The 144179-nt window shown below is 36.6% G+C and overlaps 3 protein-coding genes across 3 annotated transcripts; all 3 read right to left on the bottom strand.

Moving 5' to 3' along the window:
* Positions 1 to 2544: 2544 nt before the first annotated feature.
* On the bottom strand, positions 2545 to 33917 carry GTF3C3 (general transcription factor IIIC subunit 3). The gene is made up of 18 exons (XM_007465704.1): positions 33663 to 33917; positions 32621 to 32732; positions 26867 to 27057; positions 26232 to 26355; positions 24092 to 24283; positions 23405 to 23570; positions 19659 to 19806; positions 19045 to 19117; positions 18104 to 18207; positions 16974 to 17145; positions 14510 to 14712; positions 14066 to 14167; positions 13274 to 13409; positions 11242 to 11479; positions 10403 to 10593; positions 6228 to 6352; positions 4348 to 4500; positions 2545 to 2955 (listed from the first exon to the last, which is right to left on the bottom strand). The coding sequence occupies exons 1-18, from the start codon at positions 33762 to 33764 to the stop codon at positions 2833 to 2835; spliced, it is 2655 nt and encodes an 884-aa protein (XP_007465766.1). The 5' UTR covers positions 33765 to 33917; the 3' UTR covers positions 2545 to 2832.
* Positions 33918 to 40345: 6428 nt separating this feature from the next.
* On the bottom strand, positions 40346 to 42350 carry CUNH2orf66 (chromosome unknown C2orf66 homolog). The gene is made up of 3 exons (XM_007465705.1): positions 42288 to 42350; positions 41571 to 41711; positions 40346 to 40525 (listed from the first exon to the last, which is right to left on the bottom strand). The coding sequence occupies exons 1-3, from the start codon at positions 42348 to 42350 to the stop codon at positions 40346 to 40348; spliced, it is 384 nt and encodes a 127-aa protein (XP_007465767.1).
* Positions 42351 to 69030: 26680 nt separating this feature from the next.
* PGAP1 (post-GPI attachment to proteins inositol deacylase 1) lies at positions 69031 to 142504 on the bottom strand. The gene is made up of 27 exons (XM_007465703.1): positions 142226 to 142504; positions 128830 to 128983; positions 125968 to 126143; positions 114675 to 114846; positions 111342 to 111499; positions 107532 to 107584; positions 106625 to 106691; positions 104705 to 104810; positions 103975 to 104030; positions 102377 to 102460; positions 98848 to 98894; positions 97815 to 97866; positions 94001 to 94078; positions 90072 to 90147; positions 86308 to 86381; positions 86150 to 86201; positions 85594 to 85660; positions 85054 to 85162; positions 82916 to 82954; positions 79396 to 79489; positions 76126 to 76216; positions 75114 to 75311; positions 74038 to 74173; positions 72714 to 72764; positions 72049 to 72236; positions 70516 to 70620; positions 69031 to 69453 (listed from the first exon to the last, which is right to left on the bottom strand). The coding sequence occupies exons 1-27, from the start codon at positions 142370 to 142372 to the stop codon at positions 69315 to 69317; spliced, it is 2769 nt and encodes a 922-aa protein (XP_007465765.1). The 5' UTR covers positions 142373 to 142504; the 3' UTR covers positions 69031 to 69314.
* Positions 142505 to 144179: the final 1675 nt, after the last annotated feature.

Genomic DNA, 144179 nt, shown 5'->3' with positions numbered 1-144179 from the left:
CCAAAGAAGACATACAGATGGCCAATAAGCACATAAAAAGATGCTCAACATCACTTATTGTTAGAGAACTGCAAATCAAAACTACAATGAGGAATCACCTCACACTGGTTAGAATGGCCATCATCAAAAAGTGTACAAACAATAAATGCTGGAGAGGGTATGGGAAAAAGGGAACCCTTCTACACTGTGGGTGGGAATGTAAACTGGTACAACCACCACGGAGAACAGTATGGAAGTATGTTAAAAAACTAAAAACAGAAATACCATACGATCCAACAATCCCACTCCTGGACATATATCTGGAGAAAACCGTAGTTTGAAAAAGATATGGGTCCACGAATGTTCGTTGCGGCACTATTTACAATAGCCAAGACACAGAAGCAACCTAAATGTCCACTGATAGGAATGGATAAAGATGTGGTACATATATACAATGGAATACTACTCAGCCATAAAAAAGAATGAAATAATGTCATTTGCAGCAACATGGATGGACCTAGAGATTATCATACTAAGTGAAGTAAATCAGACAGAGAAAGACAAATATCGTATGATATCACTTATATGTGGAATCTAAAAAACTGATACAAATGAACTTATTTACAAAACAAAAACAGATTCACAGACTCTGAAAATCAACTTATGGTTACCAATGGGGACGTGTGGAGAGGAGGGATAAATTAGCAAGTTGGGATTAACATATACACACTACTATATATAAAATAGATAACCAACAAGGACCTACTGTATAGCACAGGGAACTGTACTCAATATTCTATAATAACATATATGAGAAAAGAATCTGAAAAAGAATGGATATATGTATAACTGAATCACTTTGCTGTACACCTAAAACACAACATTGTAGATCAACTATAAAATAAAAATTAAATTAAAAAAATAGAAAAAATAAAATGAAAACTTTTATTAATTAAAAAAAAATAGGCAGAAGGCCTGGAGGATAGAAAAAATAACTGCTCATATCCTTCTTCTTTTTAAAGTAAATTTATGCTCAATTTTTACAACTCGGAGCTGTAGCAAGTATGTCCCTCCAAAGGAACATCTCTGAGCAAGGAGTAGCTTGCTAGTGATCCTGAACATGCTATTTAATCTCTCATAAATAAGATGGGGATGATCATAACAACAATTAACACCTACCTTGCAGGTGATTCTCCGACAGAATCAGAGTTAATGTACCTAAAATATCCTGCACTGTACTTAGAACACAGTAGCATAGTAAAAACACTCAGCAAATGGTAGTTATGATTTTAAATGTTAAACAAACTCATGCAATTATCAGCTTTTTTTCCTTAGAAGACTGCTAGAGAGATTTATTGTGTCCTCCAAGGCTATTCAGCAGGTACTGGAGCTACAGCACAGTGAGTTTAATTCAAGAGAGAAATTCTGAACACAGAGTACTCAACTCCACAGGATTCCAAGACACAAATCTACCTGATCACTCTATCACAGTCGGCTTTATCATTACCTGCAAATGGCATGAAATAAAATATATATATAAGCATATGAAACAACTTTAATTACAAAAATAAACTTTATTTGAATTCTATATATACACACACATACACATACACACATACAGAGTACACCATACATTTACTTATTACATACAAATTCTGCTTCTCAACTACAAAGTTATGTATACAGTGTAAACAGTGGTAAGAATTCCTAAAAAGCCCCCACTGTACTTCTTTCATCCTAAGTCTCATACTTGTTTTCCTCCCACAGTTGGACTGGGTCTTATAATCCACATGTACATTTATTATAGTATTTGTTTCCCCCTAAAAAGAAACTCTAAAAAGCTCTTATTAAACCAAGTATATCTAACAAGTACTGTTATCTTAGATCCAAGAATATGTAATATTTGAGATAAGTAAAAGGTTTTTTATCTGTTTTGACTTCATCAGTAACACCTTATTCCATACATACAATTCCCTAGTCTTCCTATTACATTCCCAGTGATCTTGAAACGAAAACCAGGTCATGGCTATTGAACCTAGTCACCTTTTTTTTTTTTTTTGGTCAGAAAGCCAAACATTGATAATGCATTTTTGTATTTGCCTCAGAGCAGTTTGCTATGAATTAAGCCCAGCCTCCCAGCTCTCAGTCTTTATGGCTAAGATACATGCAGGTGAAAAGTAAAATGTTAACTCCATTACTTGTCTTCCTACCACATAACCATTTAAAATAAGTTTGCAAGGAACTAAGTGAATTACGTAATTGTGCTGACATAAGAGTCCCAATCTGTCTTTCCTCTACTAAGCAACCTCCTTTTCTATGTATTTGAAAAACTAATGGCAATAGTAACAGGGCACTAAGAAATGGATGACTGACAACAATGATATATGTAGAAATGTAGCAAACATTTCTTTCAAATAAATATATGCTCAAGGTCTGTATTTAAAGAACTGTATTGAGAGGTAATATCTTTCTCACTACTGTATTCCAAACACCTATCACAATGCCTGGTACATAGTAGGTGTTTAATATACAGTATTAAATACACAAATGAATAAATGGTGTAAAAAAAATAGTGTATTCAACTCTATGCTGGTTCAATGGCTAATACTGTCCATTTGTTTGGGGGACAACTTAGCAAAAAATGGTAACAGAAAATGACAGACCAATATAAAATTCTTACAGGAATGATAATTTTGCATATCTACCAAAAAATTATTATCATATATTAAAAATGAAATACACAGATAATTCTGAAATTATCATGTCCATTTTTGGGTTAATAATAAGCCCTGAGACAGAAAATACTGGTCCATGCACAGCAGCTGCCCAAGCTGCTTTCCCAGCTGAGGGGCTTTATATAGAACAATAAGTATATAAAAGCTTCTGAGCCATTCCAATATTCCCGCTGTTCTGATATATGAGAGACAAATTGTAGGCAATATCTCTTCGTAAGTCTAACTGGTCAACTTCCATACCCTAGGGGGAAAAAATATATGAATGAGTTATATTTCAAACTGACAACCAGGACAATTTTATGGCAAATAGTTTTGTAAGTGTTCAAAAAACTATTAAAATTCATAATACTAAAAAAAATTTATAAAACTAGACATATACCTTGGATTTAAATTTTTATTAGGTAATGCTGATTCAGTTAATTGTTACAGTAACTGTATCATCAAGTATTTTTAAATGTGTGACCAATAAGTTAAAGAAAAAAGTCTCATCTGCAAGACATGGCAGAATGAATTGTAGATGAATTAGGATTTAAGAGTAAAAAAGTGAAACCATAAAAGAAAAATACAGTTGAAAAATACAATAATATAATCTTGGGTAGGAAAGGCCCTTCTAAGTATAACAGCAAAAGTAGAAACTATAAAGAGAAAGACTGATATGACTTCATAAAAAATGTAAAACTTCTGCATGCAAAAAAAAAAATCATAACACAAATGACCAGATGGGAAAAAAATACCTGTAGTATATAACAGAAAGGCATATAAAGAATAGGTCTAGGAGGGCATACACCAAATTGATTATAATGATTACCTTATGAGTGTTATTACCTTTTTTTCTACTTAAATAACAAAGCAATGAACTCAATGGAACAGATTAGATCTATGTTCCTAATCTTCCCCATGCAAAATTTTGTAGTCAACTGAAAAAACATCTGCAACAATGAAAAATGATACCTATAAAGCTTAAGGAGCAATACATAAAGTACTTATGAAATGAAGAACACAGAAGTATATGTATTTCATCAGCATAACTGTAAGAATATGTATTCATTTGCTTAACGGCTAAAGTTGAACAAGGGTAATAGAAAACAGTTGTGAGGGAATGTGGGGATTATGAGTGCAACTTAAAAAAATTAACTGTGAAAACATACTTTCCTTCAGAAATTAAAAATCAGGCTTTAAACACAGACTATCATAGTATTGGCAACACTTCACCCTACATTACATTATCTTAAACAAAACTGCATTTATATTGGTCTTTCATTTTTATAAAGAAGCATGTTAGTTATACTTTTGAACTTGGAAATGAATAATGGCTACATTACTCAATATTCAGGCTTCCTGTCTACCATCTCACACCTGTTAACCACAGGGGCTATCTTAGGATAACTGAAATGGCCATAACCAGAAGTCATATATGGCCACATCGTTGCTGATCAGGTCATTAAGGCCAGGATATCAAAGAATTACTTGTTGCTGAACATAATTAAATAAGTGCATTCAATAAAGGGAAAATATATTTTAATATATAAGCTACAATTAATTTCACTGTCTGGACCACTACACTGAGCTAACTGCACTTATCTATAGATGAAATGAGGTGACTCCTCAGTTTTTAGAGTAAATCATACAATACCTCTACCATGAATGGAGGGAGCTCCAGGGCCTTCTGATAATAGTGGATTGCAAGGTGAATCAGCCCCAGCTGGTGAAGGCCACGGCCCAAATTGTAGAATGATTCCTGGCAAGGCCCACGTAGACTGAGGTATCGATTAAGAAAGGAAAAGCCCTACCAAAAAGAAAAAGATAAATAATTCAATAGTTCACTCATTTGACAGTATGTGCCAGGTACAGGAATACAAACTTTTTTTTTCAGAAACACAGTGCCACCCTAAAAGAATATATGCCTGTGGTGTAGTGTCATATCACAATATAGTCAATATCTCTTCTGAAGGTGTAAAAGAGAGATTTTTTTAAACTAAAGACAAAAGAATTCATAGAAAACAAAGCCAAATGTTACAACTAGCTGTTAAAGATCTGTAATCTATAAGCACAAAGAATACATATTTTTATGGTTTCAAGTTGGCTTTTGTGGCATTAGAGGCCAGTAAAATTTTAGGTTTGAGATGCATGTCTAAAAGCTTGACCAAAATATAAAATCCAAGCCCTTATAATGACAATTCAGAAAGTTTCATCCTCATGAGCAAACTCACTTGAGCATATCTAACCTTTCTGGGTAAATGGTATTCTTTATATACCTCTCAGAACCTTAATAACCTCTTAACCTTAAAAAACTTGTGTTTTTTTCCCTCTGAAAACTTCCGACTCAATAGTTTTATGGAGAAACTGATTATTTCAGAGCCTAACTGTAATAATGCAGGCTCCCTGTGTGTCACAGTGTCCAAAAAGCAACTTGCTTCTTCACTTCCCCTTTAATGCAGCTTCAACTTTTATCACACACGGAAAGCTTCAAGTTGCAAGGTGCAAATTATCTGATGTAAGTAATTAAATAAATATATTACCTGAGTTAAGAGTAAGTCAACTAATTTGTACGTACAGAAAATAAAATGCATATTTCCTGGGTGATCTGCTATGTAATAAATGGTCACAAATTTTCCTTCATAAATTAATAATAAAAATTAAGGAATTCTTTAGAATTAATGCATTCTAGGAATAAAAATTATGCTCAGTAAACAAATCATACTTTCTGCACAATAAATGAACCCATTTGAGTACATGAATATGACCTCTACTCCACTGAAAAACATGGTTCTCTGTTAAGTAACAGCAGACAAACAATCTCAGAAATATCTTATCTTCTTATTTAAAAATGAGAAATTTAAAGACAAAAATCTGAGAGAGAACGTTTTCTTTCCTTTTCTAACTACTTAAAAAACAGGTATATACATGCATCAAATATATAAACATAAAAACTAAAATAGAAGCAAAAGTGTTGAAGATACAGGGGTGAAGAAGACAGATAAGATCTCTGATCTCTTGGAGTTTATATTTTTACTAGAGGAGACAAGTTATGTAAAAAAGTAAACAAGAAAACAAAAAGGTAATTTCAAACTGCTTTACAAACTAAGAAGACTTTAAAAGAGCAAACTGTGGTGATGATGTAAGGAAACAGTCACACAGGCACATATTCATACCTTATTGTATGTTTATATTATTATATTTTTTAAATTAATTTAAAAATCTTAAGGACCTAGAAGGCTGGAAGCCTCTGAGGCTCCAGAATATAAGGAAGTCTGCACAGGGTTCCTTAAGATTCTGCCTGTGTCTTCTTCATTTATGATCTGGCTGCGCACCCTTTTCTACATGGTTGCATAAGTCTTAGCCAGGAGTACCCCTAGATGTTGGTCCATGAGTGCTGAACATAGGGATAGGTGTTGGGTACTCCCAACATGTGCGCTAAGCAGGTACTACTTTTGAAGCAGAGTAACAAAAGCATTAAGTATATTCATTTTTAAAGAACATAAAATCAAGTAATGAGGAATCCAAATGAATTACCTGCACAATAAGAGCATGTCTCTTTAATACATACTTCTGAGATGCCATGTGAATAAAGGTTAGGCCTATACAGAGGCTGTAGAGAGGTTCATGGGGATGGCTGCGAAAGGCCTGCACATACTGTCCTGAAAAATGAACAGTGATGTCAGATGGTGGAACAAAAACATAGTTGATTATTTCTTCAACACTTACTCTAATATATTTTAAGGTAAACAAACGTTACTGTTAACATATGCAAGGAGTACATTCTAAAATATCAATCAATGACTTCCCTGGTGGCACAGTGGTTAAGAATCTGCCTGCCAATGCAGGGGACACGGATTTGAGCCCTGGTCTGGGTAGATCCCGCATGTGGCGGAGAACTAGGCCTGTGCACCATAACTACTGAGCCTGTGCTCTAGACCCCGTGAGCCACAACTACTGAGCCCATGTGCCACAACTACTGAAGCCTGTGCACCTAGATCCCATGCTCAACAACAAAGAGAAGCCAACGCAATAAGAAGCCCGCACACTGCAGTGAAGAGCAGCTCCCACTTGCCGCAACTAGAGAAAGCCTGCACGCAGCAATGAAGATCCAACACGGGCAAAAATTAATTAATTAATTAATTAAAATTTAAAAATATCAGTCAGGTGCACATTAATTTGAATTTTAAAATAATATATAACATATAACAAAATTAGAAGGATTTACCCATGAGCATATCCTGACCATGAAGATTAAATATGAGTATCAAAGTAACTTTTTCAAGGTACAGTTAAGACATTTCCATGTAGAATAGTACTCCCAAAATAAACAATGTATCAATTGTGATCATAAATATATCTTATGACCTTAAATCTTTTTAAAGCCAATGCGGGAATGTGTCTTTTGGTGAATTCTTTCATAAAATTAATTGAGACCTATCTTATAAATTCAAATGTGATGGATCATGGAGGTGAGAAAAAGAAACATAGTTTTGTTTTATTTTTTAGGTTATGGGTATTATTTTCCCAAACATAGCAACTACTTTGTTTTTCCTGAGAAGAGCTAAATGTATCTAATAATAAAATAAGAATTCATGGTTTTGTGAATTCCATGTATTCTATATATATAATTGTCTCATATCAAATGCCTAACTGTATGAGATAGAGGAATTTAAGCAAATTTTTCTTACAAAGGTATGATCTCTAACTTATTATATAGATAAGAAAACTTCTATTCCAGGAGGCACAGCACTGTAAAATCTCTTTAGCAGCACAGATGGTAGCCTGCCGTTTGGACTTCCTATTTTTGTGTAGTGTAAAAGTTTCTAAATATAGAAAAATAAAATAAAATCTCTATTTTATATTTTCTTAATATTAAACTAACAATTCCAAAACAGCATACACAATGAAGGAAAGTTTCAGTGTCTGATGTTCAAGATTACTGGCTGAACAACTATAAAAACAGCAGCCATACACAATGAAACATGAAAGTATTAAACAGCCAAAATCACAGTATATTCAGAAGTGAACTTGGCAACACTAGCTTTCAGGCAGCAGGAGATACATGTCTCACCTAAACTTTTGGTTAGGTATTTTTCTACTTGTGTGCTCCTGATTCCTTATTACAGAAATTTCCTATAAATGATTATATTTTCCCTGAGTTTAATTAGAATTAGTAAGAGCTATGTAAATAAATCTTAATATAAAGACTTGTCTCCCACCAGTCAGAATGGCCATCATCAAAAAAGTCTACAAACAATAAATGCTGAAGAGGGTGTGGAGAAAAGGGAACCCTCCTACACTGTTGGTGGAAATGTAAATTGGTGCAGCCACTATGTAGAACAATATGGAGATTCCTTAAAAAACTAAAAATAGAACTACCATATGATCCAGCAATCCCACTCCCAGGCACGTATCTGGAGAAAACCATGTTTGGAAAGATACATGCACCCTAATGTTCATTGCAGTGCTGTTTACAATAGCCAAGACACGGAAGCAACCTGAATGTCCATTGACAGATGAATGGATAAAGATGTGGTACATATCAATGGAATATTACTCAGCCTTTAAAAAGAATGAAATAATGCCATTTGCAGCAACATGGATGGACCTAGAGATTATCATACTAAGTAAGTCAGACACAGAAAGACAAATATCATATGATATTGCTTACATGTGGAATCTAAAAAAAAAAAAGATACAAATGAACATATTTACAAAACAGAAACATACTCACAGACTTTGAAAACAAACTTATGGTTACCAAAGCAGAAATTGAGACTTTGGGATTGACATATACACACTACTATATTTGAAACAGATACCCAACATGGACCTACTGTATAGCACAGGGAACTCTACTCAATATTCTGTAATAGGGGACTTCCCTGGTGGTCCAGTGGTAAAGAATCCGCCTTCCAATGCAGGGAACGTGGGTTCGATCCCTGGTCGGGGAACTAAGATCCCACACATGCTGTGGGGAAAATAAGCCCACGCGCCACAACCACTAAGCTCGCACACCTCAACGAGAGAGCCTGTGTGCCACAAACTACAGAGCCCACATGCCCTGGAGCCTATGCACCACAACTAGAGAGAAGCCCGCACACCACAACGCAGAGCCCATGTGCCGCAGCTAAGACCGAATGCAGCCAAAAAAAGAAAAAAGAAAAAGAAAGAAATAAAACAAAGAAATATTAAAAAATATATATTCTGTAATAACCTAAATGGGAAAAAAAATTTGAAAAAGAGATATATGTATATGTAAATAAGTAAGTAAATAAATAAGTAAAGGGGAAAAAAAAAAAGACCTGTCTCCTAAAGCAGGCATCCCCAACCCGTCCATGGCCTGTTAGGACCTGGGTCACACAGCAGGAGGTGAGCGGCAGGCGATCAAGTGAAGCTTCATCTGTATTTACAGCCACTCCCCATCGCTCCCATTGCTGCCTGAGCTCCATCTCCTGTCAAATCAGTGGCGGCATTAGATTCTCATAGGAGCGCGAACCCTACTGCGAACTGTGCATGCGAGGGGTCTAGGTTGCATGCTCCTTATGAGAATATAATCGCTGATGATCTGAGGTGGAGCTGAGGTAGTGATGCTAGCGCTGGGGAGCGGCTGCAAATACTGATTATCATTAGCAGAGAGGTTTGACTACACAGAGACCATAATAAATCAACTGATGCAGACTCATATCAAAACTCTATCAGTGAGTGGCAAGCAAAAACAAGCTCAGGGTTCCCACTGATTCTGCATTATGGTGATTTTTATAATTATTTCATTATACATCACAATGTAATAATGATAGAAATAAAGTGCACAATAAATGTAATGTACTGGAATCATCCCAAAACCATCCCCACCCCCACCCCCCTCCACCCAACCCCACCCCTGGTCCGTGGAAAAACTGTCTTCTATGAAACTGGTCCCTGGTGCCAAAAAGGTTCGGGACCACAGTTCTAAAGGAATGAACTATCAGCAAATCTTAAGTTCCTCTTTGTTACTATAGCAAATTAAAATCGGGTAGCAAAGCATCCATAATTAATGAAAATTATTTTGAGAACGAACAAGCCTCAGCAGGGAGAGTTGTTGAGCTTTAAAGTCCTACTTTCGGACTTCCCTGGTGGCGCAGTGGTTCAGAATCCACCTGCCAATGCAGGGGACACAGGTTTTAGTCCTGGTCCGGGAAGATCCCACGTGCCGCAGAGCAACTAAGCCCATGTGCCACAACTACTGAGCCTCTGCTCTAGAGCCTGTGAGTCACAACTACTGAGCCTGCGTGCCACAACTACTGAAGCCTGTGCTCCACAACAAAGAGAAGCCACTGCAATTAGAAGCCCATGCACCACAACAAAGAGTAGTCCCCGTTTGCTGCAACTAGAGAAAGCCCACATGCAGCAACGAAGACCCAACGCAGCCAAAATTAATTAATTAATTAATTTAAAAAAACATTCAAAAAAACAAAGTCCTACTTTAAAGACCTACTTTAACCTTTTGAAACCAAAGCATCATAAGAAAAATAAATATTAATTATTATAATTACTGAGAACGCTTATAGCCACTTACTATATGTGCCAGGCATTATTTTAAGTACTTTATATTAACTCATTTAATTTCCACAATAATCTACAAGGTAGGTCCAATTATTATCTCCATTTCAGAGATAAAGAAACCAAGGCAGAGGGAAGGAGACAAAGTCATATGCCAGGACACTCACCAAGTGCATGCTTAAAACTACCAGATACGAATGCATTGTGTCCATTCAAGACACACAGGGCATGATTATCTGGGTTTTTCAGCATTAAACGGAGACAAAAGCGGTGATGTCGTACATCTTGGGAATGCATGGTAACTTGATTGAAAATGTTCCAGAGCTGGGGTTTATTGACATTTTCCATTACCATTATCCTAAAATTGCAGAAAGAGGGTGAGGGTAAAAAATAATGTAGAAAGAAAAATCCTCCTGATTTTTAAGATTGAAACCTTTCAGTGCTGTCCCACCAACACTGAAATGCACCACCCCCAACAAGGGGGATGTAGTGCTTCTACATCTTGTTTCTGCTTTTCAACAAAACTTTTAAACCACAAAACAGAATCAAGAGGTTTAAGTTTCACCTCTTCTCTCCCAGCCCACTCTCATAGCTGCAGAACAATGAACACTGCGTAATAATAATGTATATCAGACATTGTTAAAGGGTGTTACATACGACAACTCACTTAACTCTCACAGTAATCCTAAAAGGTGGTAATATTATGATGCCTGTTTTATCACAATAAATGGGGAGACTGAGGCACAAGAGGTTAAGTAAATGGGAATGCATGCTCTCATATACTGCTTCTGAGAATCACCAATGAACAAATTAATCTGTAAGTGACAAGAGTTAAAATAAAACAGCTTATTAAATCCTGGACATGAGAAACTACGTCAAAGTAAATATACATGCTCCATCAAAGAATCCAATTAAAGAATCTAAAGAATCTAATTAAAGAATCTAATTAAAGAATCTAATTAAAGAATCTAAAGAATCTAATTAAAATAAGTTATTGGAAAATCACCTGATATAGTTATATGCCTTTCTGAAATTTTTGTCCAGAATTGCAGCAGAGAGACCAAAGTATTCTAGCTCTTTGCGTTTTGGCCTGTCCTCGTAAAATGAGTAATATTCCAAAGAAGAATCCACAAGTAACTCAGCCTCTTGAAATCGGGAGAGGTCACATAAGGAGTATATGGCCTTCAAAAGAAGGTTCCACCAGTCATCTTTTGTCAAAACACTCGTGAGTACAGCAAATATTGCTAAAATGAGACCAATGAAAATCAGTTAGGACACTGCACTTCCAGAAATAGGAGTATTAGAAAGAAAATTCACATGACCAATTTTATGGTTAAATTTAATAACCATGGCCCTATGGGACTGAATTCTTGCCAACATTCTTCTGACAATGATGAGAAGGAGGGAGCTGCTTGTTTCCACTCCCTCAACATGACCCCCCTCTGCTCTGCCTGCCTAACAACCTGCAGTCCTAGGTAATTCTCATTTCTGATTGTAAAGTCCAGCTATTTCATTTGTGTTTCTCAGTGCTAGCTAAAATATATGCTCCTCCAGAGCGAGTGTGCTTTCCATGATTGAGGTCAGATATGAGATTTTGCACCTACAAGGCATTCAAATATTTGCTAAGCAAAGGACTTCAAATTCATACTTAACAAATCTTCTCTTCCTTATTTGTCTGTAAGAAACCTCCCTTTATAGCTCTTGAAAAATACCAAAAGCCATAAAATTTTTTTTACTGTCTTTGATCCAGTAATTCTCTTCCTGGGAATCTATCCTAAACAACTAGTCAGAAATATGGATAAATCTATAGGGATGAGGATGCTCACTATGGTATTATTTAGAAAAGAAAATTATCAAAAGCAACCATATAATCAAAAAATAATATGGAAATGATTAAATTATGGAACTGCTATCCAATGGAATATTACACACTCCTTAAATATAACAGCTACAAAGAGAACAGAACATGAGAAAATGTTGAGTGAAAAAAATCAGTACAAAATGCACGTAACATAAAGAGCCGTAGATAATCCTACCATGATGCACTGGTGTAATGTGATCCCCACCATGATGAAACTGACAAAACAAAAACCTTATGAGCTTAAGAAAAACCAACAATGGACCTGAAATGAGGAAATACTGAAAGAGAAAACAGCCTGGGTCAGATACAGAGAAAAATATGTTAAGGAAACACAGTCCAAAATAATGTGTGCAGAGGCAAAAGCCACTGGGATAAGCCCAGAATCAATAAACTGGAGAGATGGCAGGGCTCTGAGGCTAGATTGTGAGCAGTTGAGCCCACCCTCAACATGTTCCCCCGCGACATCTTGCTTATGTCCTTATATTGTGCTTAACAGAGATTCAGCTCTTCTGGATTCTAAAACCCTGTCCATTGCACACTGCCATGTCAGTAAACAATGATTTAATTTGTATCCGTGGACCTGATTAACAATGAAAAAATTTTCTGCTAGATTGATATCTCTAGTTTATAGCCTAGGTCTCTTCCAAAGTTCTCTAATAACCTCACCCAACATACTTGATCCTTTTTCAGCTAAAAACAGATGGCTTGCAAAGTCACATGACTTGAGATTGGGTCAAAGCAACTTATTTTCAGACTTTTTATGACTATTGCTACATTTGTCAAAAATAAGTTTAACAGAGAATGGAATATATGTAATTGAAGTGACTAGACAAATAAAGCAATCTGTATTATCATCTAATCATCACAAATTTCTTAAAATAGGGTATATTTTCCTCTTAAAAAGTCAAAATTAAAAGACTGCTTTAGTTTTTTCACAGAAGGATCTAAGCAGATGCCTGCCTTTTAATTTTTTTAAACTGAAGTATTTACGTATAGCCTTTCTTTCTTTTTTAAAAACACCAAAAGAGTTTATTTTACCTGAGGGATCTAGATTAGAAAATATCATTTTATTCAAAAAGGGTATATTTTCAATTAGATTATTGTCAAGTATTACTTCATGAGTTCTTTTTTCCAACTCAGCCAAGTTTTGTGCAACAAAGCAAATGAAGGTAATTACCTTTTGCATCACAATTTGCTGACTCTTGGTCATTGTTGTCTGATATTTTGTCTCTTGACACTTTAATAAGGTAGAGATGCCTCTCTCCAGATTTGGAACTAGATATCAAACAGACTTGGGCTCTATTCATTGCTACCTGAATTAAAGATGATAAATGAGATTTTTTAGTCACATAATTTTTTAGAGAAAATCTATGGGAAACAAGTGTCACAGGTGTGCCTGAAAGCTTCTTTAGTAAGGCAAAAAAAAGACCAGTCATTGTGTATATAAATGCCTAGAAGAGAATGAATAGACTTATTTTTTCCTTAACAAAGCAATCTGGGTCACACTACTTACCTTAGTAAGGAAAAAGAAAGCAATTCATATTAAGTTTATAACACACACACACACACACACACACACACACACACACACACACACAGCCACCTCCCTGCAAAAAAGCCAGACTCAGAAAGGATGTCATATCTGGAAAACATTTTTGCAAAGTGAACAATTTTGGCACATAGCAGTGTCTACAGAGCCAATAACTGATACCATGATGGTTCTCATTTTTCTAAATATGTACTAGCAAAGATTTTATTGTACAATCTATAGTAAAGTTTACACTTTCATGTAGAACTTTCAATTATATACCATTAATCTCTAAGTCTTCTTTTATCTGACTTTCACTTTAAAAAGTTTGAGTTTAACAGAGTAAAAGAGAGTTACGAAATGGCTATAATCTATGTTTAAACCAAATTCTAAACATTTAAAAAGTCAACAAGGCTAATATAAAGAAAGATCATTACCTACCCTTAAAAGCATGGCTAACATGGTAAGCAAGGTATCCACATAACCATACATTTTTCCTTGTGAAAACAATAGAGTAGAACGTTGAAGCAGCAACTTCAGTTCCTAAGTAAATAAGCACACGATAAGTGAGACAAGATTCCTTTGTTGTAAATTGTTTTGTTTGCATAGAAAAGTTTTGTCTTAGAAACCAAACCTTAAGAACATTTGCTTTATGATCTCTCACAATAATTAAAATCCAATGTTTTAGAAACTATAAATTATAACATTAACAATCATAATGTTAAGTTGCTGTAACTTAAGACTCAAAATCACTTTTTCAAGAACACTGAATTTAATACACTAAAATAAAACTTGGATATAAGCTGTAGGGACATCCTTAACAGAGGAAAAAGTTCTAAAACATAATCCACCGAGAAAAACTTCTTTCTATGTTACATGGCCTACCTGCTGTGCTGCGTTTGCATCTTGTGCTAAAGTATCTGGATCATACATTGGTTCCAGAGCTTCCAGAGCTTTCTCAGGACGGCCCAGCTGCTGCTGAAGGGTGGAAAGTGAAATTCTTGCATCCAAATGGAGGGGGGCCAGATCAACCACTTTGCCATAGCTTTCGGCAGCACGCTCCATATAGCCTAAGGCCTTTAGGCATTCTAAAATGATGTTAAAATAAAGCACTAATATGAACTACAGATTTGTAAGCGGGCCAAAATTATTTCTCCATTTTAAAAGAAATTATAGCAATACAAACAAATTATAACAAGAAAGAAATATATGCATACTTCCAGTACTTTAAAACACTTATCCCTTCTAATCTCTATGCTACAAGGATGTAATCAGCATACACACACACACACACACACACACACACACAATTTGGTGTTCTGCTTTATTCACTTACTATTATGCTTTCAACATTTTCCCATGCCTTCACTGGCATTCTGACTGATTATAATATTCAATTAAATTGCTTCTTTACTTAACCATATTAGTTGACATTTAGGTTATCCCAAATTTTTACTCTAATAAATAACACCACAGTAAATATCTTCATGTATATAAGACAGAGTTCACAAACTGGCAGACCAGTTTAACCTACAGATATGCTTTGTTAGGCCACAGTGCTGTTAAAAACAGTGAATTGTCTACATTCTTAAAAGCTAGGATTTTTTATGAAATCCAAGTTACTGGATTCTTTTGAAAACTCTGGATTTGGCAACAGCGAGTCCCTTCATTCCCACTTGGTGCATCAGCCATGCTGAGAAACAGCAGCACCCTTTAGACGGGCGTCTCCAGTTCTCACCCTGCCCTGGGCCTCTCACTTACCTACTTTATTCACTTTTGTTACGTGCCAGGCTCCTGAGTTTTGTGATCTGCAATATAAACCACCTCCCCTCACCTCACTCAATTATTTCCTCAGGATAAGTTCTCAGAAGTGAGGCTACTGGGCCTTATTCCTCACACTTTATGCCAATCAATCATTAAGTCCTATCATTTGAACTTGAATTCCTGGTAAGCATTTCTTTCCACCCTAATAGCCACAGCACTCACTAATCTAAGCCCTTTCACCTCTTTCCTTTTCACTGCAATGATCTCCTATAAGATGGTATTTTGCCTCCAATTGTTTTCTCAAACCTCAGATTTCTCAAATATCTCCTGATCACTATCTTTAGGTTAAACTTTGGTAATAAAGGAAGACTACTAAATGTGGATGGATCATCGTGATGGAATTTCTCATTATTTTTCACTTCTCACTTTAAAAGATATTTTGTTATTATGTTACAAGCATTAAATTCCACTAATGATCTTTCTTATCTACTGTTCCAAATTTCTTTATGATTTCTAGATGATTCTGAGGTTTTACCTTCCACTCATCTCAAGCTACACAGGCTCAACATGGAAAAAGCATTTATCAGTATCATGACCATAGTTAAAGAGGATTTAAAAATGTCTACTGTTAGTAACAGGAGCAGTATAAATACCACAGCCTTATGGAAGGCAATAAAAACTTCAATTCCTGGCTCATGTCTTTAAAATTCAAAACCTACAAATAATGTAACTTTTTATGATGGTATTACATTTGTATTCGTGTTCACTCATCCAAATAGTAACGTGCTATCTTAATCATTAAGTGCTCTCTTTGCCATTTCATATCTGTGATATGTGTCAAAATATCCCAGAATATCAATCAATGCTACTCTAGTTATAGAGGATTTTCTGCCATTATGTAATATTTTAAGAAAATATTAAAACTTCCTGCCATCATGCAATATTGGAAACAAAGGCTATTCAAACTTCAATGCATCTCTTATGTTGATTCAATAGGAAACCCTATGAGAATATTTTTGGCTTTCATACATTTCTGTTAGAGATTTAGTTGTTTTTCCCAAGCTGCTTTTCCTACTCTAAATGATTTATTTCAGATTACTGTGGATTTAGAGGCAATGAAATAAAATGACATTTAAAATACAATCTTGAGCATATTTTCAGCTCAAAGAACATTGAAAATATATTAACTTTTTTTTTCCTCAAAATAACATTAAATATAAATCCTTAAAAGCTCTTCAAAAATTAGACTGCATCCCAAGTCTGACAATCTATTACTAGAAACCAGAGCCTGCGGTTAAGACAGGTAAAAGACAGGTATTTAAGGTATTTTTAACAGGGATATGTTAGTCTTTCTACTTCACTCTGGTACCATTAAGTGAATCATTCCTCCAATATATTAGTGAGGGAAAATCACTTAGCGGTAAACCAAGACAACTTAAAATACTGACTTTCAAAAAACTGCCCTGAAACCAGAAATACTTTCACTAAGACATTAACATTTTATAATAATTATTACCATCTTGGGGAAATAAGTTCTTGCCTGCTTATGTGATTAAAACTTCTCCTTCCTACAAAAAAGTATTACCTGCATGCCGAAGCCAAACCACTGCGAGGTTATATCTTTCAGAGCAGACTAGCGCACTAAGGAGGGGAAGTGCAGAATTATATTCGCCAACATCCAGAAAAGCTTCAGCAACATCGAGATAGAGGTCTCCCATGTCTTCGGGATTCTGTTCCACGAGTGTTGTCAAGAGAGGCTAGACCCCAACAATTAACAGCCGGAAGTCAAACAGTCATTACAAGTATGCTCATCTACTCATATCTCTCTTTTTAACACATATACAAGTTATCTGAGGCAAATCTAAGAGGAGAAAGGCTTAATAAAAACAGCTTTAAATAATCACTTTTTAAATTCATTTCTGAGTCTCTATTAAAAAGAATTCATACTGCCGTCATTCACTCATTCAGCACACTGCTTCCGAAGGCCTGTTACAAGACAGGCATTGCAGGAGCTAGGGCAACACTGACTTGCTGTGCTCTTCCTCTGACAAGTCAATAACGCCCAGGCCTCAGGGCCTCTGTGTTTGCTGATTTTCTGGAAAGCTGTTCCCTCCGGTACCTGCCTGGCTTACTTCGTCACTTCCTTCACGTCATTATTCAAATGTCACTTTTCAGGGGAGGCACTTCTTGACCAATTTAATAAAATTGTAACTCCTCCCACCCCCAGTATTCCCTATTCTTCTCTGATTTTTCTCCAGAGCACTGATCACCAACTAACATCCTATATTTTATGTATTTATTTTATTATCTAATCCCATTAAAACAAAAGATCCATGAGAACAGGGATTTGTATATTATATTCAACAATTTATCCTAAGGTCTGCAAAGTAGATGCCCAATACATTTTTTTATTCAATGAAATACTTAGTCCAAAGTCGGCAAAAGAGAACAGCTGTCAGAAACTGCCAATTGTCTAAAAGGCCCAATCCCACATTCTGATCTCTGGATTATTCTCATTTTAAAATAACAACAAATTATCATAAGCCCATTTCCAAACACTTAGCTTTTAAAAGATGTTCACACAAAATAATCTGATGTTTACTGTGACTTCCTGGTTATTAATATGAAATCTAGGGTCAACTTAAAATTTCTTGTTATCTAAACATTGTAGATTATATCTAAAGTATCTTAAGTACAAATCTTAATGTTACTTACATTAAGTGGTTCAAGGATGTTGAGATGTACAAGGCAGACCATCAACTTCACTGTGATATCTATTGGCACACCATCCGGTATAGTGCAGGAAACATTCTCACCAGCTGTGGATTAGACAGACAGACAAAAAGTTCCTATATGTAATCTTAGAAAGTGGGGCAAATGAAGCAAACTGTACCTTCTATGCAAGATCTCATTTACTTCACTCAAAGCAAATGATTCTACAGTCAATTCTAAGTTTGGCCAACTTTAGTTCTAGGTTCTTACACCTCTTTCAGTCTGTCCTTTGGTAGCAATCATCCTTCCTATTCTTTTCCTAATACCTTAACCACTTACTGAAAACCTACATAAACTCCCACACTTTCTATCAAAACTACAAAGAACTAAAAAACAAAAGTGACAAATATGGATACATGAACTTTCTCTTTTTCTTCTTGAATCCAAAAGCCTCTTTTTAGTCTTTACTACAAAGAGGCTGAGAAAGGGATAAAGTAAAATAGTGTGCTTACGTCTGAAGTGGCATTTTATGCCCATGCTTATGTTTCAAGTAGAATTTTTTCAATGCTTAAGTTTGAAATAAATTAGTAGAGAGCATTTTAAGCCCTTTTTGAAAAGTAAACTGCTTCAGTTCTAAAGGTTTTTGATAAGTTGCTCGGTAATTCATTCTTTTTTCACATAGCACTATGAAGACCCTGGGTCAAAGACAAATGCCAAGTTCAAATGGATGTATTGAGAAATAAAAGGGACTGAAACACTTTTTTTTTTTTAAAAAAAAGATTACCTGTGAGTGAATACTCACAAGAAAAAGATATGGAATCTCTGTTACGAAAAAATGCTCCGTGGGAAAACTTGTTATGAGAACACTAACTATCAATTTCAAAATGCCACATTATGAACAAGAGAGGATTACGCACACTCTCCTATGCAGAGGAAACTACAACTTTTATTCTCTTCTGAAGTGCCTTCTTCTGTAGTTTTTTTTTCTAGCACAATTCCAGAAAAATCTGTAATTACCTAAAAGAATGGGGGAAGAAAAGGAAATAATACAATAGGTATGTATGAAAAACCTTTTCACAATGCAAAGATTTGTAGTTAATTCAAATAATCCTTACAAAACATAAATAGGCTATAAAAAGCAACAGTATGTCTCTTTAAAATAGGGAACCACTGGGATACATTGACATTTTTATATCATTTTAACTAATGCTTAACTGAAAATACATAACTTCTCTATATCAAACCAATCTAATTTTCCCAACAGATTAAGAAATGAATCATAGCAATTAGTCTGGCTGCTGAGTCCTGCTACCCTGAAAGACAGACATATCTAGTACCTATGATAACGGCAATAGCTTTTATTATATGGTAACTACATTTTGTATTTCATACAGGACTATTATAAAATCTAAATGTGCCCATACAAACTTTAAATATATAATTTAAAATATAAGTAATTTAATATATATAACTAAAATGGGGAATTGTCAATTTGTAAGAATTTCTAGAACACAAAACGTGTTCAAAACCTAACAGAGAAACACATAAGTGTTCCTACCTCCAAAGCTCTGTCATATTGTTTATTAGAAATGTATAGTTCAGCTGCAATGTTAACATCTTCCATGGAGACTAGGCCCTGGTGCTTTGAGAAAGCTTCTTCAATTATGTTAATAGCTGAAATAACATCATTGGCTTCATAGTAACTCCTAAAAAAATAATGGCAAAATGGATGAGAGCTTATTTAATTCAGATTATAAAATTCATTTTCTTACATAGACCCTCTAACTATCAACTATGATTTTCATCTTCTTAAAGTTTGGAAGGAGGAAAAAAACTCTTCTTTAAAATCATAATCAGAGCTAATCCAGAGGAAAATGTGTAATGTCATAACATTAAGCATCTCAGTCTCCCAAAGCTACTTCCTATCATTCTAGCTCACTTCCTCTGTAATGCAATACCGACAACTTTCCTACCTCAATGGGCTCTACAAAGCACTGATCCTACCATTTTTTCACTGTCTTTGCACCCTTCCTGTCCTCAGTTTCCTCCTTCTCTGTGATCCAACATTATAATTACTCCATTGCACATCTCATTTCTCCTGCTCCTCCCTCCCTTTATCAAAATCATCTGATAAAACTCCAACCCTGGTTAATCCAAATATGCCTTCACCACCAGCTGCCCAGCTGCCCATGCTCACTAAACTCTAAATTAATGACCACTAGCCTCAAGTGGGCCCATGGTGCTGGTCAGCAATCTTACTACAGTTACCAGTCCAGTACTTCTCAAACTTGAATGTGCACACAAGTCAACTGGGAATCTTATAAAAAGGCATATTCTGATCCAGTAGTGCTGGGGCAGGGTTGAGATTCTACATTTGTGACAGGCTCTCAGGTAATACAAATGCTTCCAGTCTGTGGGGTAGCAAGACCTCAAGGACCCAGACAGCTATGTCACATCTTCTCCTCTCCAAACCCACAAGTCTCCCATCCTCACTCTCAGCTGATGACCTCACTTCTTATTTTACAAAGAGAATCAAATCAGACATCCCACATACTCCCAGCACATCTACCTACTTACCCATACCCATGGCCATAGCTTCTGCCTTCTCCTTTTATCATAAGGCCAACCCTCAACTAGATCCCATTCCCTCCAATCTATTCAAGGATATCAATCAAGCAATTGTCCCTTCTCTCATGAATCTTCAATATGTCCCTTGGTTGTAGATCATTCCCACCTGAATACAAATATACTGTAATTTTTCCCAACTTAAAAATTATCTCTTGTCCCTACAACCCATTCAAATTACCTCCCCATTCTTCTGCTCCCCTAGTAAATTTCTCCAAAGAGCTGCCTATCCCCCAGACTCCCCCAACCCATCTCCAATGTTCATACTTAGTCCTCATTTTATGTGATCTACTTGCAGTATTTCACAGATGGTCATCCCTCCTCCTTGAAGTGCTTCCTTCATTAAAAAAATTCTACAATATCATGTTCTCCTAGTTTCCTCCAACTTCACTGTCCATTTCCTTACAGTCTCCCTGCTGTTTCCTCCTCATCTTCCTGACTTCTAAACACTGTAGTGCCTCACGGTTTAGTTCTCAGAACTCTTTCCTTCTCTGTTTCCCCTCCTCCTGCCCCCTCCCCCATCTCTCGTTCTCTCTCTCTCTCTCTCTCACTCACACACACACACACACACACACACACACACACACACACACACACACACACACACACACACACACACACATACACACACCTCTTCCCTCATACCCAATACATCAGAAAATCCTTAGAGCTCAGCCTCCAAAATACACCCAGAATCTGGTTATTTCTTACCACCTCCTACGGCTTTTACCCTGGTCCAAGCTACATTATCCCTTCCATGAATTACTACAATAATTTCCTAACTGTTCCCCCCTGCTCTATCCTTACCATTACTCAATCTATTCTCAAAAGAGCAGCCAAAATTGATGCATTTAAAATTTAAGTCAGATCAAGTCACTCTTCTACTCAAAAACTTCCAATGGCTTCCAAACTCATTCAGATTAAAAGTCAGAGAACTTATAATGACCCACAAGGGCCAAGGGATCTTTTCCTGATACCTCTCTAACACTACCCCCGCTAAACCCTCAGCTTCCATGTCGTTCCCTGAGCATACCTTTGTACTTGCCATTTCCTTTGCCTATAATACTCTTCCCTAATATCTATTCCCGTATCTCCTTCAGTTCACTTTCAGGTCAGTATGACCATAACATAAAGAATTAAGTCCTTCTCTAATCCCCCTATTTAAAATAACTCACTCCTATTCCTCAACTTATCTCCCTTCCCTGCTTCATTTTTCTTAATATCACTTAACCAACATCTGACATACTACATATTTAGTTGTTTATTTGCTTACTGCCTGTCTCCCCCAACTAGAATGTAAGCTCCAAAACAGCAGGAAATTTTAAAACTCATTCAATACTGAATCTCCTGGTGCCCTGTACAGTGCCTACCTAATACCTAATTTATATTCAATAATTATTTCTGCAGGGAAAGTAGGGACTGAGAGAAAGTCTAATCAATCAGAAGTTATAGTAACAGAATTCCATGTAGGAAAGACTTCTATGGCAGTGGCAGAACTGTTCATTACCACCCTTTCCTGACAAGATTATAAATACAAGTGGAAAACAAATTTACTCTCATAGGCCATCTCACAATTCATAAAGTAGAAGCCTACTGGGCTAACCGGTATGACAGCCAAAGATTTGACTAAAAGAAAGTAACACAGGAAGATCCTCAAAGTTCACCATATACATCAGGGATCGATTAAGGGTTGCCTCCCCTCAACAAATTTCCTAAAAACACTTCCAGTATTCCTACATAGTCCATCTTTGGGAGCGCAGTGAGTGATCTCACCGCTAAGCATCTTCATGACAATGGCCATGGAATTAACAAGGTTAACCTAAAATACCCAGATCATAGATTAACATGGTTAATCCTAGGCTGAAATAGTAGACATCCTAGAAGAGAAAGCATACAAGGCATTATGTAGCCAGAATGTTCCCTGCTTTGTTTTGCTGCACAGCATATTAGAGAAGAGAATGTAGTTGGGCATATTTTAGAATAAAATATATACCATAGTAAGTAGCATGTGCCAAATCTAAAGAAAAATTCTCATCTTAAAATGTTATTCTAGGGCTTCCCTGGTGGCGCAGTGGTTGAGAGTCCGCCTGCCGATGCGGAGGACACGGGTTCGTGCCCCGGTCTGGGAGCATCCCACATGCCGCAGAGCAGCTGGGCCCGTGAGCCATGGCCATTGAGCCTGCGCGTCCGGAGCCTGTGCTCCGCGACGGGAGAGGCCACAACAGTGAGAAGCCCACATACCGCAAAAACAAAACAAAACAAAACAAAATGTTATTCTAGTACAGGCTCAAGATAAAATGATTACATAAGATCTCTGAGCACAAACATTTCAATAGCACATTTGCAATAATTTAATATCACTGCAAATGTACATAACTTCAACTAAATTATGAAAACCTGGGAACCTAGTCATCCTTTCAGAACATGCTCCATTTTTAAACTTCTGAGCATGTGAAAGATAATCATACATCCAAATTTTTCTAAACAATCACACAGTTGACTTGGAAACAGAAAAGTACTGGGGGGAAAAACCTCTATATTTAAACACAATATGAAATACAAGAAGCAAAACACTTCACTGAACCTCAATAAAAAGTATATTCACATCAAATATATGCTTTGATTTCTAAAATAAGATGATTAATGAGGGCATTTATACATATTTCACTTTGAACTTACTTTGCCATATCTCTGGACAATTGCATAAATCGTTCTCCATCAGACGGAGACAAAAGGTTTAAAATACGCCTATAACCATCCATTGCCATTTTGTGATCTCCCATCTGTTCATAAAGGCTTGATCGCTCCCACAGATAACGGACATTAGTAGGTTCATATTTAAGTGCTAAAAAGAAAAAAAGGAATATAAATAATAGATTTATCATAAAAAGGGGTTCATGGTACCTGGTGTGACCCACCTTCTTTTCAGAAAATCTATTAAACACTCTAAACTAATTCTCCAATACAACCAAGTGGGTTATTCTGGAATAAATCTACCTTCACAGGAACTCTAGACTAGGCTTGATCTAAGACCAAATAGAAGCTGAAATCTCCATATTTGGTGACCATTTGGTCACTGAAGTCTAATATTAACCCTCAAGGAACAGCTTAGAACCAACAATGATCTTGGTGGGAAACTGAAGGTCCTGTTCTTCAACCACCTTTTGTGCAGTATTAGCTCACAATATAAAGAAAGTTCCTGATAGACATGAAAATACAGTGAGCTCAAATACTTACCTCTGGTTTAACAGAATATAATGAATAAATATATTTCAGCTAACATCACCCCAGAAGAGCAAGTACATTGATCAAAAAACCTATCACATAACATTTTATCAAAGGAAACAAGAAAAACACTTTTATTACCTTTTGTGTAGCAAAAAATAGCCTGCTTAATATTGTCTTGTTCCAGGGACATTTCTGCCAATCTAACCCATTCTTCAGTGTCACTGGGATTTAAATGTGCAGCAATCAACTCAAACTGCAGTGATTTCTCCATGTCACCTTGGTCCTCATATATCATAGCAAGAGTAGAAAATGGCTCATAAGCCAAAGGAGCTATAATGAATATAAAAAAAAATTCCATTCGTTGAGGGAAGAGGCTTGAGCTGATGTCAATTCCATGTTTCACACTATGGATCCTTTCTCTAATATTTAAACTTTTTAAATAACTTGAGCAGAATTATACAAACCACTTAATGGAATTTAGAATAAACAGTAGAGGGGATTCCCTGGTGGCACAGTGGTTAAGAATCCACCTGCCAACGCAGGGGACACAGGTTCGAGCCCTGGTCTGGGAAGATCCCACATGCTGCAGAGCAACTAAGCCCGTGAGCCACAACTACTAAGCCCATGAGCTACAGCTGCGGAAGCCTGTGCGCCTAGAGACTGTGCTCTGCAACAAGAGAAGCCACTGCGATGAGAGGCCTGCGCACCACAACGCTTGCCGCAACTAAGACCCAATGCAGCCAAAAGTAAATAAATAAAATTAATTTATTTATAAAAAAAGAATAATCAGATTATATTTGCTTTAGTATATTTTCACATTTTTAAGATACTCTTTTCTGTAAGCAAAGTGTAATTTCATGAAAAATCCTACTCTCTACCATGCCCCCTTCAAGAAAATCCCCCTTTGCTAAGGCTAAACAGGGCTCACTAACTCAGCAAGTTCATCCTAATGAGCATCAGCCACATCAGTGGGGTTAAATCTTCATGATCCGGCTTCCACACCAAGGAGTATGGGATTAATGGACAGAAGATACATAAGTAGCACCTAAATCCAGATTATCAAAGTGAAAGGTTAATCCACACTTCTAAATAGTTTCTGAATTGAGGTTCTAAGATCACAAGGGATTAAAATCAAAGGTAATTGTCAAAATAAACAATTATAAACAAATAAAGGAACAGATAATACTGAAAGTAGGAACCAAACAAAATATCCTAAAGGAAAAAATTCGATTAATCTTATTTCTGATGGGGTAAAAGAGGAAAAGCAGCGCCCTCAAATTACTCTAATGAATAATCCAGGAATCTTACAAGATTTCTAAAAGGACCCTAGACTAAATGAAAGGAAATGCCAAAATACTGAAAAGATAAATTGAAAGTTCACTCTAGTACAACTATCCCTGCCACTATGCAGGGCATCATTTGGCAACACATCAGGAGAGCAAAATAATAAATATAAATGATTAGTCAAAAAGTGACTTCTGAAGATATCCTTCAGTATGCCTGAGGTTTGCAGTTTAATGGAAAGATGACAAGTATATACTGTGTCTTTTATCAAAAAAGTACATTAAAATAATCTAACACTGTCTGATTTGGAAAATAGAAGAAAAAAGAATACTCTTCAAAAGTGGTTTTAAAATAATTTGTTTGCCATATTTTAAAAAGACTAACACTATAAAAGCCTAAAATTCCTAAAATGAAACATTCAAAAACACACAAATTTTTAAAAAGCCTGTAAGAGTTCAATCAATATTAATGATATTTCATTGAATCATACTCTGCGATTTTCATTTTCTTGGCAATGACACCTATTCAATGTGAAAAGTGGTAAATCACTGTTATCACAATCACCTCCAAGCTTCTGAATATATTTTCCAAATAGCAAAGTGAGGTGCTCCTCCATTTGTTTTAAAAGTCAGACTATTAGGGCTTCCCTGGTGGTGCAGTGGTTAAGAAACCACCTGCTAAAAAAAAAGAATCCACCTGCTAATTCAGGGGACACGGGTTCAAGTGGAGCAACTAAGCCCGCATACCACAACTACTGAAGCCCACACACCACAACGGAAGTCCACACGCCCTAGAGCCCATGCTCTGCAACAAGAGAAGCCACCACAATGAGAAGGCTGCACACGGCTACGAAGAGTAGCCCCGACTCGCTGCAACTAGAGAAAGCCCGCGCACAGCAACGAAGGCCCAATGAAGCCAAAAATAAATAATACATTTATTAAAAAAAAAGTCAGACTATTAAACTGCTATTGTCAATAATCCCCACATTAAACACCTTGTCTTATGATTTCCATGCACATCAATATCGCCTCTTCACGTTCTCCTCGAGCAAAGCGAATGTTGGCTTCACCCATGAGACCTCTCAGAGCTCTGGGAAGTTTACTCCGAGGCCTTTTCTCCTGTACAGAACAAAAATGACATTTAGATTCAAACAAAAAACAAATCCAACAAAACTTTCCTACAGTAGCAAGTTCAAATCACAGTAAAGTATTTAAAGAAAGCAAAAATCAAACTGGTCAGGCATTACTAAATTACTAATTAGAACAAATGTGGAACTGGATGCTATAAAATGGATTTATATGTCAGGAGATTTATGACGCAATCTACTGAAGATTCTCCTTTCAAATTTATCTACTCAGAATGAACTTGGTTAAAAAAATATCAAGTTACAATATGGACCTTTTAATAGCAAAACGACAGTACATATTGAGACATGCAATAATTAAAGTTTTACATTTAAAATCTCTAAAATGAAACATAAGAAACCAGTAACAGTAGTTGTCTCATAGTGTTTCCCTTCTTACAGTTTGAATTCTTTCAGAATATATGTATAAGTTAAAGATTCTTTTTCAATTTCTATGTCACATGTTTACATTCCATTTATAAATATGAAAATAAGAAACACTTTACTTTCATCATTTTCTTGGTTTCACGATTGAGAACCATCTCTAATACAAACACGTCGCCTGCAGTGGGTTGCTCAGGTGTCTCCTCCTCCTCGTCCTCCTCCTCGTCCTCCTCCTCCTCATCATCTTCATTCTCTCCAAGCATGGAAGCAAAGACCTTGTGAACTGACTTACTGACACCATCTGATGTTTCTCCTAAAGACAAAACCATTGAGGTTGAAAAGGAAAAAAAAGAAAGCTTTAGCATACTTACTAGTTGCAAGAAAAAACAAACAGTATTTTCTGGAATATAAATTTCTACCCCAGCAATACCAAACTTGAAAGAAAAACACAGACAAATGAACACTCCCAAAAAAAACAATCCAAAGAGGAAAGCTGTCACAAAGCCATGTATTTTACTCTGTAGGAATTGCTGACTCATCCTTTAGGCCTTACCCAGACATACAGGCAAAATTAGTAGGAAATCAGAAGCACACACGGTAACTATTAAAAGCAGAGAGGAAAAAATAAATAAAAGAATTGTAGGACATAGATCTAAGAACTAAACAAGTCTGGTGGTACATAACTAGGAGGTATAGAACAGTGGTTTAAGGTGGTACATAACCAGGGGGTGTAGCACAGTGGTTTAAGGTGGTACATAACCAGTGGGTATAGCAGAGTGGTTTAAGGTGAGGTCTCTAAAGCCAAGCTGTCTGGTTTCAAACTTCATCTCCATCTATCACCAGCTGTGTTACTTTGGGCAAATTACTGAAGCTCTCTGTACCTCAGTTTGCTCATTTGTAAAAGGGGTCAATAATGTCTGCCTTATAGGGTAACCCTGAGGATGAGATGAGTCTTTATATATATGTACTTAGAAAAATGCCCAGCATATAGTAAGAGCTTAATAAATGCTATTATTAAAATTAAAATACTATTATTATTTCAGGAACAAAATAACATGACATATTTCATCTGTATCTGAGGATATCACTACAGTAAAATGATTTTTCTAAGTTCATAATGATTATCTTTTTTTTTTTTTAATAAATGTATGTATTTATTTATTTATTTTTGGCTGCATTGGGTCTTCATTGCTGCACACAGGCTTTCTTTAGTTGCATCGAACAGGGGCTACTCTTCGCTATGGTGCGAGGTCTTCTCATTGTGGTGGCTTCTCTTGTTGTGGAGCATGGGCTCTAGGTGCACGGGCTTCAGTAGTTGTGGCACGCAGGCTCAGTAGTTGTGGCACACAGGCTCTAGAGCTCAGGCTCAGTAGTTGTGGTGCATGGGCCTAACTGCTCCACAGCATGTGAGATCTTCCCGGATCAGGGCTCAAACCCATGTCCCCTGCATTGGCAGGCAGATTCCCAACCACTGCGCCACCAGGGAAGCCCTCATAATGATTATCTTGAATGATCAAGAAAAGTTAAGCTGATGGTGCTCCACATGCCACGGAGTGGCTGGGCCCATGAGCCATGGCCTGCACGTCCGGAGCCTGTGCTCCGCAACGGGAGAGGCCACAAGGAGGTGAGAGGTACATGAGAGGCCTGCGTACCGCAAAAACAAAAAAAAACAAAGAAAGAAAAGTTAAGTTGAGAAGCCAATTTTCTGTTAAAGCAGAGACAAGTAGCATATTTTAGAAAAGCTACAACAGTTAAAATTTTAAATATATATATATTCAAAAATCCTTAAGCTTATTCACTTATGTGAAATACCTCAAACCCCAAAGATGCTGGATAAATGAGATAGTCAATATACTTAAGGAAGAAGAGAATAAAAAAACCCCACAAGTTCTGAGCAACAAATAGTGATTATTATTATGAAGTCATAATGATCATCTTCAAGAATTCTAAACACCCAAAATACATATGAAAAAACGGTGTAAAATAAATCAGTAAAATTTATTACAGTACAGAAAAAAAAAAAAGAAAAGTCATATGATCATCTTGATACAGAGAAGCATTTTTTTTTTCTTTTTTGGTCATGCTGCATGGCTTGTGGGATCTTAGTTCCCCAGCCAGGGATCATACCTGGGCCCTAGCAGTGAATGTGCCTAGTACTAACCACTGGACTGCCAGGGAATTCCCCCAGAGAAGCATTTGATAAAATCCAACACCTATTCCTAATAAAAATTTTAAGTCAACTAGAAATGGAAGGGAATACCTTCAGTTTGATAAACAGTACCTACAGAAAATTTTCCACAAACACAGTTAACGGTTAATTATTCAAAGTCATCAGGAATGAGACAAGTATGCCTACTATCACCACTCCTTTCAATATTTTACTGGATGTCCTGGAGGTCCTAGCTAATGTAATAAGGGAAGAGAAATAAAAGACATAAAGATTAAGGAAGAAATAAAACTGTCATTCACAGATGACATGATTATATACATAGAATATCCAAAACAATCTTTGCATAAAAACTGTCAGAATTCATGAATTAGCAAGGTTCCTGGATACAAAGTCAATATACAAAATTTAACTGCACTTTTTATATCAGCAACAATTAACTGAATATGAAATTAAAAGAAGTCCCTATTTGCCTGGTGCTCAAGAATAAGAATTTTGCAGTGGAATTCACCAACGTATAGGAGGAAAAAGACAATGACTCTAGTGGCCATATATTCCAATTAGCAGACTTTACCTGTTCAAAACTGACCCCTTCCTCTGCTCTGAATACATGTTCACAGTTACCAAAGGTCTTGGTAAAGTTCTGGGACAATACCTTTCTGGGAAATTGGGAGTTTAATATCTTAAAAGGACGGATGGGATTATTTGAGCTGAGGCTAGTATGCCTGACTGCTCATGGGGAGCTAGAATGGGATTCAACTAACCACCATTTTTTAGGCAGGGCCTAATGGCCACCTCTCAGGGGCAGCTTTAGGTAAGAAAACTGGCAGGCGCCCCATGGTGTCTGGTACTACAGTTGCACCTCAAAGATGTGATGATGGAAGAGCAGCTCCTCCTCTGAGCAGATAAGGAAGGACTCACAGGTTTTAGAACAATTTCAGCCCCATTTTTCACCGCACTTGCCTGGCAAGGTAAGAAACTATAACCCCAATTTTCTCTCCTCTTTACCCTTTCTTCCCCACTTGGTCCAAGGAAGCAGGAGCAAAGCCTGTTCGTTTTCTGTCCACCCTACTAGTGTTTTCTCTGTGTCAAGTCTTATTTGTTTGGAGGGAAAGAACCAGCCTCTATTTCTACCCACCAGGACTAGAAAGTTTAATTAAGTTCTCAATCAGACCTTACACCCAAAGCTAAATTCTAACTGATAGTTCAGTATCCTAGGTTACTTGACATGGGTAAATGGATACCATGAACTATCATCAGTGTTCTGATCACTAAAAAGGTGTATCAATCACCAGAAATTAATAAATTTGCATAATAATTCATCACTTAGGCTCTCATGAGTTTAATTAGTCTGGGTGCCAGCAACCAAATATAATATCCGGTCATTGACACAAAAAGATGGAGAGATATACCATGTTCTTGGATTGGAAGAATCAACATTGTGAAAATGACTCTACTTCCCAAAGCAATCTATAGATTCAATGCAATCCCTATCAAACTACCACTGGCATTTTTCACAGAACTAGAACAAAAAATTTCACAATTTGTATGGAAACACAAAAGACCCCGAATAGCCAAAGCAATCTTGAGAACAAAAAATGGAGCTGGAGGAATCAGGCTGCCTGACTTCAGACTATACTACAAAGCTACAGTAATCAAGACAGTATGGTACTGGCACAAAAACAGAAAGATAGATCAATGGAATAGGATAGAAAGCCCAGAGATAAACCCATGCACATATGGTCACCTTATCTTTGATAAAGGTGGCAGGAATGTACAGTGGAGAAAGGACAGCCTCTTCAATAAGTGGTGCTGGGAAAACTGGACAGGTACATGTAAAAGTATGAGATTAGATCACTCCCTAACACCATACACAAAAATAAGCTCAAAATGGATTAAAGACCTAAATGTAAGGCCAGAAACTATCAAACTCTTAGAGGAAAACATAGGCAGAACACTCTATGACATAAATCACAGCAAGATCCTTCTTGACCCATCTCCTAGAGCAATGGAGATAAAAACAAAAATAAACAAATGGGACCTAATGAAACTTCAAAGCTTTTGCACAGCAAAGGAAACCATAAACAAGACCAAAAGACAACCCTCAGAATGGGAGAAAATATTTGCAAATGAATTAACTGACAAAGGATTAATCTCTAAAATTTGCAGGCAGCTCATGCAGCTCAATGACAAAGAAATAAACAACCCAATCCAAAAATGGGCAGAAGACCTAAATAGACATTTCTCCAAAGAAGATATACAGACTGCAAACAAACACATGAAAGAATGCTCAACATCATTAATCATTAGAGAAATGCAAATCAAAACTACAATGAGATATCATCTCACACCAGTCAGAATGGCCATCATCAAAAAATCTAGAAACAATAAATGCTGGAGAGGGTGTGGAGAAAAGGGAACACTCTTGCACTGCTGGTGGGAATGTGAATTGGTTCAGCCACTATGGAGAACAGTATGGAGGTTCCTTAAAAAACTACAAATAGAACTACCATATGACCCAGCAATCCCACTACTGTGCATATACCCTGAGGAAACCAGAATTCAAAAAGAGTCATGTACCAAAATGTACATTGCAGCTCTATTTACAATAGCCCGGAGATGGAAACAACCTAAGTGCCCATCGTCGGATGAATGGATAAAGAAGATGTGGCACATATATACAATGGAATATTACTCAGCCATAAAAAGAAACGAAATTGAGCTATTTGTAATGAGGTGGATAGACCTAGAGTCTGTCATACAGAGTGAAGTAAGTCAGAAAGAGAAGGACAAATACCGTATGCTAACACATATATATGGAATTTAAGAAAAAAAAATGTTATGAAGAACCTAGGGGTAAAACAGGAATAAAGACACAGCCCTACTGGAGAACAGACTTGAGGATATGGGGAGGGGGAAGGGTGAGGTGTGATAGGGCGAGAGAGAGACATGGACATATATATACTAACAAATGTAAGGTAGGTAGCCAGTGGGAAGCAGCCACATGGCACAGGGAAACCGGCTCGGTTCTTTGTGGCTGTCTGGAGGGGGGGGATAGGGAGGGGGGGAGGGAGGGAGACAAAGACGGAAGAGATATGGGAACATATGTATATGTATAACTGATTCACTCTGTTATAAAGCAGAAACTAACACACCATTGTAAAGCAATTATACCCCAATAAAGATGTTAAAAAAAAAAAAATATCCGGTCATGCAGAGCTGAGGACTGGATCCTGGCATGAGGCAACATACCAAGATACCTCTTGTGTGTGTGAGGTCCCATATGGAGCCAACTGGCCTTCCACTCTGACATTTCTATCTTATCTCCCATAATTAAAAAAGTGGTTTGGAAGCCACTTTATATAGAAGTATAATTCATTACAATTTGGGGGAGTATATAGTCTAGAAGAATTAGTAATCAAGTGAGAGGGTCAATTTAAAGAATAATGACTCTAAATGGCTCCCAAACAAACGCTGATGTCGATCTGAAACACTTCTCCACAAACATAACCCACTAAACTAACCATCATCATAATCAATAGTTCAACAAATATTTATTGAGCACCTCTTTCACACCAAGTACTATGCTCCTAATAAGCCAGGTATCAATGACAGAATACCACTGCAGGAAAAAAAAAAAATAACGCTTTCACTAAACTATTAGGTACCCTTAACATTTAATGCATTTAAGGTAGGGATCTTAACATACCTTCATTGACATCTTCGTCCTGAGACTTGGTAGAGTCAATTCCTGATGATGATGGAACTGCAGAGTCATTTGGATTTTCTTCAGCTGATGACTTGCCTTTTTCCTGAAGACTCTGTGATTGAAAGTTAATTAATGATTCCAAAAACAAGTGCACATTTAGCGCTCCCCAGTTGAGAATACAGCATCTGCCTCATTCTCTATTTCTATGACTTGAGCTCTGAACACATACATACTATGTGGAATCTAAATTTGAATATTGCCAAAGCATTTCATAGTACTTAGGTCTCATCCTTCAGGCTGAATCAGTCGTTTGTAAAAAATAATTTTTAAAACCTTGACGATTTCATTAATCTACACATTGTATCCTTGCTTTTTAAATGAAAAGAGATGGGGCGCTATTAGTTGCATGATTTAGGAAGGAATCCAACAGCTAATCTCAGAAGGTGTAAATACTTTTATTTTCCCTCGGACTTCAAGTGAGAAGACATGGAAAGTTCACATATTTCCTCATAAGTATAAAAAAATATGTACCAGAGATTTTGTTATCAGACAAGAAAATTCACTCTTTTCTGTGGAAGATTACACCACACCATTGGGAGACTCCTCAAAAACGGAAGCTCAAATCACTCTGTCTAGAAACAGAGACACTGAGGCCTAAAGAAGAGAGGTGAGTTGCGCAAGAAGACAGTGACAAAGCTAGGACTAGAACCAGATACTGACTCCAAACTCTACTCCCCACGCCCCCCACTTAATCTACCAGCGTTATGCTACCCTCAAATAAAAAATGCACTATTTGGCAACAGATAAAAAGAAAAGTGGTTATCACCGAGACAAAAGCTTTTTGGTGGGTGAAATGTTTTGAAGAGGAGCTTAGAACAGGGACGAGGTGAGAACCCGAGTTTCGGTAATAAGGGGAAGAAACTGCTGGAAGTACCCGGCCCGCCCCATCACAGCGAACGGGGTTACTGGGTCCCCCACATCTCTCTTAAGTGTTTTAGGGCGACAAGATAGTGGGGAGCATTCTGGCCCATTATCTCCTCACTTTCTTCTCACGGGTTTTTCTCTCTTCTCTCCGCCTTTCGAACTCCTCAAAGGAGATCTTCCCTTCCAGATAGTCGATGAGCTCCGGGCTGAACCCCGACATGTCTGCGGGAATCTGATGTGCAGTTCCAGGAACCGAGACAGAGAAACGGAAGAGCAGAAGCTCCCAGACGCTACCCCCACGCCGAGGCGCTAAAAACAAGGATCCGTAGTCCTTCCGGGAAACCTGCCCGGCCTGCGCCGCAAGCGCGGCGCTCGGGTTCCGCAGGAGCTTCTGGCCCCGCCTCTTCCGGGCGGCGTGGGCGTGGGCAGGACCCGGACTGATCCGCGGCTGGACCCTCCCGGCGACATCGCCGCCCTTGCCGCTGGGCTCAGGCCTCGGGTTTAAGCTTATTAAGGAGTTGGAAAAAAAAATGTGCTTTAAGAAAATGTTCCTTTATCTACATCATTTCCCGCAATTCTCCATTAAAATTCTGACTCTCAATCCATTTCTTTTTTGAATGTTTGTTTTAAAAATTAATTTAATCATTGGTGTAGTGATTATTTTCTTAATTTAACCATTTGCTCTGCCACGTGCACGTTCCACTTTCCAGTTCTGCCCTGCCACAGAAAGCTAAAGTCCTCCCACAATTTATGGTTTAACTCTCATCTCCTCCAATCAATGGCACCATAAGTTTTCCCCTCTTCCACAAATCCTCAAGCTGTCCCCTTCCTCAGACTCCTTCTCAGTCTGTAAATAGGTCATCTAGACTTCACGTCCCACCTCTAATTCTCACGCAAATTTTCTTCTTTTCTTACCAGTTAAACTTTTAGAGAGAATGAAATATTTGCTATGATTAGCATACACTATTGCCCATTTACTCTACAGGCCGTGTACTGTCTTATGCATATTACATATCTCAAAATAATCCTTTTGGATTATATTTTATTATTTTATGTTATTCCTAATGCCAACCTTCTGAATCTAATACGTAGTAGAGCCAAGATTCAAACCCTGGTCTATCTGACTCCAAATCCCATACTTGGAATTAATATGATACACTGCCTCTCCTTAGTGGAACACTTCTTCAGCTCCTACACACTCCTGTGGTTTATATTTTACCTTATCTTATAACTATTTCTCTGCTGTCCTCTTCTAAAGACACTAGCTAGCTGTCAACATCTTGAGAAGAGCACTACCTGATCCATCTTTGTGAACTTTCCTCTGTAGGCTAGTAATCTATGTTCAAAACACATTTATGAATTCAACTGGATGGAACTGAAAGTGCCTTGGGAATGGGCAAGGGATAAGAGGTACGAAAAGCAGCTCAATACGAAGCTGAGGTTAGGGACAAGTTACAGGGAGCCTATCACCTGGCTTGGCCATTGGTGCCTCTTTATGACAATCCAAATGAGGAAAGCCAACAGTTGGATGAGAGAATGAGGGGCCAGGACCTGTAAGAGGGGAACTTCCAGGTGAGAGAAAAAATCTCCAGCTGGAAGTCATTCCTTTCTCATGATAAAGGATCCTCAGGGCCCTATCTGGGTATAAAATATGGGAGGCTAGGAGGGTGGGTTGGGTTAAGGTAATCCACAGAAATCCGTAATAGGTAAATTCCCCCCTGAATTTCTCCAGGCTGTCAGGGAACTGCATTTGAGAGGAAGTCGAGTCTCTAGTTCTAACACTCCTAGGGGAAAAGAAGGAAATCAAAAGGAGCAAATCTGTTCACCTGGTAAGGAGAATGTTCTCCTAAGACCCAGATGGCTTAGACTAGCTTGTTTTGTTATTGGCTGCCTGGAATATGGGAATAACAATTGTGATGATATAGATTCACATTGCAGAGATTTGCAGCAGGGAGCAAGCGGGTGGGAGAACAGTTTTTCTGCTGTGGAACACCTTGATGATGTGACAGTTTTTTGGGTTTTTTTTACAGGTCAGAATGTAGCAACAGGCCTTGAAATTGGAATCTTTCTGCTTTTCTTTTCTCCACTTCGTTGTAAGTGATGTGTCCCCTGGTGAGTCAGAGGCATCCACATTACCTTGAGATGAAGTGGAACTGTTATAGCAGTAATGAAAATAGCAAGAAGAAACTTTTCAGACTTTCAGACTGATTTCTGAGAATCAAAACGGAATGTCTGAAGAAAGCAGAACACTGAATTTATACCATGATGAGGGCATGAAGAGTACACAGGGAGGTAATGACTCCCTCCTTTCTCAAGGGGAGGAGCCAGGATGGGGTGTGACACTTTTGGGGAAACAATTTTCCCATGGTTCTCTCACTTTTCGGCAAAAACTTGTGACTGCTTTCACTCCGGACTATCTTTTCAAGGATGTCTGGAGAACAAACAGCCTTGAAAGATAGAGATATTGTCTCCCTCTGGGACAGAGGCCAGATTTGTTTTCTGACCAGTATGGTAATGTTTCCCTCTGGGGCAAAGGTTGGGCATGTTTGGGCATGTTGTAAGAGTGGGTATTTCCTAAGTTTGGGGTTCCTCAGCTGTGGCACAAACCAACTAGTGCCCAGTAAACACCTGGACTCACCTCCACATGGCCCCCATGATACTTGGGGGACAAGGAGAACCAATAGGAATGTAAAACGCATGCTGCCTGCTGAGCCATGAATAATAAAGTCTATTGCCTTAGACCCACTGGTCTCAGGGCCCACCAGGATCTGTGAAATTGTAGCAGCCAGTGTGTAGCTTGCAAATCGGGTAAAATCTCACACCCTTAATAGTTCTTGACCACACTAGACTCAGGATAGGTGACAATAGGCCATGTCCTAGGGATGGGGAATGGAATGCTCATCAAAGAGGAGCAGAGTCAGTGTTGAGAGACTGTCAAGGACCTATGTAGAGAAGGACCACAGACCCCCTGGGAGCCTAGATCACCTGCAGAACACTTATTTTCATTGCAGGAAACACTACACTTCTGCTGTTTTCCTAACGACAGTTCTCGGCCAAGGACAAAATCACTTCCCCAGTGGCATTTTAGAAATGTGAATAGGGAGGTTTTGGTGGTCAAAATAATAGCGCAGGGGTGGGGAAATCACTAATATACCACTATACATTGTCTAGGGACCAGGTGTGCTAAATGGTCACCACGAAGACTTGTCCTTCCCCAACTGACAATACCATCACTGATAAGAAACTCTAGTCTAGTGGAGTGTAGGCCTCCCATCAACGGCTACCTGCCAGTTGTGAGGAATTTTCCAGCAGAAGGATGCATGTCCTGTGCTGAGACTTTGCAAGCTCATAGCTAAAAGTCCCCTGTGGATGCCCTTCCTTTTCAGAGGCCTTAAAACTAATAAACATTCCCTTTGTGGAGGTCTTGACAACCAGAGCAGGAGTGGTGAAAGGGAAAGGGAAAGCCAGTCACTGGTACTTGAGTGGAACTGGACAGGGGTGAAGCACTCCCTACCACTCTACCATTTATCTGAACAGGCTTATTTTTATGAGGAATAGCTCATCAATAATTACTTACAGGACTTCCCTGGTGGCGCAGTGGTTAAGAATCTGCCTGCCAATGCAGGGGACATGGGTTCAAGCCCTGGCCCAGGAAGATCCCACATGCCACAGAACAACTAAGCCCGTGTGCCACAACTACTGAGCCTGAGCTCTAGAGCCCGTGAGCCACAACTACTGAGCCTGCATGCCACAACTCCTGAAGCCCGCACACCTAGAGCCTGTGCTCCGCAACAAGAGAAGCCATCACATTGAGAAGCCTGCACACCACAACTAGAGAAAGCCCACGTGCAGCAATGAAGACCCAACGCAGCCAAACATAAAATATAATTATAAATAATAATAACATATCTTTTAAATGGTAAAACAAAAAAGTCTGGCATTAACTAGAAGCAGCTTCCATTACTGTGTGACTAATAACAAAATAACACACATTTATTTCAATTCAGCAAGTATTTATTGAGTGCTTGCTACATGCAAGGCATTGTACTAGGTGCTGGAGAAATACAAATGGCTTATATATGATCTTGGCTCACAAATATCTCACAGCCCTCCAGAGAAAACACTTACATAACTAATTACAATAGAACATATTGAACCAGATATAGAATCTGTTCTTGCATAAATATTTTATTCTTGATATTCAATATCAATCATCCACAAAAAAGCCACAGAAAACTATTTTGGAATGTATAGACTAGTGTTTTTAGGATTACAGTATTTCCTTCTAGTACAGTGTTCCTTTTGCAGAGATCAGAGAAAATGATGCAGCTCTTCATAAAGAAAAGTAGCTATTTCAGATGAGAATATGAGAATCAGAATGATTCAGCCTCAGTTGGGGAGGGGTGGGTGGAGGAAGAGGGTTGGTTATTAAAGAAGGGAAATCCACCTGTTTCTCCTCTCCCTTCCTGAGGTTGTGTGTGGAAGAGCCAGAGGTGAGGCATGGCTAGGATATCTGGTGTAGCACAATGCCCACCTCTGAACATCGTGGCAGAGAACATCTCCCAGAGGCCCAAGAGGCTCCTAAAATCCCACGTTTCTTTGCCTTCCATTTCAACTTAATTGTGGATATTCATCACTTACTCTCCCTTGATATGTAACTAAGACTGTGAGGTCTTTCAATAGCATATGCTGACCATGGGAATGCATCTTCCTTTTAGGAAAAAGATAAATTTAAAAACCCAAATTCCTGTTACATATAATGAACTAAAGTAAACATGAGCAATGTCCCTTTCAAATAAAAACAGATCGATAAAAGAGAAGAAACATAGAAGACAAGCTTAAAGGAAACATAATTTAGAAGATCATTTCTTTTGACTTTATGGTGTTTCTGTAATCCTTGCAATATATGCCATGCTTTATACTTGTATCTATGGTTATTGACTGGGAAAAAAACCCATGCACATAAGTCACATATGTCCCAAAGCTCAAGCTGTTTACATAGCTTGAGCTATGTAGAATAAAATGTAGAATAAAATTAGAAATTAACAAAAATGGAGGGAAAAAACACATAAAAGTTTAGCCATGACCATGAATCAATTTTTCTAATGAGAAGCTTCGTCTGTAGTTTTAAAACCACCAGACATCTGAAAGAAAACATTATAACGAATGGAAAATGAAGATTATACGATTAACACAAAGACCCAAAGATCAACATAGTTCACTGAAAACTCTTTTTGTCTTCATTTCCTAATGAGAGTTGTTAGGAAGGAGAGCTTGTATTTATGAAATATTCTCCAAATCAGAAACTTTGCTTCTTTTGCAAAGTTGAATACTTATTATATTACAATATCACTAACTGGGTGCTTTCTCTTTTTTCCTGCTCTTAAACATTTCCTTGTTTCATGCTCACACAAAAGTATGTATTTGATGTTTTCTCTGACACTTTTTATTAGAAATCCATATATGAAATTTATAGATGAGTAAACTAAGGCTTACAAGCAACTTGTATGCAATACTGTCTCATACTGAAATAGGTACTTGGTATTAATAATTATTCTCTGTTTTAGTGTCTGTTACCCTAGGGCCTGAGTGTGAAAAATAGTCAAGGGATCCTTCGTTAATATACTTGTGTTTATTCTATTTTATTTTCTCATTGTAGGACAGTTCTCAAGTGCATATGCCACATGGTAAATTGCATCCTCTTAGAATAACAATCATTATTTTAAAAACATCATCACATTTAAAAGAGCTAATCATCAAAATCCTTTCACAATCATAATGAAGTGTAACAATGGTTTGCTTCCTCACAATTTCATCCTATGCCCATGAAAGAATGGGAGTAGATTTTAATTATGATTCGGTTCCCTTTATTTATTTAGTTAGTTAGTTAGTTTTTGCGGTACGCAGGCCTCTCCCTGTTGTGGTCTCTCCCGTTGCGGAGCACAGGCTCTGGACGCGCAGGCTCAGTGGCCATGGCTCATGGGCCCAGCAGCTCCGCGGCACGTGGGATCTTCCCGGACCGGGGCACGAGCCCATGTCCCCTGCGTCGGCAGGCGGACTCTCAACCACTGCGCCACCAGGGAAGCCCCGGTTCCCTGTGTTATTCAGTCAAATGAAAAGCTAACAGACTAGAATCATAGTATATTTTCTTCGACTGCACCATACCTGTTCCGTTTTAAATGGTACGTATTTATTTGATAGGAATGCTAAAGTAATAAGAATAGAAAAATTCAAATCTTAGACATAAATTTCTAATTTTTTTCCTATGAAATGCCATCTTTACTAATATTCTACTCTTTTTCCCCCTCTAGGTGAGGATGTTCAAGCTCAAATATACTCTTAATACTTTCTCCCAAAAGAAACCATTCTTTTAAATTTTTACTATCCATTTAATCCAACTGCACAGCTCAATATATTTCTTTACAGACGATTTTCCACATAATTTAGCTCTATGACCTGGTCTGAAAAAGATATAGGTATAAGTATGTGGTTTTAAATTATATTTCATAATTCTATTGAGTGATGGTTCTACTATTTTAATATATCTCTCCCCAGAAAACTATGCTTTAAGAATCATAACTGTCATTTCTTTTTAAAACCAGACTGTAAAATATATGAACCAAATCAGAGTATTAACAGTGATGTGTATCATCAGAACTGAGCAGTTATTTACATGAGGAAATAAAATCATTTTTCAAATAAATATTTTCTAAACCTCTTTATGACTTTATGACTGAGTTGTATGTTTAGATAGATGCTGGGAATAAAGGGATGAGTTGTACCTGCACTCAGAAGAAACATTCAGACTTTGAGGTAATTGGGGAAGGAGTTTTTCTGTTCTTCATAATCTGCAAATGCAGAAGCAATAGGTTCTGATTGGAAAGAGAGAGGTCCGGGATTCTCGTTCATGGAGGAAATATTTGAAAACATTCCAAGATCAAGACGTCTTCCTTTGAAATATGCCTGAAGGGTTCTGAAAAACTGAAGAGAGAAAGAAAATGTTCAATGTCATTTATCATATAAACACTCCAAATACTCAAAGATGAGTATTTTTCCCCTCTCATTTTCCCCCCAAATTGACTTTAGAGCTAACCCAGGAGGCAGGAGGTGGAAAACTCAGAAACACAAGCTGTGGCTCCTTCTCCCCTTCCCCCTCCTTTCTTCCTGACATTTCAACTCTAAACAAAGATAATTCACCATTTTTGAATATCAATTATTTAACAGCCCACAGTGAGAAGATTCATTGCCCATCTCTGAGTACTGAAGTCAGAGATGAAACTGAACTCCACGGTGATCAGAGCTCAGGTGTCTCCTCTCCGATTGATGGTGAGATAGATCCCAGTCATCTCAGACGTGGGGTTTTCAGCTGTGTATTCTGTGAATACATAGAAGCTGTGCAAAGTGCTATTTGATTGTTTTAATCCTATATTGTTATATTTCACATCATTTTCTTTAGAAAAACTATATTTTGAAATCGTAATGTCATCATGTTTACTGTATTTGGCATATTTTTAAAAGAGAATCTTTACTGGTATTTTGAATTCTATTTCCTAGATAACGTTATGATGAAAATAATGCCTAGCAAATTGAAAAGAATGCAGGTCGACTTTCAGTTTTGGCAGTGGAGCTTTGCAAGTATTGGTTATGTGAGAATCTGTTTTGTTATCAGTTCAACCTAAGCTGTGAAAAACGTAATTCCCTGTTATGCTCTTGATTCTGTATATATCAATATATTAGAAATTAAGGCTATAAAGTCAACGTGTATATAATATTTACAAATGTAATGTGCTATGTGTGTATAAGGTCATTTCTAAATATAAATTTGTTTCTCTGTACAGAGACAAGTGTAAATTGGCTAGAACACCAGCCACTAGGCTAGCAAAATTCTTCTCTGGTCCTGCTGGGGAATCTTCTCAACCCTTGGCAGCCTCCTCTCCACCGTGCTCTAGCAGAGTGCAGTGTGCATAACTCCAGGGAGGTGCCAATTTCACCCTGCAGCCTGGCATGTCCCAGTGGCTGTTCTTACCAGATCTCGGTTTCTAGGATTGTTGAGGGGCTTCCATTTTTCTTTGTTTCTCAGCACGGCTCCATGCACAAGCCCAAGTGGCACCAGGGCAACAGCCAGCAGCAGGAGTGCTTTGGGCATTGTGGAAGGGAGCTGAGTGAAAGGAAGGACCAGGGAAATGTCAATGGCCAGAGAGAGAGATATTGAGGAGGGAGAGAGAGGAGAAGGGACGGCAAAAGTAGAAAAGAGAAAGAGGAAACATTTTTAAAGGGAGACAAGGAAGAAGAAATAGTATATTGGTTCACCTGAATTTTGCAGCCCTCTTTTTTTCCACATTCATTTCTTAATGAACTCCCCTAAAACCAATTATTAGCTTAAAGGAGTCCGTGATAAGGAGAATGTTATACAGTGATAAACAAAGCAATTATGAATACAACCTAGAAAGTGAGTATGCCTTTTCATCTGAAAAAAATTGCACTTTGTTGTCTCCAAAGAAACTGCAATTCTTAACAACAACAAAAAAGAAAAAACAACCAATCTTAAATTACTTTAAGTGTTAAGACAGTAGTCTTAAAAAAAAAAGAGAGAAAAGAAAAAAATATATACCCCGAACTGAAAGATGCACCTTACACACAGGTCTGAGACAGACACACACCACACCAGTGTAAGTAGAGGTTGTATCCCACCCCAAGGTGTGAAATGGAAGTGAAACACACAGAAAGAGCTAATAAAGCTTACCAGGAGTTTGCTTTTGCCTGGCCCTGGTTGTTTACTCTGCCTACAATCTGCAAGGCGATTCATGGCTACTTATAACCAGTGGATCGGCTGCAGGTGGGAGTCATTGACGTGAGCTGGGGGTGGGGGGAGCTCAAAAATAATGATTCCATTTTCATCCACAGCACAAAGACCCTTGAGAATCACATCTTCGGGCTTCTTCAGGGTTAACAGTGAAGCTATTTGTCCTAAATACAGCAGACTCTCCCCCAACCACCGAACACTTCATTTGGATGTTATAGAACACAAAAGGCACTTCCACACAGCAAAATGGCTTTCTCCTTTTTCACTTTTAAGAGAAGGTATAGGGCTTCCCTGGTGGCGCAGTGGTTGAGAGTCCGCCTGCCGATGCAGGGGACGCGCGGGTTCGTAGCCCGGTCCGGGAAGATCCCACAGGCCGCGGAGCGGCTGGGCCCGTGAGCCATGGCCGCTGAGCCTGCACGTCCGGAGCCTGTGCTCCGCAACGGGAGAGGCCACAACAGTGAGAGGCCCGCGTACCGCAAAAAAAAGAAAAAAAAAAAAGAGAGAAGGTATATACATAGCAGCTGGGAATATGACAATGATTATCCCACCGAATAGAATGCTCTTTTGGAGCTATCAGCCTTTCAAATTAATCACATTATTTTAAACAGTAAATTCTATTGCAAGAGACAAAATTGCTCTTTGTGACCCATACCTTATATTTCTTCTTAGAATCTCAAGAAGCTTTACAAGTTTTAAATAGTGGTATGGTTAATCATAATACCCTTTCAAAATAGAGCAAAAAGATAGCACATGTTTTGTGGAAAAAAGAAAAATTACCTTACCTATAGCATCCCCTTGCTAAATAAATGCCATCTGCAGAAAATGGTAGGGTTGAGAAATTGGACTTGATGAACTGAAGTTGCTTTGGTTCCAATAATTCAGAACAATCCAGAACAAGCTTTTTGTTGAGAAGGCTAGTAATCTGGACTGGAAATTAGAATACGTGGCTACAATCTCAGTCTTGCCATTTTGACCTTGGGAGGGTCATTGTGACCTTCACTTATTCACACCTTTGTTTATTCAACAAACTTTTACTGAGTGCCTACTATGTGCCAGGCACTGCACAAGGCTTTGGGGATAAAATAGTAAGAATAATAGATTCCCTGCCCTCATGGAATTAACAGATTAGTGGGCAAGACAGACATTAATCAAACCATTATATAACAAAGTGTATAAATATCAATGATGATAATTTCTATTGAGATTATGGCACTATGACAGGGTAGAACAGGTGGATTCGATGCAGTCTCAGGGATCAGGTAAGGCTTCTGTGAAGAAGTGACCTTATATCTGGTAGATGAGTAGAGTTACCTAGGCAACCTAGGGAGGACAGAGGGAGAAGGGTTTCAGACAAGGTGAACAAGTGTACTAGACCTTGTGGCTGGAAGGAACATGGCAAATTAATGCAACTGAAATTAAGTCAGTATCTGAGGAGTATAAGGAGCAAGGTGGGGGGCTGATGCAATTTGGGCCTTTAGAGGTAGTCAGATTATGATCTTTCTGCTGCAAACAATGCTAACTGATTGAAAAGTTTTAAGCATCCAAGTGACTTGATAACAGACTTGTAATTTTATTTTATTTTATTATTATTATTTTTTTGTGGTACGTGGGCCTCTCACTGTTGTGGCCTCTCCCGTTGCAGAGCACAGGCTCCGGACGCGCAGGTTCAGCGGCCACAGCTCACGGGCCCAGCCGCTCCACAGCATGTGGGATCTTCCCGGACTGGGGCGTGAACCCGTGTCCCCTGCATCGGCAGGCGGACTCTCAACCACTGCGCCACCAGGGAAGCCCCAGACTTGTAATTTTAAAAAGCTATTCTGGTTGCACTGTGGAGGACAGACTGAGCTAGAAAAGAGGGAGACCAGTTAGGTGGCTACTGCAATAGTCCAGGCAGGACAAGGTGTTAACTTGGATTAGGGTGGTAGCACAGATGCAGAGTTGTGGATGGATCTGAGAGATATTTAGAAGGTACTGATAATGTACTGGATACTATGGGAGGCAGACCTAAGGGGAAGAGAGTTTCAAGGCCAATCCCTAGGTCTCAGGATTATGCAGCTGAGCAGACTACAGTGCCATTAGCTGACATATCAAACACCGGCATGAGGAGATGAGGCTCATGAGTTCCAGGTGGGACACGTTGAATTTGAGGAGCCTTGGAGATCTCCAAGTGGGGATGGGGAGTATACAATTGGATACACAGGCCTGAAGCTCAGAGAAGTGGTCTGGAAAGGAGATGTAACTATGGGGCTTGTAAATATGGCATGGAAAGGATGAGATTACCTCAGTGAAGATTAGCAAATGAGAAGAAAAGGTGATGTAGGACTTGAGCTTTGAGAAATTTTAACATGAACCAGCCCTATACCAGAATCTATATGAAGGAGACCCTGGAGGTAGGGGGAAAACCAGGAGAGGATGGGAGCAAGAGAAGAAAATGTTTCAAGAAGGGACAAATTGGGTAAATGAGGACTTAAAAGGATCCATAGAGCATTAGAGATGTTTGGGTAGATGGAGGTGAAGGTCAGATTAGAAGGGAGTCGATGGACAGGAAAGAGAGAATGAATCCATCAAGCTCTTGAGAAGTTTGCCTGTGTGTGTGTGTGTGTGTGTGTGTGTGTGAGAGAGAGAGAGAGACAGAGAGAGAGAGACAGAGAGAGAGAGACAGAGACAGAGAGAGAGAGACAGAGAGAGAGAGACAGAGAGAGAGAGACAGAGAGAGAGAGGCAGTACCTGGAGGGGGAAATAGAAATAAGAGAAGGTGTTGATTTTATTGTTAAGACTTGAGTCTGTTTAAATGTCAGTGGTCAAGTGAGTAAATGAATACCCTGGAATTTCATTACATCAACTCTCCTTAAAACTCCAGGACTTTGGTACGGTTTTCAGGGCAGACAGAGACACAGATGTAGAGAACAAACATATGGACACCAAGCGGGGAAACTGGGGGTGGTGGTGGTGGTGGTGGTGGGAGGAATTGAGAGATTGGGATTGATATGTACACACTGATGTGTATAAAATGGATAACTAATAAGAACCTGCTGTATAAAAAAATAAATAAAATAAAACTCAAAAATTAAAAAAAACTTCAGGACTTTGAAGTTAAAGCACCTAATAATATTGAAGTATTAAGTGTTGAGATTATTAACACTGTAAACTCCTTAAACAGTGCTCACCTTTATGTTCCCCCAGTACCAGCATTGAGCCCAATGCATAGACAATGAACTTTTTAAATGGGAGAGACTGAATAAATCAGAAAAGATTTGCATAACCATTTACCTATGAATAATTTCTAACTTTAGAACCATTTGTATAAAACCATAGCTCATTTGTTTTAAGAGCTCCCCATTTAAGAAATATTTATAGTTTCTCAAAAGAGCAATGGACTAAAAGTAACACACACATATTGTCATCTTGTTCAATAAGACTGGAGTTTTCCTGATTGTTAAAAGAAGTTATATATTTAAATAAAACTATTTTAAATTCTTGTAATTGTTTCTTAATTTCAAATCTCTGTCTTGAAAGGCAAAAGCTGATGACATTTTTTTCAGAATGTATCAACACAGCACTAAGTAGGTATTTTGCAATTATTCAGTTGATAAGTTCAATCAAAAAAGAGGAAAAAATCCCAGGAGAATTCGGGTTCCCAAACCATTAATTTCTAGTGTAAATTGTCCCACTTGGCCTCTTCATTAAATAGAGTGTAAAAGTAGCAGTTGGGATATTCAGCCTTCCACACCTAGACGCATCTGAATGAAGATCTTTGCTGGTATTTCTCAACCAGAAATTAAGAGGAAAATAGAGTACTCAGCACAGGGCTTCCACATAAAGGAGATCCAATAAATATGTAGTGACTGAATCACAAACTTAATTAGATTATAAATTCAAACATAATGGTAGAACTACCATACAACCCAGAAATCCCACTACTGGGCATATACCCTGCGAAAACCATAATTCAAAAAGAGTCATGTACCACAATGTTCATTGCAGCTCTATTTACAATAGCTAGGGCATGGAAGCAACCTAAGTGTCCATTGACAGATGAATGAATAAAGAAGATGTGGCACATATATACAATGGAATATTACTCAGCCATAAAAAGAAACGAAATTGAGCTATCTGTAATTAGGTGGATAGACCTAGTCTGTCATACAGAGTGAAGTAAGTCAGAAAGAGAAAAACAAATATCGTATGCTAACGCATATATATGGAATCTAAAAAAAAAAAGGTTCTGAAGAACCTAGGGGCAAGACAGGAATAAAGACGCAGACGTAGAGAATGGATCTGAGGACACGGGGAGGGGGAAGGGTAAGCTGGGCGAAGTGAGAGAGTGGCATGGACATATATACACTACCAAACGTAAAATAGATAGCTAGTGGGAAGCAGCCACATAGCATAGGGAGATCAGCTTGGTACCTTGTGTCCACCTAGAGGGGTGGGATAGGGAGGGTGGGAAGGAGGGAGACGCAAGAGGGAAGAGATGTGGGAACATATGTATATGTATAACTGATTCACTTTGTTATAAAGCAGAAACTAACACACCATTGTAATTATACTCCAATAAAGATGTTAAAAATAAATAAAAATAAATTCAAACATAATGGTAAACATGAGGAGAGGAATGAAGAGGATATTGTGGCAGGCACAGAGGAATTTTAAAACTACTGGACTGTTGGACTCTATAACCTATTCAAACCCTTCTTGCTCTTATCGGGGAAAAAAAAAAAAGACAGAGCTGGTATAGCTATTTAGCTGTATCATGAACAGGGACGAGAATTTTACCTCCTTTTTCTTCCCTCTGGTCTGAGTAAAGGAAAGGGAAAATTACTGTTTATAGACTGCTTCCTCAGTGATGATGAGAACTTCAGAGATAAAAGAAAGGTTGCTTACATGACTAATAGAGTATGCGAGGCAGCTTTCTGCTCACAGCAGTCATAACTGCTTTTTGTGGCAGTGGGCAGATTTCAGTTTGAAAATAGACTAAAGAGAAGAGGGGAAAAAGGGATCAGTCTCTTGCCAAGCACAGAACAGAAGCAAAGAGAAGCCACTGTGACCTCGATGGATGGGAGAGGCTCACCCCTCATATCCTGGGGCCACATAAAGTTTCCAGATCTTCTGAGACCCTGGGGAGGTGAGGGAAGGTCCAGAAACCGCTGAAATTGGACCTTTGCTCCCCAACCCCATTCAGAAAGGGGCTTAGAGCAGACAAGTTGGTTTTTAAAAACCCATGACATTCTCTAACACCTCCACAATACAGCTGACTTTTTGTTCCTTTCGGCAGTATCAGTACAGGGTAAGTACCTCTGACTGTAGAGAGTTGACCCTCAGAATTCTCTAGCTATTCACTATGGAAAAATCTGTTTTATTCTTTGCTATCCTCTATTTTGTTTAAAAAATGTGAAAGGAGTATTTTGAAGAGAAAAAGAGATCTTCCTCCAGAAACATGTTACAGCTGTTTAGGGCCAGGGTGTGTGCCAATCCTAGAAGCCAAGGCCAAGTGGGGTGGCCATCCTTCCCTGAGAGCATTTGCTTTCAAGCCCAGCTTGGTCTCAAGCCCTCTGCTTTCGTCAGGTCTCCGTTATCATCAGCTGGGGCTTCAACAGTGGCCTCCCTTCTTCCCAAGGTCCCTCCCCTGGTTGGTCTCCCTCTCTGCCACCAGCCTTCCTGAAACACAAACACCATGGGCTAGTTAGAGAGAGACAGCCAGCACATATTTTTCAATGCTGCCCCAAGTTCCAGCTATTTCTCCTGCAACTAAGATGAAGGAGTAGAGGCAACAAAAGGTAGAAATTATAACAATCATGCTTGATCTGAAACCAGCTGGGAGACACAGAGCAAGAAAATGGACATCTAGATTCACAAGGTGACTGAAGTTATCAACCAAACTCTCTCAGCCTGAGTCTGAGAACCAGGTCCCCAAACCCTTGCCACCTCAGGCCACATTGGTATCTCCAAAGTCATAAATAAGTTAAGGATTTTTCCTAAAATATAAAAGGTTAAATCATTTCTTATGACTTTGCAAAAAGCTTTTCAGCAGGCAGTATGTTTTTGTAGCAGAGAGCCTGAGGTAGTTGGTAACAAGTTTGTTTTTGCAACTGACCCTGGTGGAGAGACAACAGAACAAAAAGGTCACACAGCTCAAAAAAAGCTTACTAGCATCCCATCCACCTCTAGTGGCTTCAGGATGCCCATAAGATAAAGTCTAAGCTCTTGACTGTGATGTAAAGACCCTCAATATGACCCAGTCCTACCATTCAAGCCATTTGACCTCTCTAATGAACACCACCCACACATATACCTCAGTGCCTTTGAACACACTGTTGCTTCTGCCTGGAATGCCTTCTCTAACCCTTGTGTGTTCTCAGAACTTCTCCCTGTCCTTCAAGGCCCACCTCAAATGTCACATCTTCTGAGAAAAAGAAACCACTTAGTTACTTCAACAGCTTTTACCTTGCTGAATTTGGACGACGATATTTGCTTCCACATGTCTCATTGTTCCAAGGTGAGTTCCTTAAAGTTGGCATCATGTCTTTTTTTATCATTGATTCTTCAGAGTTTGGCATAAGGTCTGGCATAGAATAGGCCAGCATATCACAAATTCTTATAGAATTAATCATTCTTTAGGTAAAACTTGAGTTCAGATCCTTGCAATTTTCTTTTGAAATTTGAGCTTTGTTACATTTCTATTTTGTACTGTCCATCTAAAGAGTTACATAATGCCATATTTTAATAAGGAGGGAAGAGATAACTGTAGGTAGGCAATAAATATTTTTTGATTTGACTTGAATATTCAGTGGACTAGTAAAGTGTAAATTAACATTCAGTCTAGCTGTTGCACACAAACCAACGGAGACTGGAGTGTGGCACTTTTATGACCACACATGCCTTTCTATTTAAATTGTTCTGGAGCTGAGGCCACAAGCCAAGGAATGTGGGCAGCCACCAGATGCTGGAGAAGGAAAGGAACAGATTCTTCCCTAGAGTCTCCAGAGGGAGCATGGCCTTGTCCACACCTTGATTTTGGCCCAGTGATACTGATTTCAGACTTTTGGCCTCCAGAACTGTGAGAGAGTTAACTTTCTGTTGTTTTAAGCCACCCACTTTTTGGTAATTTTTTACAGTAGCCCTTGGAAACTAAGATAAGAAATGTCAAGATGTCAGGCCAATCACAAAGGAGAAAGACACATAACTCACCACAACTGCTTTAGCCTCTACTGAATACATTGCACCATGGAGAGACCTAGAAGCTGTCTCTATTCCCTTTTAAGAAAGGTGAAGCTTCTGTCTTCCAGTTCACAATACAAAATGGATTGGGGTTGAAATGTCTATTATGAACCTGAGGTTCTACATGAGGAAAACTATACTATAAAATGTCTTTTTGATACGAAAGGGATGAGAAAAGTTTCCATCTTAGACTATTAAATTAGATAAGACCCCACCCCTGAGTTACATAATTTTGTAATGGACCTCATATTTTAACCCACTGATTAAATTATTTAAACACCTGGAAGAAACACCATTCTTAAAATACCACCTAAATTTCCAGGTACCTATTTTGCATGATAAAGGGAGTAGTTTCAGAAAAGGGGAAAAATTGAGGACAATTCAGGTGGGTATTTCTTTGGATATTTTGGGACATAATGGGCAAATGATTCCTTTTCTTAGTGCTATTCATCAATTGTGAGCTCTGAAATAGAGCCAGTGGGTTTTTATTTTAAAAAAATCAACAAACCCCTCTCCCTAAAACAATCCCCCCCACAAATCGATGGTTAGTTCCTAGTTATTCTGGGAGCTCTTTAGTTCTCTAGGTTGCATAAAGTGTTATACAATTATTTTAAACAAAATAAAATAAATAGCAGACCTTTACTCTTCAAAAGTGCATTCTGTAAGTCTAGCCCTGGGGAAACTCCCAAGAAATCTCAGCAGCGAGATGATGTCATCTTAATCCTCCAACAATAATGTGCTTCCAAGTGGCAGTGAGGACGTTCTAGGTTTCTGCTAAAAATACTACCTCCTGACATCCGTCTTTAAAAATTCTACTTCTAAAAATTGGGTTATTTGAGGTTTTATGATTGAGTTGTAGAAGTATTTTATATATTCTGAAAACAAATCCTTTATAGAAATGTTTCTCTGTGGTTTGCCTGTATACTTTCTTAATGATGTATTTTGATGAGCAGAAGTCTTTAATTATGATGAAATATTATTTAACAATTTTTTTTTTTTTGGCTGCATTGGGTCTTCACTGCTGCACGCGGGCTCTCTCTAGTTGCGGAGAGCAGGGGCTACTCTTAGTTGCTGTGCATGGGCTTCTCATTGTGGTGGCTTCTCTTGTCGGGGAGCACGGGCTCTAGGTGCGCGGGCTTCAGTAGTTGTGGCACACGGGCTCAGTACGTGGGATCTTCTCGGACCAGAGATCAAACCCGTGTCCCCTGAATTGGCAGGCGGATTCTTAACCACTGCACCACCAGGGAAGTCCCCTATAATTTAGCAATTTTTAAATTGTCGTTGCTTTCTTTAACCTAACTATGCACATTTGCCTACCATCACATCTCAAAGTTTTCTCCTATATTTTCTTCTAGAAGCTTTATAGTTTAGCTTTTACATTTAGGTTTATGATTCATCTCGTTAGTTTTGTACATGATGTGAGGAAGGGTCCAGGCTTATTTTTTTTCCCATATAAGTATCCAGTTACTCCAGAACTGTATGTTGAAAAGATTTTCTTTTCCCATTGGAATGTTTTGGCACCTTTGTCAATAATCAATTGACCATAAACACATGGGTTTATTTTTGAACTCTTTGTTCTGTTCCACTGATGTACTTACTACTTATCTATCCTTTTGCCAATACCACACTGCCTTGATTACCGTAGCTTTATAGTAAGTCTTGAAGTCACGTATTGGTGTGATTCTTTTCCCAAATTGTTGTGACTATTTGAAATTGTTTGCTTTTCTATATACATTTTAGAATCAGCTTGTAGAGTTTTAGAAAAATAGCCTGCTGGAATTTTTATTGAGATTGCATTTAATATATATATCATTTTGGAGAAAAATGACATCTTAAAAATAGTGAGTCTTCCAATCAATGAATATTCTCTCTCTTTATCTTAGGGCTTTAAAATTTTCTCTAAGCAATATTTTGTAGTTTTTGGTGGAGAGGCCTTGTACATATTTTTATTTATTCCTAAGTATCTTATAAATGGCATTTTATAAAAATTATTTTACAGATGTTTGATATTTGAATATGGAAAATATTTTTTTGTATATTGACCTTAAATTCTGTGACCATACCAGTCCTAGTAGTTGATTTATATATTCCTGAGGGCTTTTATAAATTACTGGATTTGATTTGCTGGTATTTCATTAAGACCTTTCACATTTATGTTAACAAGGAATGTTGGTCAGTAACTTTTTGTAATTTCTTTGTCATGATTTGATATCAGGCTATGCTTGCCTCATAACATGATTTGGGAAGTGGTCCCTCCTCTTTTATTTTCCAAAAGAGTTGTCAACATTGGTGTTACCCAATGTTCAACAGAATTAAAACTTCAATACAATTCACCACTGAAATAAACTGGGCCTGGAGTTTTCTTTGTGGGAAGCTTTAATTTTTCTAAGTCAGGTTTATTAGCATGTAATTTATATATCCTTTTGAGTAAAAAGTTCCACAAATTTTGTGTAGCTATGTAACCACCATCACAATCAAGATTTAGAACATTTCCATCACCCCCCAAATTCCCCTCAAGCCCCTTTGGAGTCAGTCCCCCTGTAACCACTCTTATGTTTTCTGTCACTACAGTTTTTCTTTTTTCTCTCATATAAGTAGAATCACACAATATGGCATGTTAGCATACTGAACTTAAGAGTCATCAATATTATTTCACATATCAGCTGTTCACTTCTTTTTACTTGCCAAGTAATATTCTATTTTATGGATGTGCCACAAATTTTCTATCCATGCACCAGTTGACAGACACTTGGTTTGCTTCCAGTTTGGGGAAATTATTAACAAAGCTGCTATAAATATCTACATACAGGTATTTGTTTTGACATAGGTTTTCATTTCTTTTGAGTAAACATATGGAAGTGGTATTGCTGGTTCATATGCTAAAGGTATGTTTCACTTTCTAAGAAATTGCCACAGTGTTTTCTAAAGTGACATTCTCTTTTGCATTCCCACCAGCAATGTATGAGAATTCTAGCTGCTTCAAATCTTTACCAGCACTATTGCCAGTTTTTGAAAATTTTTATTTTAGGCATTGTGGTTATAATCAGCATTTTTCTAGTGACTATGTTGGGCATCTTTTCATGTACTTAGTTTGTCACCCATGTATCTTCTCTGGCAAAGTGTTTAAGTATTTTGCTCATTATAAATTTAGTTGTTTTCTTGTTGGTGAATTTTGAAAATTCTTTATATATATTTTAGATACAAGTTATCAGATGTATGTTTGGTTTTCTCTCACTTGCGAATTGTGTTTTCGTTTTCTTAACACTGTTTTTGAACAGTGTTGAAGTTTTCATTTCTGGTGAAGTCTAATTCATCAATTTTTGTCTTTTATGATTTGGGTTTTAAAAATATTTAAAATTTTCTATTTTAATTTCTCCATTGGCATTCTAGCTATACCTCTTTGAATTATTATTTTAATGGTTGCTTTAGGGATTATAATATGTAATCTTACACATAGGGAACCACAGGTAATAATACTTTAAAATTAGCTGGGGTCAATTGTAAAAAGAAAAACTTCTATTATTTCTTAAAGTTTTTCTAAATGTATTAATCTATTTAGTAAATATAATAACTGGACCATAATTAAAATTTGTTATATAAAACTCCAATATATACAAAGGAGAAAAGAATAATGCAAGTCCACGTACTTATCACTCAGCTTCAACAATTATCAACACATAGGCAATTTTGTTACAGACATAATTTTTGTTGTTGTTAAATCAGAATTTTGAATTATCTTGGGTCACTGTTATGATTACTCATTTGAAAAAATATTTAACAGATTTCTACCATGTAAACTATGCATTGCTAAGTGTGGGACTACAAATAGGTGTATGGAAAGGGACACGATCCCTGCCTGCTACGAGCAAACAATCTATATGGAGAAACAGCATGGTGTGGTGGAGTTTCAGAACCAAATTTAACCATGTTCAAAACTGGACTCTGCCATTCTCCTGGGCAAATATTATTTAATCTCTCTGCACCTCAATTTCCTCATCTGTGAAGTAATCCTACTTTGCAGTGCTGTTGTAAGATTTAGAAATGATACGTATAAAGGGCACCTGACATGTAGATGCTAAATAAATGTCACCATTATTAAGAACTGCACAGAATGTGACCTAATGTGATGATTCCCATAGGATATGAAACTGTGACAGCAAGAACTAGAAGTAAGGATAAGAATATTAGTCCTGACTGGAAATTGGTAGATTTTTATGGAGAAAATTTTGACAGCAAAGATGTGGGAGGAAGTTCTTGAGCAAAGGCAGTGAAGCAGCAAGAGGAAGACAAAGGAGATGCAGTCGCCAAGTTTGCGTGTGTGGCAGACTTGGCTCATTGTTTCCTCTTATCCCTTTTGTTATGGGCGGAATTGTGTTCCCCTCCCCCCAAAGTTTCATATGTTGAAGTCCTAACCCCCTATCAGCTGGCACATTGATCTTGGACTTCTCAGCCTCCAGAACTTGAAGAAATAAATTTCTGTTGCTTAAGCCACGGCGTCTGTGGAATCCTATTATAGCAGCCCAAGAAACACACCTTTCTTCTTAGCTTAAAAACTTGATTCCGCCATCTCCCTTGCATTTCTTTAGTGGTGATGCGATATTATTCTGGTCTGTGAGCTGTAAATGGAAGTCCCTGAGAGCGGGAAAGGGAGAGGAGAGGGAAAATCCTTTCCAAATAAAAGGCAAAATTCCTTTTGCTCCTTTCCCCTCCTTCCTGGGATGGAAATATCATGCAGCCACGGTCTTGTTATGAAAGCCACACATTAAGGATGGAGAACAAATGCGATAGAAGGAACTTTGGTTCTTGATGACTTCATGGAGTCTTATCCTGGACTTGCTACCTGAAAATTTGATTGTTTAAGCAACTATTTCTCAGGCTTTCTGTTTCTTGCGAACTAATCCTAACTGAAACAGCCTGTGTGGGGAGGAGATGGGTGTCTTCAGGAAACGGTAGGAGAGAAGGCTGGAAATGGATCATACTGTCAAGGAGTTCAGACTGTTTCCTATCAAACATGGGGGAAGATTAAAAGGTTTTGAAAAAGAGAGTGATAATGCTAAATTGTTGTTTAAAAAAGGATTAATGGGAATATGCAGGAGAAAAAGGAAGAGGGTGAGACAATGAGAAGATCATTTGTGAAGCTGCTGCAAAATTAGGAATACTAGTAATGATGGTCTGAATTAGGGTGGGAGTCAGAAAAGAGTGAACTAATGTAAGGGTGGCCCTAAAGTGCTGGACTCTTCAGGGCCTGTGGTATGCAAGGAGGAACTAGATGGTAGGCAAAAGAGACATGATCAAAATGAATGGAGGTTCAAATTTAGTAGCTGGAGGATTTAAGAGAAATTTGGAAACTGAAAGGAGTTGTTAATTAGGGAGGGAGAGAAATCATAAGGTTAAATTTCAACAATGAGTTGTAACTGAATTTGTTTAGTTTGGAGGAAACTAGAGATTGGAGAGCTGGAAGAAAGCACCTATCATTTCTTGTACACAAAGGTGTCAGATGCATTTGGTTCATTATCTCATTTAATGGTAGTACTTAAGATAATATTATTGTCACAATGTACGGATGAGGATACAGTCTCAGGGAGGCTAAATACCTTACCACTGATTCAGAAATACTTAGATATGGAACTGAGGGAGCAAGTCTGTCTGACCTGGTGAATCATCAACCAAGAATATAACACTGAAGTCACAGATGAAATCTCTAACGGAAAATATAGAAAGAGTAATAAGGAAAGCTGTGGGCATATCGCTGGAAACATTTTCTTCCAAAGCAAAAGGAGTAACTAGTATGGTCAGAAAAGATCTTCAGAGAGTAGGAAGTGAACTAGTATCGATAATTACATATTGCAGAACTCAGACAGTCTGGTTTGAATTCTATTATGGGCAAATTGCTTAATTTCTCTGAGACTATTTATTTTCTTGTAATGGAGGATAATAATCCTCCATCTAAAGGTTTTTATGGAGAATGAAATGAGAAACTGAACGTGAATGTGCCTGGCATGGATTCTGGTACAATAGGTACTTAGTGAATGTCTGCTGAAAGAATAAAGTATAGGTGACAAGGTGGTCTGTAGAAACCCCACAATATGGTCTGGAATGTTTTTATTAAAAGAAATTGCTTATACTTTTCAGTTTTTCTATGATTTGTTTCTTTTCTTTCAAAGTTGAATTACAGAGTATATTTCTGATTAAGGATTCCAGTTAGTTGCATTTTGGCACCTAAAGATCTTACTGCATTTTAGTCTCACTGGAACAATAAAAAAAAAGTTAATTTAAAACTATAAGGTACTGCAACAAGACGAAGAAAGAACAAAATGGAGATTCAGAAAATCCATTCTCCACTTGGTCCGCTGTAGTTAAGGTACCTAGGATCTTGGGAAAAATGAAAATTAAGGTAGGCTATTGGTTGGCAGCAACTTAAGACATTTTGGTTGTGTTCATAATATGCTACACACAGGGAGTCAGGGAAGGTCCCACGTCAAATCTAACACAGAAAGAGGCTTGCCTACCACATGCAATTAGTTGCTAACCCCTAGAGTCCCCTTACATTGTTTCACTCTTTTATTGGCTCCCAACCTAGTTTAAATCATCATTACTAGTATTCCAAATTTTGTAGCAGTTTGATAAATGATCTCCTTCTCCTCGTCTCACCTACTTCCCTTCTATGCTGCGTATTTTATTCCCATTAATTTTTTTACACACAAAGATTTTACAAACTTCAGTATCAGAAAAGAACTCCCCAATGCTGGCTCTACCAGTTTCATTCCTGTCTACCCTACCCAATAGATCACAGCTGAAGGATTCTAAGTCATGACGTTTAAGGTGCCCTACTCAATTCCTTTGGTCATTAAATGTTTCTAACAGTAAGCCAGCTTGGAGCGAGGCATTATTTCTGTACCCCAAGAAGGCTATCAGGGAAACAATGCCTCATGTATATTTTCATGTTTCCACATGGTTTGGCTTCCTGAGCAAAGGAAATTGACATGCTATAAAGACATGTTTCCTTTTCCCAGAAACATTTACTCTCCAGTGCTCTTCCTCCCCTTGCCTCCTGTTTGGTGGAGCCACAGGCTTACATTTTATGGGAAGATGAAACCTGGAGCCATCTGTTTACATTCGAAAAGACTGTAAAACATTTGTGAACAAAGGCTTTACTTCCTCTCTCAGGAGGGGAAGAGGGCAGCATGTAGCTTATATAAACTCCCAGATTTATAATTACAGAGTTCCTTTCCTGTGGTGCAGAACAAAACAGAAAACCCCATTTGAACATTCAGGGTTCACCTGGCCCCCCTCACACTGCCCTCAAGGGGGAAGAATGGGGCAAGGGGAACTGCCGTCGTTATTGCTTTAATAATAGTTGGTTCCTGATCCAGAAACCTCAGTTTTTTGCTTTCAGGATAATATAAATATAGATATTAAAACCTATTAAAGACAACCTCAAAGGTTTACAAAAATATATTCTAAACTAAGTTTCTTCAGAATGGGGTTGTGTACATTCTAAGTGGTGTGCAAGGCAACATGTTGGGATGTGGGAGGAAAACAATTCATTTTCATGTTTTTAATCTAACAAATTAGTGTACCAGCATTTTATACATGAATCGATACCAGTGCCCTTACTCAGCCTTCTTCATAGCTGATCATACATAGAGCGTGAGATATATTCTGAGAGAAGAGTGGGAATTCTACAGTTTGTTGGAGGATGACAGGGCACCCCACTAGCTTTTTTCATTCACTTGTTTAAGCATATTGTGACACGGTAACATCTATGAGCCAGTTAAAATCCATGCATTATATTATTTATCACATTATCTAGTTTTAACTAACATAACTATCACAAAATGAATAAGCAGCTTAAAAATATACCTTACAAGACACTCCTCCTTACAACAAAATTTAAAAATAATGCCATTAATGCAAACCAACAGAAGAAAATTTACCAGTGTCTACACTTCTACTCTTTTGTCAGGCTCATTAAACATTAAAAACAACAGGGACTTCCTTGGTGGTCCAGTGGTAAAGAATCCGCCTTCCAATGCAGGGGACGCGGGTTAGATCCCTGGTCAGGGAACTGAGATCCCACGTGCCACGGGACAACTCAGCCCACGGGCCACAACTACCGAGCTTGCGTGCCTCAACTAGAGCCCACGCGCTCTGGAACCAGTGCACCACAACTACAGAGCCCATGCGCCCTGGAGCCTGCCCACCACAACTAGAGAAGAGAAAACCCACATGCCACAACTAGAGAGAAGCTCATGTGCCGCAGCGAAAGATCCCACATGCTTCAACTAAGACCCAACACAGCCAAAAATAAATAAATAAATAATAAATCTTAAAAAAAGAATTAAAAACAATAATTTAACCATATCTGATAAGTTATTCCTCTATTAAAATTACATATATTAATTACTATATACAATAGAATTATATGTAAAAGTTACATATAATTAAAGTTTACATATTATTATAGTAGTAGTATGTTTATGGGGGTAAAGTTCAAAATTTTTTAATGATAAGGGTGTGCAATCAAAAAAGTTTGGAGGGCTTCCCTCGTGGCGCAGTGGTTGAGAGTCCACCTGCCGATGCAGGAGACACGGGTTCGTGCCCCGGTCTGGGAGGATCCCACATGCCGCGGAGCGGCTGGGCCGCTGAGCCTGCGCGTCCGGAGCCTGTGCTCAAAAAAAAAAAAAAAAAAAAAAAAAGTTTGGAGATCACTGTCCAAAACAATCATATTTCCTTTTACAGTACTGTGTGGATCTGTAATTTATATATGTAACTAAACCTTTTATTTATTCTACTTAAAAATTAGCTAGAACAAAGATTTTTTAAGTGCAGTGACTGTTACACATTCCTAGTTTAAAATACAACTATATTGCACACTTCGGTTTTCTAAAAAGAGTAAACCAAGTTCCTTTCTTAACCAAATTCCTTTTTTCTCCAGTAGGTCAAACGTTTTATAGAAAGGTTTTCTTCCTCTCTCCTCCATCCCAATCTTGTATCATTTTCTTAAGGGCAACCAACCATCTCTGTAACCACATAAAATACTGTTATTTCCTGTAAGCCAGGGAACAAAAAGAGTGTGAATCATGAAGTTTCCTCTCCAAACACCTTCTAACTAAATATCTGCAATTCCAGAGTAAAAAGGCCTTTATTGTTTCAGTCAAATCTTACACTCCAGTCCCTACATCATTCTAGCTGTTTTTCTCAACCTTCTATAATTCTTTCTTGATCAAATACTAAGGGCAAAAAGCATAATGATTGAATACTAAGGGTATAAAGCATAATGATTGAATCTTTTTTAGCATGTGAGCATACCTTATAGAACTATTTGATACTGAAGGATAGGCTGATTTACATACATGGATATTCAAATGAGCACACAACTGCAAAACCCGAAGATTTCCATTTACACAGTATACTAAGATTTAAGCACATCTAGGAAGTCTAATGAAACTCAATTCTTTCTCCAAACATATTCAAGAGAAAAGAAAATCACCAGAAGTATTTTTTAAATTTCAATTTTAATATTTTATGTAATGTTGTTTGAGTTGACCATTACTCTTGACCTATACCCAGTATGAACTTATATCTATTAAGTACAGTAAAATGTTTCCATTCACTTGATAAGGTAAGCTAGTCTACTATTCCTTAATTTCAGGCCATACCCAAGTTCTAACTGTTGAAAAGAAACAAGAAAGAACAAAACAATCTCTAAACTAATTATAATCTCTCTCTCTCTCACACACACACACACACACACACACACACACACACACACACACACACACACACACACACACACTAACCCAGGGATGGGAGACTGTTTTCAGCTCTAAGCGTTGTTTAAAATTCAGTCCAAGAATTGAGGGGCTTTTCTTTCCCTGAAATATTTTATATTTATCAGCTCTTTCAATTAAAACTATGGAATAATATTATTTAAGCACAGCAATTATGAAAAAGACTTTAGTTCCCTAATATTGCATGGTAGGCATACTTCTAAAATGGCCCCCAAGAGTCTCACTCTCTAGTGTATACACCTTGTATCATCCACGCCTCTTGAGTGTGAGCGGATAATGTGTATATGGGAATATGATGTTACCTTATATGGCAAAAAGGATTCTGCAGGTATAATTAAGGTTGACCTTGAGTTAATCAATATCTCAAGTGGATCTGAGCTGCCAAGAGACCTCTAAATCTGGGTCTAAAGGTCAGAGACAAAGGAAGTTGAAGAGATTCAAAATGTGAGAGGAATTCTCCTGCTGGTCTTGAAGGAGTAAACCAACCTTTTGTGGAGGGCTACACAGCAGGGAAAGACACAGGGAGCTAAGAAGTTGACAGCCAGCAAGAAAACAGGAACCTCCACCTGTAACAACCTGAATGAGTCTCAGATGGGACTGCAGTCCTGTTACCTTGATTCCAGAAGTGTGATTCTGAGCAGAGAACCCAGCTGGTCTGTGCTCAGACTTCTGACCTACAGAACTGTGAGTAAATAAATAGGTGTTGTTTTAAGCTGTTAAATTTGTAATCTGTCTATCTACCTACCTACCTATCTATCTTACAGAAAGTGAAGATGAAGTGGGAATTGATTAAAGAAAAACTAGTGGGAAAGGCCTATGAGACTTTCATGCTGTACACTCTAGTGGCCTCCACGTTGGGTGGTTTCAAGATAATCCTCTAAGTATCCAAGGAAAATATCAATATTAAAGTTTCTAGTTGTATATTTCTCATCTTTAAACATTTACCCTTTGGGGTATATTTAATAATATACACAATGTTAACACATGCAGATAATTTATAAATGTTCATATATTTAGAGATGCTGGTTAAAATAATTTAGAAAACACTGTTCTAATCAATGTGTAAGAAGACACTAATCCCTCAAAAGATGTCCTACCCCATTTGACACCTGTCATCCATTCTATAATAAAGTTTAGATCTGTACTCAATTCTCAAATTATGTAGTGTCACTTTAGTATCTTGTAATCCTAAAGACAGCCTTTCTAGTTGCTTCTAGGAGCTCTAACAAGTTAAATTTTATTGACTAAAGCAATGTTTGAGGCACTTGTTAAAACAGAATCCCAGGTCTCCTCCCTACAGATCAAATTTAGTACTTCTAAGATGACCAGGGAATCTGTTTTCAAAAAATGTCTAAATTATTCTCGCGTAATTTGGGAAATGGGGCACCCAAGAATATATATTAAGTTAGCACAAGAAAAGTGGAAAGCACGGTCTCTGGGAGAAACATGACTGTGCAATTCTTTAAAATAGAACGTGAACCATAAAATGTCCATACAAATGCATATGGGAAGCTACAAGATATCAAGTTGGGAAATATTAGAAATTATCTTGCTTCCAATATTTACCTGTGATGTATCTTGTTTATCATGTCCCATGCTTAGGCATTCAGACTTCTGAATTGCTAGACATGCTATAAAGAAATCATTTTAAGGGTTTTTCCTGAGATGGTATTGTGGAGTATGTGAACTGGTAAGCAATTCTGCACCACGTGTTCCTGTTCACCAAATTTATTGTTGAACATTCCGAACACCAGATTATGACAGATAAAAAAGAAAGCACCAAAAATTGCTACACATTAATACCTGAGTGGAGACTGAAGGCAAAAATTCATCTATTAAACCCTACACCATAACGTTGAAACACAGATAAAAACATTCACAACACTCTACAGAGTACAATAAATAGCACTTTTTTGTGCATTACAACCAGTTAAATGTAATAAAGTTAATTATACCATAAAAAATACACACAAAATTACACATAAATGCATTTAGTATACCATACATTGTACAAAGTACTAGAGAAGATCATGCATGTTTAAAAAGAAAAATCTACAAGGTGACAATCATTTTTCAGTATATACTATAGGACAAATTGTTTTGCACTGTTAAGTATAATTACTATGCACTGCATTTTCTGGATGAGAGTAAAATTATTGATTTGCAAATAAATGATTACTGAGTCTGTCTCAGTAAAACACATAGTTTGTCCTCTATAAACTTTTAACTATAATATTGAAACTGATGTGAGTTGACAGCCATGTATTTTATCGTATTACATACACTTCCCCAAACTATTTCCATCTCAATTTGACCATGCTTTAAGGAAAGACATGTTTTCTTTTTACATGCTTTTAGAGAAACCTATATTTTTGTCTTTGATGAGAGACAGTGGAGGTAAAATGAGAAGAAAGAAAACTGTAGAGTTTATGTTCAAAATTGAAATTGAAAAATATACAAAAAACTTCTGAGATGCCACACAGAGATGTGGGCATCTTTTGGCCGAGACCATGAATGTCCTATGAATGGAATAATTTGTTTTGATAGAAATTGTGTTATTTTAAATAAGCACAGTAAAAATGTCAGCCTTTACATTAAAAGAAAAACCCACAAAAATCTGAAGCCAGTTCTCTCTTGATACCTTAAAAATAATTAGGAAGGAAAAAGTAAAAGAGAAAATGTTTAAAAATATACATGAATGTGAGTTTATATTTAACTACTGAGAAATTATTATTGACTAAATTAACTTTTTTTGATACACAAATACAAGCCTCAATAATCTGAGGAACAATAAGTACAGGCTTTAGGGAAGAATTCATGTTTTTGATAGAGTATTCACTAAAAAGACAAAAAATTACATTTGAAGATTAATTTTTCCATGTGTAATAAGTTCAGAAGTGCCAGCACCTTCTCCTAAAATAAATTTATTTTCAGAAACTTTAACCAAACTTGATTTTCTACACCTATGAAATGTAAATCAATTTTAATCTGAAATGGGAACTGTGGAAACTAAAGGAGGCCTCTAGAGCAATAGTTCAGCAGATACTAAGGGAAATACTGATCAACTTTTATTTAAAATTTTTACTTCACCAACCTCAAAGAAAAGAATTTGGGGCCAACTTGAGAAGACCACACATAATAAATATATAGTTATAAAACTGCAGGGCATTCCTTCATCATTTTAAGGCACAGTCTGTTTTATCCCAAACAACTATAAGTTCAAGGTCACAGTGAAAATATGCATTCAATTTTGGTCTGGTTTCTCATGGGTATGTTGCTACATTTATAGTTAGTCATAAGTTTAAGAAATGGTAATACAATCACTTCAAAATAATATATCTAAGTCATTTTTATAGTTTTAAAAATGTAAATACACAATACAATTTCCTAATTTATATACATTAAAAATTGGATTTTTCCGCTTCCATAGTGGAGGCAGAGAAGATTATTTCTACCAATATTCCAACAAATACATTATCTGCTTATGTAGAAAGCATGGTTATGTTAAATACAGGCATCTCCTACTTAGGATAAAATTATTCAACAAAAAGGACAAACTCATTCCAAAAATAATGTTCACTGAATTTTAAGGTCTTGTATATCATCTTTTTATTAATATCATCCATGTCCCTACCACATAGTTGGATAAACTGTAACTAAATCAAGGCCAAACATTTTAATGTTTGGCTTTCTCTTCTGTCTCTTTACTTCCAAGGCTGCTAATGCAAACTACGTCAACATGACTGGCAGAGAAACAGTTAAGTGACATTAAATTACGGGAAAAACCATAATATGAGGGACTGAAATTCCCTCTGAAAATTTCTGTAGGAGAGAAATTAAAGAATGTTAACCATATAAACACAACAGTTTCTGAATCTATCATATTTCTGCTTTCTCTCATGAGTACACTACCACATCAATGTTAACATTTTAGCATTAACATCTTGTTCTTATATTTTCCTTTAAGATGCATTTTACAATGTTTATTTCATTGTATTATGTTTAGTTCTAGTGGATAATTCTCCCCTATTAAACATGTGACTGTATAGAGGGACTGAATGGAAACACATAGAAAACAACAGAAATTCCACAATAAACTTTCTATTACATAAATGGGAGACACCTGTACTAAAAATGATCTGGGCAACGGAATTTAAAGTTTTACAGAATGAACCTGAAGCAAGATTACCTAAATGATTTCTTCAACTAATTACTGAAAGATTATTATTGAGTAAACCAGCTTTCACTCAATAAAACCAGAAAACACTATTCCAGAAATCAGAAAAAATAGAATACACTATGCTCTAAGCTTTACATATTTTGAAAGAAAAATTAGGATATGGAATATAAGTTTTGATGATGTGTATTTAATATAAGTCCTAGAAGAAAAATACTGAAAAGATTATTTTTGCTTTAATCCCAATATCGTAAGAAAAGTTCATTGGCACAAATATCTGGAGGTATTTTACAGTTTCATTTAGCTTTGGTGGCAAAGTGTGTTTTTGCTAACCATATGAAAACAGTTCTATTTTCCAATGTAGAGTTTTATGCTAAAAAAAATTCAAACGCATCTTTTTTTTCCTAAAAAAGGGATGTAAAAAGTCCAATATGAAACAAGTGCAACATGAAATACAAAATATGCCTAACACTTAGGCTTTTGAACAGTTAATAGTTCTATGCTTTGTCTATAAATTTTTACTAGTAACATTTCTACTATATAAATACTAAAAACCAAGATAATACTGAAAAAAATAGCATGAACCTTACAAAAATGGTTAGGTTTGGATTTCCTAAACTAAGATTAATGTTCCAATATGCAAACAAATTTACACTAACTACATCAACAGATACAGTTTTTCATAGTGTTCAAAGTTACAATGAACAGAATGAGTACAGAATAAACCTGACTCACATATATCAAGTCCTACACAAAGTCATCAGAAATTAACTGGTTACTTGGTATTTTAAAACATAGTCATTTTTGGCAATGTAACATGCCAAACACTTTTAGAAAGTACTGTATTTGATTTAAAGTTTTTCAACTACAGACAATGTAATCAAGATGTAGCTCAGAATATCACCTAACTTTTGAAAGCAACATTACCAATTCAGGGGTACTGTTACATTTCTACTGTAAATTAAATAACAGTTTATTCTCACTATTTCCAAATTTTATTCCATTCTTAAGACTAAGTTATTAATTATAAAATTTAGTCGTCTGTATTCATAATATAATTTATTTATCAAAAATGTGAATTCTTGAGCATTTAAGAGTACACATACTCGGATTTGGATTACGGGCCTGACTTTTCTTTCCTATTATCCTTATTAAAAGTAAAGAATCGGGCTTCCCTGGTGGCGCAGTGGTTGAGAGTCCGCCTGCCGACGCAGCGCACATGGGTTCGTGCCCCGGTCCGGGAAGATCCCACATGCCGCGGAGCGGCTGGGACCATGAGCCATGGCCGCTGAGCCTGCGCGTCTGGAGCCTGTGCTCCACAACGGGAGAGGCCACAACAGTGAGAGGCCCGCCTACCGCAAAAAAAAAAAAAAAAAAAAAAGTAAAGAATGTGAGCAGCCTCATAAACTTTCTATTTCCTCAGGCTGTTAAAATATATTGTGAAAGAATGCATGATTAATAATGTGTAAGTAAAAGTTCATTATAGAACTTGAAATGTTCTTTGTTCAAAAAGACTGAAATAAAATTTGAGCTCCCAATCATCTTACTATTTTGTAATAGTATTTTCTACATTTACCTCATGTGGCAAGAAGTTTTCTGTCTGAGTCTAATTTCATAATACAAAGATACTTTTATTGCTTCCTTTTTCCTGGGGAGTGCTATACTCTCCAAATTGACCCCCCCCCCCCAAAAAAAAAAAACTACACAAGGTAACTTGTTTCCTGTAATTTCACAAATCTAAAACACAGAGAAGGGCTTCCCTGGTGGTGCAGTAGTTAAGAATCCGCCTGCCAATGCAGGGGACAGAGGTTCGATCCCTAGTCTGGGAAGATCCCACATGCCGCAGAGCAACTAAGCCCGTGTGCCACAACTACTGAGCCTGCACTCTAGAGCCTGTGAGCCACAACTACTGAAGCCTGCGTGCCTAGAGCCCATGAGCCACAACTACTGAAGCCTGCGTGCCTAGAGCCCGTGCTCTGCAACAAGAGAAGTCACTGCAATGAGAAGCCCGTGCACCACAACAAAGAGTAGCCCCCACTCGCTACAACTAAAGAAAGCCCGTACATAGCAACAAAGACCCAATGCAACCAGAAATAAATAAAGAAAACAAATTTATAAAAATAAAACACAGAGAAAAAAGTGATGATGAAAAATAATCAACAAATGCATTAGTCATAGAAGGTCTCAGCACATTAAAAAAAATTTTCCCAACTGATTTTCATAACAAGTTCCTAAAAAATTGCAAATGCAGCACTGTAAGGTTTTGCACTAAACCTCATAATAAAGCAAGATACTACACTAATTTAGACCTAACGCTTAAGATGAAAATACAGGCTAATTGAATTGTCTGGGGATTTGGGAATCAACAGCCCTAGTTTATCTCATCATCTTTGTGTTTTCCCTATTTCCCCAGAGCTCTCAAGAATAAACTGAAAATTGAGTTTTACCTTTTTTTGAGTTTTATTTCCCTTGACCACCTTCTGTAAGAGATGCTAATAAGCAGTGAGGTAAAAAGAATACACTATGCTATAAGTGAAAAGCCTGAAGAGTTTAGAAAAGAATGGGAAGTAGATAATGAACAAATCAGACAATCTGCCTCATGTAAGTATGTGTGTGTGGTGGAAATGGGTACCATCTGCGTGAGTGACAGGATAATCAACAACAAACATTTACTAGGCCTACTATAGTTCTTTATTTCTTTTCCTTACTGTATAATCATGTAGATATTATAGTGTAGTTCAAACAAGAAAACGTATTCCATTATATACATCTGAATTTATCTGAGCAAAATATGAAAAAAAAATTAAAGATTAATTAACACATGATCAATATATATATCGAAGAGACTCAAAATCAGTGTTAACCAGGCACAAATGTTTTGTTTTTAGGACTACTGTTTTAAATACTTTCATTCTGGTGACAACCAAGAAAAGAGCTAGCAGAACCTGTGTAATTTCCAACATGAAAAAGATAAAGAAAAGAGAGCATTAATGATTTCTATCATATTATCTGTTCCAAATTATAATAGTAGTAACTCCAGAGGACTCTTTAGAGATACTGAAAGTACTCACTGTTTGTCCTGTCCAGTCTATATTTGGTCTAGGTATCAACAATAGGATCCAGGAGTAATTTTTATAAGTTCAAAACTTATTCAAAACTCAAAAAAAAAATCTAAATAAAAATGTCATAACAATAGAGCTCAGAAGTTTGCTAAATTAGATAATCCCTAACTGCCAATGAACAATTTCATTTTCGGTAACATTTCTGATAAACCTGTGCTGTTTTGCCAGCTAATAATATAGATTGTAGGCATGGTTGAAATAATGTGAATTTAAAGACAAAGGACTTTCCTTTTCTCAAGTGACAGAAACATCAGTTTTGTTGATCTTCAGACAGAGCCTACTTTCTCATCTCTGGTAGTTATTTGGTTTTAAAGTGCATTAGGACTTGATGAAGACTGTCAAAATGTGTGTGTGTGTATACATATACTTATAATATTAAATATATGTTAAAAAAACCCCAAACTACTGCTGTTTATAACGTGTTTAATGAGAATCCTTTTTGTAGTCCTAAAATAAAATATTTTGTTGGAATAAATAAGACTTTAGGACTTGATGATAATGACACTCACATGAAATTATTTTCATGGAAACTAATGTGCCTAGTCTGCTGCTTTAAAAGCTAATGTACCTACTCACAAATGAGAAATTTAAGCTTGTTACGTTTTCTTCACGAGCGCAGGAATGACTAAACAAGGAGACTTTGGATCATCTAAACACACTGATTATGGCTGTCAATAGAAGATTCAAATTAATGAATTTTCTTAAGTTCTGTATATGGACCTAAGTTCAAATTCAGAAATAGTTAAATGACATATTTAAACTGTAACTTGAAATACAACTACATATGGGTGAAAACTTGAAATACAACACCATATGTACAAAAGTTGTTATGAGTATATGTATAAGCTTAACCTAGGCAGATGTGTCCTTGTTTAAATACATATGTGGTATGCCATGGGAAAGTGCATATATAACCTGGTAAGTTCTCTTTCCTTCCAGGTTTGAACACACAAGTATTCTGTATTTTATCCCTTTTGCTGCTTCTATCAAACAAACAAGAGCCTGGTATGCCTGCCATGTCTACTATGAGGTTATCACTTACCTTTAATGATCTCAGTAAGTGAAAATATGAATACTGAACATGAAGCCGGGAAAGACAACAATGGAATCAAACAAACTTAAAACTCTCATAGATGATAGCAAGACCGTCTTCAACTGATGATGAAACAGCAAGAACCCGAAGAACAAATGAGAAAAGAAGTGAGGTAACCCTCTACAGGCAGTAAAGTGGGAGTAACCTTCTAATAGGCAGTAACAGCTGAGAGGCTGTAATGGAATCCAGATGCAATGGCACGTAAAACGAACCTGGTACTCTAGGACATCCCTGGGCGCTAACAAGGACACAAGTTCACAGGTACAGCTGTGGAGCTACTGGGACTTAAGGACTACACTTGCAAGGTTTTGGGTATTTACAGCATACACATCTAAAGGAAGGGCTCTATCACTCAGGTATACCCCAGCCTTGAGTTAATCCTATCTTAAGGCGAAGATACCTAGCTCCATTACCTACTTCCAAAAAGTGAGCTGAAATCTGAAATGAAATATAAATATTACTCTCTATCTGTCAAATAGTAATCACCTTGGTAAATTAAGATTCCACTATTAAACCTAGTGGCTAAACAACTTATTCAGGTATTCATTGTTTATACTTATGCTATTAATGGGGTAACAGTTTTTCCACTGTTATTCCATTAATAGTATAATTTTATACATTAAATGTGGTACTGCACTTCATCATGCTGATTTTCTTTCCATAGTAGATAAAAACTGTGCAAATGTAGAGTTTCTTCTGACCACTGGAATTTAGTTATTTTAACAATTCACCATGACCCGAGGCACTTTTGACAACCATGGGGTCAATGAATTGAATAAAATGGTACAGACTGAATGACTGAACTGCTCCAATGCCTATAAGTAAATATCTACGAAAATTTTCTTCAAATTTAGCAATACATCTCTTCAGTAGTCTCCTGATATTCACTAAGAATACAAAATAAGATTCTTATTTGAAAAGAAACAAGAAAATTTCATTCAGTTTTGAATTTGAATTACGTTTCCATTCATCAATCTTGCTGGTTACCAAGAAAACATGTCTCCTTAGAATTTAAAGTTGTATTTTCATAGGTGTAAGAAAACAAAAGATCTATTTTGTTCACTATGGCTGCCAAAAACTGACTAAAGACTGTGGCTATTTCTGAGAAAGCAAACAGTTTAAATTTCATTAATCTTTTAAGACTTATTTTTCAACATGTATACTGTAGCAAATACAAAGTAACCCACTTTTCAGAAGAAAGTTGCAAATGAGAATACTTGAGGTGAGGATACAAACAGTGCTACATTTACTGAGTGTTTAGGAGATCTTGGTATGGCTAATCAAGCAGACTAGCTGATATGCAGAGTCCTCAAAGACAGAGGCTACCATATCCTTTTACTGGTTTTTCATAATGACTAGTACACAGATGTCATACCACAAAACAAAACCATGCTTCAACTACTTTCCTCAAGCATTACAAAACTAGTTTCCTATTTTCAACATTGTAAAAATAGACTTGTCTTCTCCAAAGGATCTTGCTGCCCACAATGATGGATCTGTGTGTTCCCTCTTATTACTGGACCTAAAGGCATAACTGATCTTTATCATTCCTTAAATCCAATCTTACATAAAGTTGCACAATGCATGGAGTAAAAGAGGAATGAAGACAAAGCATGGAACCCTGTATAAGTGTGCTGACCCAAAAGCAATCACACCAACAGCCAGAGGAAGTGGAAACTGTGAAGTAGTCTTCAACAATTTACTGTAAAGAGACAGAAATATACATTATAATGTAACGTACATTATGAGCAAAAACTGAACATGTCAATCTCTTATACAGTTTTGAGAAAGTGTTCTAAGTGATTTTAGATAAAGTAATTTTTTTGTATAATGAATTTAACCGTCCAAAATTTTTTAAAAGATCAATACAAGTCAATTTTGGCTAGAAAAGAGAAAAATATTCTAGTAAGTAAATAACCAGTTTTGTTTATTCTTTTAGATTTTAACCACAGAAAAATACTAGTTGGACTTTATTTAGCAATGCTACCTCTAGAGATTTATCCTAATAAGAAAAAAATCAATGTTTACTAAGATATAGCTACAGAAATATTTATTTTCACCCTATTTAATATCAGCAAAAAACTTCAACCAAACAAAAAACGAAACATCTTTAATTCCTAATAGGAGCGTGTAAGATAAGACACTATTTTTAAAAGAAAAATACTATCAGGAAAGGCTATCACCTTTTTACTCTGAAAACAGAGAAACTCAGGGGTTAAGAAACTTACTGAAGGACACAGAGCCTTAGATTGAAACCCCAGATCTGCCTGACTTTAGAATATCTGCAACTATCTGCCAGAATCAACTGAAAAGGCTCCCAGAGCAAACAAGCAGTCAATGAAAAGTAGTTTTATTATGGAAAATTTTAAACATATACATAAGTAGATTAACAGTATAATGAACCTTATGGACCCATCAACCAGCTTCAAAAATTATCAAGTCATGGCCAATCTTACTTTACCTATATTACTGTCCACTTCCACTCCTGTATTTTTTGGAAGCAAACCTTAGATATCATATCTTTCAAGGGTTAACTTTTTAAAGAAAAAAAATGATTATATCCTAACAAATAAAATGCATAATTAAGGAAACAAATATAATACATTTGCAAATAAACTGTATTTGCACATAAACCATAATTACTATTATAGCTTTACCTTCAGGAACAGTCCAAGTAATTAGGAACAAAAGACATGTTTCAGACATGAAAGTATGATAAAGACCAGGAACAGATGTGAGAAAAAAAAAGATTAAAATACTATACCTTGATTTTATTGAAGCAGTGTAAGTATTTCCAAGAACTGCCATAGTTGGAATAAGGATAAATGCCAAAGGTTTACATGGATCAGGATTAAGTTTAAAGTAATACCTATGTCAAAAAGAAAAAAATAAAACATAAATCAACAAAGCATTGCCAATCATTTTAAATTCTCAGAATCAATCAATTAGATACACTTCAAAACGCTCCTATAGCGATATGGATATACGAGAGCTCTAAACAGCTCAAGAAATCATTGATAAATAAATTTTGCTCTACATCTTTTTTTTTTTTTTTTTTTTGCGGTACGCAGGCCTCTCACTGCTGTGGCCTCTCCCGTTATGGAGCACAGGCTCCAGACGCGCAGGCCCAGCGTCGGTGGCTCACGGGCCCAGCCGCTCCGCGGCATGCGGGATCCTCCCAGACCGGGACACGAACCCCCGTCCCCTGCACTGGCAGGCGGACTCCCAACCACTGCGCCACCAGGGAAGCCCTCTACATCATCTTTACACTCAAGGTTTTATATGGAGAATTATGTTCAGAAACTACTAAAGGAAATGAAAATATACCATCTGGAAGCACTTCCTTTTTACAATAAGTATATGCCTGAAAGGTCATATATAAATAATACTTTATAAAACAAATTATTTAAAACATATTTAAACTGCTCTATTTAAAAAAGATGAAAAAAATGAAGGTTTATATAAAGTAACTGTCTACAGCCTTCTAGAATCATAAATTTGTGCTCAAGTAATTTTCTCCCCAAATCTGTGGACAAAAATTTGCACCTTGATTAAAATAAGGGACAAAGGAAGGATATTAATATCTGGTGACCTGCGATTTAATTTACTGAACTTATTTTGATTCAGCCAACTTAAAAAAAAAAACTTCCAATATTTAGATAATCTGAAAGTTTTACATCATTTCTAAAAACTATATTAAGCAGGGGTTAACTATTACCTGGATAACCTGGCTTTTTCAAAAAGACAATTTACCAATAACTAAATATTCTAGAAATAACCTTAGAGAGCATTTTTAGGCTCTCATTTAACCTAGGACACTTATCAGGTAACAAAGCAAATGACAGTTTTCTAGTAAAACAGCTGATCATTTATTTTAGTTCAACGTATAGGACACATCAGAAAAGTACATACTTCCTTCGTTATTTCTATTATTTTAAATGTAAGCATTTTTCTTCCCCTCAAATTTAAGAAAATATAAAATTGATCATGAATTGAAAAATATATAAAGCACGAGCATTATGAATACTATAAGTCAGCAAAATAAAGCACATTTTCACATATTTCTAGACTCAAAGAAGGTTAAAGAAAATACAATCCCTCCCCTTTTGGGCAGATTTTGGGAAAGTTTATATTCTCACAGAAAAGAAGAAAATGTGAATATGTTGAAAATAAATTTCAGGTGATAGCTTCTTGTTCTTGAGAAAGTTTTATGAAACACGAGGAATCCTGCAAGTCTCTACTTACAGATATTTATAGTTTGAACCACATAAATTATAATTATATAAATAAAACACACCTAAGATTCTTTAGCCAATAAATTAAAGATGGCATGCTGAGTAATACAATCCATGTTAATAAGTTAATCACGGTACTGTGCATGCGAAGACTATCTTCAGCATCACTGGCAGATAAACCGAGGTGGTATACTGTAGAGTCTTTATGGTGATTGGATTTTTTTTCACTTCTTCTAGAGTGTTTGGGGTTCTACAAAGCAATAAAGTAAAAATATCAAGATATTAAGTAAAATTTAAGTTTATTACTTTATTTAGAATCATACTCAATTATCTAACAGCTAAATGAATATATCTTTCCATTACCAAATTGATATAAAATACTGAATTATCTTGTTTGAAAGTATTTTAAAGCAGTTATCAGTTACAAAATTTTTATTCCTTTGACTTGCTATTTCCACTAAGAATATATCCTCTTAAGTAATTACTTGAAATAAAATTTAAAAGATAATTGTGATAAAAACAACTTAAGGATTGACAAAGATCAAATTAAATGACAATCTAAGTCTTATTTTAATATTCATTAGGCTCACTTTTCTTAAAGTTATTTAAATTCATAAAACCTTTTAAATACTGTAAAGTCCTAACCTTTTTTTACAAAAATAAACTTTTATATTTTTCCATGTTCTTTCATACTAAAGTGATATAGCATTTTGAAAATAAAACTTACCACAGTCTGGCTATTTTTAAAAGTTGTTAAACTGGCTTGCAGATGAACAATCTATGAAAAAGAAAAGACTTTAATTTTACTTTTATTTTGAAACAAACAACATAAACCATTTTTACTGAAATTGAGAAGCACTGTAATTTGAAATTTTAAAAACCTAAATAAATAAAAGCTCATTTAAACATTTAGAAACATTCTTTTAGAAAAGATAAATAATAAATACATGTGCTTGCTATCATGGATTAAAAAACAAACAAAATAATACAAAATTCCAGAGTATGTTGGGGCCAGGATATAATGCTATATCTTCCACACTGTGTGAGCCTATGCTTGAATGGTGCCTTGCTATTGCAACTTAAAGTGTCATGTGAGTCAAAAATTTGATTATATTCAGCACAGTATAAAGAGTTTAACATGTGTTATATAATCTAAATCTTTGAAAATCTGGAACTCGATTATATAGGGTGGTAAAATGTTTACAAGAACCTGAGAAAGTCTATAAATTTACTAGGTTTGCTTAAGTATTTGAGAAAGTTCTGCTTATTGTGTCAGTTGTTTGAAATATCCAGTTAAAAAACCTAAAAATATTATATTTATAAATCAAATTAATTTATATTTGTAAATCAAAATAATTCTAAATAGTTTTTTCTGATGGACATATTTTTCCTTTGTAAACCAAAAGTAATCTATAATGTGCATGTATTAGTGTTAAATCCAGATGCAAATAAACCTTTGTTAAAAAAAGGAAAAAATTATTATCCTTTCCAGTATCAACTGTCTCTACATAAGATTAATGTGGAGAACATGCAGTTGTATAAGCTGTCCTGAAAAGCTGTCAGCCTTCTTAGAAGTGTTTTTCATTTCCTTAGTAAAATTGTCAGCTTAATTACTTTTATCGTGTCTTGTGATTCTTCAGCAACATTTGTAACATTCTACATTATTTCAGCATGATTGACAGCCTGATTCCACTGACATAACTTTTTGTTTTGTCTATAATCCACGTTTAAAGGGAGGTATGAATAAAAACCGTTCTAGTAAAATGTTTTTTAAAAAGTTAACATTACTTGCCAGAGCATCAAGCAATATGGAACAGATTATATCTCCTCCCTTCCCTTTCTTTTTAACAAAGAAACCCACTGAGATTAGTAACTTCAGTTCTAGTTAACTATATATATTTGAAATAGCTAAGATGTTTAAAAAAACTTTACACGTAGGCCTGTTATATAACAGCAGTGATCAAAAAAAAAATTTTTAACAACACCCATGGGAAAGTCTATGCCTGTCTGATACAAAGCTCAGGCCTTCTGACTTTACTGATTTAACATACCTTAAACACATAGTAAAGATAAGTAAGAAGGATGGCAAATGCTCCACAAGTTGTCCAACTAACTATGATCAAAACAACTGTCAAAATGGGCAAGTCTGGTGATATTATCTTCATATCTTTAGGAAGTTCAGAGGGCCTGGAATAACAAGAGTAAAACTTTCAAAAGCATATTAACAGTTATCTACACAGTCACATATAAGCAGAAAACAATACAGTGGCTCTGCCAGGCTCTCCTTATTAATGTGCAAGTATTACTATAAGGTAAACAGGCTTTTTAAAATAAAGGTGAGGGGTGATACATATTTTAAAATTCTTTTATACATTGTGATAGTTTCTCTTGCATTTATATATACTATGGGTAATACGTGTACTAAAAAAGAAAAAATATTATTAAAGATAATTATTAATTATAGGCCCTGTGCCATACAATTCCAATCTTGATAGGAAGAGAAATACTTTTGTTCTTAAAGTCTTGAGGTCACTCAGACATGTGATGGTGTTAATGTCAGAAGCACCTCAGAAGGGTGGAGGAAGAAGCATCATACCATAATCCCCTCTGCGACAGTAAATCACATAACATGGCTGGTGAGGAAATGGAAACTAGATCACTGGTTTACCAAAAGAGCATATCAGCAACTTCAAACTGTCTTTGGATCATAATAAACCTCTAGGCAATGTTTTTGGAGCTCTGATACATTTCATCTTATCTGATCCTAAATATCAAGATTGGAGTCTCAGGTTTGATGGAAAATCAACATATAAAAGCATTGCCAGAGAAACACTTTGCCCTTGGAAAGATTTACAACAGTGAAATTTAAAAATACCTGTGTAATCTGTCAAATTTTTTTGATTAACTCTTGAGCACTATGGTCAAAATCAAATGTAGCATTTAACTTGAAATAAATGGTAACCTATGACAAAAACGTAAGTTTGAACACTAACTCCATGTTTTGCTAGTTATACATTTTTCCTCAGAAATTATAGTTTAGTGAAAGCAAGTTAATTTTAAGGTACCCTATCAGAATACAGTTTTTTTCTTAAGAGCAATAAGAAAGGTTTTCGTCATTCATTTTTACCTTTTCAAAGTCAGCCACAATGAAGAAAGGAGTCTCACAGATGTAGAAGAGAGTAGGCCACCCCAGTAGGCAGTACATGTTCCAAACAGAAAAAGAATCAAAGATACAAGGGGGAAACACATACTCTGACTAGTTAAAACGATGGCATCTAATTCTGGTAACAATAACATATCCCAAAATTCTTTAAACCATTTGTATCTGTGGATAAAAGAAAACATACAAAAAATAAAAGCAAATAATACAATAAAAGCAAAAAAACCCCAACAACTCTCATTAAAGGATTTAATATTTGAAGTGTTTGACCATTCACTACAGTCCCCAGCGTACCATGATATTTCACTTATAATTCTACTGAAAAAACAAACTTCAATTCCTGGTAGGGAACTACTGAGTCTAGTGATCTTCAAGGATCTGAGTCTCAAGTCTCAATGCAGCTTTACTGCTCTCATTGATCCTTGTAATGAAGTAATAACTGGTCTTTTTTTTAAGTTAGAAAGCCAATAGTTAGTTATAAAGACAGAAGAAAAGACATCTAAGTAATGGTTTTTAACCAAACAAAAACAAAAACAAAACCTGAATAAATTAAGAATGCAATGTTAAGTAGGGTAGAGAGATCTAAAATATACTCTATATGGGAAGTAATGAAAAGTGTTCTGAGGCACTGTTTCACCAATATCCTATATTGCTTTGTGTCCATGAATCTGGGATACCCAAAGCTCATGTACCACATACATTCTTTTGAAAATGTTAAAGTCCTGGTATATTTACAGTCTAAGTTTAGACTGATATATGTGTATATATATATTATATATATAAGTTCAATAATTACTTCTAAACTATTGAAGTAAATGTTGATGTACTTATTAGGCCTTTGCCTAAGAGAAAAAGTCCATTTAATAAAACAAGTCAATTGCCTTATTTGTATGGAAATTTATCCTTCATATTTGAGCCAAACATAATACTTTATATATAAAACAAAATTAAAATTATTATCACAGATAATAAAACTTACCCCAACAGAAACTTAACCATAATTACAAAAGGATCAACTTTGTATGGTTTGGCTTCTTTATCCAACATAGCAGCATATTCTAAGCAGTGACCTAGTGATTTAAAAAAAAATTATATGTAGTAGAGAATTCACAGTAATTAAGTATGAGACATATTATATGCTGCATTGTTTGTTAGAGCAACATATTTCATGTCATAGAAAGCAAGGGTCTTTATTACTACCACAGAGACTCTTCTCAAAAGATTAAAAATTACCCTAATTTGAAAGACAAATCAAAACTACAATGAGGTACCACCTCACACTGGTCAGAATGGCCATCATTAAAAACTCTACAAATAGCAAATGCTGGAGAGGATGTGGAGAAAAGGGAACCCTGCTACACTGTTGGTAGGATTGTAAATTGGTGCAGCCACTATGGGAAACAGTATGGAGGTTCCACAAAAAACTAAAAAATAGAAATAACATATGATCCAGCAATCCCACTCCTGGGTATATATCCAGACAAAACTCTAATTCAAAAAAATACACGCACCCCTATGTTCATAGCAGCACTATTCACTATAGCCAAGATGTGGAAACAACCTAAATGTCCATCAACAGACGAATAGATAAAGATGTGGTACATATATACAATGAGATATTAGCCATAAAAAAGAAGAAAATAATGCCATTTGCAGTAATGTGGATGCAACTAGAGATTATCATACTAAGTGAAGTCAGTCAGAAAAAGAAAGACAAATATATGATAGCACTTATATGTGGAATCTAAAATATGACACAAATGAACCAATCTATGAAACAGAAACAGACTCATGGACATAGAGAACAGACTTGTGGCTACCAAGGGGGAGGGGGTTGGGAGAGGGATGGAGTGGGAGTTTGGGATTAGCAGATTGAAGCTTTTATATATAGAATGGATAAACAACAAGGTCCTAATGTATAGCACAGAGAACTATATATCCTATGAAAAACCAAAATGGAAAAGAATATTAAAAAGAATGTATATGTGTGTGTGTGTGTGTGTGTGTGTGTGTGTGTGTGTGTGTATGACTGAATCACTTTGCTGTACAGCAGAAGTTAACACATTATAAATCAACTATACATCAATTTAAAAAAGTTAAAAAAAGAAAAAAATAAACATAAACCTACCATAAAAATTTACTCTAATTTACTGGTTCTCATACAAAAGTACATAGTCAATCATCATTTGTGAAACAAATTCAGGAAGCCAAGGCTATGGTTTTGTCATTTGTATTTTTATAAAGCTCCACAGGTGAGCTATTTTTTAAAAACCGTTTTACTGAGACATAATTCTTATAACTCAAAATTCATCCATTTAAAGTGTATCCAATTCAGTGTTTTTTTTGTATATTCATAGAGTGTGCATTAACAACCACAGTCAGTCTTAAAACATTTTCATTACTCCCAAAAGAAACTGTTCCCCTTAACTGTCACCTCCAATGCCTCCCCATTCCTAGGCAACCACTAATCTACTTTCTGTCTCTACAGATTGGCTTACTCTGAAGATTTCATAAAAATGGAATCATAAAATATGTGGTCCTTTGTGGCTGGCTCCTTCAACTTAGCATATTTCCAAGATTCATCTATCTTGTAGCATTCAGCACATTATCTGTTCATCAGTTGACGGACATTTTGGTTGTTTCCACTTTTTGGCTATTATAAACAGTGTTTAGTGCGGATGTGTGTCTTCAGTTCTCTTGGGTCTATACCCAGGAGTTGCTGAGTCATATGGTAACTCTGTTTAACCTTTTGATGAACTGCCAAACTGCTTTCCAAAACAGCTATACCATTTTACATTCCCACTAACAGTATACAGAAGGTTGCAATTCTACAAATCCTCATTAACACTTGTTATTACCTGTCTTTTCTATTATAGCCATTCCAGTGATTTCTAATAAGCATCTTTGGTTCAGACCTACTTCTTTAATTGATTTGGGACACAATCCCATACTTAAGTCCTCTAGATTAACCAATATCATATATCCCCAGGGTCTCTGGACTATCTAGATATAAATCCCAAATGTTTGAAAATCAATTGTCAAGTCACTTAAAACTAAGAAGAATGAGGTGTCTCTTCTAAATTTCCAAAAATTATATTCAAGTATAGGAGATGTCATATTGCCAGAATAATCTTTTAATTAAAAGGTTGGATCTGAGCAGATCACATTAAATGTTGCTTACTTCTTCCTGGAATATAATAGGTTAAATCAGGTTAAAATGAACACTAAAGGCAGACCTGAAATTGCAAAAAAGTCACTGAAAGAAAACAAGCAGCTGTGAAAGGATGTGGCACCATGGAAACGGTGGAGGGGATTTTTGTACTGCTTTTGTATGTTTTGTCCCCAGTCTCCTTCCCTCTTGCCTCCTCTGATTATCATTGTACAAGCCCGGCAAGTGTGTGAGGCTCCTGGGAAATTGTTCTAACGGCTATACTCTAGAGAAGGCTTTGTCCAATGTACTATACAGTCTATATTTTCTTCTCCAGATCCACGTTCTACCCTTTACTTTGCTCTGAATTCTGGGAGGCTGACTTTTATGAACTGGCTTCTAGTTGGGTTCAGTGAACAAGAAGCACTGGCAGATAGGAGGACAGAAGGAAATAAAGTTAGTGTATTTATTTCCCTGCCTTCTCCCTGCTGAGCCACACGCTGACAGTGGCCACAGCATTTCTGTACCCAAGGTTCAGGTGCAGTACTGCTGCTCTCTCCTGCAGCTCTCTAGGTTTGCTCCCTCCCTTGCCCTGATACCTAGGAGTATCAGATGGCTCTGTTGCTAATTTGGTATTTTATCATTTGTTGTTGGTTTCCCTTAACCCTATACATACCTTTGAAATAGTCCCTTCAATTAAACTCTTAATTATTCCATTCAGTGTACCCAGACCTAAATGATACAGTTGACACAGCCCAAATATTACAGTGAATGCCAACTATGTGCTTGGCCCTATGTCAGGCACCGGGAATAGAATGGAGAACAAAATCCCTGTCAACCAGCTTCTATCTCTTAAGAGATCCTCAGAACAGAGGGAATAAACTTTAGACACAAGGGTATAAAATGGAGAAAACAAGTAAGAAATTTTCTTGGTAATCTCTTAAAATTTAAGAGGATCTCCAACTCCTGTAACCTTGAGAGAGAAGGGTTGTGAATTTTCAAGAAATAAATGTGTCTTCATTAGCTACACGTAGGATAAAAAAAGTAGTAATGAAGCATTGAGGAAGGAAGATAGGGAGGGAGGAATAGAAACATTCTTACCTGTTGAGAAAAGAGAGTATAACTGTCCTCCATAAGCAAGAAGGATACTAGATATAACATAGGCAGGAAGAGCTCCACCATGAAATCTAACTACCTAGAAAACAGGCAAATCAATGGGCAACTTCTGCATGTTCATGTTAATGAAATAAATATACTTTCACATGAAATAAAAAAGTTGTTTTTCACTTTATACATTTTCTGACATGACTAAAAGATATCTTGAGTAATGGGTATAAAAATTCTAAGCAAAATAAATGCTAAGAATATATCGCATATTGGAAACATGTTATCTGAATTTTTCATCAAAGGCATAATAGAGGCAATATATAATTGTGTAGCATATGCTACAAAATTTTTTACAAGGAATGTTTATCGAGCATTTAATATGTTCCAGGTATAATACTAAACATCTTAAATGCATTATCTCATGCTCTCCTCCCAAAAATCCTTTCATATAGTTCTTATCCCTATTTTACAGATGAAGAAATTCAGGTACAGGGGGCCCAAGTAACTCGCACAATTAAGAGACAAGCAAGTTACTTACTTGTTACCTCTCTTCGCTCTTAACAGTAAGATAGGGACAATAATAGTACTTACCTTATAGGTGGTTTTAAGGATTTAAACACGTTCATTTGTGTAAAGCATTTAGAATATGAACTTGAACATGATAAACTATCAAAAATATGAGCTGCTGTTGTTAGGCTTTTATGTCCTTCACCATCTTTGGAAATGTTGTGGAATGGAATTTAACTCAAAGCCTAAGTTCATAACCATTATGTTATAGCACCTCAAGTCATTCTATCAGCTGATCCAATCTCCATAAAAACATACATATAACAAAAACAGAGTGTAAGTTCTTCTTTTAATGTTAAAGTTTTAAAAGGAAATTAAAGCATGTTCTCCAATCCACAGATTTTTTAAGATAAATGTACAGACTCCCCCGTCAATCTAATGAAAACTATGGAAATGAATGCTTACACAAAATGTTAAGTAAAATTTCAGCAAGTTCAACGTCTCCCTGAAGCTCCTCTGTGGATTCCCAGATTAAAATTGATAAGACTCAAAAAACATAAAGCTCATACTCATGATTTATAGTTTGTAGCTTTGAGTGAAAGGACAAGAGAGTTGAGTGAAAGGGAAAAGGTCATTTTCCTACCTATTACTAAAGGATGCTCACTGCCTGCTAATGACACGCTAGGAAATATATAGCATACTTTAGTTATTAAGTGTGTTGGAAGGATAGTTAAGTAGCATAACAGGCTCAGAGTCATACTCCTGAGTTCAGGCTACAGCTTTGCCTTTCACTAGCTCTTAGGCAACTTATTTTACACCTCCTTCTCTCTAGGCCCTTATCAGTAAAATGGAGTTAAATAGATAGCACTATCTCACAGGGAGTTTGAGGCTTAAATGTGTTCATTTGTGTAAATCATTTGGAATAGTAACTGGCACAAGTAGGTGATCAGAAAATATTCACTGTTATTATTAACCTTTAATGCCCTTCACGGTTTTCAGAAATCTTGTAAGAGGTCCTACATAAAATTTCATTTTAATGACTGAGTGTCATTGTTATGAGTAGTAAATATGATACTGGGCCACAGATACAACAATCAACAATCATAAACTGGCCTCCATGGGTCATATTCAAATTGTATATGTGCTTCATTTGGTTTAGTATTTGGCATAGTATTTCTTTACATTTTGAATTAGATGCCAACATTGAAAAATTAAAATATTTTATCTAAAAATTCAGATTTCTAGTTTCTCTTAAAATCTAAAGATTGGGCAACACTGGGTTTCATTCCTACATGGAAATGATTTATTAAGAGTTTAAATAATCCTCTTGAGAAAGCAACTTTCAGTTTATTTTCTGTCCTCTCTTTCATAAGAGTAGACTGAACAATATGTAAGTATATTTTCCTTTCATTTTTTTTTTAAAAAATTAATTTTATGAAAAAGTTATCTAATCAAAGGCTAAAGATTCTCCTAAGTGGTTTCTCTTTAGTCCTCTTTCCAGTCTTCTTTGACTGAATCAGTTAACACTGAAAATATGTATGATTTTTAAAAGACAAATAAGATATACAAAAGCAAATTCATTCTCCTACTGTTCTCAAGCTAAATTTTGAAACAAACATGAAGGAAGAGCATCTTATATCATTCCAAACATTTGAGGACTTAACTCAATTGCCATTTAAAAAAGTACCTACCTCTGATCCTGCAACACCCACACATCATCATTTTTTAGAAAAATTTCCATGTCTAAACAAGACTATTAGTCTAGGTTTTTTTGGTGTACATATAATTAAACCTGATTATACAGTATCAAGCAAACTTGACTTTTCTTGTCACTAATCTGAATTATGAGCCCCAGGGATGATATGGATAAAAGAGTGTGTTATATCCTCAGCCACATCACCATGTACAGTGACATACTACAAATACTATAGCATGAATTCTTCCCTTTTATTCCAAGATACAATTTTTCTTAATAATTGGTCTCTTAACATTTTAGAGTATTTATTATAACTATCCATGATGCTATTTTCCAACTTACACTAACATTTAATCTTCTCTTTCTAATGTAGCACAAAATTTTTATGTATTAGCTTAGAATTTTCTAATGTTCACAAATTTAATAATAATCACAATCTAGCTCTTACCAGGTTGTTTTCAGTATCAAATGAGATAACATACATAAAAAGTTTCTGATTTACTTTTAACTTGTGAGTATTATTATAATTATAGAATTAAATGACTTAAAAATTCTGCTATGCCTAGACTGTAAAACATAACAGACCAAAAAAATAAAGTGAAAGTAATAAAAGACATGATAAAATTTTTAGTGAATTTTAAGACTATAATTTCTCTGACTAATCAGTATTATCTATTTATGTTCAGATTGCACAATTCTGCAAATTATAATGATGTTGAATAATAATATAGTAGTCCTACAACTTGATAAATTATTTTTGTAACACTATTTGCCTATGAATTTAAGATACTCCCCAAATGAATTTAACCTATTTCAGCATGTTTATTTTTAATATAATTTACTTTTACCTTTTACAAACTGAGCTTGCACAACATAAAAAGTTCTTGGAAAAAGCTCATTTATATGACAGAGCCCACAGATTTTACTGGATTATGAATTATAGCATCATATGAGCAACATGAAATCTTAATATGATATCCATTTAGCCAAAAATATTAATTTTCTTGAAAATCCGGAATCAACTTTCATTCTTAGGAAGTATCAAACATGAAAGCATCACCTTAAAGCCAGGGGTGGCCAACTATGGCCTGTATGCCAAGAATGGCTTTCAGATTTTATTAACGTGAGAAAAAGAAGAAAAAAGGAGAAAGACGAAAAAAGAAGTAGGTGCAGTAGTGGCAGCAGTGGCAAGAGACTATATATGGTCTGCTGAAATACTACTATCTGGTGCTTTACAGAAAACGTTTACAACCCCTGCCTTACAGTTTCTATTCACAAGGCAATAAATAATCGACAAGGAGTCTCTCTTACCTGTCCAAGTATTTGTGAAAAGGAAGTCTTAACTGTCACCTAGTTTAAAACAATTATTAAAAAAAGGTTATTTTCCCTAAACTCTAGTTCACATTTTATTAAACTGAGCACTAAGCATAATCATTCATTTTTTTATAATGATGAACCTAAAGGTACTCAAGATCTTAAAAGAATTCTCTGAACCATCAACATTTAATTTGTATCAACTGTGGTTTTGCTGTTCAATATTTTTTTCTGTAATCTAATTCTTTCCCAATTGGATGAATGCTATGATATGTGGTATCATATGTTACCGTGATATGTGGTAACCCTTTACCAACTAGAATATTTAATTAATCAGAATATCTTATTACCAGATCATACAAGCTAAAGGAATTTATTGAATGATTGAGTCAGAAACTATACGTATGTCTGCTGAAAAATTAAGCAAAAATTAATCAACTTACTTATGTAACTCGTACTTTAAAATCTCATACGTGCAATCATATGGTACTAAATATAGTTAAGATAAACCACTTCTGAGTAAATTTCATAAAAATATAATACCAGGAACAAACAGATCACATGTAATAAAATTTGAGCCAAGACAACACTTTATTTTTTTTTTATTTTATTTTTTTTTAACATCTTTATTGGGGTATAATTGCTTTACAATGGTGTGTTAGTTTCTGCTTTATAACAGAGTGAGTCAGTTATACATATATATATGTTCCCATATCTCTTCCCTCTTTGTCTCCCTCCCTCCCACCCTCCCTATCCCACCCCTCCAGACAGCCACAAAGAACCGAGCCGGTTTCCCTGTGCCATGCGGCTGCTTCCCACTGGCTATCTACCTTACGTTTGTTAGTATATATATGTCCATGTCTCTCTCTCGCCCTAACACACCTCACCCTTCCCCCTCCCCATATCCTCAAGTCTGTTCTCCAGTAGGTCTCTGTCTTTATTCCTGTTTTACCCCTAGGTTCTTCATAACATTTTTTTTTTTCTTAAATTCCATATATATGTGTTAGCATACGGTATTAAGACAACACTTTAAAAAGAAATTCATCATTAATTATCTCTGCCGTAAATATACCTCTTTTGATATTAGGAAGTCTTGGAAAAAGGAAATTCATCTTTCATAGGGAAGTTGTAAAATAACTATATTTTGTCAATACATGGACTTTAAAAAAAATAAAGTATTTGTAAAAATATGGACATTAAGAGAATGTGCAGTACAGCCAAATTACTAACACAATTCTTCCTATCTCTATAGTAATATTAGAAATATGAAGTCACAAGCTGAAAACCATTATATCCCTGCAAAATCCTTCAATGCTAGAAACAGAAAGCAAGATATCAAAGCATTAATAAATTCCATGAAATCTAAAATAACTCACAATATAGGTCAAACTGAAGCCTGTAGGACAGATTATATTCACTTGACCTACCAATTCTAGTTTACCCTAAGAAAGGTAGCTCTAATAAAGAATCCAAATTAAAGCAACTGAGTAGAAATAAGATATTTCACATAAACCAAAACCACCATTGAAATGTATACTTCAAGCACTTAAATCTGGAATCCTTAGAAGATGGTATGTTCTTATACAAAGAGGAACTCTTTTAGTTCACGAATCTATATGTAAATAAAATGTTACTCTTGAGTCCATTTCCCTTCTCTCAGTGCAAAGAAATCTACTGTAATTGTAAAACAAACCCAACAGGTACTAAACTGCACAAATTAATGATTAATAGAGATTAAAATAATGAGTGAAAATAAGATCCTTAAGCTTATCCAGTAGTGCTGGAGAATATATATCATGCCAGTTACTGCAGTATAGCCATGTCAGCTGATTTCATGAAGTTCTTCAATTTATGGATTCTGGACTGGGGCTTCCAAACTGAGAAGGTTAATCTGCAGTCTCAATTTTTATTTTATTTTCTATTACTTATTAAGATACATACTTTCGATGGTCCAGCTAAGGAAATACTGAGGTGGTGCTAACAGGCAAAATGGAGACTATTGAAAGTATCATAAGTAACTAACTCTCTCATATTAATTGGCTTTCGCATCACCATATATCTGAGGCAAATATAAAAATATATTTCCAGTTTATTCTATAACTAAATCCTAAAAACTAAGCAAACATGTAACTTACCTCATATTGACAGTCTGATGATGTATACATTTTTAATAATGCTACATGGCTGTCATTTTCTGGTTGAGCAATATGGAGTTTCACAGAAATTTCTGTGGAAGATGGAACCCTGAAAAGATAAATATCAGTTCTCAAATACAAAATGCTGTGAAATAACCATGGCTACACCAATCCTCAGCACAACACAGTGAAATAAAGTAAGGAGGCTAGATGCCACACATGTTACTATGGATTGACACTTTTCCAGTCATATCACAGCTCCTTCTAGGACACAGAAATTGGGGGAGAGGGTGGAAAGGGGTTCATGTCTGAAGCAAGTAAGGTTTAAATTCTAGATCGCTTAAATAAGAATACTATATGGTATCTTATAATATTATATTATCTTATGGGCACAATGTTACATAAAGGATACCTACATTTTACTAAGAGGCCCTGTAATAATTTCTCTAAAATTTTATTATGATTTAAATAAACAGACTAAGTAGAATAAGTATTATTCAAAAACAACAAAGTTTAAGGTAAATTCTTTCATATACTTACTGTGCAATGGTTAGTGAATCTTCATAAGACCAGGGAATATGAAGTTTATAGATACTAGTAATTTCTTCTGTGGAAACATAAAGGAAATATGTATTACTAACCTTATGTTACTAAGGTTACTACTATAATACCTAACTATTTACACAATACTCATTTCATTAAAAAATAATCAGTAAGAGTTATATCACACAATAAATTATGGAGAATTACTTAATAATAATGTTTATTTAGACCTACAACAAGATATTAGAGCATATGGAAAGTATAAGAAACTGGAAAAACATTAAACAGCTAAATCTCAATTATTACTACAATAAAACAGCAAGATATACAGTATTTTTAAAACGTGGATATTTAAACTGAAACAGATGAAGATGCTTACTGCTAAGAAAGGGTCTATGTTAAATCCATTTGGAAATATAAACAGCTTTTCTATTATCATATATTTAATATTAATTTACATAAAATACATGGAAAAATAAGTATTACAGAAAATTCAAGTGAAGACCTAATGATTCTTCAAATGACAATACTATTTTTTCAGAAATACACTTACCTTTCACTCCTGAGCACTTGCTTACCACGTTGACTTTAAAAGCTTGGTATATCTAATAGAGTTTGACCACAAAAATTTAAAAAAAACAAGTTGATAAGTTTGTTTAACTAAACAGTAAAGTAAAATCAAGTCCTGTTATTGTCAAGATAATTAATTACCTGTCCAAAGTTCAGAAGCTCTATATTATAGAACAGGCCACTTGTATTTAATATCACTTTCCTTGAAGACAATCCTATTGAATTAAAAGTACTGTATTACTTAGAATACCAAAAAAAAATTTTTTTAAGTACAAAAGTACTGACTGCTTAAACAATGTCTAAAATAATGCCAACAGATTTTTAACATTAGAAAATAGTTTATAGGTTCTTGCTTTCAGTACGGAGGAGTGACCTCCTAAAAATCCAGTCTTCCTTCAATAAATTTTGAACAAAGCATAACATTTATAATGACTTTCAATGACATTTATGTGTTTTAAAAAATCACTGCATAGTTCCAATTTCAAAAAGGTATGCTTTCTTGGTAGTTTTTTTTTTTTTAACATTTTAATAAAATTTTAAAAACCGCATCCACTTACATGTGAATGCCTTTGGATAAGAATATGCAAATGCAAGTGTTCAGATGCTTCTTTGAAAAGAGAAAACAATAAGACAAACCACCACTGTGCAATAGACAGAAAAGGCTTGAAATATTTTACCAAGTATATCACTGAAATTCTATTAATTAAAAAATAAATACTGTATGATGTTAAGATTCTGTCAGTCACATTTAGCACCAGTTAAAACACATAAGCAGTTTTTTCATAATGTTGCATTATCATAACTCTATTATAGGATGTATACTTGGAGTTAGGAAAAAAAGACAGCAGGAAATTTTATCAACATGTAAACAAATTTGCTAAGTACAAGGTGTACCATTAATCTGTGATTAATAAATCACTTTTAAAACACAATGCTAACTTACACATTCAACTACAAACCATTTTAATAAGTACCTAATGTAACCAATATTTTAAAATACAGCACTGAATTTAAGGCACCTCAAAATGAACAACAGGAGAAAAACTAGTAAATATGAAGTATACTTCACATTCTACTTAATTTAATTTAAAATACCATTCACTGTGGTACCCTTCTTCACAAGTAAGATAGTCTAAGTTTTGGGTGTTTAAAAAATTCTAACAGGAGGTAAGAAATAATTTAAATTTTTGCTTTCCACTATGGCAAAAGGGAAATCAGAAGCTGAACACTTTACTAATTAAAAAAAAATTTTTTTTTAGCCTGACTCACACCTTGAAGATTTTAGAAAGAATATCATTATTAAAATGTTGGGGCTTCCCTGGTGGCGCAGTGGTTGAGAGTCCGCCTGCCGATGCAGGGAACATGGGTTCGTGCCCCTGTCTGGGAGGATCCCGCGTGCCGCGGAGCGGCTGGGCCTGTGAGCCACGGCCGCTGAGCCTGCGCGTCTGAAGTCTGTGCTCCACAACGGGAGAGGCCACAACAGTGAGAGGCCCGCGTACCGCAAAAAAAAAAAAAGTTGATAGGCCCATTTGGAAGATTGCTGAACATCAACAAATAAGCCACAAGTGTTCGATTGTGTTACAATTTAAAATGTGAGACATTCACCAGTAATCAAAGGATAAACTTCCCTGAATGTTCTCACTTTTAAAACAGTTCAAGTCTTAATTTATTATTAAATCTAAGATATCAAAAGTATTGGTGGACATCAGTTACATACTATTGTCAGAGTATATTTTAGCAACAATAAAAATTTCATTTTGTCACCTGAAGAAATCAAAACCCATTTTCCTTTTAATAGATTAAAATTGCTTAGCATATTCCAGAAGCACCTATATCCATTATGTCTAGGAAACCAGTTTCCTATCATTATACAGTATTAATCAGTTTAGCTGAGCATAAATTAAAACAAGGAGAATTGAACATGGAATTGAATATGGTATGTGTAATCATGGAGTCACAATTACAAAAATTTGAGCTAGGGAGGGTAGATCTCTTATTTTATAAGCTTGCTATTTTTAATGAGGTAGGTGGTTTAGAGTTGTCATTTCTGTATTGTTCTGTGTATTATTCAACCAAAAAAAAAAAAAAAAGGTGGGGGAGGGATAAAAATCTTAAAGGAAGTTTCCTCTCTCAAGTAACAGATTCTTTTCACGAATGGAATACAAAAGAAAAATATTGAAAAAATTGGGCATGCCAAAAGAGCACAAGAGCCAACTTAAAAAGAGCTCCCAACATCCAAAGCTGAAGCAACTTAAGCAAAAAAAAAAAAAAGTAACAATAATATTGCATTATATCCCAATAAATAAAATAAATATCCATAAGTCCATAGTGACATAAATAAAAAATGAATAAATGGGGGAAAAGGGACAACTTTCCCTTAGGAAGAATTCCAATAATTATAGAATGCCAGTAATAATTGCTTCAGACTAGATAAACCAATGGATGCTAAAATTAGTGGGTTATTTTGAAGAAAAACAGGATACTTACACATTCTCAAAGTATCTCCCCCAAGATATTTATTAATCACAAAGAGAAAAGCAAAGCAGTAACTTTACAGTGGAGAAATCTGGCAGACAACACATTAACCAAGAAGTGATCAAGGTCCACATCATTAGTAATTAGACATAGTGACATCATGTATCCTCTGATATGATACACTGAGAAGTTCACATTGCTCCTGTGATATTCTTGCCCCAAATGCATAACCTCAATCTAATTATAAGAAAGCATTAGACAAAGCCAAATAGAGAGATATTCTACAAAATAACTGACCAATACTCTTCAAGGGCCTCAAAGTTATAAAAGACAAAGGAAGACTGAGGAACTATCAAAGATCAGAGGAAACTAGGGAGACATGACAACTAAATGCAATATGGGAACCTGGAGAACACTGGTGGAAAATCCTATGAAAACCAAATAAAACTGTAGTTAACAGTATTGTACCAGTGCTCATTTCTTAGTTTTGACAATTTTATTGTTTATGTTAAGGTGAATGAGAGCTAGATGGGAACTCTACTCTTTCTGTGATTTTTCTGTAAGTCTAAAATTATTTCAAAATAAAATTTAAAGGAATATTTAGTTATGTGTATGTTACCACAACAAAAAAAAGGGGAAATATTTAGAGCAATCTTGAAACCTTCAGACAGCAGGTAGTAATTTATATCTTAGAATAAACCTTTTATAAAAAGGGCCTATATGTAGTATAAGTTCATGTGAAAACACATACACACAGACAATTACCTGCAAATGTATATGATCATGGATAAGTTTATTTTAAAGTTAATTTCTGGGACTTCTCTCATGGTCCAGGGCTAAAGAATCTGCCTTACAACGTAGGGGATGTGGGTTCAATCCCTGGTCGGGGAACTAAGATCCCACATGCCGTGGAGCAACTAAGCCCGTGCACCACAACTGCTGAGCTCGCATGCCTCAACTGGAGAGTACACACGCTGCAAACTACAGAGCCCACATGCTCTGGAACCTGTGTGCCACAGCTACAGAGCCCATGTGCCCTGGAGCTTGCACACCACAACTAGAGAGAGAAAACCCACACGCCACAACTAGAGAGAAGACCGTGTACCACAACGAAGAGCCTGGGCGCCGCAACGAAAGATCCTGCGTGCTGCAACTAAGACCCAACGTGGCCAAAAATAAATGAAATAAATAAATAATAAATATTTAAATAAATAAATAAAGTCTATTAAAAAAATAAGGTTCATTTCTCAGAAAATGATTGCTGGCCCAGTTAAAAATCAAACCACTGAGCCATATCACATGGTTATTCTAAGAACTACACAAAAACAGTTAATGTTAGGGCTCTGCATTACTGCAACTAACTGGCAAAATAAATCAACACTCTTAAAAATAGAAGCAATTCTTAAGATTTCCAAAATCAAAGTACTTACCAAAGGAAAAAAGATGAGTTACAGGAAGCTGTATGGATCTTGTCTCTTTTTTAAAGAATTCACAATCTACAACAAACTGGAATATAAAACATTGATATATTAGGAAAAAATAGAATTAAATTTATAGTAAAATATCTTCACTTGATAGCTGAGTAGAAAACAAAAACCTATAAACTTTAGTTTTGAAGAAGGTATTATCTATTATCTATCACACTCTAACCCTGGTTATATTTAGGGGGCATGAATTCCTCAAGGAGAGATGCTAAGCTAAGAGAATTTGGTGACAAAGCTTAACTTAAGAGATAAATTATTAGAGGGTCATTTCTGTAAGAGCAGATGTACAGCAAAGTTTTCTTGCAGCTAGTTTTAGGTGTTTATAGAAGAGGGACCATAAACGATGGCTCAAAGCATTAAGAGCCAAGATTAACTCAAGATAATTAAGAATTTAGGCAATATATCTCTGAATTCTTTCATACTCAAAAAGAAATGTGATTTTGTTACATCTTTTCAAAAATTTCATATTTAGTATGTTTCAGCAGTCTAATTAGACTACAAAAGGCTTTTGGAGACATACTGCCATTCATCTACAGATGGCTAATGTTATTCATGTAAGATTATTTCAGGCTAAACAGAGATTATAATAAATGGAAAAGAGATTCACTATGTACAAAGGAAAAAAAAAACACTATCTCAAAAAAAGAACCTAAAATGTGACATCTGCATCACTGCAATTTCTGTAATGGCATTTCTTATCTAATAACAGTTTCTACAGTGGCATAACGAACTTTGCTCTCAGCTGTCTACAATAAGAACAGTTTCATTAAAATCATTTCCACAATCCAACCAAATTACTCTCATCTATTTATATGTGCTGAGGAAGAAATTAATCCGATGCCTAACTGTAGCTAGCAAGTAGTTTGCTGTCTACAGTAAGTGGAAAGTCAGTGGGGTCTATCCTAGGCTTTTCCAGTAACTACACCTTGGATTGTATTTTAAGCTGTGGTATGTTGTTTGCCCCTTGGGTGGAGTTTTGACTGTTTTTGAAAATGAAAAACAGATGAGGGAAAATGCTATTAGAATGTACACACACAAGGGAATAAAAGAAAAAAACTAAGGGGCTCTGCTTTTATTTTTCCCTCTTTAATTAGAAGGCAAAGAACACTGTCAGATATTTTCACTATAGAAAACAGCTGTTATAGAGAAATCATTTATTCAACAGGATAATTCATTATACTTTTACAAGTACCTTTGGGTGACACATTGCCTGAGACAGGGAAGCAATTTTAAATCACTTTAACAGGTATTTAAAATAATACAACTTTTATTATTGCTTTAAAAATCTGGCCATTTCTTTATGGAATAAACCCTTACCCAAAAAAGAAAGAATTCAAGAGTCTGTCTCTGAAATATAAGTAAATTTCTAATGGACTTAATTATTTTGTTTTCCGTCATCAGAAAATGCAAGTAATTCCATATTTACACTTGGAAAACTATATTAAGATGATTAGTTGACTTAAGAAAATTCTGAACTGCCTATTTAAATATATGTATCCTGGGCTTCGCTGGTGGCGCAGTGGTTGAGAGTCCGCCTGCCGATGCAGGGGATGCGGATTCGTGCCCCGGTCCGGGAAGATCCCATGTGCCGCGGAGCGGCTGGGCCCGTGAGCCATGGCCGCTGAGCCTGCGCGTCCGGAGCCTGTGCTCCGCAACGGGAGAGGCCACAACGGTGGGGGGTCCGCGTGCCGCAGGGGGGAAAAGAAAAAAAAATATATATATATATATATACATTTAAATATATGTATCCTTCTGATGATGAGCTATAACAGACACATAAAAATTATGAAAGGCCTAAGTTACCATCCTTGTGAGATTGGGTATGCAACACTAGAGTCAGCAGTGTTACTTTCCAAAGAGCGTTAAGACACATTAAGTATTTATTAGGCCACTAAGACTGGCTATTTGCGAAACGCTCATTAATTTCTTGGAATAACCAAGGAAGCCCTTTCCAAGTTTGGGAAGATGTTAAATTCATTCAAAACCAACTTACCTGAAACAAAAACCCTTAAAGAGAGCTTTTAGTATTGAAGATGCTGAATTACCTCTCACTTGAGCTAAGCAAAACAAAACAATGAATCCATTATAAGGTACTCGTGAGACTCAATCTTTGAGACTTCCCCTAACTACATCCCCTTTTCTTTTTTCCTTTAAATTTTCCTATGATACTGGCCCCAAATCTAATTAACTTTCTCATTCAAGAAACACTTTTTTGAGCATTTATGTGGTAGTCACTAAAGGTTGAGGATGCAAAGTAGAGTAAAACCTATCTGGTCCTTACTCTGAATGAATTCATACTATGGTGATGGCAATAAAGACGTAAACAAATAAATTATAATTCGGTATAATATATTCCTCAAAGAAGTTATAAACAAAATATCCTGGGAATAAGCAAGAGGTTACTGGAGTAGTCTAGAAAAGGAAAACAAGGGACACTTCGGCTAGATCTTGAAGGGTAAGTTTGCTGGGTGAAATGTGGAAAGGGGAGTAGAGGGTCTTTTACCTCCATCTTCTTCTTTCCCTGCCTACTTCTCTCAAAAATCACCATCCTTTTATTTCTACTCCCACTTCACTGGTACAAGCTTTCATAATCCTATATGAGGTGCCTGTTCTCTCTTTTTCTAATCTATCCTATACCATAAATAGATTCATTTTCCAAAATAAATAGCTCTGATCCCATTACTACTATGGTGAAAAATCTTTCAGTTCCCTACTGACTCCTGAATTCTATAAAGTCCTGAATCTTCCAATCAAGGCCCTCCAGAATATGGCCATTAACTACTTTTCCAGACTTTTCTTCCACTACTATTCTACCCAAGGTAGCCATCCTTTTAAAACTACTATTTACTTATTCACTATTTTCCAAACGTACTCTACACTGTCCATGTTTGGAACTTACTATTTCTTTGTCTCAACAGTGCTGTTTATTATAACTTTCTGCAATGATGTTACTATTGAGTATCTGGAATGTGGCTAATACAACTAAGGAACTGAATTTTTACTTTTATTTAATTTTAATTAATTTAAATTTAAATAGCTACATGTGCTAGTGGCTCCTATATTAGATATCCCAGGTCTAGAATATTCATTCTACCTATAAAAACCCTAACTATCCTTTAAGGCAATTTTAAATATCACCTCATAATAATGCCTTTTTTTATTTCATCAATCAGAGATATCTCCCCCTTTAACACTTTTCATGGATTTGCTATATTCTGATTTGTTTTATACATTTTGGATAACTCTTTCATTCTCACCCTTTCCCTGGCCACCAAATATATTTCTCTCCCCCCTGCTCAACAGTATGTAGCTTTCTGAGAACAGGGTTCATGTCTTTCTCATTTGTGTGCCTCCCATAATTCCTGGCACATAGTCTTGCACATAAGGGAGTACTCAATAATTAACAGATTTTGGGGCTTCCCTGGTGGCGCGGTGGTTGAGAGTCCGCCTGCCGACGCGGGGGACACGGGGCCGTGCCCCGGTCCGGGAAGATCCCACATGCCGCGGAGCAGCTGGGCCCATGAGCCATGACCGCTGAGCCTGCATATCCGGAGCCCGTGCTCCGCAACGGGAGAGGCCACAACAGTGAAAGGCCCACGCACCGCAAAAACAAAAACAAAAACAAATAATTAACAGATTTTGAAAGACTGATAAAGTAGAACTAATTCCCACTTGAAACAAAGAGACTTGGATTTATTCTGCTTAGTTCAAGTTAGAGTAGATGATCCTAATGCTTTAAACAGTCTTAGGTGGATCACCAACCTGGCCACTATTTCAGATAAGCCCTAAGCTGAAGAATTCATCAAAAAATAATTTAAAATATTTAGCATGAGTATCCCCAAAACATTCTGAAAACAACCTTATTTGTTTGTTACCTTACTTCCATGAATAGATGGTACATAAACAACAAGATGAGACAAAGATGGATAGTCTTGAAGTCTTAACGTCAGAGACTAAAAAAGGATGAAAAAAAGCTGATTTTATTTCTCAGGATATATAGAGCTTAAAGCATGTTAAAAGAAAGATAAATTAACAAACATTTATTTCTTACCTAGTAAGTCATGAAAAAACTGAATTCAGACTTTATGCTCAGTACTTCATAAAATGCCCATGTTTACATTTTCAGGTCAATGAGCCTGCTGAAGGTCAAACTTCTAATAATTATGTAAATATGGACTGCCAAAAATATTCCTTGAACTGTATCCCTTCATGTAAATGACATTTAACATTAAATTTAATTATTTTACATAATTATTTCCAGATTTGATGTTTCTTACAATTTGTCTACTTGTTTTGTATAATGTTACAGTAAGATTTCTACAGTTATCTTGGTAGTATATGACAAAGAGCATTCAATAGTTGATGAATGAATGGATGCTCAATATGATGGAAGAATTGCAACTTAATCTCAAATGATTCTGATCTAGCCCAAGTAATAAACAGTTGCTGGCTAATGATGTGTATGAACATCATTCCCTGGAACTTATTCAGTAAGTGACATGAACACAGGAAGTCTAATAATGCACCTCACCAAATGAGCATCTATTCTTTTCTTAAAACTAAAGACCTTATCTTACAGTCCATATTTTGAGGAATGAACAGATTGGAGACTGGTCTACCTAATGAAAACCCAGGCCACCAAATACAGTTTTCAAGGCTTTTTTTTTTTCTGACAGTAGATGTGGCGAGGGTGTGAGTAGTTATATGCTGTGACAATCCGTGTACATTAAGAAATTTCTGCACTTAATACTCTCCACTGTTCTTCCGAAGCACCAATGTGGGCAAGTTGGATAGAGGTTCTAAAGAGAACGGTCAATGAGTGGTCCTCAAACAACCTGACCAGATTCACCTGGGAGTGCTTGTTAAACTCCTGGACTGCACCTCAACTTACTCAGCAAAGTCTCTGCAACACACTTACATATTCTAATGTAAATTAAAGGGCCTTAAAAGAGCCACACAAACCAAAGCTAAAGGCAACTGAAACCAACCAGACAGGTGGTAGACAATACGAAAGATAAATTAATTAGAAAGAACCATGGTTACTCTGTGTAGCTATCCACTGAGAAATTTTGTTATTTATTCTCAAGAATAATTTTTTTCCTCAAGAATTTTATTTTTTTAGGATCAGAATACTTTAAAAAGATATCAGTGTGTCAAAATACATTTACTTATAAAGTTAAGTTCCCATATAGTTACAGTGTCAGTAGGAATTTGGGAAGATAATATTCATGAAATTGTTACACTGACAGGTAAAGTTAATATGAAGTTTGGAAATTTTTCAGTGTTTTAAGGGTAAAATGACCTTAATGCTGAGGCAACACACACAGAAAATCAAACACCAGCGTGTGGATGTCAGAAACCCTTCAAGTTCTGCTGCTGTGTGTAGGGCAAAGGCGTGGTGCTAAAGTATGATCTAGGCACAACAGTGACTAGGTAATTTTTCTCATTAACTTAGATTTCTTTTCAAAGTTAATTGTTTTGTTTGTTTTTAGCAATAAGTCCATTTGGGCTTACCCAATTGTTGGTCTGCTGTGGTTTCTGTCTTCATTGTACCATGACAGAAAAGTTCCATGTGACTGATGCTGTTAAGGCCCTAAACCGAATTTACAAGTGCTTTGCTGGAGGATTCCATCTATTTATTAACAGTTCAGTCATCAGAGGTGCCAAAGGTGGTATGATTCTCATCATACATTACCTTTGTTGAGATGATATAAATATGAATAAAACCCACAAGATTTTTTCACTTCAGTCTTTCCTTTCCCTTCAACTTCATAGCAAAATAATTTTGTGTGCTTTTTATAAATGGGCTAACACACATATATATATATAATTTTGATTTTCATTACAATGGAAAAGTTTATTTGCATTTAATAATTATAATCCTCTTCAACTGAGAATGCTTAAGATAGCAGAGTATTATAATCCTCATTTTCTAACCTTTCTCTTCCAGTTTTCCCCCTAAATTCCAGTAGGCTTTTAATACCGCCTGGCACTTTCTTCTAGTATCCACTATAAAAAGTAAGCAGCTGGAGCTTCCCTGGTGGCGCAGTGGTGAAGAATCCGCCTGCCAATGCAGGGGACATGGGTTCAAGCCCTGGTCCGGGAAGATCCCACATGCCATGGAGCAACTAAACCCACGCACAACTACTAAAGCCCGCGTGCCTAGAGCCCATGCTCCAAAACAAAGAGAAGCCACCACAATGAGAAACCCACGCACCACAACGAAGAGTAGCCCCTGCTCGCTGCAGCTAGAGAAAGCCTGCGCACAGCAACAAAGACCCAACGCAGCCAAAAATAAAATAAATACAAAAAAAAAAGAAAAAAAAGTAATCAGCTGGAAGAACTTGTTCTACTACTCAGCCAGCTGTTTCTTACACTTAGAAAAAACAACACAGGGGTCTAGAACTAGACGAATACATTGTTAAATCTTTGAGACTTAAAAAAAAAAAAAAGGATATTATGATTTAAGAAATAAGTTTTTAAAAATAGTAGCAAAGTAACATTTTATTGGGTTTTTTATGATTTATTTCTTCCTAACTCTTAAATTACAGACTGGAAAGGATATCCAAACTGGAAATTCAAGGAAATATTTAATATGTCTTATGAATGACTGATCAGTAAGTATACCCTAATACTTCTGTTTTTGCTTTGCTCCTGCCTAGACAGTTAGGATAGAACGAGTAAGAGACCTTAAAAATGTTCTTGCGTCAAATCACTTATTTGTCTTATCAATACAAAGCAACATGAATGAACATGCACAAAGTAAGACTGACCAAGGTGACACAAAAAATAACTGCAATCATTCCAAAGTCAAGTGTGACTTGCAATTATTCACCCTGTCATCATTCCTCTCATTGGTATAGGACAGAGTTGACTAAACATACAGATAAATAAACATTCATGAGCACAAATAACTAACTGGCGTTGGGAGATGATCGGGACCAACCAGAGGACTTCACATTCAACCCTATGAATATAGTATTCATTATGACAATATATTCTAAAGTATAGATTTACTTGAAGACTAAAAACTATCAACTCTGGCATATGATTATCAGTTATAATAAATACAATTTGAAAATTAGAACAGATATTTTCATCAAATTTTAGAACTGTCTTATTTTCTCAACAATAGATTTTGTGAGTGTGCAAATTAGCCTTTTGTAAAGATGTGCTGACCTACCACAGTTGCTTAAGGAAATCACTAACAATTATTAAATAAATCCCATGGAGTACTAGATAAAAGTAGATAGTTACTGAAGTGCTTAACCACAGATGATACTGAAACTGAAAATTGCTTTGTGTCTTTTTGAGATGCTTACTTCCCTACTGTAGGTCCTCCCCAAAATGAATTCTGAGTATATTCAACTTAATATTTTAAGACAGACCATTCCAAACAAACCCTCAAACTGAATCTTAAAAATTTATCTACCTCTTAGTATGATGCTATAACATATAGATTTAATTTTATTTAGGATTGATGACTTATAGTTTTCACCTCTGAAAGCTAAAAAATAATTGCATGTTATTCTCCATTAAATGTATTTCCAGAGAAAATATTTCTAAAATGTATATTAGCAAATTTCAAGTTTATTTAATACCTAGAATTAATCAAAGACCATACTGTACATGCCTATATGCTCAAATATGTTTTCACCTGGATATTAACATTCTAAATCCACAATTTACCTTAATTGTTGGCAGCAGTTCAGCTTTCCATGATAAATCAACCCCTTGCCGGCTTGGAAATAAATATGAAAATATAATTAAAGGACAAATATATTAAAGTATTATAAATTAAATATGAGCTTCAGAGCAAAAAGAAACCATCTATAGACCTACCAAAGGCAGTTCTAATGAACTCAAGTCTAATAGGTCTAACACAATATACTTTATCCACATAGTCCTTTGGGGAACAAAACGTAGTTTTTCCTAGCAACCAACTATCAATGTTTGCAAAAATTACTAGTATGTTAATTTTCTTTATTTTTAATTTTAAAATCAATACTATAATTTAGTTTAGTAGCAAAATGAGCTTAAGAATATCTGAAGTGGGACTTCCCTGGTGGCACAGTGGTTAAGAATCCTCCTGCCAATGCAGGGAACACAGGTTCAATCCCTGGTCCAGAAGATCCCACATGCTGAGAAGCAAATAAGCCCGTGCACCACAACTACTAAGCCTGCACTCTACAGCCCGCAAGCTACAACTACTGAAGCCCGTGTGCCTAGAGTCCGTGCTCCACAACAAGAGAAGCCACTGCAATGAGAAGCTGGCACACCAAAACGAAGAATAGCCCCCGCTCACTGCAACTAGAGAAAACCCCCATGCAGCAACAAAGACCCAACACAGCCATAAAGAAATAAATTTATATTAAAAAGAAAAAAGCAAACTGTTAAGCTTTAAAAACATATATACATCTGGGGCTTCCCTGGTGGCGCAGTGGTTGAGAGTCCGCCTGCCGATGCAGGGTACACAGGTTCGTGCCCTGGTCCGGGAGGATACCACATGCTGCAGAGCGGCTGGGCCGTGAGCCATGGCCGCTGAGCCTGCGCATCCGGAGCCTGTGCTCCGCAACAGGAGAGGCCACAGCAGTGAGAGGCCCGCGTATCGCAAAAAAATAAAAAACATTAAAAAAAAATCTGAAGCTATTCGGAAAGTGTGATTTGAGTATATCTTATGTTGAGAAAAATGAACAGAGGGCCTTATGTTCAAAACACTTACCACATAGAAGTGCTGTTTATGCAGCCAAAAATCCAGCTATTTGTATCCTATTGATTAATAACACAAAATAAAGCACACTAAATATTGTAGAAAATAATTATATAAAACAGGCATTTCACTGTTTATGATAGGGTCAGTAGGCACAGTGGAAACATAAAATAACAACTTATTGTTTAGAAATGTATTCAAAATGTTCTCAAAAGTCAAACAGGTCAAGGTGAGGCAAAGAAGTCTAATGTCAACATAGACAGGTAAAGCAAGTAACCTGGAGCAGCAGTATGAGAGAGTAACCTGATAGGTTATCTCTCCACAGCATACTGTTAAGCAATTTTAATTTCTGAACCAACACTTTTAGAGTTCAGCAATGTCCACACTTTAATTAGGTACTTACATAGAAAGTAACCTATATTTTAACAAAACTAGAAGAGAACAACTAGAGGTAGACTTTCACACAAACAGAAAAAAAAAAAAAAAATCCAGAGCCAAGTAATTAAAAAGAACAATCTAAGTACAGCTTTTTAGATTATCATTTAAGTTTTCATTTGATTACTAGGCAGATAACTTTTATACAACTGACAATGTGCTTGGATTGAAGCACAACTCCAAGGGTTTAAGACTAAAGCTAGTTGTTACTTTACTAGCGCAGACTGGGAATGCTGCAGAGATGGTTGTGGTATTTTAACAATATTATGTATTCAGCTTCAGTCATTTAAAAGCAGTATATGACCCAAGATCTTCACTCTAACTTTTAATGAAGTAGTAAGAGCAATGCTCCAAGATCTAACGATCCAACTACCAAAATCCTACCAGGGCATAAGAGAATGAGAAACACTGCTGAGACAGCTACATATATTTTTCCTTAGTATACAGACAGGACAATAAAAATATCAATCCTTTCATTCAATTAATATTTATAAAGTCCATTCCAGGGCCAAGGAATTATGCTAAGCCCTCAAGAAAAATGATGAATCAAGCAGACATAGCCTCTGCCCTCATCAAGCTTAAATAAAATTTTAAGATATTTTTCAAGAATTCAGAAAAGCAAGCTGAAAGAAAACAAACACAATGTGGTATTTCTCTACTCTCCACTGCTGGCAAAATACTTCAGTAAACTCTTATCAGTTACCTGTGTTTACCAGAACAACCACGTGACATTATAAAGCAAGGCAACAGAACAGATCTGCATAGCCTAGACAAAGAGAATCTAGCAACCTCTCAAGATCCAGCTCACTTTTGTAATAGGTTTTTGCAGCTGTTGCAACTCAAAGACAGCCCTTATTATGAAAATTGCCAATATTGCACACTACTTACTTTGGTGTCTAGGGAATTCTGATTCATTCACTAACAGACTGAATAAAGTATTATTCAAATCCACCCTAAAACACCATGTTGTTATAACCTAGAAGGTATCAAAGAACAATTTCAGGTCATCTAGTAAACACCCCTAACTCAGCTAATTTTAAAACTTGTATTAAAAATCTTAGAAAAAGTCACTCAGAATTTACTAACTCCTGAAGTGCACAGAAAAGAAAATGCTACTTGATTATAAAATTTATAGATCTAAAAAAAAATCTATCTACAGTAAAAAATATGTCCTCGATGGCTGCTAAAATCATTAGGTGAAAGACTGACTAGGAACTTTATAATGAATGGATCGTGCCAATATGACCTGAGTCCACTGATATATCAGTCCACTGATTTTTGTCACTAAAAGTGGAACAACCAGATATTATATACTTCCCGATATGATAAGTACACAGTTCTACTTATAAAACATTCATACCATAAAAAAATGAATCTATTCAAGATTCTAGATCTAACTACCAGTTTACACAAAACAATGGAGAGAAATACATGTTAAAAGATACCACAAGAATACAATCAACTAAACCCAGAACAAATGTATGGCATAGGGGAAAAAAAGAGGGGGCTGTTAAAAAAAGACATAAGACATATGAATCAAATGCAATGTATGTACTTTTTGGATTCTGATTCAAACAAGCTAACTTTTTGGATTCCAATTCAAACAAGCTAACTTAAAACTTAAATGAACAGAGGAAAATTGAACATGGACTGGATACCACATGATATTAAGGAATAAGTAATTAATTTGTTGGATAAAATAATATAATAATATTATTAGTATTATAATAATATGTAAAATTCTTATCTGTTATAAAAACATACTGAAATATGTATTGATAAAATGCCTGGATTTTGCTTTAAAAATGCTTCACTCAAAAAAAGTGAGGAAGGGATAAATCAGGTAAGAATGGCAGAATATTGATAACTGTTAAAGCTGTGTGATGGTTAAATGAGAATTTATTATATTCTCTCCCTACTTTTGTATGTTTGAAAACTTCTGTGATAAAAATTGAGAACATTTAAAACAAATTCTCCACATGACTAGTAATATTTCACCCATGGACCTTAATTACAGAAAAGGGATCCTCCAATAAGCCAAATGGATAATTTGCATTTTGGCAAGGATTTTTCTCAATATAATACTGACATTCTGATTTGGAATTTAGTAGGAGTGTGGATATTTTTAGCCATCATTCTCAGGGCCAGATTCTCTTGGGATAAACTACCCATCCAAATTTTAGGCTGAGAGATGGCAGTCTGTCTCTGGTGAGAGATGCAAAACTGTGGCAATTCCACTAAAATTAGTATTCATTAGCACCTAGCCCACAGTGCCTGCCTACCATCTTTTCTAAAGACTTTACTATATACCAAATGGTGGTATCAACCAACTAAGTAATATATTAGATCCTAGTCCTAAAAAATACAAATAATCCAACAAAAGGGAAACGAGGGAACTTAAATTATGAAAGATGCAAATATAAAGTGAAGAATCCTAGGACATGAGGGGAAAAAATCAGAATAGAGAGAAAGGAACACAAATTGGGAAACAAATTCCTGAAAGTAAGAAGTGCTGATAAATTATTACTTAAACAGACCTAATGTAACAAAAGCATGCTAAAGCATCTAACATATTTCTAGCATAGTAGGTACTCATCAAAAAGAAATACACACAAAAAATCATCATACTGATACTGTAAGTCTAGATAACACTGTAACAAAAAGTTACTATACTATTTTAGAGAATATTTGGTATAAAAAGTACTGCAAATTTGAGTATGGAAGCCATGGGAAAAACAGGATTTACTTTATAAAACAAAGGATAGCTTTGCTTAAATATATCTATTCTTTAAAATACTAATAGAATTTTAGAATTAAAGGAGCTCTGAACTGAATTCCTTCATCCTAAACATAGTGAAACTAAAGTAGAAAAACCTAAACTAGAGGCAAAGGTACAAGCTAATAGTATAGATATATTATCAGTTACAGAAGCATTTTGATTAGCACTTTTCAATCAATACTCTCTGTTCCAGATAAAAGTTTTTCAACTACTTAGATTTAATAATAGTTCATAGCTAAAGATGATATCTACTAGATACTAGTTGAACCTTAAAAATAAACAACAGTTAGCCTTTTAAATTTACATAAAGTGTATCAATTATCTTACCAGCATGGTGCTCTGACAATAGACATGAGTGTAGATTTTTCTATGATTTGCAAGGGGAAATGTAAAATATATCTTATCAGATTCCTAAAAAAAGAGGGAAAACACAATAAATTATGAGTAGATAATTTCATCACTCAAAAATTCAGATAAAGTAATGAATAATTATTCTAATTAATTATTTTAATTCTATCATTCTTGGTGTTGTTGAGAACCAATAATCTAGGAATGGGAAGAAGATACAGATGCAAGACAGATCAGGTATAAACTCTGTAGACCTGAATTTGTCTTGGAAGTATCAGTATGAATGCATGTTTTTTTTGTTTGGGTTTGGTTTTTGGCCTTATAACCAAGATAAAATACATTTCTTAGCTCTGTTCACTGAAAAGGCCTTAGAAATGCTAACTTACTAGCCATAAACATCTCTAATACCCAAATTATGGTTTTCAGATACTGTTTCCCAAATAATAGGAAGAGCTTCTTTGAGAAAACACAGATTCAAGGTCTGGGACAATGAGCTAAAATACTTTCTTATACTAGATAGTGAGGAAAATATCAAAGACAACTAAAGAGCAGCCACATCAAAAAGATTCAGGAGCCTACCTTGAAATGGCTTCCACTGGTCAAGGACAGAACAGTTTTAATAGCAATTTTAGTATCAAAGATAGAACAATTTCAGTATTTTAGTTTAGACAGAAACACAAAAATGTTTAAACTCATAATAATACTGGAGGAAAACCCCCCCAAAACATCTTATGGTCACTGATGGAGGGTGTTTGTGAGCCAACTCACTACTCTAAAAACCAGTAAATATAAGATCCAAAGAATTATCATTTTTTTCCTTTGTAATTTGTTCTACTTTTAATAAATTTAGTAGATGAGAAGTTTTTCTATATAGTGTTGCAATTAATAAATGAAGAATGAATAATCGGAGTCTCACTGCTTTTGTACTCCCTATTAATGACTCTAGGCCGCCTTCATCAATAGCTGCTAACATCACAAAAAGAGACAGAGTCTAGTAAAAACAAAAACAAAACAAAAACCTGAATCTGATGAAGCATCTAGATCCAAGATCCAGCTACCAAGTCACAGGAAAGAGTAGGGAAAGGAATATACTGGATGACATTACAGGAGTGCAATCAGCAAAATCAAGATTGTGTGAAACTCTATAGGACAAATTAGGGAAAGGAATATACTGGATGACATTACAGGAGTGCAATCAGCAAAATCAAGATTGTGTGAAACTCTATAGGACAAATGACTAGTTTTTTTTTTTGTCCAACAAATAAACTGCAAGGAAAAAAAAGGGTGAAGGAAGTATTAGATATTAAAAGAGGAATGAGAGACATAGCAACAAATCATACGTACACCTTGTTTGTACCCTGATCTAAACAAACTGGAAAACAAAAGAAACAGCAAAAAATTTGACAGTTATGATAAAACTGGAAAATTGAACACTGACTAGATATTAAGGAATTATTACTAAACTGATTTAGTATGGGAAAATAACATTGTCAACTTCTTTAAAAAGTCTAGCTTTGAAAAATAAATACCAAAATATTCTTGAAAAAAAATTTTAAATCCATTGGTGGTATACTTACATTGTAAGCCACATAGGTCCATTTGGACACTTTTACTGGAACCCACATAGATGTCCCTAAGGTAAAAGAAATTAATTTGTTTGGCTTTTTAAAAAACATTAAGTGATTTCTTTTACTGAATCCTTCTCAGTCACAACAGGATTTGAAAAAGAAGCAGTTTCCTGAACACTGGCTATTTTAAAATAGAAAATCTAATGAGATGTTCTCTATATGCTCATCACCAAGGAGCATTCAGAACATGTAAAGCATTTTAAATCTTTCTGATGTCTAACTCTAAGAAGTATCAACAGAATAAAACAAATATTTCATTTTCCAAACTAAGTAGAGCATGACAGATACATATAAAAACAAAACGTACCAGCAAAAGATATGCTGTTAAACCAAAAGACTGAAGAATGATACTGAGAAACTAAGTCAAGAATAATACAGAATTTATTTTACGTGGCTGTCAGGAGAATAGAGACATTTAACACTTTAAAATTGTTCTACTGTCATGTTATTTTCAGTACAAAAGTTTATCAGCAACATCTTTTTACTTTTACATTTTTTACTTTTCCCCTCCTTAGCCAAGAACCTCATAAGAAACCAGCATAGGGAAATTAATAAAATATAATAGGATTATAATACCTGGAGCATTACAGTTTCAAAGAATTTGTCTGCTAATGACAAATTTACCTAAAAATAATACTCAAAACTCTACTTAAAATTAAAACATGCTATTACTACTCACCTGTTAAGTCAGAAATTATTGATGGATTTTCCTCAAAGTGTTTTGCTGGGTGTCTTATGAAGTGGTGATTCAAAACTGACAATTTCTTCTTGGGATTTTGAGTTATCTAGAAAGAACATTGATACATTCTGTATCCTTTTATATCCACTGTGATGACCTAATGAAACTTTGTTTCAAGTAATAATAATAAGAGCCAACAGTTACTTACTGTGGGCCAGGCACTGTTCTAAGTGTTTAACATGGGACTAACTATGCTTTGAGTTAGTTTCCCTGTATATATGTTTGTTTCTCCTCCTCAACTATATGCTTCTTGAGGAGTAGGAATCATATCCTAATATTTTACTGTCTAATATTTAGTTTAGTATATCATATACACTGAGTTTGTGAAAGAGAGCTCAGTTTCATATTATTTTGATTCTTAGCAGTATTAGTCAAAAATTTCTCATTTGTCCCTTAAAACGTATCTGTAAAATACTTATCCATCCAGAATTATAATTTATTACATGCTAGTATTAGCATTTTCTCACCTAAGAATTTAATGGAAAACAAGATTTGATTTGTTAAAATTAGTTTGATGTATAATTTTAAAATAATATACCTGAGATTCACCTGTTCTTCATTAGTTGAAATGGGGTTTTTCCTAAACCTACCAAATGTCATTTAAAATACAAACTGGTCAAATACAAATTTTAATTGATTCTACTGTTGTATATAGTTGAACAGATTAAAAACATTTGCGATAGAGTCACAATTAAAACAAGGTTGAAAACCTGAAAAACATTTACATTCCATGACTCCATGATTCCAATGTTAACAGTGTTAACTCTATGAAGCTGATTTACTTTAATAAATATACTAACTTAAATATGGTATCTTGTGGTTTAAAATGTGGTAAAACAGATCAACCTGTGTCTCTCTTTTACTGCATTCTTCAGGAGAGAGCTAAATATCTATCATTCTCCCTAATAATAGTTATGCAGCTTTCTGAAGGGTTAAGGAAAAAAATATAGACACTACCCTACTCCTAAGAGAGAATGCTTAGGAGCAAGGTTAAGACACAGTGATAAGGAAGCATTACCCAGAGATTTACTAAGAAAGAAGCCACACATAATAGTCTCTCAAAGAACTAGGGCCTTCAGGAAAAAGAATCCAAAAATATATGGCATAGTGGAAAAAATTACCAAAAATACAAGGAACGTTTTCTCCAAAAGGAGAAGCCAGAGCTGTAGTTCTCAAAACATGCTTCTATGGAAGAGTGATGCACTGCAAAGTGACCTGAGGTGAAAGGCTGCTTACGATGAATAATGGCAATCTGTTCCCAATTCACAGGGAAAAAAAATTAAGTTAATAGAATTCTCTGAATTTTGCTGAAATCCTTGGTGCCCACTACTATTTATCTGCTGGCAGACAAGAAAGAGCTGAATGAGTAATATGATTTCCAGGTAACCTGCTAACTGAACAACTTAGAAAATCACTAGTTGGGAGAGTTTATATGTAAAATATCAATACAGAAGAGGTTTGACTCTAGAAGTACATAATTTAAGTTCTGGTGAGCTTGTGTTATTCAATGAATGTAGATATTTTGATCCTACTGCATAAGGATATTTGTAATAAGTATTTCCCTTAAGGTAAAAAACAAAAAGTCAGAAGGACATATATTAAATTTTAAACAGTAAAGGGGAAGAACTGAGGAAGATTTAAGGTATTCTTTCACTTTTTCATTTTTATTGCATTCTTAATTATTAATAGTTATCAAAGATTACAGATAAAAATATAGATATTTCCATTTTCAAACTAATTACAGTCAATATAAGGTGTAGGCTTCTATTTTCATCAAAGTAAAAAACCGTATTAACTCTATCACTGCTCTAACAAAAGCTTTTACTTCACTGAAATAACTTTTAGTTTAAAAATACATACTTGTTTAGTATCAGCATCAATAAGATCAAAGAATGCTCGAATTGTAGTCAATTGTAATTGTTTACACCTAAAGAATAAAATAAATGTTACAAATGAAACTTTCTTTAAAAATATACTTTTAATACAAACATAAATAATTCTATTATTTAATGGAATATACGAATTTCCTTTAATGCTGCAAACTCTAAAATTATTTAACAAATTATCATTATTAAGCATACATCTTAAAGCTGAAACCTATAAAAATAAAGTAAATTAAACCTTCCTGGATATTTGAGAGTATAAGTGTCAGGCCCCCGTCTTCCCTAAATCTTCCTGTCTACCCCAAATATAGACATATTGTCTGCCCTGTCTTCATATGTCTGAACTGTTGTCGTTCTTGCAAACACTACTGATTGCACAGCCAGAGGAAGGTGAAAAGAGAATCTTTAAGCCAATGCATATAGAGATAAAATACTAGGATTTATGTATTTCTTGACCCTTATTTAACCTATTTCTTTATTTATATTAAGAGTAAATCTAATTCCTACTTGGTTTTCCATGTGCTGCTCTAGAATAGGCAGTGCTGCATTAATCAAGTCTGAGTTTGGGGATTGGCCAAGAGCTCAGAAAGTCCTACCACAAGTATCTTTGATTCTGCCCAGCTATGACAAATTCTAAAATTATGACATTATCATTTGAGGCTGATGCTACTGGTTCTTCAGGAGATGACTTTATAGGTTGTCAAGGACACCTTGGTTAAACCGAGACAAGAACAAAGGCCGAAGTTCTAAACCCCTAAGTTAATCTTTCTCCCAAATCCTTATTTATTTATGGATTAAGCTCTAAGAAAGCTAACTAACCAATCAATTCATTGATGAGAAAAGAGGACCACCACAAATCGCCAAAATAAGTTATATTAACTTACCATACAATGGAGAGGTGGTCTGTTGAAACCCAGGTCTTAGGCACTGCTGAACTCTAAATGGAAAGAAACAAAAATCATACTTAAGAAAAATGCACTTGTTATTCTCCAAAAGGCTTGAAATTCTTATAGGCTAATATTTAGAAACATGTAACATTAGTTTCACTATTTTATGATGCGCAGAAATTTTTAAACGATGCACTCTTGTAAAAGGTGATCCAAAAATATTAAGATACTGAATATTTCCTGCATAAAATAATTCTTTGTCATTACTTAGTCAAGCTTAAATTACCCTTTAAAATTATTAAAACATCCACAGATTACTTACTGAAGTTTACTGTCTAACTCTTCATTACTCTAATAAGAGGTTAAGTTTATGATTAATAAATCATAGTGTATATATAAATTATAATAGATATTTCAGTAATTTTAGTTCTGACTAGACTATCACTTAATAAGTTCTAAGATGTTAATTCTAATCAGGATGTGCCTGAAAGATACCTAGGCCTGAGGAGATTTTTCAAAATAAATATGCCTAATCACAAAACTATCAAATCGGACTCTTGTAAGTGGGGTCCAGACTTATTTGGAAAAAAATCCCTAGATGATTAGCACATATACTACTGGTTAGAGAGAGAAGGGCAAAAGCCTAGTAAAAAATATAACTATTTTCAGAAGGCTTCCTAACAGTGGCACAGCACCCTCCAAGAACTAGAGACTTCGATTTATACAAGGTAATGACCTCCCTGTGAACAGCATCTTACATACAATGGGGAAACATTAAGTAAATCTGAAATTATTTTTCATGTCATCTTTCTCTCTACACTGTCAAAGACACAATGAGATGCCTTCACTAGAACTGTCAAAACAGAATGAAAATAGGAAACTAACAATGCTGTATGCAAGAAAATTTAGAGGCCTAACATGCCTCTTCGTTTTTGTTTTTTTTGATAAATTTATTTATTTAATTTATTTTTTGGCTGCATTGGGTCTTTGTTGCTGCGTGTGGGCTTTCTCTAGGTGCGGCAAGTGGGGGCTACTCTTCGTTGCGGTGCACGGGCTTCTCATTGCAGTGCCTTCTCTTGTTGCGGAGCACGGGCTCTAGGCAGGCAGGCTCCAGTAGTTGTAGCATGCAGGCTCAGTAGTTGTGGCGCACGGGCTTAGTTGCTCCGAGGCATGTGGGATCTTCCTGGACCAGGGTTCAAACCCACGTCCCCTGCATTGGCAGACAGATTCTTAACCACTGCACCACCAGGGAAGACCTATGCCTCTTTAATTTAAAAAAAAAAAAGGTATTTGTAACAAAAAAAGGTATTTATAACTTCTAAGGAGTCACTGAGTCATTGTCACCATTGTACTCTGCAAATATCAATGTGTATTTGGGTTGGAGGCTCTAAAGTTGAAGGAATCTATAGATTACTTAATGAACTTATAAGCATTAGCTATCTTACTTAGGAATTGCTGCTGGCAACTTACTTTAAAAAATTAAGACAACCAGAGTTCACTGTGGTTCTAAGGTTAGATGCTCAGTAAAGAACTCACAGTAGACATCATTTATTATTAACAAGGACAAAAGCTAGTTTACTTTCATTCAGTCTAATGAATGCATCTGTGTTACAGCTGAAAAAAGGAAAGTCAACACACATTATAAAGGTAGTTGCGGGGCTTCCCTGGTGGCACAGTGGATGCAGGGGACTGCCGTGCCCCAGTCGGGGAAGATCCCACATGCCGCGCAGCGGCTGGGCCCGTGAGCCATGGCCGCTGAGCCTGTGCGTCCGGAGCCTGTGCTCTGCAACGGGAGAGGCCACAACAGCGAGAGGCCCGCGTACTGCAAAAAAAAAAAAAATTAAATTAAAAAAAAAGTAGTTGCTCATGACCTTTGTAATAAAAACTGTTAAATGTCCACCAAAATCTTCTTCCTCTTTCATAGTTAACTAGAATGCATGTCTCAGCCTCTCTTATTCTATGGTGTGACTAAGTTTTCTCTGATGGGATGTGAAAAAGAGTGATGTATGCCATTTCCAGGCCTAACTGCTCTCCTTCATGCTCTTTCCCCCTTCCTGTGGATTGAAACAGTGATGATTAGAGCAACCTCGGAAGTAAAGCATTCAAGAAGGGGGAGCCTACTATCAGCCTGGGTCCCTTAGTGAGACTCCTCAAAAACCACCCGCCACGTAAACACACACCTAGGGCAGTCATATGAGTGAAACATAAAATTCTATTGTGTTTAAGTGCCATTGCCTGCATGAGTGAATATTACAGTAGTTCAGCCTACCCTACGAATATAACTAAAGTCTCTAACTTAAACAATTTTTCTAGTCCCAATGGATTTAATGTCATCTAACTGTTCCTGAGATAATCATTAAAAAAATTACTTCTTAATAATTGTTTTTTTAAAGAGAACATACATATAGATATATAAAAGACTGTAGATTATTTGAGAGCTAAAAGCTAAGTAATTAAATATTTAAAAACTAAATAAAACTCAGATTATACAGTAACCAGCTTTGAGAAAGTTCCATAATAAGTAAAATAATATTTTCATCAGAGATAGATGCCTTGAACACAATACATTATCAAATGGATTAGAAAAGAGGGAAGCACATGTCGGCCCCCCCCCACCACACACACACCATTAAAAAGACCAAATTCTTTAAAAGCTGCAGGAAAGGGTATCAATACAGCATCAAGCTCCAGACCAAGTCTAGGAAATAAGTTATATCCAATTTTATATGACTAAAACATCTATTTTTATACTAAGGAGTTCATATTTAGAGTTTTGAGAACTTCTAGCACATATCTGCCCAAAATATTCAGCATCAAAAAACAAGATTCCTACTGATGATGATGTTTGAGAGATTTACTAATTAGTAAATTAGTACTAATTACTTCCAAAGCTATTATGGCTACATCACAACTCCTTCAGTTATAAGAAAATGGTGGATAAGAGCAGAATAGCTTAATAATTTTTGTTCTATGTATGGCAAGCATTCAGTAATACCTATTTACTGAATGAACAGCAGTAGGTGAACTGAGCAAAGGAGTATCTATTAAGAGAACAACTATGAAACAAAGAACTATCATCTAAAAAGCAAAAGGAATGCTATAAATTTTCTTTTTAGAAATTAAGTTATATTTGGAGATGACGTGTATACTGAGTTTAAAAGTTAAGCTCTTAACTAAAGACTTAAAGGTTAAACATACAAAAATAAGTCCTAAAAGGAAACCTGAACTTATTTTACAGAAGCTGTGTATCCCAGTTAAAGACCAAATACTTGATGTCCTAGCAGGGAAGAATAATTAGCAAATTAATTAATCAGAGCTCTATCTATACTATCAAAGCTAATTTTTAAATTTTAAAATCAGTAAACCTTCATTCAAGTTTAAAATTCAAGAGTATGTGAAATGTTTGATCTTCCATTACCACTGTACACAGCATACCACTGAGATACACCCGGGGCCCCTGGACTTCAGCCCATACTTTTTTATACTTAAAACTCTAATCAATGGATAGGCACTTATTTTGAACAAGAAACAATCATCTTCATAAATAAGAGTCATTTGCACAAAGTTTCTAAGATCCTTTTCACCTTCCATGGATGTAAGTATCCATGCCTCTGTCTTCTCCAAATATTCATATTCATTGTTTCATGTTCTGTCTCTCTCACATACACATACACATGCACACTTGCATACACACAGTATACCAGACCAACTCAGGAATCATTTCTAACCGATTACATATCATTTCTCCTTTCATGCTCCACTGTGTCCATCATGTTACTACTTTAGTAGAATCTTTAAAAAGATTACCACAACAGATAAGGCACTGGTATGATGGCTTAATTTTGGTAGAAAAGTCAGTCCTGAACGAACTTGGTAATCCCGGAATCCTCCAGCTACAGACAGTGTGGTTAAATTTATGTGTCTAGCATTCAGAATCCAATAGTTGTTCACAGTCATATAAAAATCTGGTGGGAAATAAAAAAGACATACATTAAAAATCAGCAACCATGCTCTGCAACAATAACCCATCTATAATACTAATATTAAACTGAATTTCTGTTTAAGCCATCTGAATTGTCTATAAGCAATGCCATCCACATTTCTCTATTTTGGGTAAAGTCAGTATCTTTACACATACTCTACTTTCCCCATCAGAATACAAATACTAAGAGTTAGTAAAGGTATCAATAAAGAAAAAAGATAACCCAATTTTATTAGCTTTGACAAGTCCATAGCAAACAGGTCTCTACATTCCACAAGGATGCTGCTTGTTTATGAGCCACATAGTATAGAAAGAAACCCCCAAAATTATTCCAAAGATATAAGTTTACTATACTAAGGAGTTATATCAATAGATCTTCCTAATCATGGCTGTGTCCCTGCTTATAAGGGCTTAACAACTCTCTACTGCAGCCACTGTAGTACTGGTGACGAAACAAAGTACTATTTAAGTTCTTAAAATACAATCTATCAGGACAGTAACAGTCACATTAGGCTTGGGACTCTCCGCTCTGGAAAATCTGGTGCTTAAGAAGATTCTATCCATTTACTGTAACAAGTGGTGCAGACAATTTTTCCACTTTGTCTATGGAAGATGAGAAAAATTTAGTGTCGAAGATCTGAGGCCAGGGCAGGGGAGTTCTCATTTCCTAGTCTGATTATCAAAACTTACTGCATTTTTTATCCTGGCATTTGATCCCATTGATGGCTTTTAACATTTTGGAACAGCAAACTCTTCTCATTAAAGATCTCAGTAGTATTCACTTAGATTGAGACAAAGCAGACCCATTCCTATTATCTCCAGGGCTTGGGATAAGAGTTCCAATGAGGTATACATGCCATATGTCTAAATACTTAAAAGTAAAAATTCCAGCTAACAAACTTAAATCAAATGTATTTTCTCTGCCTACCTTGACAAATATATCATTGAAATAACCTGGAAGGCCAGGTTCAAATTAAGAATTCTAGGACACCTCAGAGTTGGAAACTGGATTATGGCAGCATAGGGAGAGCATATCTCTGGCCACAGATTGCTGTGGAGATCTGCAGCAAAGGGGGAACAGATCACTGTGCTCTCTTCTTCTTCCCATCCACATTCCATCCTGCATCAGAAAGACCTCCTGTGCACATCAAAATTCTGTCTGTACGTCATGCAGAGCCACCCCTTGGCCGTAACTCAAGCTCAGGATTCTATATACCTGTCCTCAGGACAGATCCAAGTAAGAGGCTAAGGCAGTGGGCTTCAGGCATATGGGCAAGAAAAGTCTGAAGGACTGGCTACCTGGATCATAGTCCAGAAGTAAAGGTACAGCCTGTAAGTGGGGAGCCTGCTTGGCCTGTACACTCCACACCCTGTGGGGGATGGCAACACGAGAGCAGGGCCCTCTGAAGTACAGAGCTCAGTGCAAGGCTTCCTTTCCCCTATTTAAGGACAGTATTTCCACCAAGTATAAATAGGGAATCTACTTCTGGAGGTCATATGGGTCTCCTAAAAACTTAAAATCCACCCTTGAACTTTTGTTTTTTTGTTCTAATTATGGCTTAATGCAATAAAAAATAAATACAGAATAAAAGGCATAGAAGCTTGCTAATTACTGGAGAGGCTCCCTGACCCTAAGAAGCACTTTCAGCCTAAGCCATTTAGAGACAGACCATCACTATCCTTCAAAAACAGTAAACCTGACTCTCTTGACAGTTCTTTGCTCAAAGAGATTTTTTAAATGCATTTTGAGTAATTATAATTTAACCTGCATGGCTCATCTACATATACCACATAAAATACAGTAAGGGAAAGAATTCTCAATTGTGATGACAAGTATTATGACTTGTCTATACCTTTAATTTTTTCTTAAACCTATTATAAATAATAATTTATAATTATTAGAATCAGTAAAGCATATTTAACCAACTTCAATAATAAAACTAAAAATTTTTATTAGAAGAGTTCTACAGGCAAAGTTTTAAATGTAATAAGGAAAAAAATCAAACTTCTCTTTAAGTGCTACTGCACCAGATATTCCAGCAAGTAAGTTACTCCTTGGCAATGTTATGTTAAGATGGGTGCTTTGGAAAACTACTTTGGTTTGGAGTCACTAGGGTATATGTCTCACTTATCTGTAAACAAAATTTTCACCACAATTAAGATAATGCAAATTTTTATAGGGTAAGAAGTTGTGTAAATTTACTGATTAGGAAAAATAATTATTTCTTTCTAAAGATTTTCTACTACACATACAGCATTCCAAAAAGCAGTGAAGATAATACTTGACTTTCTTTAATAAAAAGTTGAGATAGTAGGCATTTAATTCTTATTCTGTGACATTATCACTATTTAATTAGATGACAACAATCATAAACTTCTACTGTTCACTCAAAATTCCCTGCAACATTACAGTATTATCCATAATTTTATTTCCTCTGTTATCATAATGTAACTCAGTTCAGAGGCAGCATACGTAAATGGTAAAAGCACAGGCCCAGAAACAAGCTTGCTGGAGTCAAATACCAGCTCCACTATTTTCTTTGGGCAAGAACTTTATATCTTGGCCTCTTTTTTCTGTCCATGAACATGGCAATAACAATGGTACCTACCTCAAAAAACTGCCATAAGGATCAAATGATACAATAAGCATGTAAAGTTCTTACCACAATAACCAAAATATAATAAGAGCTCTATAAAGATTAGCAATCCTACCTTACCTCATCATATAAAGTGTTAGCAGACCTATTTATTTAAAAAAAAAACAAGGCATTTCTACTATTTTACTTAAATATAAGGTTATTTTGAATGAAGTACCCAGAGGAGTTAACAAAAAAAAGGAAGTATAAACACACTTTAAGAGACCAAGAGTCATCCTCAAGAATAACTAAAATGCAGCTAAGGTGCCTAGGGGTTATAAGACGCATGTTTTCCATGTTAAGATGCAAAAGGGAGAGAAAATTAACAGCAGTTTCAGTTATGAGCCTAAGTTGAAAGTCACTAAAAGAGATGCTCAGAATTGGAGGTGCTGATTTAAACCTAAGCTGCTTCACACATGGATAAACCTGTAGTATACTCTAAAGGGAGTAGTAGCTGCAAGGATCTGTTTAATCCTAAACAACAATGGGGAGGTCAGTTAGTGTTTATGTAACAGTACTCACCTGTAATGAAACGATCTAACGGCATCACAGGAGCAACATGAGGTGTTGCTTGTGTAATAAGAAGATTGATCAGATCCTGCTTAAAATTTTTCAACGTAAGCAATGCTCTTGCAACAAGGCCACCCATAGAATGACCAATTATTGCCACACTTTTTGGAGCAAATTCTTGACCCTATTTAAAAAATCACCAAGGCAGGATTAAGGATTAATATCATAATAAATATACTAAATACTTCTCTCTACATATGAGCAATTTCATAGAAAAAAGAAAATTAAACTATTTATATAACCTCCCATAATAAGAGACAGAAATACATTTTCATATATTTGTAATTAGTGTATACATATTTTGTGTTTTGCAAACATTTTTAACAGCTAGGCTTTGGTTTTCTGAACCAAAATCAGAACACTTGGTCTAGCAAATCATGTTTTTACCATTTGTTATACTGTATGTAAGAGGTGTAATTATATTTGGTGTATACCAGAATATTAGATTTCATAGGATATATAAAGTCAAATCATTTATTTGAAAATGGAAATAGCACAAAAAAGCCAGAACAGTTACAACTGCCACAGCAATATACTACCTCATCATGTTGATATACCCTATCTCATCAAATTCTTTCTCTATTGTGTGCCTGGGTTTAAAAAGAAGCCAGCATTCCACAACATCTATTCACTGACAATTACATATTTTATTTTTAAAATGTTTTTCTTTTTAAAAAATCTTTTGTCTCCACATAGTACCCTCAGTTCTACTACCAAACTTCTCCTCATCACCCTCCACGCTGATCCTTCATCTATGCCTCTTCTCCTGTTACTATGAATAAACTGGGCCTTGTGCAGAAGAGTTAAGAGAATAGGCCTGATACTGCTTTCCTTAGAACAGACGGCATTCAAGGTTGGCTCTGGGCTACAGTATGGGACCATAGATTTTGGGAGGGTTCTCATCATTCCTAAATGATAAGAATAGCTCGTTGTTCTAGAACTGTTTTGTAAACCACATGGTTTATGTTGAACACCTTCATCCTTCTGGTAGGGATTTTGGTACATGGAAGGCAGAGGCACAGGGTGTCTAGGTGACCAGCCCTCAATAAAAAACCTTAGCCACTGGGTCTCTAATGAGCTTCTCTCGTAGATGACATTTCATACATGTCACAATCGTTGCTGTAAGAATTAGACACATCCAGTGTGACTTTCCTGCAAGAGAACACTGGGAAGCTTGCACCTGGTTTCTCTGGACTTCACCCCATGTACCTTTTCCCTTTGCTGATTTTGCTTTCACGGTAATCAATCATAACCATGAGTACAACTATATGCTGAGTCCTGTGAGTCCTCCTGGAGAACATGGTTTTGGTGATCCCCAATACATATCTGATCATAGCAAAAGCCAAACCCTACATATGTGCTCTGAAACCTATTCCCTTTGGCCTTCTCAAGTACAATAACATCACTCTGGCAATTCTTCTCACTTTCTTCTTGCATCACTGTTTCTCCCTCTCTACTAGATCATTCTCACTAGTATATAAATATACTGTTACTCTCCCTTAAAAAATAGAAACAACTCTCTTTTTGCTTCTACTTTTCCTTAGTGACCACATCTTTCTCTATATACCTCTTTACAGTACAACTCTTCAAAAACAGTTGTCTACACAGTACTCGCTGTCTCCAATTTCTCATACACCCTTAAACCCACTCTGATCAGGCTTCTCCCCAACACTTTTTAAAAACTGCTCTTATCTGGTCACCAAGGAATCTAATGATCAGTTCTCAATCCTCCTCTTTCTTGACCTATCAATGGCATTTGACATAGATGATCACTTCTTCCTCTTTGAAATGCTTTGCTTGGTTTTCTTGACAAGATACTCTTCTGGTTCTCCCGTTACCTCACTGACTGCTCCTTTTTAGTCTCTTTCTGGTTCCTTCTTATCTCCCCTCATCTCTTAATACTGGTGTGACTCAGATCTCAGTCCTTAGATCTCTTCTTTCACATCTTGAATCCATTAGTGATCTCATGGCTCTATCAAATGCTGTCAACCTTCAAGTTATTATCTCCAGACGGGACCTCTCCTCAACTCTAACCTTAAATTCCAATTGCATGCTAGCTACACTTGGGATGTCTAGTATGTACCTTAAATCGAACCTGTCTAGAACTGAACTCTTAATACCCTTCAAATCTGTTCCTCCTACATTTCCCCCCATCCTGGTTAATGATAATTCAATCCTTTTAGTTTTTCTAGTTTGGGTCCTTCACTCTTTTCTCTCACATTACCCCTCCATACCTGATGTGCCAGCAAATCCTGTTGCCTTTAAGATTTACACGAATCTGACCATTTCTTATCACCTCCACTGCTATCAACTTGATCCAAATCACAATTATTTGTCTGAATTACTGCAACAGCTTCCTAACTGGTCTCTCTGCTTCTACCTTTACATCCCTTCAGTTTATGCTCAAGAGCATAACGAATGACACTTTTAAAACCTAAAAGAGAACATGTCATCCTTTTGTTCAAAAACCTCTTCAGTGGCTTTCCATATCATTTAAAATAAAAGGCAAAATTCTTAAAATTCCTACAAGGCTCTATAATCTGCCTCCTCCCAACCCCCCACCCCAAACTCTCCTTCTACTAACTCACTGTCTGTTCCAGTCATACCAGATTCCTTGTTTTTCTTCAAATACAGTTCACATGTGTTTGCCTCATATATTTGTTTCCTCTGCCTAGAGTACTTTCCCCAGATATCTAAATGGGCTACTCCCTCATGTCCTTAATTTGTATTAAACTGTCTGGAGGTCTTCACTGGGTACCCTTATTTATAATTGCAGTCTTCTACCCTCAACTCCCTATCTCCTTTTCCTGTTTTATTTTTCTTCCTGGCATTTTTCACCATATAAGATAGTATGTATTTTTCTTATTTATGATGTTTACTGTCTGCCTCTCCCTATTAGAACATAAGGTTCATGAGGGCTTGGACTTCTGTTTTATTCATTCTTATATTTGCATGCAGACTCATATGATGAATGAATGTGGTTTTCTCTACCTAAAATGTCCTCTCACTTTCCCACACCCAAACCGTATCCATTCAACAAGATTCAGTTGTCTCTAACCCCTACTGTACTTGCTTGTAATAGAAATATTACTCTCTAAAAGCCTCAATTTAAAGAAAGTTTGTTTTATTATAAATTTAGTATTTGTTAGAGAAAACATGACAACAAAAAATAGAGAAGGAAAACAAACTACCTAGTATATAACATTAAAGACATGATTGTTTATTGTGAAAGTCATTTATGGAAATAATTCTCATTTTGTAATCACATCTTATTTATCTTATCCAATAAATACCAGATACATTAAAAAGTCCTGTTTCATCCTATGGCTTGTTTCATTCTATAATCAGTGTAGATTTAAGCTAAAAAATACTTGCTGTTGAAGTAATTTTAAAATGCTGGCTTATGCAAAGAATCATGATGCCTAAATTTCATTTTCAGGATACACAGGAATACCAATGCCTGGATTACTGTAGCTTTATAGGTAAGTCTTGAATCAGGCAGTGCATGTCCTCCAACTTTGTTCTTTTTCAAGACTGGTCTTTTTGATTCTTTCCACATAAGCTCATCAGTTTTTTAAAAAAACAACTGCCGGTATTTGATTTGTATTGCATTAAATCTACTGGTCTGTTTAGGGAGAATTTACATCTTAATCTTGACTCTTCTAATCCATAAAGCTGGTCTGTTAATTTATTTTGGATTTCTTTAATTTCTATCAGCAAGGTTTGCAGTTTTCAGTGAACAGATCTTGCACATCTTTCATTAAATTTATCCGTAAGAATTTATCCTGTATACTACTGTAAATGCATTTCAAAATTTCACCTTCCATTTGCCCATTGACTTTTTTTTTTTTTTTTTTTTTTTGTCCATTGACTTTTGAATATTGACCATTTACCTGAGACTTTGTTAAATTCACTTACGGATTCTAAAAATTTTCTGTAAATTCCTTTAAATGTTTCTGTATACTTATGTCATCTGTGATTACAGATAGTTTTAATTCTTCCTTTTTAATCTTTATTAATTTTATTTCCTTTCTGGCCTTATTGCACTAGCTAGGACTTCTGTACAATGTTGAATAGGGATGGTGGGAGGAGAGAGAAACTGAAAAATGAAGGAAGGAAAAAACCGTCTGTATACAACATTAAAGATGTTTGATTATTTATTGTGAATAACATTTATGGAAATCTCATTTTATGATCACATTGTATTTATCTTATCCAGCAAAATCGATACATAAATGGTCCTTAACTTAATACAGCTTGTTTCCTCCCATAATACTATGCATATGCATGATACTCGCAATTCCTCAGCTTGAGGAAGTTTGCTTCCATTCCTACTGTGCTGAGTTTTATGTTCTTTTTCCTTAAATTATGAATGGGTGCTGAATGTAGTCAAATGAGTTTTCTTCATCTATTTAGATGATCCTATAATGAATTACATTGATTGATTCTTGAATATTAAACAACTTTGCATTCTTGGGATAAATCCTACTTCGTTATAATGTATTATACTTTAAAATACTGCTGGATTTGATAGCCTAATTTTTTGTTTAGAATTCCAAAAAAAATTTTTGGGCCATACTGTGCGGCATATGGGATCTTAGTTCCCCAACCAGGGAGTGAATCCGCGCCCCCTACATTGGAAGGCAGAGTCTTAACCACTTCCCCACCAGGGAAGTCCCTTTTTTTGTTGTTTTCTTTTTTGTTTTGGTTTAGAATTTTATATCTATGTTTATGAGGGATATGAGGTCTTAATTTTCTTTTCAAACAACTGTCACTCATTGTCTGATTTTGACAGTCAGGGTTTACTGGTTTCTTAAATGAAGTGTTGTTGTCTTCTTATTTTCTGAGTTTGTGTAAGATGGGTATTATTTCCTCTTTAAATGTTTGAAAGAATTCGCCACTGAAGTCATTTAGCTCTAGGTTTTTCTTGGCAGTAAGATTTTTAATTACAAATTCAAAAAAATTCTAAACAGATACAGAGCTAGTCAGACATTGTTTCTTCTTGTACCTGTTTTGTAATTTATGTTTCAAGGGATTTGTGCATTTCATCTGAGTTGTCAAATTTATTGACATAAAATCTTTCCTAACATTCCTTTAATAGCTTCTTAGTATCTGTAGGCGCTGTAGAGATGTCCTCTCTTTTATTCTTGATATTGTTAATTTGTGTCCCCTCCTTTCTTTTCTTAATAAGTCTATGGGTTTATCGATTTTACACATCTTTTCAAAGAATCAGCCATTGGTATCAATTTTTCTCCACTGTTTGACTGTTTTCTACTTAGCTGATTTCCATTCTCATCTTTATCGTTACTTTATTTCTACTTACTTTGAGTTTACTTTGTTCCTTTCTCTAGCTTCTTAAGTTGGAAGGTTAGATGATTGCTTTTAAAGCTTGTTCTTTTCTAATAAAAGCACTTATTTATTTATTTTTATAATTTTATTTATTTGTTTTTGGCTGTGTTGGGTCTTCACTGCTGTGCGCGGGCTTCCTCTAGTTGTAGCAAGCGGGGGTTACTCTTTGTTACGGTGGGCGGGCTTCTCATTGCAGTGGCTTTTCTTGTTGCGGAGCACAGGCTCTAGGCATGTGGGCTCAGGAGTTGTGGCTCGCAGGCTCTAGAGCACAGGCTCAGTAGTTGTGGCACACAGGCTTAGTTGCTCCACAGCATGTGGGATCTTCCCGGACCAGGGATTGAACCCATGTCCCCTGCACTGGCAGGCAGATTCTTAACGACTACGCCACTAGGGAAGTCCCTAATAAAAGCATTTAAAACTATATTTCTTCTAACTACTACTTTAATCTTACAAATTCTGATGATGTGTTTTCATTTTAATTCAATTCAAAACACTTTCAAATTTTACCTGTGATTTTCTGTTTGACCTCTGAGTTATCTAGAAGTCATTTCCAAATATTTGAGGATTTTCCAGATATCTTTTTCTTGTTGATTTCTAATTTAATTCTGCTATATTCATAAAATAAACTCTGTATGATTTCAATCCTCTGAAATTGAGACTTGTTTTACGGCTTAGCATATGGCATACCTTAGTAGATGTTCCATGTGCATTTAAAAAGAACACAGTTTGTACAGTTGTTGGGTGTGTTCTATAAATGTCAACAGGTTAAGCTGGTTAACAGTGTTCAAATCTTCTATACTTTACTGATTTTCTAGTTATTTCCTCAATTACTGAGAGAGGATTGTTGAAATTGTCAACTCTAAATGTGGATTTACCTATTTTTCCCTTTAGTTCGTTAGATTCTGCTTCATGAATTTGGAAGCTGTTATTAGGTGCACACTCACTTCAGATTCTTTTGCCTTGTTGATGAGATGACTCTTATTATCATGAAATGTCCCTCTTTATCCCTGTAACATCATTTGTCCTAGAATCTACACTAAGATAGCCGTGCCAGCTTTCATACGATCTGTGTTTCTATGCATATTTTTTCCATTCTTTAATTTTAACCTATTAGGATCTTGACATTTAAAGTGGCTTTTGCTTTCTAGTATCCAGATTAGCATATAGTTGGGTGGGTCTTGCTTTTTTGGTCCAGTCTGACAAGATCTTTCTTTTAATTGGAGTGTTTAATCCATCTACAATTAGTGTGATTACTGATACAGTTGCATTGAATTCTATCACTGTGCCATCTGTCTTCTGTTTGTCTCATCTGTCTTCCTGTTCTTTCCTCCTTTCAGATTGAATACAGGCACACCTCATTGTACTGTGCTTCACTTTATTGTACCTCACTGATACTGCATTTTTTACAAATCAAAGGTTTGTGGCAACTCTGCACTGAGCAATCTATCGGTGCCATTTTCTAACAGTATTTGCTCACTTTGTCTCTATGTCACATTTTTGGTAATTCTCACAATATTTCCAACTTTTCCATTATTATTTTATTTGTTACGGTGAGCTGTGTGATCCGTGATCTCTAATGTTACTACTACAACTTGATGAAGGCTCAAATGATGGTCAGCATTTTTTAGCAATACTTTAAAATTCAGGTATGTACATTTTTTTAGACATAATGCTATTGCACACTTAATAGACTATGGTATAGTGTAAACGTAAGTTTTATATGCAATGGGAAACCAAAGATTCATGAGACTTGCTTTACTGTGACATCTTTTTTTTAACATCTTTATTAGAGTATAATTGCTTTACAATGGTGTGTTAGTTTCTGCTGTATAACAAAGTGAATCAGCTATATGTATACATATAGCCCCATATCCCCTCCCTCTTGTGTCTCCCTCCCACCCTCCCTATCCCAGCCCTCTAGGTGGTCACAAAGCACTGAGCTGATCTCCCTGTGCTATGCAGCTGCTTCCCACTAGCTATCTATTTTACACTTGGTAGTGTATATATGTCAACGCTACTCTCTCACTTCGTCCCAGCTTACCCTTCCCCCTCCCTGTGTCCTCAAGTCCATTCTCTACATCTGCGCCCTTATTTCTGTCCTGCCCCAAGGTTCTTCAGAACCTTTTTCTTTTTTTTAGATTCCATATATATGTGTTAGCATACGGTATTTGTTTTTCTTTCTGACTTAGTTCACTCTGTATGACAGACTCTAGGCCCATCCACCTCACTACAAATGACTCAATTTCGTTTCTTTTTATGGCTGAGTAATATTCCATTGTATATATGTGCCACATCTTCTTTATCCATTCATCTGTCGATGGACACTTAGGTTGCTTCCATGTCCTGGCTATTGTAAATAGTGCTGCAGTGAACATTGTGGTACATGACTCTTTTTGAATTATGGTTTTCTCAGGGTATACGCCCAGTAGTGGGATTGCTGGGTCGTATGGTAGTTCTATTTTTAGTTTTTTAAGGAAACTCCACACTGTTCTCCATAGTGGCTGTATCAATTTACATTCCCACCAACAGTGCAAGAGGGTTCCCTTTTCTCCACACCCTCTCCAGCATTTATTGTTTGTAGATTTTTTGATGATGGCCATTCTGACCAGTGTGAGATGATACCTCATTGTAGTTTTGATTTGCATTTCTCTAATGATTAGTGATACTGAGATCACTTCATGTGTTTGTGGGCAATCTGTATATCTTCTTTGGAGAAATGTCTATTTAGATCTTCTGCCCATTTTTGGATTGGGTTGTTTGTTTTTTGATATTGAGCTGCATGAGCTGCTTGTATATTTTGGAGATTAATCCTTTGTCAGTCGCTTTGTTTACAAATATCTTCTCCCATTCTGAGGGTTGTCTTTTTGTCTTGTTTATAGTTTCCTTTGCTGTGCAAAAGCTTTTAAGTTTCATTAAGTCCCATTTGTTCATTTTTAAAATTTCCATTTCTCTAGAAGGTGGGTCAAGAAGGATCTTACTGTGATTTATGTCAAAGAGTGTTCTTCCTATGTTTTCCTCTAAGAGTTTTATAGTGTCTGGCCTTATATTTAGGTCTTATCTGCTTTATTACAGCAGTATGGAACCGAACCCACAATATCTCTGAGGTATACCTGTATTTCTCCTCCATTTGCTCTTTAGCTACATTTGCTTTTTTGTTGTTGTTACTCTAGAAATTACAATACACAGCCTTAACTTATCTACCAGAATTAATATTATACTTCTTACTGCAGTGGAATAATTCTATTTACTCCTCTTCCCATCCTTTTCACCATTAGTATATATTTTCCTTCTAAATAAATTATAAACCTCATAAGGAATTCATTACTGAAAATAAACTTTTTAACCTTTTAATTATGAACCAATTAGAGAAAAGTTGGAAAAATAGCACAGAGTTCCCATATACCTCTCACCCAGTTTCCCGCAATGTTAACATTTAATATAACCATACTACAATTATCAAAATCAAGAAATTAACATTGGTGCAGCAACAGAATTGACTGCAGACCTAATCTAAGTTTTACCAGTTTTCCCACTAATGTACTTTTTCTATTTCAGGGTTCCATCCAGCATCCCACCTTGCATTTATTGTTATTTCTCCTTAGTCTCCTCTAATCCGTGACAGTTCTTCAGTCTTTCCTCATTTTTTATGACCTTGATGCTTTTGAAGAGTACTGGTTAGTTATTTCATAGCATGTCTCTCGATTTCGGTTTGTCTGAAGTTTTCCTGTGATTCGAATGAGGTTATGCATTTTTGACAATAATGCCACAGAAACTATGGTGCGTCATGTCAGGAGATTCATGATATCAATATGTCTTATTACTGGTAATGTCAATCTTGGTTAAGATGATGTCTACCAGGTTTCTTATTGTGAAGTTCTTTCCCTTTGTAGGTAATAAATATTTTAGAAAAGATACTGTGAAACCATGTGAATATCCTTTTCCTCCTCAAACTTTCACCTACTGATTTTAGCACCCATGATGAATCTTGTCTGTAGCAATTATTACGGTGCCGTTCACCTAACGGGCATTGTTTATTTCCCTCTTTCCTTCTACTAATCACAAAACTGCCAGTTTTTGTTACTCTGACGATGTCTTCATTTTGCCCTCATTTTTGCTAGATATACAGTTTTAAGTTGAGAGTCCCTTCCCACCCCATCATCCTCCACAAACCTTTAAGATGCTGTTCTATTGTTTTGGGCTTTCATTATTTCTCATGGAGACCAGCGAAAATTTTTATTGTTTTACCTGTAGGTAAAGAGTCTTTTTTTCTCTGGCTGCTTTTAAGATTTTCTCTTTACTTTGGTTTTGAACAATTTGACTAGGATAAACTTGGGTGTGATTCTGTGTTTATCCTGCTTGACATTCATTGACCTTCTGGATCTGTCAGTTGAAAATTTTAATCAGAATTGTAAATTTGGGGCCTTTAGTTCTTTGAATATTATCTTTCTTTTTAAATAAATTTATTTATTTATTTATTTATTTATTTATTTTTGGCTGTGTTGGGTCTTCGTTTCTGTGCAAGGGCTTTCTCTAGTTGCGGCAAGCGGGGGCCACTCTTCATCGCGGTGCGCGGGCCTCTCACTGTCACGGCCTCTCTTGTTGCGGAGCACAGGCTCCAGACACACAGGCTCAGTAGTTATGGCTCACGGGCCTACTTGCTCCGTGGTATGTGGGATCTTCCCGGACCAGGGCTCGAACCCGTGTCCCCTGCATTGGCAGGCAGACTCTCAACCACTGTGCCACCAGGGACGCCCAAGTTCTTTGAATATTTTTTCCTCTTATACTTCTCGCTCTTCTTCTTCTGGGGTTCCAGTTATGTATGTGAAAGCTCTATTCCTAAATCGTGTCTTTCCTTGGGTCTCAAATGAATGCCCAATGTTCAGATAAGTCTTTCTAACTAGCTGGTCAGAACTCCTGGGCACCAAGTGGCCTCTCAAATCTCAATTCAACCCACAATTCCCCATGAGCTGTTTTTGCCAGGACTTGCACAATGGTATACCAAGGGAGGAAATGACTTATCCTAGTAGGTAGTAGAATTATCCCTGACGCTGTTTAGAATTGCTGGCACAGATGAATTTGAGTCTGTTGTACTGCTCTTTTAAATTTCTCTAGGGACACGTATTGCCCCTTATTCCTTGCGCCTGAAGCAGACATACCCCACCACTTCCTCCTTGGTATGCTACTGCCTTGTAGCCTCTTGCCCTGTGCATACGTAGCATAGCACTCAAAGACTGAAAGACTCAAATTTCTAGAGCTCCCGTCTCTGCCTAATTCTCTTCTTTCTCCTACCTGACCACAAATCTAGCCATTTCAGTAGTCCCAAATTCCAATCTCTGCCTTCTTCAGCTTAGTGATATCAATTTGCTGTTCTTGACCTCTAAAAATTTACCCCATGGTCTGGAAAATGCTTTCAGGCAGAAAGCTGGGCACTCACGGAGCTCACCTCACATGTTTCCCCTCTTTCAGTGGTCACAGTCCTTTACCACTTGGTTGTCCAACACCTGAAAACATGTGCTTCAGATACCTTGGCGAGTTTTATAGTTGTTTACATATGGAAGTAGTCTACTCTAGTACCAGTTATTTAGCCAAAACTAGAAGCAGAAATCCATACTAATGGCTTTAGGAAATGCACTGCACTCCTAATTTATACATAAAGTAAAAAAAATTTTTTTTCCAAAATTCACAAGAAAGATTTCTTGTAAATTGGATTTGAACTTCAAAACCCACCACTGAGTTCAAAACGACAGAGTCCCACACAAAAAACCCTTTGTGCCACCTTTGCTTCAACTTCTATACAAACAAATAAATAATTTAAAATATGCTGAGTCCCTTTAACCAAAAAAAAAAAAAAAACCCAATAGGTTGATCACTATTGATTTGTATGATTATCTCGTACCTTATAGAGCTTGAGAATTGTTTTAATGCATTCATGCACAAACTTGGTCTGCTTCTGAAGACTTCCACCATATAGTGCCACCAGTTCTTCATTGAAATTCACACTAAAGAAGTCAAAGTGGTACTTGAAGTCAATGTCTTCAGCTTTTCTAAGTGCAATGGAGCCGACAGAACGAACTGCAGAGGAAAAAGGTGAAGTGCACATTAAACAAAAATTTTTAAAGTTTCATCTATTCTTGCTTCAAAGTCTCTTAACAAATAACTTTATCCCACGTTCTGAATACAACCTGTTTCAGGGTGACATCCTTAACAATAGCAATTTAGAAAAACAAACCAACTTACCAATTGTGGGTCTTGTCCTGTAAATTTTTTTAAGTTAAGTATAACGTGAATGGTTCATTCATTCTCTACCTGCTTCCCCTTCAGTAGGGGCAACAATAGCTAAAAGGGAAGGAAGGATTCCTTGAAGAATAAGAAATAAGAATTTTGTCACACTTCAGGATATTAAGATTGAGAAAATTCCTACAAGAAACGTCTGCTCATTACAGCTCATCACAGTGGTGTAAATACTCATGCATAATTTGTCTCTTTTTCTTACACACGACATCCAATCATTAGTAAATCTTGTCATGCTCTACCTTCTAAATATATCCCCAATCAAGGCTTCTCACCATTTCCACCACCGCCTTCCTAATCCAAGCACCATCATCTCTTGCCTGCACTACTCTAACAGTTTCCTAAATGGTCTCTCTGCTTCCACTGTTTTAGGTTTTGATAAAGTAGTCTACATATATATAAAACTTTTTTTTAAGTTGCTGGTCTCTTAATTTCAAATGCAATTCCCATTTCCTGCATTTGTACTCTCTAGGTTTTGGGTTTAGCAAACAAAATAGCTGTTTGGCACTCCTTTTTTTTTTTAACATATATAACTCATGTACGATACAACTCATTGTGTAAAGTGTACAATTCAATGATATTTTGTATAGTCAACCATTTCTGCAATCTAACTTTAGACATTTTTTTAATCACCCCAGAAAGAAAACCCTGTACTCATTAGCAGTTACTCCTCATTCCTCTTCTCCTAATTCCTAGAAAGCACTAATATACATATGCGTGCATATATATATACATATAGGACTGAATCACTTTGCTGTACAACTGAAACTAACACAACATTATAAATCAAATATACTTCAATTTAAAAAAAATCTAAGATGATAATAAAAACAGTAAAAGTTATTTTTACTAGATAAAAAAACAAAAACCCGATGTTAAGTGGAAGAAGCCAGACACAGAACAATGCATACTGAGTGATTATATTTATAGTGCGACGTTTAAAAATAGCTCCAAACAAGTAGACTATATTAGCGATGCATACTTACATGCTAAAACTATAAAGAAAGTCAAGAAAATGACTACCTTAAAGTTAGGAAGGGAGGGAGTTTTAATCAGGAAGGGGCACACAGGAGACTTCCAGGGTGCTGGCAACCTTCTACTTCTTGACTTGGGTTTTGGTTCCATAGGTACTCACTTTATAATCATTTTAAACCTAATAGCCATATTCTATGCATTTCTCGGTATATGTGTTATATTTCAAGCACAATGATTAAATTAAAAAATCAGAGTATATCATTTCCTACCCAAACCCTCCAACAGTTTCCCATCACACTTAGATCAAAATTCTAAGTCTCTTCCACAGCTTTTATGACATAGCCTGTGGCTACTTTTCCATCCTCATCTCTTTTCACTTTCTCTAGTCTCAGTGGCCTTGAACGCACCAAGCACGTTCCTGCCTCCGGGTCCTCCCCAAATAGTCACGTACCTCAGTCCCTTGCTACATCAAGCCTCCGCTCAAAATGCCATCTCCTCATACTGGCCTTCCCTGGCCACTTCATCTAAACTAGCCACGTCCTGACCCTGTTTATCCTTTATCCCTTACTCTGGTTTATTTTTCTTTCTTTTAATATTACTGGCATACTAATATCTAGAATACTGCCTGGATCATGGTAGGTACCCCATAAATATTTGCTAACTAAATAGATAAACATGTAAGCAATTATACTAAATATTGAAATAATTCTATTCTCATGATACAAAAGAATACACCATTTAATAACAACAAAAAAAGGGCAGGTTTTAGCTGAAATTACTTCTAGATTGCCTGACTGTTAGGCCAAAAATAACTGCTATATTTCAATTTGGAATCTGTACACATAACTTCCCTACCCCCACCTTTCTGTGTTTCCCTCAGTATTCTAGATCTAATTTAAATAGCTCCAAAACAAAGAAACCAGTCTCCTCTCTTGTTCAGCAACAACATAAACCACTGACTTACTTCTCTAATCGATGCTTTAGGTTCTGTTTTCTGTACCCTCCACTTCTAACATAAACCTCTTTCATCTGCTGATTCCTGAATCCCTATATCATCTATTTATCATTCCACCCCATCTTATCTTCTCCTACTTACTCTTTGCAAAGTGGCTTGCAGCTATTCTTTTTTGTGTTCTTCTCACATGTACTTCTCTCAGACAAAATGTCATATATTTGTGTCTCCCAGTATACCTAGCATAATACCTAACACAGAGTACATGTCTGATAAATTCTTCAATTGAATTTCACAGCTTTCAAGATTTACTTTTTTTTTTATTTGCGGTACGCAGGCCTCTCACTGTTGTGGCCTCTCCCGTTGCGGAGCACAGGCTCCGGACGCGCAGGCTCAGCGGCCATGGCTCACGGGCCTAGCCGCTCCGTGGCATGTGGGACCCTCCCGGACCGGGGCACGAACCCGCATCCCCCGCATCGGCAGGCGGACTCTCAACCACTGAGCCACCAGGGAAGCCCAAGATTTACTTTTGAGACTTACCTTGCTTATAACTTCCAGCATTACCAGGAAGAAAGAGAACAGGAATACCCGTTAAAGGGAGAACTTTGTGTTCTTCAGCATAGGATCCTTCTCCATAAAGATATAATTCATATGCAGGATAGCGTTTTGCCAGTTTCTTTGGAAGTTCTATTTTCTATAGAAAAAAAAAGCAACTTCACTTTAATCAGTTTTACTAATACAATTCAGTCTCACCGTACCCAATTCTGAATTTGAAATAGTACAATATAAAAATATTACTGATGATAAAACTACAGTTAATGCACAAGTTCTACTTTTAGTTTACGCATATGAAGACTCAGTCTTGAGTTATGTGAGCTTTAAACCATGTAGTCTTCAAGAAAGTATAAAATGGGACTACTTGAAATTCTAATAAATACAAATTACTCAGAATAGCTACTGGCAAGAGAAAAACACTGGTTTATGTCAGCAAGTTCCATGTTAACATAATTGAAAATGCATTTAATTTAGTATCAGTTATCAATTATACTTAGAAATGATAAAAGCTTTCCATTATCAAATGAATTCTTTTTTGCTATTTTAAACTGTTTTGTAATGTCTCTCTCCTTTCACTCAGGCCTAACTATATACTCCAAGCTGTTACATCATTCAAAGGAAAGTAAGTTTGTTTTATAATGCAGCTTTCTGACCTCTCAACTTAATATGCTTGACCTACAATGTGCTTAACAAATTAATCTGAACCTTACAGCCATGTCTTGGTTGAGACATGTACACTCTTCTCACCATGAACATTCCAGTGAATTAGCATCTGTTTCAGTTTTCATGGAGTTGGTGCATGGTTTATCAGCAAGCCTAAAACTACTCTGCAATTCATATTACTGTATACCGAATGAGCCAGTAATTCACATAACATTTCTTTCAGCAAAATGCAAATGAAGTCTTAATGTCATCCCCAAAATGTAGGCATCTATAAAAGTGGGAGTAAAGTATAAGCTCTTCTTCTCCTTTTTTCCCCCGAAGGGATGGAAACTGTTAAAAATGAAACCAGTTACACTGAACAGTAGATTTTATTTAAGTAGACATCAACAGATTTAATGATCTAGCAGTAATGTACACGTGCTTGGTAAAAATTTTAACTACTGAATGACTTTTGAAAATTGTAAATGGATAATGACTACTGAAAAAAATCACGGTTCTAGAAAGCATAATTCTGATCATTCATGCAAATTCCTGAATATTCCTTTCAGGATAGTACCATAAACAATCTGTGCCAATAACACCATGAAAACACCTTTAGAGATTGTGACCTTATTGTTTAAGATACTAGCTACTTTATCTCCTCAAATATTCAAAATACAGAGATACCAACCCCACTATTTGCTTTATATGTGTACATGGACTTCAACTCAAATTAGTCCCAATATTAATTATGCATAGTAAATAATCAAAAATAAAAATGATATAATATTTTTTCTTTAGGTACAAATTAAGCAAAAAAAAAATGAGAGAAAAAGGGAACAGTTATCTTAACTCCTCTCAATTTAGTACACCATTTGATATAGCAGTACATGCATATTAGATCACTATTCTTTTTAGGACAGTAACTAAAAAAGTTTTGAACTACTTGAAAATTAACTCAGAAGAACAGGAACTATCAAATATATAGAAAAAGAAATATTAAATTCTCTGGAGACAGAAAAAAAAGCAAAAGAATGTTACTTGATATATTTCATAATCTACTATTATAAAGGCAATTTCATAGTTGAGACAATGTACATTTAAAAATATGAAGGCATCAGACGGCGGGGAAGATGGCGGAAGAGTGAGACACGGAGATCACCTTCCTCCCCACAGATACATCAGAAATACATCTACACGTGGAACAACTCCTACAGAACACCTACTGAACGCTGGCAGGAGACCTCAGACCTCCCAAAAGGCAAGAAACTCCCCACGTACCTGGGTAGGGCAAAAGAAAAAAGAATAAACAGAGACAAAAGAATAAGGACAGGACCTGCACCAGTGGGAGGGAGCTGTGAAGGAGGAAAGGTTTCCACACACTAGGAAGGCCCTTCGCGGGTGGAGACGGCAGGTGGAAGAGAGGGGGAGCTTCGGAGCCACGGAGGAGAGCACAGCAACAGGAGTGCGGAGGGCAAAGCGGAGAGATCCCCGCACAGAGGATCGGTGCCGACCAGCACTCACCAGCCCGAGAGGCTTGTCTGCTCTGGCAGCTGAGGCTCGGGCATTGGTCTGAGCGCAGGGAGAGGACTGGCGGCGTGAACACGGCCTGAAGGGGTTAGCGCACCACGGCTAGCCGGGAGGGAGTCCGGGAAAAAGTCTTGACCTGCCAAAGAGGCAAGGGACTTTTTCTTCCCTCTGTTTCCTGGTGTGCGAGGAGAGGGGGTTGAGAGCGCTGCTTAAAGGAGCTCCAGAGATGGTCGCGAGCCGTGGCTAACAGCGCGGACCTCAGAGACGGGCATGAGACATTAAGGCTGCTGCTGCTGCCACCAAGAAGCCTGTGTGCGAGCACAGGTCCCTATCCACACCCCTCATCCGGGGAGCCTGTGCAGCCCGCCACTGCCAGGGTCCCGTGATCCAGGGACAACTTCCCCGGGAGAACACATGGCACACCTCAGGCTGTTGCAATGTCACGCCAGCCTCTGCTGCCGCAGGCTCGCCCTGCATCGTGCCCCTCCCTGCCCCCAGCCTGAGTGAGCTACAGCCCCCGAATCAGCGGCTCCTTTAACCTCGTCCTGTCTGAGCGAAGAACAGACGCCCTCCAGCGACCTGCACGCAGAGGCGGGGCCAAATCCAAAGCTGAGCCCCGGGAACTGTGCGAACAAAAAAGAGAAAGGGAAATCTCTCCCAGCAGCCTCAGGAGCAGCGGATTATATCTCCACAATCAACTTGATGTACCCTGCATCTGTGGAATGCCTGAATAGACAACGAATCATCCCAAATTGAGGTGGACTTTGAGAGCAAGATTTATTATTTTTTCCCCTTCCCTCTTTTTGTGAGTGTGTATGTGTATGCTTCTGTGTGAGATTCTGTCTGTATAGCTTTGCGTTCACCATTTGTCCTAGGGTTCTATCCATCCACTTTTTTCAGTTTTTTTTTTTACTTCTTAAAAAAATTTTTTTGTAAATAATTATTTTTTATTTTAATCACTTTATTTTATTTTATCTTACTGTATTTTATTTTATTTTATTTTATCTTCTTCCTTCCTTCCTCCCTTCCACCCTTTCTCTCTTTCTCTTTCTTTCTACTTTTTCTCCCTTTTATTCTGAGCCGTGTGGATGAAAGGCTACTGGTACTGCAGCCAGGAGTCAGTGCGGTGCCTCTGAGGTGGGAGAGCCAACTTCAGGGCACTGGTCCACAAGAGACCTCCCACCTCCACGTAATATCAAATGGCGAAAATCTCCAAGGGATGTCCATCTCAACACCAACACCCAGCTTCACTCAACGACCAGCAAGCTACAGTGCTGGACACCCTATGCCAAACAACTAGCAAGACAGGAACACAACCCCACCCATTAGCAAAGAGGCTGCCTAAAATCATACTAAGTCCACAGACACCCCAAAACACACCACCAGACGTGGACCTGCCCCCCAGAAAGACAAGATCCAGCCTCATCCACCAGAACACAGGCACTAGTCCCCTCCACCAGGAAGCCTACACAACCCACTGAACCAACTTAAGCTACTGGGGACAGACACAAAAAACAATGGGAACTATGAACCTGCAGCCTGCAAGAAGGAGACCCCAAACACAGTAAGATAAGCAAAATGAGAAGACAGGAAAACACACAGCAGATGAAGGAGCAAGATAAAAACCCATCAGACCTAACAAATGAAGAGGAAATAGGCAGTCTGCCTGAAAAAAAATTCAGAATAATGATAGTAAAGATGATCCAAATCTTGGAAGTAGAATAGAGAAAATGCAAGAAACATGTAACAAGGACCTAGAAGAACTAAAGATGAAACAAGCAACAATGAACAACACAATAAATGAAATGAAAAATACTCTATATGGGATCAATAGCAGAATAACTGAGGCAGAAGAACAGACAAGTGACCTGGAAGATAAAATAGTGGAAATAACTACTGCAGAGCAGAATAAAGAAGAAAGAATGAAAAGAACTGAGGACAGTCTCAGAGACCTCTGGGACAACATTAAATGCACCAACATTCGAATCATAGGGGTTTGAAAAGAAGAAGAGAAAAAGAAAGGGACTGAGAAAATATTTTAAGAGATTATAGTTGAAAACGTCCCTAATATGGGAAAGGAAATAGTTAATCAAGTCCAGGAAGCACAGAGAGTCCTGTACAGGGTAAATCCAAGGAGAAACACGCTAAGACACATATTAATCAAACAGTCAAAAATTAAATACAAAGAAAACATATTAAAAGCAGCAAGGGGAAAACAACAAATAACACACAAGGGAATCCCCATAAGGTTAACAGCTGATATTTCAGAAGAAACTGTGCAGGCCAGAAGGGACTGGCAGGACATATTTAAAGTGATGAAGGAGAAAAACCTACAACCAAGATTACTCTACCCAGCAAGGATCTCATTCAGACTTGATGGAGAAATTAAAACCTTTATAGACAAGCAAAAGCTGAGAGAGTTCAGCACCACCAAACTAGCTTTACAACAAATGCTAAAGGACCTTCTCTAGGCAAGAGAAGGAAAAGACCTACAATAACAAACGCAAAACAATTAAAAAAATGGGAATAGGAACATACATATCGATAATTACCTTAAATGTAAATGGATTAAATGCTCCCACCAAAAGACACAGACTGGCTGAATGGATACAAAAACAAGACCCATATATATGCTGTCTACAAGAGACCCACTTCAGACCTAGAGACACATACAGACTGAAAGTGAGGGGATGGAAAAAGATACTCCATGCAAATGGAAAACAAAAGAAAGCTGGAGTAGCAATTCTCATATCAGACAAAATAGACTTTAAAATAAAGACTATTAGAAAAGACAAAGAAGAACACTAAATAATGATCAAGGGATCGATCCAAGAAGAAGATATAACAATTGTAAATATTTATGCAACCAACATAGGAGTACCTCAATACATAAGGCAAATACTAACAGCCATAAAAGGGGAAATCGACAGTAACACATTCATAGTAGGGGACTTTAAAACCCCACTTTCACCAATGGACAGATCATCCAAAATGCAAATAAATAAAGAAACACAAGCTTTAATGATACATTAAACAAGATGGACTTAATTGGTATTTATAGGACATTCCATCCAAAAACAAAAGAATACACATTTTTCTCAAGTGCTCATGGAACATTCTCCAGAATAGATCATATCTTGGGTCACAAAGCAAGCCTTGGTAAATTTAAGAAAACTGAAATTGCTTCAAGTATCTTTTCTGACCACAATGCTATAAGACTAGGTATCAATTACAGGAAAAGATCTGTAAAAAATACAAACACATGGAGGCTAAACAATACACTACTTAATAATGAAGTGATCACTAAAGAAATCAAAGAGGAAATCAAAAAATACCTAGAAACAAATGGAGACACGACGACAACGACCCAAAACCTATGGGATGCAGCAAAAGCAGTTCTAAGAGGGAAGTTTATAGCAATACAAGCCCACCTTAAGAAGCAGGAAACATCTCGAATAAACAACCTAACCTTGCACCTCAAGCAATTAGAGAAAGAAGAACAAAAAAACCCCAGAGTTAGCAGAAGGAAAGAAATCATAAAGATCAGATCAGAAATAAATGAAAAAGAAATGAAAGAAACAATAGCAAAGATCAATAACACAAAAAGATGGTTCTTTGAGAAGATAAACAAAATTGATAAACCATTAGTCAGACTCATCAGGAAAAAAAGGGAGAAGACTCAAATCAATAGAATTAGAAATGAAAAAGGAACAGTAACAACGGACACTGCAGAAATACAAAAGATCATGAGGGATTACTACAAGCAACTCTATGCCAATAAAATGGACAACCTGGAAGAAATGGACAAATTCTTAGAAATGCACAACCTGCCAAGACTGAATCAGGAAGAAATAGAAAATATGAACAGACCAATCACAAGCACTGAAATTGAAACTGTGATTAAAAATCTTCCAACAAACAAAAGCCCAGGACCAGATGGCTTCACAGGCGAATCCTATCAAACATTTAGAGAAGAGCTAACACCTATCCTTCTCAAACTCTCCCAAAATACAGGAGAGGGAGGAACACTCCCAAACTCATTCTACGAGGCCACCGTCACCCTGATACCAAAACCAGACAAGGATGTCACAAAGAAAGAAAACTACAGGCCAATATCACTGATGAACATAGATGCAAAAATCCTCAACAAAATACTAGGAAACAGAATCCAACAGCACATTAAGAGGATCATACACAATGATCAGGTGGGGTTTATTCCAGGAATGCAAGGATTCTTCAATATATGCAAATCAATCAATGTGATACACCATATTAACTATCTAAAGGAGAAAAACCATATGGTCATCTCAAGAGATGCAGAGAAAGCTTTACAAAATTCACAACACCCATTTATGATAAAAACCCTGCAGAAAGTAGGTGTAGAGGGAACTTTCCTCAATATAATAAAGGCCGTATATGACAAGCCCACAGCCAACATCATCCTCAATGGCGAAAAACTGAAAGCATTTCCACTAAGGTCAGGAACAAGACAAGGTTGCCCACTCTCACCACTCTTATTCAACATAGTTTTGGAAGTTTTAGCCACAGCAATCAGAGAAGAAAAGGAAATAAAAGGAATCCAAATCGGAAAAGAAGAAGTAAAGCTGTCACTGTTTGCAGATGACATGATACTATACATAGAGAATCCTAAAGATGCTACCAGAAAACTACTAGAGCTAATCAATGAATTTGGTAAAGTAGCAGGATACAAAATTAATGCACAGAAATCTCTGGCATTCCTATATACTAATGATGAAAAATCTGAAAGTGAAATCAAGAAAACACTCCCATTTACCATTGCAACAAAAAGAATAAAATATCTAGGAATAAACCTACCTAAGGAGACAAAAGACCTGTATGCAGAAATTTATAAGACACTGATGAAAGAAATTAAAGATGATACAAATAGATGGAGAGATATACCATGTTCTTGGATTGGAAGAATTAACATTGTGAAAATGACTCTACTACCCAAAGCAATCTACAGATTCAATGCAATCCCTATGAAACTACCACTGGCATTTTTCACAGAACTAGAGCAAAAAATTTCACAGTTTGTAAGGAAACATAAAAGACTCCGAATAACCAAAGCAATCTTGAGAACGAAAAACGGAGCTGGAGGAATCAGGCTCCCTGACTTCGGACTATACTACAAAGCTACAGTAATTAAGACAGTATGGTACTGGCACAAAAACAGAAATATAGATCAATGGAACAGGATAGAAGGCCCAGAGATAAACCCACGCACATATGGTCACCTTATCTTTGATAAAGGAGGCACAAATGTACAGTGGAGAAAGAACAGCCTCTTCAACAAGTGGTGCTGGGAAAACTGGACAGGTACATGTAAAAGTATGAGATTAGAACACTCCCTAACACGATACACAAAAATAAGCTCAAAATGGATTAAAGACCTAAATGTAATGCCAGAAACTATCAAACTCTTGGAGGAAAACATAGGCAGAACACACTATGACATAAATCACAGCAATATCCTTTTTGACCCACTTCCTAGAGAAATGGAAATAAAAACAAAAATAAATAAATGGGACCTAATGAAACTTCAAAGCTTTTGCACAGCAAAGGAAACCATAAACAAGACCAAAAGACAACCCTCAGAATGGGAGAGAATATTTGCAAATGAAGCAACTGACAAAGGTTTAATCTCCAAAATTTACAAGCAGCTCATGCAGCTCAATAACAAAAAAACAAAACAACCCAATCCACAAATGGGCAGAAGGACTAAATAGACATTTCTCCAAAGAAGATATACAGATTGCCAACAAACACATGAAAGGATCTCAGCATCACTAATCATTAGAGAAATGCAAATCAAAACTACAATGAGGTATCATCTCACACCACTCACAATGGCCATCATCAAAACGTCTAGAAGCAGTAAATGCTGGAGAGAGTGTGGAGAAAGGGAACACTCTTGCACTGCTGGTGGGAATGTGAATTGGTACAGCCACTATGGAGAACAGTATGGAGGTTCCTTAAAAAACTACAAATAGAACTACCATATGACCCAGCAATCCCACTACTGGGCATATACCCTGAGAAAACCATAATTCAAAAAGAGTCATGTACCAAAATGTTCATTGCAGCTCTATTTACAATAGCCAGAAGATGCAAACAACCTAAGTGCCCATTGCAGCTCATGCAGCTCAATAACAAAAAAATAAACAACCCAATCCAAAAATGGGCAGAAGACCTAAATAGACATTTCTCCAAAGAAGATATACAGACTGCCAACAAACACATGAAAGAATGCTCAACATCATTAATCATTAGAGAAATGCAAATCAAAACTACAATGAGATATCATCTCACACCAGTCAGAATGGCCATCATCAAAAAATCTAGAAACAATAAATGCTGGAGAGGGTGTGGAGAAAAGGGAACACTCTTGCACTGCTGGTGGGAATGTGAATTGGTTCTATAATATAACTGATTCACTCTGTTATAAAGCAGAAACTAACACACCATTGTAAAGCAATTATACCCCAATAAAGATGTTAAAAAACAAAACAAAACAAAACAAAAACAAAAAGAGTCATGTACCAAAATGTTCATTGCAGCTCTATTTACAATAACCAGAAGATGCAGACAACCTAAGTGCCCATCGTCGGATGAATGGATAAAGAAGATGTGGCACATATATACAATGGAATATTACTCAGCCATAAAAAGAAACGAAATTGAGTTATTTGTAGTGAGGTGGATGGACCTAGAGTCTGTCATGCAGAGTGAAATAAGTCAGAAAGAGAAAGACCAATACCGTATGCTTACACATATATATGGAATCTAAGAAAAAAAAATGTCATGAAGAACGTGAAGCAGTAAGACAGGAATAAAGACACAGACCTACTAGAGAATGGACTTGAGGATACGGGGAGGGGGAAGGGTAAGCTGTGACAAAGTGAGAGAGTGGCATGGACATATATACACTTCCAAATAGATAGCTAGTGGGAAGCAGCGGCATAGCACAGGGAGATCAACTCGGTGCTTTGTGACCACCTAGAGGGTTGGGATAGGGAGGGTGGGAGGGAGGGAGACGCAAGAGGCAAGAGATATGGGGACATACGTATAACTGATTCACTTTGTTATAAAGCAGAAACTAACACACCATTGTAAAGCAATTATACTCCAATAAAGATGTAAAAAATAAAATAAAAATATGAAGGCATATAATGTGGAGTAGAAAAAAGTATAAAGGTGGAAAAAAGAGGTGGAATAAAAATAAAAATTAGGAATTGCAGGCAATGGCAAAGCTGCATTTCCAACAGAATTCAAGTTGGGAGTGAGTGGTAGGAAAAGACAGGAAGGGTATTGACTAGATTGAGGACAGAAAAGATGTAGGCATACAAAAAAGATAATGATGAAAGATACAGAAGAGGGTCAAAGGGTTTTAAAAAAACACATTTATAGTAACAGGACTCCAATATATTTTAAATTATTTTATATTTATTATTTTAAATGAGAACCCTCCCCCCCCAAAATTAAACAATCCATAGTCCATACTGCTGTCAAGAAACAACCTTGTTAAGACATACACCTTATGTGTTTCCTCACTGCATACACAGATGCTAAACACTTAAGAGAGAGGTCCTTTAAAACCTCACTCTAATTATTCTTACCTATTTCCTTATAATTTATACATGCCACATTTTAAATTTTTTAATATGTTCCAAAATTCAAGATTCAACAGAGTATATACTGAAAAGGCTCTCCTACCCGTAGTTCATTAGCCATCCAGTTCCTTACCCAGAAGGTAACCAATGTTAGCAATGTTTGTGCTTCCAGAAATCCCAATATTTTACATATATACAAATACAGGCAAATTTGTTTTAGGTTATTTCTCCTTTTTATATAAATGATAACATACTATAAATACTACTTATGGAATGTATCCTGGTATTCCCACCCTCACAAATGCTGTTCTTTATTCCTGCCATTTTCTTGTTTCTGCACCTTGTGAACTGTATACATACCCTCCACTGCCCAGTGCACAACCTCTTCTCGACAGCCTTTGACTACCCAAGACGAACACGGCTGCTCTCTTCTGTGAAGAGCCTCATACACACTCTCTTACAGTGAAATTATAACATTTAACACATTATATTTTACTTACCCATTTCACTCCTGTCTCCCCCATTATATTTTAAAAACATAAATTTAAAGGCACAAGGTGTGATTCATCTCTAATTCCCTCTCACCCATACCCAGGATCTAGAATATATCTACACAGAGAAGTCATTAAATAAATTTTATGCTAAATAAACATCACAGTTAATAACAAAATATATGAGTCATATTTCCCAATATCAACATTTCCTTTCAGAGGGCAATTGTCAGGTCACATATCTAAAGAGAGCCAAACAAACTGTTGCATGAAAAAACACAACACAGATGTTTTCTTATCGAATTCTACAATTTGCCTAAAACTGTTTGCTACCAAATACAAGCTCTGCCTTGCTGTCATTATAAGGCAAGAAGCTTTAAAGGATAGTGTGTATTTTGCCTGGTAGGTGTGTGAGATGGTCAATTAACTCTGAATAAGTGAATCTAGGAAAACTAAAGGTAGAGGATTAATAAAGATACTCAAACAATTTAAAATTCAAACAATTTTTTCAGAGTTTCAAATTCCTGTCCTACATTTCATTTTTAAAATGGAGAATAAAATTGAGCATGCTTTGGGCTTCCCTGGTGGCGTGGTGGTTGAGAGTCCGCCTGCCGATGCAGGGGACACGGGTTCGTGCCCCGGTCGGGGAGGATCCCACATGCCGCGGAGCGGCTGGCTCAGTGAGCCATGGCCGCTGAGCCTGCGCGTCCGGAGCCTGTGTTCCGCAACGGGAGAGGCCACAACAGTGCGAGGCCCACATACCGCAAAAAAAGAAAAAAAATTGAGCATGTTTCAACTAACCTTTCAAGTGCCTCCTAAATTCTGCTAAAGAATTTGCAAATGAGCAGTAAAAAAGAAGTAAAGCATCAAGAAAGAGTAGAAAACCCAACAACCAGGACATCCCATATGCTGAATATCAACCTGTGAACAATTAGAGCTTACTACAAAATATAATTAAAAGCAATATAAAAAATATGTTTAGAACACTTTTAACAAACCATTGGTTCTTAATTGGCTGACCCCAATTATCCAGAAAGCTCACATTATATTCAAAATGAATCATTTCTGTAGGCAGCTTTTAACTGTATTTGTAAAATAACTCAACCTAGTGTGCACAATAAAAAGACTAAGAGTCAAAGACAAATACTGTAGTGAATAAACACTTTTTACATCATAAAAATAAAAATTTACTGAAAATGTGTATCAAAAACTCCTGCCACTGTAATATTACTGTGCTAACATATTATTAACAGAAGTGTAAAACCTCAAAACAGCAAAAATAACTAAATAAGACTACTAACAACACCAAAAAAGCCAAATAGCTCTTTTGCATTAGCTACACTAATTTTCTGTGTCTTTCCAGTCAATTTTATGAGGCACGAAATGTATCTGTGAGGTCCATGTGCTTTGTTCCCAACACTAAGTGATTTCTACTACTGCAAAGATTAAAATAGTTTCAATAATTGTGGGTAATCCAAAAATAAATGGGAATTAGTACTGTATTGTTCCAAAATGATTTTATTTTAACCAAACTCTTCAATGCAGTACAAAACTAAAATGACCTACTTCAATCTACTGGGAGTTTCCTAATTATTAAACCATAGAAAAATGAAAGGAGATTATAAGGGCTCTATTTTCAGTTTTTTTAAAAATCTAAACTAAAAGCCCATATATTTAACTATATGTGGCCTCTGATAAACATAAACCAGCATATTCATTTAGAAATCAAGAGACAACTGTAACATGTTAAAATGTGCTCCTTCAATAGCATCTGATATCAAATGCTTCCACTTCCTTATAAGCACTGATGCAAAACCAAGGTAAAGATCTCAAAACAAATGAAATCTAAATTCGAATTTTGCCCATGGGAAAGGATGCTGTTCAGCAATTTAAACCTTAAGTAGTTTTCAGATCTACGTAACAGCAGGATAATCAAATAATATGCTCCTTCATAATGACCTGTACACGGAAACAATCAGGATCTGCAAACTTCACCTCAAAGAATAAATCTGCTATGGTTTTAAATGCATTGTATCAATATGTATTATGGTACACATACTTCTAAGGTAGGGAGTTATCATTACAATACATATTCCATAATTAGGAGATGCATTTATAAAGAAAAGAATCATTCGGAAGAAATTTCTTTGGACGGTTGTGCAATTTGTCACCATCTCTTTTTACAGCTGGTCATGAATGAAATTCTAGCGTCTACTATGCTGAACTGATAAAGCAACTGTGACTGAAAATATCCAAAATGGAACGAAAGAGGTGGGGGCGGAGAGAGGATGAGAAAGAAGGGCCGGGTCTCTCTTCAATTGCAAACACAGTTGAGAAAACAAAAATAACACCATGAAATAGATTTTGTATGCAACTGGTAAGGGGCGACACGCATCAACACAGGATGCATGCTACACGCACCGACCCGACCCACGACCTACAACACAAGAGGGCTCCGCAAAACCTTCACAGGAGAGAACAGCGCTAGTTCCCCATTTATTTACTCATCAGGTTAGCCTTTCAGACGTAAACCCCTTAAGTCTCTAAGGCAACCCTGGGAACTGTGTAGCCAGTACACGCTCTGCAGAAGCTCGGTTCCCTTCTAGAAAAGCGAGAGCTGACGCGCAAACACCTGGGCGGGAGGGGAAGAATTTCGGCGCGTGGGAAGCAAAGGAGTGCCCGGGGCACCAGTTAAGGCCGGGAGGCGGGGAGGATGGGGTCTGGCTTTGGGGAGAGGGACTGGAGCTGAGTCTCTGGTGATGAGGGGCGTTGGGCCCGGCCCTTCTGATGAGCCTGTGCTTGGGATTTGGGACCGCGAAGGAACAGGGGAGCAACCTCGAGGGGGGCGGGGAGCATGCTCGGGGAACCATCTATCAAACACCCCACCGTGAAGAGAGGACACAAAGGGCAGGAGAAAGGGGCCGCGGGGGGCTGCGGAGTTTTCCGGGGCGAAGCAAGCGGGGACAAGGTTGGGCTAAGGGGACAGGAGAGGCGCGGGGAGCCGACGCAGGGGAAACCCACGGAGGGCCAGGCTGGAGGGGCCCGAGCCTCGGAGCGCCCAGGGAAGGGAGGGCGAAACCTCACCTGATACTCCGGATACTCAAACATGTAGCTCATACTACACTTGTTTTCCTCAAAGCCGAAGAAGACGTCCCACAGCCCCAGGGTCGCCATGAAGACCATGAGGGCATAAAACGCCAGGTTCCAGAGATTGACGGAGTGGAGGAACATGGTGCCGCCGCCGCCGCCGCCGCCGCCGCGGGACCCCTAGCCCTGACTCAGGGAGCCGAAGAACGCCCGGCTGCCAGCCTGGGAGCTAAGCCCAAGCACCGCGCGCCTGCGTGGGCTCCCGGCCAGCCCGCGGGCCCGCCGCGCAGTGCGCCTGCGCGTAGCCTCTCTGCTCACCTCCCGCCTGCAGAGAGGTAGGCGGCGTTTGCTGTGGGAGCGCGAATGAGAGGGCCGAGAAGGGAGAAGCCGAAGTGGGCTGGGTTGGAGGGTGAGGGGAGAGGGGGGAAGGGCGCGAGGAAAAGGAAAAGGAGAAAGGGGAGGGAAGGGCAATGAGAGGCTGGCCGGAGGGAAAGAAGAAGTGGGGGGCGGGGCGGTACTAGCGAGGGATGGGCGGAGCGCGGGGTCCTGCAAGCGAGGAGTGGGAAGGGCTGGGGGTGGGCGTCGGGGCCGCTAACCTGGAGACGAGGAGGCGATTAATGATGGTGAGCCAACCGGGAGGGGGGACATCAGAGCCCGGAGACCATCAGCTGTCACGTCGCGAACACCTCTCCTGCGCAGCTTAAAAACCCTAACCGTTCCATTTTGAAACGCCTCAGGCCTCCGCGATTTCGGTTCTCCCAGCGGTGGTGGAGCACATTCACAGCTCTCTGGACCAGTTAGCTTAAGCAGGGAACAAATGGCTTTTTCTCCCCGTCTTTGACCGCCGACGCCGGCCCAGTAGGTAACAGCGCTTAAAAGCACGGACTCTTTAAAAACCACCACCAGGTCGACGAGATTCTGGTCTTGGTATAAGATGAAAGCCTGAATCACAAAAAGCATCGTTAGTCTTTAACGTTACCAAATTTTTCATTAACACTGATGCCCCCGATAGGTATCTTGCGTGATCCGTTTATCGCTGACTTGCCTTTTACTCCTCAGAATCTCCTCCACCCCTTTGGAAATTGGTTCCACATTAACATGTGGAGGCACATTCGCTCAGGCTTCCACTCAGACTCCCTCAAGTGACTTAATTCATTTAGATGAATTTCGGTTTGGTGTTGCACAAAAAGGGGGTAAAAAGCAGCTCAAAAACCATTCACAATCACACATAGCAGCTTCAAAACAGTGTCTGTTCGGAGTTAGAAAGACACGGTAGCACCCTCTAAAGCTGACCCAACAGCAGATGGGGTGTGTGCGTGTGTGTAGCTAACTGCCGAATTCTTCTGAGGATTATTTTTGGCACTGACTGAATTTCATTTCGCTTGGGCTGATTTTCTAGTAATTTTTCTGTGCACAGGAAATTTGGCTGATACATAAAATCAAATAATTTTAAAACTGAAAGGAAGCTTATAGTTTATCTCATAGGATACTGTGATATTCAGATATGAGAGCACCTGGGGTCCCGGGTGGAATTAGGGAGGAGTTTGTGCAGGGCATAAGGAGTCATTTGAGAAGGGATTTTATATTATACATCTAAAAGGGAATACTCAATAGTCTGGGATCTCAAGAACATCACAGGCAGGATGTTTGCGCCTTGTTTCCCCTAGCGTATCACGCTCAGCACAAATAAACCAAGGGTGAAGCTACACTCTCATCTGTTTATCCCAGTGTTTCTTAAACTTAATGTACATGAGTCACTTGGAGATTCTGTTTTAAAAAGCAGATTCTGATTCAGTTTTGGAGTGGAACCCAGGATTCTGCATTTCTGACCATCTCCTGAGTGATGTTAGTGATGCTGGTCAGTCAAGTACACTTTGAGAAGCAAGGATTTTATCCTTCCCGAGGACTCTGCTCCGTGGAGAAACCCCTGAACCTGAAGATGACAGAGCTT

Source organism: Lipotes vexillifer, unplaced genomic scaffold (assembly GCF_000442215.2).
Source record: "Lipotes vexillifer unplaced genomic scaffold, Lipotes_vexillifer_v1.1 scaffold113, whole genome shotgun sequence".
Taxonomy (NCBI): Eukaryota; Metazoa; Chordata; class Mammalia; order Artiodactyla; family Lipotidae; genus Lipotes; species Lipotes vexillifer.
Note: the sequence above shows the minus strand (reverse complement) of the source record. Positions and strands in the feature narration are given on the sequence as shown.

Excerpts from the sequence above, each read along its gene's own strand:
- GTF3C3 (XM_007465704.1), bottom strand. The coding sequence starts at position 33,764 with ATGTCGGGGTTCAGCCCGGAGCTCATCGACTATCTGGAAGGGAAGATC. Across the intron at positions 10,594-11,241 it reads AAGGCATATAACTATATCAG|GATAATGGTAATGGAAAATG; the intron begins GTGATTTTCCAA and ends CTGCAATTTTAG. Across the intron at positions 4,501-6,227 it reads GACATGCTCTTATTGTGCAG|GGCTTTTCCTTTCTTAATCG; the intron begins GTAATTCATTTG and ends TCTTTTTGGTAG.
- CUNH2orf66 (XM_007465705.1), bottom strand. The coding sequence starts at position 42,350 with ATGAATCGCCTTGCAGATTGTAGGCAGAGTAAACAACCAGGGCCAGGC. Across the intron at positions 41,712-42,287 it reads CAGGCAAAAGCAAACTCCTG|TTCACTCAGCTCCCTTCCAC; the intron begins GTAAGCTTTATT and ends CTGGTCCTTCCT. Across the intron at positions 40,526-41,570 it reads ATCCTAGAAACCGAGATCTG|TTTTTCAGAACCCTTCAGGC; the intron begins GTAAGAACAGCC and ends TTCTCTCTTCAG.
- PGAP1 (XM_007465703.1), bottom strand. The coding sequence starts at position 142,372 with ATGTTCCTCCACTCCGTCAATCTCTGGAACCTGGCGTTTTATGCCCTC. Across the intron at positions 114,847-125,967 it reads CAATTCTCAAGCTCTATAAG|GGTCAAGAATTTGCTCCAAA; the intron begins GTACGAGATAAT and ends TTTTTTAAATAG. Across the intron at positions 74,174-75,113 it reads TTGTGGCTGACTTTGAAAAG|GCCCTCTGAACTTCCTAAAG; the intron begins GTAAAAATGAAT and ends TTGTTATTCCAG.